This window comes from Rousettus aegyptiacus, unplaced genomic scaffold (assembly GCF_014176215.1).
Source record: "Rousettus aegyptiacus isolate mRouAeg1 unplaced genomic scaffold, mRouAeg1.p scaffold_m13_p_4, whole genome shotgun sequence".
In the NCBI taxonomy this organism is placed as follows: domain Eukaryota; kingdom Metazoa; phylum Chordata; class Mammalia; order Chiroptera; family Pteropodidae; genus Rousettus; species Rousettus aegyptiacus.
The window spans coordinates 20,139,749-20,283,927 of record NW_023416307.1 but is presented as its reverse complement, the minus strand read 5'-3'; the positions used below and the strand labels follow the sequence as shown (position 1 = coordinate 20,283,927).

The 144,179-nt window shown below is 38.6% G+C and overlaps 1 protein-coding gene across 8 annotated transcripts; it reads left to right on the top strand.

Moving 5' to 3' along the window:
- The first annotated feature begins 91,815 nt into the window (after positions 1–91,815).
- On the top strand, positions 91,816–128,449 carry STRIT1 (small transmembrane regulator of ion transport 1). 8 transcript variants are annotated; one of them, XR_004950547.1, is made up of 5 exons: positions 91,817–92,058; positions 94,686–94,781; positions 117,270–117,332; positions 121,614–121,658; positions 128,286–128,449. XR_004950547.1 is itself a non-coding variant. In XM_036219624.1 (3 exons), exons 1-2 carry the CDS (start codon positions 92,046–92,048, stop codon positions 94,775–94,777), a joined length of 105 nt encoding a protein of 34 aa, XP_036075517.1. In that variant the 5' UTR covers positions 91,816–92,045; the 3' UTR covers positions 94,778–94,781; positions 97,693–105,373. The 8 variants fall into 8 exon arrangements, 5 of the variants coding, with proteins under 5 accessions (XP_036075517.1, XP_036075516.1, XP_036075515.1 ...); XR_004950548.1 differs by lacking the exon at positions 128,286–128,449 and adding an exon at positions 125,341–125,525 and having other exon boundaries at positions 121,614–121,637; XR_004950546.1 differs by lacking the exons at positions 117,270–117,332; positions 121,614–121,658; positions 128,286–128,449 and adding exons at positions 94,881–94,958; positions 96,265–97,093 and having other exon boundaries at positions 91,930–92,058.
- The last annotated feature ends 15,730 nt before the right edge of the window (positions 128,450–144,179 follow it).

The window sequence follows — 144,179 nt, the reverse complement described above, 5'->3', positions numbered from 1 at the left end:
TGTCCATACGTTGTAACTGCTCCTCTTCCAGAAGAGTTGAAATGATATATGGATGCCCCAATGTTACATTTTTCAAGACATAGAAGATTTTTGGGTTTCAGTTCCTTCTAATAAACACTTAGGAGTGTTCCAAGCTGAAGACAGCTGTTAATCCTCATGAAATGGTTTAGTCTTTCTTCTCTTAGGTTATATTAGCTCTTTCTTACCATTCTGAAAAAAGACATAGTTGTTTTGTTTTGTTTTATTTTGTTTTGTTTTGTTTTGTTTCTAAGTGTCTCTACGATAGCTCTAGAGTACACTAGAAAAATTTTAGCTCCCTGACCATTTCATCCTAGTTCTTTATTGGTGATAGCAGAAACTCTAATGCTGGCGGTGAAAAAATCTAGCCTTGCTTTTAAAATCAGGCCTACAAAGGGATTAAATAACATAGAGAACATTAAAACCAAAATAATATAGAAGAGAAAATGTTAATGAATGAACAAATAGGGGTAATGAAAGAGGCAAATAAATTTTGCTTCAACTGATCAGATGAGGCTCACCCAAATTATGGAGAGTAATCCACTTTATTCACACTCTACTAATTTAAATGTTAATCACATCTGAAATGTATCTTCACAGTAACATCCAGTAGTACTTGGTCAAATATCTGGTTAGCATTATCTAAGCAAATTGACACATAAAATTAACCATCACAACAATATTTATTGTTTTTACCCATTTCCACCATATCCTGTCTGTAACAGTGGGTGGCTTTGAAGACTGATTTTTATTATTTTCAGGATATACACCATGTTACATGAGCCAAAAGCCCAACTTATGACGGTATTCTTAGGTGTTAATTTTACCACCCCTAACATATTTTCAGTCTTTCTGGTGTGCTATATGATAATACTCAGACTATCTAGTTTTATATGATTACGTAGCACGAAACACTGTCTTATCTGTAGGGTTGCTGTTTCACTAAAAACAATAATGCTAATAACATTTATAGTTAGAGAAGCATTTGCGTGAAAACAGGAGGTATCTATCATACTTTTTGAAAAATTTTCAAACATTTGAAAAACCAACTTATATGAAAGCTTAGGTACTCAAAACATTTGAATTTCTAAAACACTGAGCCTCTGGAAAATGAAATTCCTCAAAATTGGTTTCCATCTCATTATGACTAAGACTTTTCTAACAGATAAATTATTAGTAAAAATTGTTATATAAATTTGTCAAAGTGATTTATTAGTTAAAATTTCTTATATGATAATGGTGTACCCTATTCCAACTATAATTTCAAATATAACTTTTATGATTGAAAAATAGCTACATTTGTATGACCATACCCTTATAATTGCATTTCATTATGTGCAAAATTATCTTACATAAGCACAATAGACACTCATGAAGTAGAAACAGTATGAACTATGCTACGTGTAATTATTTTATTTCTATTTTTTCATCTTTATAAATTCTTTGTTGAATTCTATACTTAATGGGCAAAATTAATCATCTATTCTTCACCACACAAACAATAGGAAGTTATACAGACTGAACTCTTTGATTTATACATAATTTCAGCAGACTCAAAACCTAGAAAATTTCATCTACTGGAACTTGATAAGTAGTACTACCCATAGAAATTCTGATCAATATGTTAATCTCATCAAAAGGTATTTTCTATTCATGAGCTATGCCACCTATAGATTAAAAAAAAAAAAAAGATGCTATTCTAAGAATTTTAAATAAAGAAATGGTAACAGTCACAAAACCTAGTATTTGTTAAGGGCAGTGCTTTAAAATTGTGATTCAACCATAGTGCTTTGAAATGGCACCTATAGAATATTTCAAAAGCTGATCTGCATGCATACTATAAATTAATCAAGGAACTCATATAACAGCCTCTTCAAGTAAAAGCTTTAAAGTTTAAATTTCTCCTCAATGACATTCCCCAATTAGGTTTAGCACCAGGAATCATTACTGTCTTATCAGCAATTCTAACATTACTTAGTGATTTTCAATTTAAGATTTCTGGTTCTATTTTATACCATCACTTGTGCTCAAAAAAAACTTGAAATATCAAAACATCCAGTTCCTTGAGAAATAAAATGAAACAAAATGTATTTGCCTTTTTCATTACCCTACAATATTAGGATTACATCTTGTAATCTTGATTTTATTTCCAACAATTCTGTTCTTCTTACCAAGCCGTTTTATTAAGAACTGCATATAAGAAACAATAATGAAAAAAAAAACACACACACAGAGAAAAACAAGAACCCTAAAATAACCACATACGCAAAAACATAATAATAAAAAAGAACTACATAATTCATTATATTCTAGCAATGATTAGTCTAATTACTTAAAAATAACTAAAGCTAATTCATAGCCACTGAGGACAAACTTGATCTCTCATATTTATGTCTCTTATTTATTGGGACTATGAACTTGTTAGGGATGCTATACCAGACATTTACCCCAATTTTTCAAATCTTAGTAATGCTACAAATAGCAGTCCTACTATGAGAAGGAAGAGTTATTGCTGGTTTCCATTATGAAATCAAAACCTCACTTGTACATTTCCTACCCTGGGGAATATCTATTTCACTTATCCCTGTACTACATTAGTAGTCAACCATAGCACTTGCCATGCAGCTTACAGCAAATGTGATAGCTGGCCATCTGTTAATTCACCTATAGAGGAGGAAGATTAGCTCTATTGTCAATTATCCTATTGATATTCTCAATTTAATTTATTAACGGTTTTAGAGTTAGCAGTTGCCCACATGTTTTTATTCTCCTAGGAAGCATATCAAGACCCACCAAATATATACCTACCATATAGGAAAACCAAGCCCTTGGCCATTAGCAGAAGCAGTATTGATCCTATTACCTGTTAATTATTTCAGGATTGATTATATGGTTCCATTTCAACTAATCAATCCTATGAAAATGAGGATTATTAACCAACACAGTAAAAATATACTAATGATGATAAGACATTTCGCAGGAGTGTATTTTCCAAAGTTGTTGCACATCAGTTTTATAAAATGACTTTGATACGAAAAAATCCTCTTCATTCTGTCAGAAGCATTTTTCTTTACAGGATTTTTCTGAGCTTTCTAAAACTTAACGCCTACGCCCAACCTTGCCAGATGCTGACTAACAACAGGTATTTGCCTTCTACATCCCTTATTTAACAAGAATTCTTTCAGCTTCTGGCATTCTTACTATTTGAACACACCACTGTCTAACAGAAGGAAGTCACAAACAACTGTTACAGCTGGTGTTTATCACCATTGCTCTAGGAGGTTACATTATTATAAGTTTCAGAATATTATGAAAAAGAGCCACTATTTCTTTCAGCATTTAGGGATCAAGATTCTTTAAAGAAAGAGGATGTCGTGGATTACATGAAATCATTAATACAGTACTCCTAATCATAGACTTTCTGCATCAACTCGAATTTCACTTCGTATCTGCTCGGTGCTTTGACTTTGAAGCAGCCGCCTGATACTGACCTTTTGTAGATGTCATATGACTATTGTTTCACATGTTAATTTATTGATGAGGATCCTATTTTTCAAGTATGAATGGTAGAACTGACTTCAAATTAGCTACTTTTTACATAAATCCTAGAAGAGTTTAATATGATCATTAGTAGTTAATATACTATTGACTTCTCTATTAGTAATTATCACAATGTCATGACCACAATTAAATGTATTCACAGAAAATCAAGTCTACAGTCTGGACTTGACCATGGGATCTGCTTGCCCATCGTTTTCAATAAAATTCTTCATAGAGAAGATTACATTCTTATTATTTGACTTGGAAATTATGCTGTTTTGACCATGCCCTTGGGCTTTCCACATAATTGACCTATGAACTATGCTTATTATAGTGTGTATTCTTATTCCACTATTATTCGACCACCCAAATGGATCAAAAAAGGTACTTGAAGGAACAGAATGAGCCTATGTAGGAAGTTTTGCTTTCCTTTTTAAATTCTTTCATCATTGTCTCAATATCTACCACACCAATACACCATTTTAAAAACCGTCCCTGACATGAAGAAAGTACCCTGCCATAGCAATTCTTCTAGCTAGCCCTAGTCCCCTACAGTTCTACTCTGGGCAAGACTTGTCTCTGACTGCACATGTTTTGACTGGTTCTTTGCTGAAGAAGTCAGTGAATCGAAGGAGAGCCCTCAACCCATCACATGAATGGACAAGAAACACTCCGGTAGCAGGTGGGTATTAGCCTGCATTAGGCCTCTTCTTGAGCTCCTTACTTTTCTCCAAGCTTGATGAATCATCCTCTTCACAGGTTCTTCTACCCCAAGTTATTCCATCAGCAGCAAGACCTTATTCCCTTATCTTACTTATTCCTCAGCCCTGCTCAGGGAAGGGGGAACCTAATTGTTATTGGCTCTACTGATTTATTTCACTTAGTGCACACAGTTTAGTGATACCTAGAAATCAAAGCCCTTTAGAACTCCAGGTCAAGAGGACCAATACAAAACTAACCAGTTCATTTTACAACTTAACCAAACATTCCAATTATCAAATATGACTTTCATTCTTTTGGAGTCTAATATCACACAGTGAGATAACTACAGGCAGAACTGTAAGAACGTTCCAGTACAGGAGGTGACTGTAGGTGACTGCCAGTTTGGGGCACCAAGGACCCTAAATCATTCAACCCACCCTGACTCTCTTAGCTCTCCTTTTCTTGTTTCATTTAAAACCAGACATTTGCTTAGGTGTATTGGTGTGGTAGCTTGGGCTAGACGAGATGGCGTGGACCATTTGCTTAGTGCTCTCAGCCCCTCCCCTCTGCCCTTTTTTGCCCTGTCATTTCAGTTGACTATCATCTTCCTCCTTCCAACCTCCTCTCAAGGAAGCTGGTAAGAGTTGACGTCAGTCACGTGTACCTTAGCATGAACTGAAGTCCTTGGTTATCTTTTGTTTTCTTGGGGTCAGTTTGGAATCCTACCACTTGGTAGTGTGTGAAAGTGGAGGACAGTTGGTTCAGCTGGGCTCAAATTTGTCCCAATTCCTAAAACACCTTAAGCAGCCATTCTTATTGTGTGGTCCCTGGACTAGCAGTAGATGCACAGTCTATCTGAGAACTTCTTAGAAATGCTCACATCTCACTCACACCCAGAAATTCAGGAGGAGGAGAGGCAGCAGTCCAGAATCGCCCTCTGGTTTGAGAACCACTGCCACAGAAACCACCCCTCTAGGCCATAAAAGCAAGGCAGGCTCAGTGGCTGCAACAGAGTCTATTGTACGAAGGTATGATGTGTGGATATTTTGTTGTAATCATGTGAACAAAGCACTGGACCAGTCCCAGGGATTCATATTTGTGATTACGTAGACCCAGGGATTAATTTTTGTGATGAATATTACTCTGTAATGGGATTTTGTGCATTTAAGAGAGTAAGATTTACTAACGGAATTAAGAACACAAACAAGGAAAAAGCTCATCTGTCTGTGAACCTGAATTTGCATTTAAACAATGAATAGGCTAATTACAACTCCAATCCCTTCAAGGCTTCTTATTTCCTTTTCAACTGGTGTTATTCTTTTGTCTTTAGAAGTAATGAAACTTTATTTTAAAATGCTTTCAGACTCACCAGACCAACATTTGTCTTTGAATAGAGAAAATTTGTACGATTTTATATAAAATTTTGAGAATCCTTGAACCTAGTGTTAGGTTGGTGGGGGCCAGGGTGGGCAGGGAGGGCAGGGGGCAGGGTAGCGGGGCGTGGAAGGGTCAGCTGAATGCCTACCTGGAGACTGACTACCCAGCTTGATATCGGAATCCAGACCTTCCAGTCCTGACATGGAACTGATAAGGGCCCACCCTAAAGCCCTGGCGCCACCACCCTAGTCCAGATGCTCAACTAACATTCAATTAACACTCCCCCGTTCAATTAACACTCCCCCATTCTACACCCTCCTCCCACATAACCCCATAAAAACTACACCCCCCCTCCCAGGGCGTGACTTCTCTGTTCCCTCTCCTTTCCGGACCAGTGAACCTCGCCCGGAGCGCTCTTCCAATAAAGGCTTGCTTTTAAAACTTCTCTTGGGCATGTCACACATTTACCTTACACCTAGCATCAGAGAGCAGAAACCACCAATAATAAGGAGGAAGGAAGTCTAAAGGAAGGAAGAGAGAAACTCACAGGACTAAAGGCATAATTTAGAAAGAAAGATCCAAGTGGAGGGGGTGGAGGGTAGGAGAGAGATGAGGGAGGATAAAGGAGATGCTAAATTACAGTGGAAAAAAAAATACTACATGTCTCTTTTTCTAAAATTTTTAATTGATAGACATTTATATAATTTTTTACTTGTTTTACATTTTAAAATCGAAATACCGAAGTAAGTCCAACAGGTGTGACATGAGAGGAGGAAGGCGAAGAGCGGAGGAAAGTGATGGAGGGACAATATCAACCCCCAAAGTAAGAACTTTGTTGTTCCAATGCCTCAGTGCACAAAGCACTTCTTTCTCCCATTGTATAAAGAAGGAAACTGAGGTCGGCAATGTGTCAGGTGCCTAGCAAGTGAGGGAACCTTCCTGTGGAGGTAAATGGAGACCGACCGAATGAGAACGAGCAAAGTCTATTTATTTAGCATGGTATAACAAGGAAGTCAGCCACGGTCACTTGCATTTTGGGAGAGACTAGAAAGCTGGCAGAGGAGTGGAAAAGTTTTATCATGGGAAAAAGGGAAGGCCTCAAGTATGCCCGAATGGAGGCTGTTGGTACGAGGACACTCTAGGCAAGTATCTGATGTGACTGGACGGGGTGTGTATCTGGCTTCTTCTAATTGGTCCTGAGTTAGAGGCGGGGACAAAAACTAGGGAAGCCACCAGTTATGAATCAAGTCCTGGCCTTTTGGGGCTGATTGTTACTGGGGTTATTGTTTGGCTTCCTGGATTTTGCTAGGTATCATGTCTGACTTCCTCCAAATCTGACTTACTTAGAGAACTGGCTAGCTTCCTGGCCTGGCTACTGTGGATAATGGATTGTTTTCCTGGGCTGGTTGCTGCAGGTTGTGGGTCAGAGCTCTATTTTATATATTGTCAAGCCACGGTCTGTTTGTATATTTAGTCTCTTATTACTGAGTCCTTTTTGATTTTAGTTTAAAAAGATTAGAGTTTTGACCTATGCCCTCCACTTTGCTATCTTGCCCAGTGGCGCCCTGGAGAGTTTTAGAGCAGCTTCTCTCTGGGGCATACAGATCTAAGAGCTAGTGCCACATTAGCATTTTAGTGGAAGTTAGTGTGGGAAAATTCTTTTTGCGTCTTGAATGCTAAGCCTGTGCCTACATTGGCATGCAAGGAATGAACAAATTTTGTTCCTGTTTGTATGATGGAGGCTGACGAACTCAGCTCAACTTGTCTCCCAATGAGCTGTGTGAGCCCCAGGGTCTGAGGTTGCTATGCAAATGAAGGACGACTTGTGTCAGTGGGGTGACAAGCTGCCCCTCAAAGTTTCCTGGATGGAAGATTCTTTACACTTACCTAGCTCTCATCTCCCCTCCTGTCAACCAGGAGGCATTGCTGGTGCAACAGGTAACAGGTAACTGGAGCAATCAGAATCCCAAAGCCTCATTTTATGGAAATTCTTCCCCTTCCAGATGCTCGGAAATAAAGCCGAAGAGATCCTGAAGCCACAGGCCAGGCTGCCTTGGGCTGATACTAGTCTCTACGGGAAGGTGAGAGGAAGAGAGGGAGATCTTTGCAGAGGAGCTGGTGCTTTGTTCTGAAGCCAGCTAGCTCCCTTACCTAGCGGTGATGGCAATTGACAATGTGTGATTTGGGGGAGGCCCCACTAACCTGGCACGGTGCCCCAAATGTCTGCAATTTGAAAAGCCGTTGGTATCCTCTGACTTGGTGCTCCTTTGACTAATAATGCATCCGAATTGCTTTAAGACGCAAAGTTACGCTCTTTTGAAGGGTCAGAGCAGAGAATGGTGTCCTCAGAACAGGGCGGCTTGCTGCACAGCCATTGATGAGCTGCCTAGTAGGACTCTTGCCATCGATGTGACCCGGAATTGAAGCTTAGCATCCGAAAGGGGGGGGGGGGTTCTCTAAAAGCCCCCTGCACGCTGTATAGCCCATTCCAGCTCTCAGCTTTCCCGTGCTTTTCTTCCTGCTCACACTAGCCTCCTTTCTATCCTCAAACGGGCCAACTTCTCTCACACACAGGGCCTCCCAGTGTGCTGTTCTCTCCGCCTTAGGTGCTTCTCGGCTCCTTCACTTGGCGTGACCCTATTCATCCTTCCTGGGCGTGCCCCGCCTCTCTCCGGGTATGTTCCTATGTTTTTTTTTTTTTAATTCTTCTTGATGCATAACAGAGCAAAGTTTCCGTAGTTTAGGGTAGGGGGCCTCAAACCTTGCACCAAGAGAGAGTTCTTGACTGAGCACAGGAAGGAATTCAAGCTCACGCCAGAGCTGGAGTCAGAAAGAAAGTTTATTAAAGAAGGGCTAAAGCTCCATAAACAGAGTGTGGCCTCCTCCTAGAGACCAAGAGTGAGAGGGCCGGGAGGGACAGGGACAGAGACAGAGAGAAAGGACAATGAGAGGACCGAGAAAAAGACCAAGGCAGAAAAGGCAAAGACAAAAGAGCCTCGAGTGTTTAGGGAATTGTATTTATTAGTATTTAGACTTTGTTTACCCATTTTTCTTTAATGGTATGGGTATACAGTGTGAAAAATAAAGAGTATGTGGCAGGAGAGAAATGGGTATGTGATGAGAAAGCCTGCTGGCAATTCCCAGCCTTTGATCCACAAGTTCCCCAGGGTTGTAGCCATAGAGAATGAATGATTGTGCTTGTTTTTGTGTAAGGCATGGCTTAAAAAGACTCTGTTTTCCCTTTACTCTGTGGGTAGATGGTGTGTTAGTAATTCCAGCTGGAATCTTCTTCTTTTCCGTAGGTTCCCCCTCAGACTGGCAGCAATGCCACTGCAGACTTGCGATATACAGCTTGATGTAGTATTTAGTTCTCTTGCCTCCTCCCTACAGTGTTCCGGCACTGCTCTGTTTTTCCTTTGAAATACTTGTGTAGGGGAGAAAAGAGTTTTTCTCGACCCTCTTAGGATCCCTGGCTGGGTCTGAAAATTAAACTGACAAAGACAGATTGACAGGAGAAAAACATACAAATTTATTTATGTTTTTTGCGCGTGTGTGTGTGACATAGGAGCTTTCACACACACGAAAAATGAAAATCTGAAGAAATGGTTAAAGCCGAATGTTTTTATGCTAGGTGTGATGAAGAGTAGAAAGCCATGGGAAGATGAGCTAGGAAAAAGTCAGCCAAGTGCAGTCAGTCAACTGGGGGAAGTTAGCAAGGCCTTCATGAGTTTAGATTTCTCTCTGTCCCCAAAGACAGAATGAGATAGACAGAGATAGAATGAGATAGGGAGAACGTGCCCTTCCTCAGGTATAGCGTGGGCACCTCTCACATGAGGCTTTTATGGCCTGCTTCAGAGGAAAGCCCAACAGTTCTTGCTACACATGCCACTTTTCAAATTCCTTCAGCTTTAAATATTCATTATGTCAATGTGTTATATTTTGGGGTTCGTGTCCTGAACCCTGTCACTTTATTGTAATTCAAATGGCATACTTTCACGTGATTTTTTGTTGTTGTTGTTTAATGTCTGCCACACCCACTAGACTGTAAGCTTCCTGGGGACAAGGACCATCTTGGCCTCCACTGCTGAATCCCACCCCAGTGCCTCGCATAGTATTGTGCCTGACAAAGTAGACACACAACACATTTTCGTCGAATGAATGAAAAGCACAATACACTGCTCTCTTCTGCTAAGTCTGGTTCCCATGGGCTAATCTAATTGCTGGGGTTTCTCGTCTCTGTTCCAACACACACTACTCCCCCAAACTGGTATGCTTTCTGCCTGAAAAATAGTAACCTGCATCTTTCTTGCAGACACCTAATAAATTGTGTGTCCCCAGTTCCGCTCAGTCTCTTCCTGGCACTCACCTCTGTCCCTATCACACCTTCATTCCCTATCCCGTCCTTTGTCTTCATTCTCTAGAGGGGAGGAGGATTTGGAACACCAAGGTTCTCCTCTTTTGTCATTCAAAAAGGAGAGCAATGTATCATATTGCAAACACTGAGGGAGGACTGCTCAGCTCAGGGTACAATCGCCCTCGGCTCTGAGCAAGACAATTGTTTCTATGTACAACCTTCATTTATGTGTTCTGTCAACTGCAGAAAAAAAAAAACAAAAACCGACTGTCTCATTGCTTTGAGCGCAGGTCTTGTGAGGGCCGTCCCTCAGGCTAATAGGTGTGCTGTTTCCAGTTTTTTTGTAGCAACTACTGTGAGACTGCTACTGCAAAGCTCCAGGATGGGTCCTTTTACACAGAATATGATGTTAATGACTCCCCCTGGAGTTTGCGATGCTTATAGAGTGCTGTTGTGCATTCTTATTGATACATCATTCCAGCTCTTGCTTATGGATAAAAAAATAAATTCAAACATTACTCCATGGCTTTTAGGATGAAGTTGTCTGAGTCTGGGCCTTTAAGTGAAATAAGCAGTGACTTTATCGCATGACAAGCACAAAATATCTCATGGGAAAGTCTTAATTTTTCAAGTCAATAAATCCAAAAACCAGCAATCAGACTGAAATGGTTATATTAAGAAGAAGAAGAAGAAAAAAACCCTCTAAATTTCACATAGTCAATTTGTTAAGTCTGTAAGGATTTTAAGACTCACTTTTGATTTTAGCGTCTGAGCATGTGTGTTTCTTTTTTCCTCCAGACAAGGTACAACATTTTGAGTTCATATGAGATTCAGATCATGTATGACTGACCCTGGGTCTAACAGGATGAGGATGGTGGTAAGGGAGAGAGAAAAACAATGGATTCTTCTGCTGTTTTTTTGTTGGAAGTATTTTCCACAGGTACACAAAATGCCGTATATTAAACACATGGATGATCAGTTATGTCCTGAGATGGAAAGGGCTCAAAGGTATGAATAAGATAACTTGAGATTCAGCCATATCCTTTCAGGAATAGATCATGGACAGGGATTATCAGTTGGGAGCCTCTTAGACTAATTTTAGGAAAAGGTTATAAGCACTAGCCCAAGGAAGTGCTATACAACAAAGGTTCCCGGGGGCTGTGAGGGTACATGATGGACACTTTTGATTGGCTACTTACTGGCCATCCCAATGCACTTCTATTAACTACCTCCTGCTGTAGCAGCTGAGAAAAGCCAAATGTTCACATTTCCAGCCTTCTTTGCAGCTACAGTTATCTACATAACCTGGTTCTGTCCAGTGAGATAAGAAAAAGTCATCTGGGAAGTATTTTACTACCTGAAAAAAGGACAGAAGACCACCATGAGGTTCTTCTTGACCTTCCTCCTCCTATTATGCAGCTGTCCACGCATCCTGGTTTTGGACGTGCTCATGTAGACCTTATGCTGCATTTACAATGACCATCTTGTGATCATGTGAGGAAGGTGATGAAAACTAAGAGATGTGACGCAGGGTCCTTCCTTATGCTGCTTTCGAGCCATTTTTCAAACTCCCCATATCTAGATTTAAGTTCTTTATAGCTTCAGATACTCAGTGTTTTCTTATTGTTGTTACTACATAAAGCCAAAATCATTCTTAATTGATACTGGACATAATATAGTTGTCACTAGTCTAGGGAAGCAATGTGGACTGATGAGGAAAAAAAACCATGTTTTGTTTGGAATTAGACAGACTCGGCACCATAATTTATTAGGGATTTAACCTGATCAAGGTAATAAACATCTTGGAACATGAATTTGCTCATGTGTTAAATGAGGAAATTGAACAAATGAATGCTAAGATCATACCATGAAAATTAAAAAAAAAAAAGTTCCCTAATATACTAAAAGGGAGGTGGTCAAAATTCAGTGTAGAGACAACCAGAGGAGGTATATACTCTCAGTGTTCCATAGATTGGGTTTAGTTGCCTCAGAAATAACCCAGCATTATATATTTTTAAAGAGCAAATAAGGAATTTACCCATGGCAGCTCTGTTCTTGCCAAGAGCTTACCTCAGAGCCTGACACCCTCTGCAGCATGTCAAAGGGGTTTTCTTGTTGCTTTAAAATATAATTAGCAGCTGCATCTTACCATCACTTTCTGCTCTGAGGACCTGGTCTCTGTGGAGCCTCTGCAGCATCTGAAGCTTCGGCTGGATGGATGCCATGGCAACAGCTACACTCTTATCACCAAGGATGTGCTTGTTTTTCTAAGAGCCAGGCATTGGCCTTCCAATGTAGGGGAAAATAAGCTTTCTCTTTGCTAAATCCTACCACACAGCTCTCTAGCCTCACTTTTAGCCAGTGGTTTTCCAACAACTAGACTTCCTCAAATTGGACAGCCACACAAACTCTGTGATGTTAAGCTAGAACTTTCTGCATTGGTACTTATGTAGGTAGGCATAAATGTAGAATGCCTTGAATCTAGCAAAGTGCCACTTCCGAAGGGAAAGAAAGAAATTCGATAGTATACACCCCTTCTTTAAAATGTAGGTTTCTTTGGAGACCATTGGCCAAATTCTCATCTGCCTTTTCTAAACAAAATGAGCTCCGCCAAGAAATAAGCACTTTAAGTAAAGTGTCAGATTCAGGGAGATTTTCAGCTGTTTGAAAGTGCTTGGAAACTATAATGTATGTGTCACCTTTTTTTCCCAGAGGGGTTTGACCACCGTCTGACCACCATGGTGGCTCATTGTGTTCAGCTCTGACTTTCATCGGCCTCACCTATTATCCCTTCCCTAGCAAGCTGGGACACCAGGGCTTGAAGAATCAAGAAAACAGATGAAAGCCAAGGTCGGGGCCCATAGCTGTGCAGAACAACCAACGTTCCTCGAATTTTTTCTCTTACTAAAACGGAGGCTCTGGAAGATGTGTATGTTTTCTTTTCTGTGAAGGATTTGATTATAATAGTATCTTTGATTTAGGGAAATAAAGGGCATGTCTTATTTGATTTTTCATACCAAGTGCCTAGCGTTATGGGTGAGAAAGTAATGGGGATAATCAGTTTGAGCCTAAATTGAATTTATTTCTGGCATTTGGAGCTTTCTGAGAAAATCTAGATTACTGAGGGAACGGGACTACCAGGAATCTATTTGCATGTTGCAATAAGAAACCTAATGGAGAACTTCTCCTGAGAGATGAGGAGTCAAGACAAGCTATGCCCAAATTTATGGTCTCGGTCAACAAAGTAGAAGAGTGGCTTTGAGAGTGGAATGGTATTCATACCTCATTTATCCTCTGGATGGCCAAAGCTTTGGCATACGGCAAGAGCTATAAGTGAAGAAAGAAAATAAGGTAGAAAGAACAACTGTTTTCACACAAAGACCTCTGATGGGAGCAATACATTTGGCCTACTTTAGCGCTAAGTGGATTTTGTCACACTTGAGGGAGGGCGTGGAGAGTTAAATGGCACTGCAGGCTCAGCAGCAGCAGTAGTAGAAGAAGTAGCCCAAGAAGGGCCACTGTCTGGAGACGAAGCCTTCAGTAGTCTCAAGGCAGGGCCTAAGTAACCGTGCAGGCACAGGGAGTTAATCACGAGAAAATCTGGGACTTCCCATGAGGACTCCCACAAACGTGGGAAGGCAATTTCAAGGGTGCCGGAGGTCCAGTCACAATGGGCCAGCACCGAAAAACCATCACTCATTTAGTTAGGAGTTTTAGGCTGGGAAGCCTTGAGACCAAGCATTGTACAGGTATCCAATTCTAATATACCATGGTAAGTGCCGCGATAGAAGGAATATCAGGACAGCAGAGACATACTCCAATTAGACTGTGAAGGTGAAGGGAAGCTTCTGAGAACAAGTGAATGAATCTGTGAGTTGGCCTGGGAAAACACGTAGGAATTAGTTAAGCAAAAAGGGTCAGAAAGGGCATCTGGGCAGAAGGAAGAAGATGTGTCAGGATGGAGGGGCAAGAGACATGGTGTGAACAAGGATAACAAGTAGCTCCATAATGGTAGAGCGTGGACTTCCTGTAGGAGAGTCCAGTGATGGCAGGTGATATAAGAAGATGTTGACCATGTAGGCAGATGACAAATTGGGAAGGGCCTTGGGTGGCATGTCAAGGGGTTCGGGTTTAATCTTGAAGGATGAGGCGAGAATTTTTCAGAGAACTACTTCTAGCTATAGCATGTGGGCAAACCATCTAGAGACTCAAAGACTCATTACGAGGATCTCGTAGCAAGCGTAGCAAAAATTATGAGAACCTGAACTAACTAGTTGCAATATTGCAGGTGTTTCTTCAGAGAAGGTCCAACTGTAAGGATGTATTGCACCTTCCACACATGTGAGGGGTATCGCGATGCTCTCGGAATACAGAGGCTATCCTTGGAGCCAGACAGCCTTGGATTCAAATCCCAGGATCTCTATTGACCGAGCAAGTTTCCTTCAGTAAGATACACATGCTGGCTGTCTGAGTCTAAAGTTTATTCCTTTATAAAATGGTGATAATGCTACCAGCCTCAAAATGCTGTGATGGTTGAATAAAACATGAGGTATGTAAATTATCTCTCACATGTAGATTAAGATGTGTAACTTCTTATCTTGTTCTTCTCACAGGGAACGTACAAAAACTTGCCATGCTTTGGTTACCTAAATCCAAGTACTAATTATTATTTTTATACCAATTCCCTCCCCATTTAAATACTACTATGGAGACATGATTGTCTCAAGAAGCTCAGGAAAGAAGTAGAAGCAATAAGCAGTTGGCATTCTCCATGTGAGTTTTATGCCTATGTGAATATAAATTTGATAAATCAAAGAGACATGTCTTTCAAAAATGTGCTTTTTAGTAACCCTTATCATCATAATTTTAAAGAAGGTGAAAATATGAAAAAAACAATTGAAACAAAGGGATGCATCTGAAAATTCTTGGAGATAGAGCACACTGATTGACTTTTTGGATATTTTTAACCAGGTACATCAATTTAGCACACATTATATCAGCAGTCTCATTTCGTATTCATAAACAGGATGGAGAATTGAGATCCTGCTGATAATGGAATAAGGAGTACTTTCAGTTCTAACAAGTTCAAAACTGAATTCTCATAAAAAAAATTATCCAAGTTGTTCCTGATGGAGGAACATAAAAGAATAAAAACTGTACTTTCAGCCGTAGAAGCATCAGCCCTGGAGGGCTTATTAAAACACAGAATGCTGGAGTCCAGACCTAGTTTCTAATTTAGGTCTGGGTGGGGCCCATAGATTTGCATTTCTAACAAGTGCCCAAGCGGTACCTATGTTAGCTAGTTCAGGCTGCCATAACAAAATACCAAAGACTGAGTGGCTTAAACCAGAGTTTATTTTCTCACATTTCTTGAGGCTAAGACATCCAAGGTCAAGGTGCTGATTTAGTCGCTGGCAAGGACTCTCTTTCTGTCTTGCAGGCAGCTCCATTCTTCCTGTATCTTCACATGGGGGAGAGAGAATACACAAGCAAGCTCTCTGCTGTGTCTTCTTATAAGGGCACCAATCCCACCACGAGGGCCTACCCTTATGATCTTATCTATCCTCCATTACCTCAGAGAGGCCCTATCTTCAAATATCATCACATTTAGGGGCAAGGCTCCCACATATGAATTTTGGAAGGACACACATTTAGTTCATAATATTCTGCCCCAGGATTCCCCCAAATTCATGCCCTTCTCGCATGCAACATACATTCATTCACTCCCTCCCAAAAACCCCCGAAGTTTTAACTCATTCCAGAATCAGTTCTAAAGTTTAAGGTCCAAAGTCTTGTTTAAACGTCATCTAAATCAGGTGAGACTCGGGGTACAATTTAATCCGAGGCAAAATCCCTCTGCAACTGCGAAACTGTGAAACCAAAGTTATGTACTTCCCAAATCTAACAGTGGGACAGGCATAGGACAGTCATTCTCATTTCAAAAGGGAGAAATTAGAAGGAAAAAAGGGATGATGGGTCCCAAACAAGACAAAAACTTGACAAGATGAATTCCATGAGACCTTAAGTCTTTAGAATAATCCTCTTTGGTCCGATGTTCTGCCCTCTCGGCCCACTGTGGTGGCAGTGCCACCCCCGGAGTCCAGCCACCCCTTTGGCTCCACAGGTCACCACACCTCTGAAGCTAAGGAGGAAGCAGCCCTAAGTCTTGGGCCAGTGGTGGGAGTGGTAGCTTGGATGATCTCTGAATCTCCTTTAGGGTCATGCTTTCCTTTTCTTGAAGAATAAAGCATCTTTGCAGCTGGGTAGCTCTATTCCTATTGTTTAGTCTTATTAAATCCTTGAAGTCTGACGGTCTTCTTTTATGCTGTCCTCCCTCACCTCTTTTTGAATTGTCCTCTTTAGTCCAAGCTGGTAATATTTCTGTTGGTATAATCTCATTTTCATTCCTGACTTCTGTGACTGATTAAGTCCATGATCTCTTTATCAAATGATAAAGAACTGCACCTGTGGTATTCTTTTCAGAACAAGGTTTCTCATTTTTTGCAATATGAATAGGCTGAGAATATTCAAAATTTCCAAGATCTGGTTCCTTTTTGCTTAACGATTCCTTCCTTAATTCACCTCTCCCTTACATTTTACTGTAAGCAGTCAGGAGGAGCCAAGCCACCCCCTCGACACTTTGTTTAGATATCTCCTCGGCTCTAGATTCAACTTCATTGTTTATAAGTTCTACCTTCCACCAAAAAAACTAGAACACAGTTTGGCCAAGCCAAGTTCTTTCCCACTTTATAACAAGGATTTCCTATTGCCTTTTCTCTGTTTGTTTTCCAATCACCTGTTCCTCATTTCTGTCTAGATCTCCCCAGAATGGTCTTTATTGTCCATGTGTCTACCTATATGCTGTCAACATAAGAATGTCCAAACCTGTAGAAAATTTTTATGTGTATGTGAGTTTCAGCCAAATTGATGACATGCCAGGAAGCAACATCTCAAATGCACTGGGAGATGACAGTTTTGCAGTTCTTTTTATACATTTGGAATAAAAAAGGAACATATGGAAGATGACATGAAGGTGGGAGAAAGCAAGGTGGAGAAATCTCTGTGGTCGGATTACGGGATAGTTAACAAGATGACGTTCTCCCTTGAAAATGGTTACGACTTCAGGGGTCTGAAAAAGAGGGTTGCTCGGTGATTTTAAATGTGTGTTAGAGATGCACAAGAACAACGGCCAGAGCTTTCTTAAAGCAAAGAAAGCTTTTTATAGGCCTGGGTCATAATTGTCCACTATGACCTGCATTTAGGAATTTGTGGTCATATCACCCTGTGAGGTTGCTTTCAGTCAGATTTATTACAGGGACCCTTTTTCAACCACAGTTCTATTTATAGCAATTCAACATAGGAATTTTGGAAGGACACAAACCTTAAGTCTATAACAATGGTTGCTGGTCTGGAGACCACACTGAGAGTCACAGAACTTAGTAGGTTAACTGTTACATATTGTTACAGAATACTTAATCTGTAGCTAAATAGTCTTATGACTCTAAGAATATAATATATATATCACCACAGGCTGCTCCAAGCCCTCTGATTTGTATTATTCTTCAACTTGACCATGCTGAGTTGTGCTCTGTGTCCTTTACATAAAACCCTATTCTGGCCCTTCTCTGGCCTTACCAACCCCATAGGCAAGGAATCCATGAAGCCATGTGATATGCCACCATAGAGTCTGAGTCTCTCTTCTAGACCCATTCCTTGGGTTCCTGGAATGATGGAATTCCCTATCCGGAAGGCCCTGAGTCTATTTCTTGAGTCTTTTCCCAGGATGGGGGTGATAGAGAGAGAAAGGAGCAGGTCTCCACGAGGCCAGGGATGGGATTCTGAAGATCCTGAGAATTCCTGCAGGTTCTACCTTTGAACATGATTTCCATGTTATCATGAAAGTATATTTGTGAAGACGGAGAACAGAATATTTCTAAATTTCTTTTCTTTCCGTCTGTTTTATAACTTTAAGCATTTATACAGATGGCGCAGGGAAATCCTTTTGTGCCCTGGGCTCCACAAATGTTATGGCAGGACTCTCTTAACTACTAATACAATAGTCAGGAAAGGTTACCTGAGGTCTTGTAACTTATGAAACACTAATGTGTTTTTATATGCTCTATGCCAATGCTGAGGTGGGAGGTCAGAGTCTGACATCACTTGCAAATTAAGCTATAGAAAAATAAAATATTAATATTTCCTAAGTAGCTAATTTTGGGGGGGATCGAGATGATTTCTCATTATATGTATGTATTTGTCTGCTAGGACTGCCGTCACAAAATACTGCAGACTGGCTGGTTTAAACAGCATAAATTTACTTCTCACAGGTTCCTGAGGCTGGGAGTCCAAGATCAAGGTGTTGCTGGTTTGGTTTTACCTGAGGCCCCATCTTGGCTTGCAAGTGGCTACCTCCTCGCTGGGTCTTCACACGGTTTCGCCTCTGTGTGCATACATCCCTGGCGTCTCTCCCTTTTCTTACATGGGCACCAGTCCTATCGGATTAGCACCTCCTCCTCGTGACTTCATCTAACCTTAATTCACACTTTAAAGGCCCTATCTCCAAATGTAATCAACATTCTGAGGTACTGGGGGTTAGGACTTCGACATGAAAGCTGGGGGACAAATTCAGCCCAGTTCAGTATGCTATCATCTGGTGTGCACGAAGCTCCTGAGCTCGTCTGGAGGCCGAGTCTGTTGCTGGAAAGACTTAGCTGTTAGTGCTACCTCTTTCTGGAGACTTAAGTGGCTTGATGATTATCTTAGAGCTGACGATTTGTTATTTGCTTTGTTTTTGAACAAGATGCTCTGTCTGCCTGGACTGGGACCATGGCTGCTCTCCCCCTTCCCATATCTTGAGGTTCCCCACCCCCAATCCCTGCAGTCTCTTCCTGGTTATGAGGCAAGGCAGCTAGAGTCAGAAGAAGGGAAAAAGTTTCTTTAAGTCAGCATCTTTTCCTCTCTGCATACCTGTTTAAGCATCTTCACATTTTAGAAGAGGTTATTAAAGAGCGAACCCCTTAAAAACCTTTTGCTTTGAAGAGAAAAAAGATTAAGGAAGTTCCCTGATAAGAGTCTTTTAGTGACATTTGAGAAGACTGACAGAGTTTGGAGGAATGTTCTTTTTTCAGGGACATACTTTATTCCTGGTCATCCTATTTAGGATGTTAAGGCAGTACTTGGAGCAACCGCATGTACAAGGCAAGCAGAAAAGACTGATGCTCCTGCTGAACAGCTCCGGAATGATGACTCCTTGATAACTCTGGGAAACCAAGACCTTCAGCCATTTCTAGAGGGTGAGTTTCAGCTGTGATTGTCAGGGTATCGCCGTCTTAAATTGCAGCAGGGGTATTGGCCCCTTTTGTGTTCTGATTCCTTTGGTGTTCTGGTCAGATACTCAGGGGATGTTTTATCATTGCTGTTTGGCCAGTCTTATCACTCCCCTGAGTCTGGGTCTTGATTTGCAAAGTCTCACAGCTAACGTGTTGCAGAGGCAGGGCTAGTACTCAGGTGCTGCCCACTGCACCGCGCCCGCCGTCGACTAGAGGGAGCTCCAGAGCTGCCCCACTGCAAGTCTCACTAGTTGCTGCAATGAGATCTAGAGACACGGTTCTCCAGTCCACTTCATTGATTGAGAAGTGTGCACTCACACTGTTTATGAGAATCCTAAATTCCCACAGAGATTACATGCACCTCTAGGCTGACAGACTTAAATCTCAGCTGTATGGAATACGGTAAATTAACCTGTTCTGGGCCTCTGATATTTCCCTTGCCTCTGAATTGATTGTGGCACCTGATTTAAGAAGTTATGGAATCCTGTCTCTTACTGACACCTGAATGTCCCTAGCAGAGCCTTGCTTACATTGCAAATCATCATGGATATCAGAAATGTTGAAATAAACAAGAGTCATGGAATAGGATGATTTGATGAAGGGAATATTTAAAGCCCTGTAAGTCTGTAGTATCACCTGGTGCTTGTGGGTCAAACTGTGTACCCTTTACAAAAAACTTTTTCGAGTTGAAGTCCGAACCCGCAGTGTGATGGTATTTGGAGATGGGGCCTTTGGGAAGTAATTAGAGTAAGAACTGAAATGTTAATGTATTTCTCCCAGTCATAAAGTAAGACTTTTATAGTGTTGATCTTTATTCCTCATGATAGGTTTTAGAGGTGACTGAGCATGAAATCTTTATTTTTATCAACCGATAATTGGTAAACAGAATCTTTTGGGATCGTTTTAGGCCCAATGCACTGGCTACATAGTCTTGTAACCCATGGACCTCGGTCACCATTATTAGTCTCATAGAAGAGAGGGTGCGGAGGGGACAGAGTCACAAGTGGGCCTGGAGGAAATCTGGGGGATGTTCTCGCAATCATTATCAGTCAGCTGAGTGGTCACTGGTACCCTAGGATGGGTACCTATGTTCTGAGGAAGGAAAAAAGGAAAGGATAGCACCGCCCGCCCCCACCCCGATGTAACGGTGCTATCAGCCTCTCATCAGGAGCAGGAAGTTGCTGTGCTGCCTGGAGCCGACCAAAGCAGTAAGGGGCAGGCGGTGCATCGGAGAGAGTGGCGCAGGCGAATCTGACGGCTGTGGGACCGAGTCTGGCCTCGGCCACCAGTTAACTTATGAGTTAGAATAAGCCACTTTTTCGTGTCGATAATAGCACTTCCCTTGCTGGATGGTTCTGAGGGATGGTGATATGTCAGAGAGTTCCTAATTGACCTTTTATCTCCACAGGCACCGTGTGTGCCTTACCATCACCCTCTCTTGTCTGGGCTATTGCTGCCCCCTAACTAACTGCCATACCTGCTTTACTCTCTTCTCTCTTCAGCCCATCGTCCTCTCAGAAGCCAGTATATCTTAAAACATAAATCAGGTCAATTTCCTCTGCTTAAAACCTCTTAATTCCATGGTCATATAATTGAATCCAAATTCATAATCGTGGTTTATAAGGTTCTGCCAAATCCAGGTGTGCCTAGATTTTTTAACCTTATCATCTTCTTGTGTTTAGCTCTGCCTTCTTCTCACTTCTTCAAATACGAGAAATCTTTTCTGCCTCAGGGCCTTTGCTTATATATTATACCCTCTGCCTTAAATGTTCTTACCTCTTCTCTTTACTTAGCTTATTTTCTTCTCATCTTTCAGTTCACAGACAGGACTTTCTGAATTACCTTTCTGCCATTTTTCTTCACAGCATTCAGTATAAGTTATCATTATTTTGTTTTCCTTGTTTTTTAAAAATTCATTTTCCCAGATAAAATGGAATCTGCATTTAGGACGAGGACCGTGTCGGTCTTGTTTACCATTTATTCTCAGTGTCTAGCACAGTGCCTGACATAATAGGCACTGTACAAATGCTACTTGAATAAATGAATACATGGAAAAAATGGATTTTCCAACACTTAAGTTGAAGATTTAACTCTTTAAAATAGAAAATTTAACCATAGGTTTTGCAACCATTTTCCCCCTTGGTATTGAGTCGAGACTGACGTTGCCACATGAGCATATACCCATACGTTGCTTTTCGTTTTTCGCCTATAGCCATGAAGACTAGAAAAAAAGATCTTTATACATAGCTAAATACTAAAAACTACACACACGCACACATGTGTATAAAATACATATAACTTCACATCATTGCTTAAAGAGGTTATATATACACATACATATGTGTGTGTATATAATCTCTTTAAACAAGGTCGTAGTCTAAAAAGTAGTACATAAACTAGAGGAAGGGCCCATTTTAAATATAAACAAATGATTTCAACACAAAAAGATTTTCCAAACAATGTAGTTCAAAATATTTACTTAAAAGAAGTAAATTTATTATAATCATAATGATTATAGCAAAGGCATAGACATTGTATTTTCTCTGTTATTTATACTGTCTGGTTTTCAAAAGTAGTTAAGGCTTAGTTCAAACCACATGGAAGCAGGTATTAATGAAGGTAATTGTGTGACCTTATGTATTAATATCTGGAGGAAAATGCCTTTGGGATTACATTTTCAAAAAGGCTGTTGCATAGGATTCATTGATGACACAGACGATAAAGTTGCAGATTCATAGAGGAGCTAACATGTAGAACCAAGTCTAAAAGATGACTTTGCCAGATGGGTGTGGGTGTTGGCAGTGGAAGTGACCTTGGTGGTGATTGTGCTGGTGGCGGTGGCAGGGGAGATGACACTGGTGGTGATGGCGATGGCAGCTGTGGTGCTGATGGATGGATTTAAGGGCGATGGCATGGATTATAGTGGTGGTGCTAATAGCACTGGTGCTGGTAGTGGTGATGCTTCTGCTCATTTAGTCAGACCACATAGAAGTATGAAGAAAAAGAGTGTGTCAGGGAACTACAGATCGTTCAAAATAACTGGTGCTGAAGAGCATGGTATGGGTAAACGTGAAGGGAAAGAGACAGGCGGCAACAGTACTATGCTAAGATGTTTGTACTTTATTCCACAAGAAAACGGTCTAACAAAGGTTTTATGCAGTAGATGGAAGAATGGGATTTGGGTTAGAGAGGTCATTCTGGCAACAAGGGAGTTATGAGTTGCAGTGGAAACAGTGCTTTAATTGGTCACAGGGCAATTTCTTCTTAATTCTGAACTGTCTTAGCCCCCAATTCTTTTTTTTTGTTGTTTTTAAGAACTCTTCATTGAGGTATGATTGACATGTAAAAAGCACATATTTAATGCATACAACTCAATGAGTTCGAAAACATGTATATGCTCATGAAACTATCACTATTATCAAAGCCATGGACACATCTGTAGCCTTCCAAAGTTTCCTCCCCCCTTGATTGTTATTATTATTATTATTATTATTATTATTATTATTGTTATTATTTTGTGGTGAGAAAATTTAACATAAGATCTACCATCTTAAAAACTCTTAAGTGTACAATACAGTATTGTCAGCTATAGACACTATGCTGTAGAGCAGATCTCCACAACTTACTTGCCTTGTGTAATGGAAATTTTATACCCTATTACCATCACCTCCCTAATTCTCCTCCCCCACCCAGCCCTGACAATCACCATTCTACTTATATAATATTTATCTCTTTGGCTTATTTTACTCAGCATAAGGCCCTCTAGGTCCATGTTGTCACGCATGGCAGGATTTCCTTCTGTTTAAGGCTCAGTAATATTCTGTTGTATGTATATACCATACCTTCTCTATGCTTTCATCTGTCCATGGATATTTATGTTGTTTCCAACTCTCGGCTGTTGCGAATAATGCTGTGATGAACGTGGGAGTGCAGGTAGCTCTTCCAGATACTGATTTCGATTCCTTTGACTAAATACCCAGAACTGAAATTCCTAGATCATATGATAGTCCTATTTTTAATTATTTAAGGAACCTCTATTCTGTTTTTCATAGTAGCTGTACCAATTTACATTCTCGCCAACAGTGTATCAAAGTACCCTTATCTCCACATCCTTGCCAACACTTAAATCATTTTTTTTTCTGTTTTCTTTTAGTTCTTTTTCATTTTTGATAATAATAACCATTCTAACATATGTAAGGTGATACCTCATTGTGGTTTTGATTTTCGTTTTCCTAATGGTTAGTGATGTTGAACATTTTTCATACAGCTATCGGCCATTCATGTGTCTTCTTTAGTGAAATGTCTGTTCAAGTCCTTTCCAAATATTTTAATCAGGTGTTTTTTTTTTTTTTGCTATTAAAAAAAAACAACATTTGCAAACTATATTTCTAATAAACAATATGTGCAAACTATATTTCTATATATTTTAGACATTATATATTTTAGATATTATATATATATGATGTCTATATATTATATATTTTAGACATTAACCTTTATTAGAAATATAGTTTGCAAATATTTTCTCCCATTCTGTAGGTTGCCTTTTCATTTTGTTGATGGTTTCCCTTTCTGTACAGAAGCTTTGTGGTCTGCTATAGTCTTACTTGTTTATTTTTGGTTTTGGTGCCTGCGCTTTTGGTGTCAAATCCAAAAAAAGCATTGTCAAGGCTGATGTTAAGGAGCTTATCCCCTATGTTTTCTTCTAGGAATTTAATAGCTTCAGGTCTTAAATTTAAATCTTTAATTCATTTTGAGTTGATTTTTGTGTGTAGTGTAAGAGATGGGTCCAATTTCAAACTTTTGCATGTGGATATCCAGTTTTCCCAATACCATTTATTGAAGAATATTCTTTCCTTGTTTTGTGTTCTTGGTACCCTGTTGAAGATTAGTTGATCATGTATGTGTGAGTTTATTTCTGGGTTTGCTACTGTGTTCCAATGGTCTAACTGTCTGTTTTATGTCAGTACTATACTGTTTTGATTACTATAGCTTTTTACTATAATTTGAAATCAGGAATGTGGTGACTCCAGCTTTGTTCGTCATTTCCAAGATTGCTTTGATTATCTGAGTCTTTTGTGGTTCCATATGAATTTTAGAATTGTTTTTTCTCTTTCTATAAAAAATGATATTGGAATTTTGATAGGGATTTCATAGAATCTGTAGATTACTTTGGGTAGTATGGACATTTTAACAATATTAATTCTTACAATCTGTAAACACAGGATATCTTTCTACTTACTTGTATTCTTCAATTTCTTTCATTAATGTTTTATGGTTTTCAGTGTGTAGACTTTTTACCGCCTTGGTTAAATTTCTTTCTAAGTAGTTTATTTTATTTCATTTTTTGATACTATTATAAATGGAATTGTTTTCTTAATTTCTTTTTTTCAGAGAGTTTGTTGTTAGTATATAAAAATGCAACTCATTTTTGTACATTGATTTTTGTATCCTGAAACTTTACTAAATTTGTTGATTAGTTCTAACAGTTTTTTGTTGGAGTCTTTAGGAATGTATATATATATTATCTCATCTACAAACAGAATTATTTTTATCAAGTCCTGATTCTTATTCTAAGAAAGCACAGGCAAAAAAAAGTTAATTTAAAATTGTAGAAAAACAAATAAAATTTCCAGCTTTGTCAAATCCTTCTTGCCTACTTTTTTAGTCCAGGAATACCTGTTTTCCACCTATGAGTCTGGGCTGGGCACTCCCTCATTTTTTTCTCTTTTCCAGTCCAGACTATTCCAGATCTAACATATATGTCTTTTTATAACTCCTTAGTTCTTTTTCTAACTCATCATTGTCTAGCAGTCATGATACTTAAAAACGATGGTTGAGGGTATAGTTTTACTCCAAAAAACATAACATCTGTTTTGAACTATATCATTCCACCTATAGCTGAAACTTAATCTTCGATAATGCAAGACTAGTCAGTAATGGAATTTTCTGAGATAAATTCAAGACCTCCCCTTTTCTTCCTAGGATATGATTTAAATTCTGTGGGTGTGGCTTATCTGGGCCACTCTATAGGTGGATATGAGGCATTATATTCTTAGCTGGCATCTGCTGTTGATGGAAACCATCCTTTTTTCTAATCAGCTTTTATCTTTGGGCATCTACTAATGGGGCCAAACATCTCAAATGTTTCTAGTCAATACCAGTGGCTGTGCTCCTTCATATGACTATGAGACTCTCGTGGGCCTGCCTCTTCTGCATCATGTAAGTATCACATGGGAAAAAAAGCTGGACACCAGGTGAGGGTATGTAGGAAGTGTTCATTTGACTGACCTGGCCCATTGCCTCTATTTGCCATTCATTGATGCATGTTACTTTCCCTTGCTGTGAATGGTATTGTAGAGACCCTGAAAGCTTACCCATAAGTCTTTCCAGGTACACAGGAGGATTACAGTTAGGCAAGGTTGTGGGGTTAGTTCAGGCTATGGGCTGTGAATGAAAATGGCATGTTACTTCTGGGCCAAAGAATTTCATTGCTGAGTGCAAGACACTCTAGTACTCTTTTTCCTGTTGCAATGGCTGAGAAGGCCATGTGTGTTTCCAGCAGAAAAGCAATAGAAATAGTTGGGCCTCTCTCAGCCCGAGTCCCCCATATGTGGTATGGCACAGAGCCCTTCACTGATCTGCCTTTCTCATGGACCATGAGCAAGAAATAGATGTTTGTGGCATTATTCCTCAGCACTGTGGGGCTCTTGGTTACTTCAGGTCACTACCTTATCCTGATGAACACCAATGGCATGAGGGTTTCTGCAGGGCTCCAGATAAAAAATGGCCACCTTATTCTTTCCGCTCTAGATGCTCAGGGATTCTTTAAAGAAAAGTGCACCATCCTTTGGCTTCAACTAGAGTAGTGGTCCCCAAACTTTTTGGCACCAGGGACCGGTGCTCATTATGAGAATCTAATGCCCGATGACCTGAAGTGGAGCTGAGGCGGTGATGCCAGTGCTGGGGAGCAGCTGCAAATACCCTTGAACTAGGGTATATAGCCCAAATGTCATATAATCATGGGCTCTCCATTAGTAATAGTGCTTCTTCCTGACTTTTTTCATTGCCCTCTCACTGATATTTGATCGTTCACGTAATTGAGATATTCCTGTAATAATGAATTAGTGTCAGTTCATGTGCTATTTTAAATAGACCAGAAGAGAGAAATGTTATGCTGCTTTCACTGTTGTCGGCACACAAAATGTGGCTAAATAAGAGTTAATCAGCTTTGACAGTTTCAGAGGAATTTTGGGAGTCATGTGAGTAATATCTTAAAGAAAAAAAACACTAGAAGTGAAGAAATTTAGAAATGAAGAAGGAAAACAACGTCGAGTCATGTTCTGCGGTGGGTGTTTTATTATCTTCTCATAAACGACAACTTTTCAGACTTACAACAGCCCTGTGAAGTAGGCATACTGTTATCCCTGATTGTAGAGATAAAGAACTCAAAGCTCAGAAAAGCCAACTGACTTGCCTAAAGCTGAATATTTTATCAGTGGCAGAATCAGGATCTAAACCCAAGCCCCATTAATCCTGAAGGCCAAGCTATAAACACTAGATAACTGAATAGACAAACTAGAAAATTCTTTTGAAGTCACAGGCACATAAAGGATGTCAGTAGGATCGAAACCACACAATTAATATAACACACTTTCCGTTATTATGACATGTCCATGAAGGAACTATTTTAAATGGAGACAATAAACAGAAAAACAACTTAGCTTTCAGTATTTTTACCATTATTTTAGACCAAAAGCCAGAATACTATGCTTATATTGCTAATATTTCTTGGACAATTATTTTATCCTATCAAATTGCATGTTGAATAATATCGTCAGAATGAATAAAATAAATCATCCTAGCACATAGTGGTTTCAATAAGTACCAGTTGATTAAGTGAAAGAGTTCTGATAATAAGAGTTTTAGAAAAAAAAACACCCAGACACTCAAGTATAGACACAAGAGAGTTAAAAAATATATTTGATAGAAAAACTTGAATTAAGAATAACCATTAATAACTAGAAGAAATGTTTTATAATATATCCAAAAATATTATGTATCTTTAGATCATTGTAAAATAGAACTAAGTTAACCTTTAATATCAGTCTGAGAGTCAAATGTAGAGAGAATGAGAAGAGAGGAAGAGAGGCATGCTACTGTTTTGAAAAGAGATTTATTTTAGTGGATTATTTATATTAATAAACAATAGTTTCGGTCCAGCAAACTAATCCTCATAGAATGTTTTCATTCTACTTTGATTTTTAGTGCTTTTTACAGTAAAGTAGTTTAACAAAATGAATGCTTTTATTCTTAGTGCCACTTGAGACTATTAAATTATTATTGTAGTGTAGAAATTACACTGTTTCTGTGGCCCCATCATTTGGGTCACTGAAAAATGAGATGAGCCTATTATTGTAATTTAATATTTTATTTCTTTACAATGTGTATAAAATTTCTAAACCCATGACTTGGGTCATAGTTACGTTCTTTGCTCTATAAATTAGCAGCATTTTTCTTATATGGTGATTTAAGACTCAGTGAATAACTTCTGAAAAAGATACATGAGTTTATGGTACTTAAACACTTTCCTATATGGGAGAAAATAATTCTTATTTATGTAAATGTTCAAGCAAATGAAAGGACCCGAGGAAATGTTTAGAGTAACCTCTTGATCTTGCCATCTAAGGTGAGAATCAAGATGCTTGTTACCATTTAGTGTCAAGATATGACCTTTCCTCTTTGCCCCTGGGCCACCGTCTCGCTTCATTGCCAAAATTGATAGGAAATAATTTTGCAGAAAATGACTTCATTCTAGTTTATAAACAAACCAACAGAAACCTGACATTTTCTGTACATAAAATAAAGTGTATTAAGTACTCAGTAAGAATATATTCTGTGTGTGTGCCAAAGAATTTTTTTTCTCGAAGAATTTTTATCATGGATACAGCTAATGTTCTCTGTAAGACAGTAAAAAATCCTAACACTCTGACAGCGAGAATCAGGGCCGGTCAGATCAAAGGACATTTTTCAAGGTCATTGGAGGCACCTTAGAAACAGCCACAGCCCCACTGCCTGCCTAATTAGGTTGCCCATGAACATTCAATTTAGCATATTGAATTTCTATTATGAGGAAAGGGCAGTGTTTGATGTATGTCTGCGTTAGCAGGAAAGGTCGATTGGGGTCAAGAAAAAATCTTTAGGGTTTATAAATATATTGGTGTCATCTAGTCCCCTACTCTTTATATGCGGCTGAGGAAGCTGAGGTCCTTAGAAGTTAACTGACCTCCCCAAGGTCACACTGCTGCTATGACAGGCAAAGCTTCCTAAATTTCAATCCAACTGTATTTCCATTCCATCACCTTTCTCCCCAGATGTCTGCTTTTGCTTACTTTGCTCAGCAAACAGATGGCCCTCCTCACCTCTCATTTAACTGAATGATTATACCATCGTAGACCTTAGACATGCTATGTTCATTGCAAGAATGAACTTGACTCTCTCCAATCTTCCTCCAGGTATAAGCATTTTGATATTCAGCTACCAAGAATAGTTCATGAGAGTATGATGGCTACACTTCACATTGGTCAGTTACATACTTTAAGTGTCTCACTTCCCTTCCGGGCAGGGCACAGAGCTAGGATGTTGAACACAGCTGGTTTTCCAGGCACTAAGATGAAATGTGGGAATGGAGTGGTCTTGGCTGAGGCCAAGAGGGTGGCAAGTAGGGAGCTAAGCATGGAATTGCTCTTTAGAACCAAAGCATCTGGATAAAGCAACAAGCCCTACGAGGGCTAGACAAGATGAAAGTGAGGGGTCTGGGCCCCTCTGTTCTTCTCCATTTCCTGCCTCCATAACTTTTCTGGCACCCGAGGGCCTGGTTGGATGTATGCCACATGCCTCACTTTAGGTCTTTGTGGTAGTTGAACAGAGGGCTATCATTAAATAGATTTGGTGTCCAGCTAGAGGAATTATATTTTAGGACACATTATGAGACCTTTAGGGAAAAAAAGCCTTCTAAATATTTCCTAAAAGCAAGCTAAAACAGACATACATACATACAAACAAACAAACAAACAAAAAACAACCCTTACAATTGTTTCCAGTATTTTCAGTGCCAAAGAAGACTTACCTCAGAAAAAATACCAATTCCACCAGGTTGGATAATGAAATGGCTACTTGACTTATAGTCACTGCATCTAAGGATCTCTTCTGACTACATTTCTGATAAATCTAAATTTACCAAAGATGACATATTTTAGAACCAGGTGTTATACTTTGATTTGAATTTTTAAAAAATTTTTTAATTCACCCAAAATTTTCAGGGAGCAAGAAAATAATTCAAAAATTGAAGGAATACAGCAGTCATTAAATACTCCATTGCTTTGAAGATTCTCTTCAAAACTTATGCTTAAGAAGCTCTTCCAAAAGCTCGGTTAAGTGAGAGAGAGTGATTTCCAAGGCAGTAGTCAAAGGATGTTTTTCTGGCACGCACGTTAGTTTCTGGTCAAAAATGCATTGATAGAATAGGTTCCCGTTGTGAAATTTTTATTGTAGGTTCACATCAGTAAAGATCCAGAAGAAACAAATGGCAAAAATACTGCTATACTTGCAAAACTCAGCTCTAAAGGTGTAAATATTTATATAAACTTAAAAAAAATAATTAATTATTTTTTTATACATGTTTATATTTGAGAATGTAGAGAAAAAGACCATAATATTGCACTTGTTTTAACCTGGTCTCTGTTCTGCATTAGTGAAAGTTATATATTTTCATCTCTAAAAAAGACTTAAAAATAAAATTAAAGGCAACAATGATGACCCTGACAAATCATGTATTAAGTGCAAAAAACCCCCCACAACACGCACACGTACACATATCCCAACCCTGAACAACAAAAAGGCTGTGATTTGAGTGAATTTAGTAAGTGAAAAGATTCAGTACTGAAAATAATTATGCTTATAGGTAGCCTCCAGAACAAAACATGAAAATATTCACTAGCGAGTGACTTCGAAGATTGATACAGGTTGAACAAAAATAAGAAAAATTTGCCTTTGGCCCTACCAAAATGGTAAGACAGATTTCTTTCTTTCTATAATCAAAGCCATTTAGTACTTTCTAGTGGACTATCACTCTCTATCCAACGTCTAAAAAAAGAACAGCAATGTCACAAAGTAAGGCGTGTGCAACACAAGTTTATGAGGCTGATTCAAGACTTTGAGTGCGTAGAAGGCGCCATCTAGAGAGAGTCCCTGAAGCACTTAGGGCCAGAATCTTGTGCCCTTTCGCCCCTGGCCGGGTGGCGAATTGACAGGGGGCACAACCTGTTCTGCCGGACATCATTGTATACCAAGCTCAAACCTGATTTTCAAGTTCCTTTCTGTGAGCCCTGTACCAAGTGAAATGTATGTGAAATGGGGATAATTTAATATTAAAAATATTGGAGTACAAATTAGTAGATGGTCACAGGGATGGGGAGCACGGCATAGGGAATGCAGTCAGCATTAATATAATGGCTACGCGGAGAGCCAGGGGAGAGAAAGAGCAATTAGGGGGAATCATCTTATAAACTGTGTAAATGTCTAACTGATGGACTGTATACTTGAAACTAATAAGAAAATAAAATTAAAAAAAAAAAAAACATTGGAATTGCTAGGTTAGTACTCACTGCCATGGCATGGTGTTTTAGTTAGTTCAGGCTGCGATAACAAAGTACTACAGAGTGGATAGCTTATCAACAGCAGACATTTATTTCTCACAGTTCTGCAGGCTGGAAGTCCAAGGTCAGTGTGCCAGCATGGTCAGAGCCCTCTTCAGGGTTATAGACTACTGACTTCTTATATTCTCACTGGCCAAAGAGCAGAGAGGGAGCAAGCTCTCTCATGATTCTTGTAAGGGAACTAGTCCTATTTATGAAGGCTCTACCTTCACGACCTCATCTAATTATCACACCCCAAAGCCCCTGTCTCCTAATACTATCACATTGTGGGGGAGGGTTCCAATAGATGAATTTTGGGGAGACACAAACATTTTAGTCCATAACACATGGTATATAGACTCAGTGACAATATATAACATGGCAAGTTATAGAGAACATACCAAGCCTCTCTTCCCAAAATAAGAGCTCCCCGAGGAGCCAATGGCTCAAATGTGTGCCTCTCTCCAGGACCTTTTATTTGACTGTCCTTTCATTGGTCCCACTATTTTAGAGTGGTTCCTCTTCATATCAGAGCAACATATCCAGAGACTCTGCATGTGGGGATGAAGTGGACATCAGCCTTGGCCCATAGTTTTGTGCCAGTCTTGGTATCCAATCATAAATTAGTCCCTAAGGGGGCATGAGAACATTCCAGTAATTTGTTCTGACAAAAGCTGGATTAAACATTTCCAGGTCATTTGGTACTCCATTTGGCTCAATTAGACACACCCGATCCCACAAGCATCTGGCTCGTTGTATTTTGGAGAGCAAATCAGTATGAGAGAGAAAGTCACCAAGGCAACTCCATGTGGCAAAAGGACAAGAAGTCATAAACACAGGACTCCTCCCAGACTGACTTTGGGACAGACAGTGTTTATGTACCATTTGATGCAGTCAATTCATTAGATTCTCTTAGATGGGTATATTCTCTTAAATAAACAGAACATAGGTTTGTTTATTTTTCTTTTTAATATAGGCTTCACACTACCATTATTAATATAAGCACTTCTATAAAGATGTCAGAGCTCATTTTTTTAAATTTCAAATCTCAAATTTGCATTGTCTCTGCTATGTTATATTTGGAGGTATCGTGTGATTCATCACACAGCATGTGTTATGGGATTCCTTGGCATTTCATATATCTCAGCAGCTTCTAATGGTTTGCATAAGCATCATACCTGGCTTGCATTAAATGAAATAGTTCAGTCATTTTAAATGCAGAGTAGTCCCTACTGAATTTCTGTCTTTTAAAATTTGTTTTGCTTTTAAGTTAGTGGTTTCATTATTATTTTTTAAGTTCATTTTACTTAGGATTTAGGACCATTTCCCCCTGCAACATTAGTTTCAAGCTTTCTTTTTGCCTTTTATTATTTTCCTGAAGAATTTTTGGACATAATGGTGATGGCTGAAGGAAGCTAATGAACTAGATACATTTTCCCCTATTTACTTCAATCGAACAGCTTTACCTCATAGCATACAAGCAGCTGAAGTATTTTCCAAATTGTTCTCGGGTTTGAATTACCTAACAAAGTTCTATATGTATTTTAAAAGGGGGATTAAACCCAACAATTACCACAGCGGGTCGACCTTAAACATCAAGTTAGGATTCTTGCTGAGAAGTTAACAAATAGAATAAATCAGTTCAGCGTTTGATTAATAAAGATCAACTTTCCCTTTGTGGAAATGCTAAAGCTGTGCTTGTTGCATTTCTTTTCCTACTCTTTGAACATTTCCATGAGATAGTATTTCAGTGGCTATTATCTAAAGCTACCTAGGTTAAGCACATGTGTAATGCTCCAAAGTCGCAAGGAAATTTAGCAGTTATTAATCCAGTTGATCATTAAATAAAGTGTTATAGAACTTTTCCAAAATTGGAGAATGCCTCTAAATCCAGGGTTAGAAGTTATTGCTATTGTTTTCCTTGCAATGAGATGGCTATTTTAGGGTTTTTTTGTCCATTTTTTCACACTCAAATAAAATGCTAAGAAATACTCTTGTATTGTCTACCTTGCTTCCAGCTTTCTGCCAGACGTGAAATTTAAAGATCTGAATAGTCCTGCAACTCAAGATGGCAGAGTTCACTTGGTGATAGATATAGTAGAAAGGTTTTGCTCTTTGTTCTCAAGTCTTTGGTAGAAATGCAGTGGCTGTTCTACCAGAGAACAGCAGTTAATAGGAGGTACTCTGATTCCTTTTTAGACTTTCTTCAGAGCAGATATTTTGGATACATGTGTCTGTCAATAATAATTTTTTAAATGCATTCAAGACAATGAGAATTGAGCTTTTTTTCTCCTGTAGAAAAAGTATATAGAGAGCAAGTCAACACAATCTAACAGAGAACTTTGAGCAAGATATTTGGTAGATATTACATTTTCTCCTTCCTCAATGTATTTATCTTCTGGAAAAGAAGCACATAGATCTTCTTGTAACTTGCTTACAAACAATGGTTATAGTCTTTTAACTTCCTTTCATTCCCCAAGGAAGGGGAAAATGATTACGTAGTCACCTTAGATTGTCCTAGGGTTTTTGAAGGTCTGTACTATCATTCTACTTCTTGATTTTATCATTTGGTAACCAATGTCTGAGACATTCTTTGATGCATATACTATCTATTTGATGTGTTAAGGCATAAGACGGATAGTTAATGATTTTATGCCTTGCTGACATTGTATGAATAATAAGACGATATTCCCAAGCCCAATAAATGCAGAATTTCTATGCAAGAATACTTTCATCCCAACAGTCTGGGGATTACTATTTACAGATTTCAAATTGGTCGCAAGTTTGTTCAATATATCTGACTTGTTGTGGCTGTCACTCATTTTTCAGTCTTAGGATTGTTTATCTTGTATTATCTTTTCTTATTACAACTAATAAGATTCTTCTAATTGAGTCTAATCTGAAGTGAAGTCTAAAAACTGAGGCAAGTAGCAGTTTGATTTGAAGCTGATGTTATGGCCCCCGTAAGTCTTAACCTGAACACTATATATTATTGTTGGGTAGCACCATTTTCCTTCCATAAATTAGGTACTACATTAATTATAGTCTCTTGTATGTCATTCTATGTCTTTCATTTGCAAAGCACTGACCGTGAAATTACTCAGCTTACCTAAATTGACACAATGGTTTCTTAATCCAATGCTACAGTTTTTCAGTACTTATCACTTTAACTATTTTGTGATTTAGAGTGTAATTTAGAATGTTGTTCATTTAAGCATAGAATGCTTACTAGGAGGTCAGGCCCCTGCAGCTTATAAATTTAGGCATTTAAGTCACAGTTGTAATATGTCCTTGAATTCCATATTCTTCCACCTTCTAGGGCAACATACTTAAAACTGTGTTGTATTCCTGATAGACAATCATCTTTCCTCTTCTAGAGCATCTACAAAGTCAACAATCTTATTACCTCCCAAGGCTGACGTCAAGGGACAGGATGCTACAAAAAATGTAGAAAAGTGGGTGTAGGGGTTGATGGAGTGAGCATATGTTAAGTAAAGAAAATTGTGCTTAAAGACTGAGATTTCAGAGTTTAAACTTTGAGCAATATAATTAATCTGGATATTCACAGAAGTCAGGCCACGCTGTGTGGGCAATTGAAGTGGAATGGAGTCTAATAAGATGACTGAAGTTTAGGAACTCCTGGAGATGGGAACCTCCCTGTTGGATAAGTCTCCCATATGGGCTCAGGCTGTTCAGATGATGGCAGAAGTAGTGGAGGAAGAAAGCTATCAAAGAGTCAATGTATATTGGAAAAATCTTGAAGGTCAGTAATCGTTATTAAAAAAAAAAGGAGGGAAAGAAGGTCAGCAAAATTACCACTTTAGGTACTATTAGAATGATTTCATATTTCTCAGTCACGTATCTTTCCTAACTCAGAATGATTACTATGATTCTGTTTTCTGACCATCCTTCTCCTATACGTACTCTAAGAACTGAAGACTTCTCAAAGAACAACCAGACCTGTAATACTACTAGAAAAAATTCATGATGTACCTTTTCCATATAGACTTGGCAGCAAAACAGTTGCATGGTGAGGGCTGATTCTCTCAGATGTTCTATACACTCAGCCCCAGCAAAAAGAAAAGAAAAGAAAAGAAAACTAAACTAAAAAAATGACAACAACAAAGAAGACCCACAAAAACAAAAATACCCTTTCTTACAGAGAGATGGACTTATCTTAGTTCCCACAAGGCAGTGAACATTTTTAAAGACTCTATTGTTTGAGGAAAAAAATCATGGAATAGTGGGAAAGCTCCATGTTTTGTGATGGAATAATTTTGAAAATAAAGTTGGTCAATTACATGATTTATACCCTAACAGGGACTTGTTTACCTTGTGTCTAATTCATGGCGCCTGATGTTCTCCAAATCTTGGACCAAGTGTGTCAAGAACGGTGTTTGTTTTGGTGCTATCCTTAAAGTTCCATCTTCTGCAAAAACTGGGGCTTTGTTTGATTTCTATAACACTTTATTCAAGTGTCAGGGTGTTCTCTCCTTATAAGGAAATCTTACATGTGTTTTAAACATAGAAAAATTGATATTCTTAAACTGTGGAATATCAAAGCTAGGGTACCTGCATCTGCCTGAAGTTAAATTTCCAAGGAGAATTGCATATGAGACCCTCAGAAGAAGCAATAGTGCTCCCCAAATATTCTGTGTGCTCCCATACTTTTCCTGGCCTGCTTGCAGGGAGATTGAAGCCATAGACCTGGTTTTGGTCAGTAAGAAGAGGGTTATGTGTTTCTTTTAATCAGAGGTGATTAAGAGGAGGGAGGAGCTTTTTGCATGCTCTCTTGCTCTGTTACCCCCATTTAGAAACCACGATGGAGGGAGCCTGTGTCTCTAACTCACCATGGGAAGGAAAAGTTCCATCGGGGCATTGCTTGTCCTCATTGGACTTTAAACATGCAAATAAATAAATTGCTGTCATGTAAAGCCACTGAGATTTGGTGTTTATAGAATAGTCCAACTTAACCTGATTAATAAACCACCCAACCAGAAGATTGCCAAAAGCCCAAGAGGGTTATGATTTGGACTTCTTTATGTCTTCTTTAATATCTGGTTTCTTTTAGTCCAAGCCATCAAGAAGACATCCTGACTACTAAAGATTTGATAAGGAAATTGCATATTTTTTACTAAAATGAAAATTTTGGTTTATAAGCTTCAGTTATCATGTGATCTTATTACCTTGGAGCAGAATCAGCTATCAGAAAGATGAGAAATTTAATTTTTGAGGAAGTAGCAGAGAAATGGAATAGATAATTAAGTTGAAGCTACATGACTAAAACATTGCAGAGGCTTCTCTTGCCTGTAAAAATGACCAGTCTGTTTTTATTTTTAGTAAAAAACTGGAGATATGAAACAGAGATCCTTACCTATCCTCAGTTGTACTCTTCTTTGTGGTGACAAGGATGTACTTTACTAGTCTGGCTCTTCTCCCAGTGGAATGAGGATGCTCTCTGTCTCTTCCTGAGGATTCAGGCCGTCATGATTAAGGATGCTATGCAGACATACACCCTCACTTTCCCCTCCGACAAACATCACAACATTTGTTTATTCCTTGCATCCATCTGTTGTAATATGGAGTGTTTACTCATTTCCCTAACTGAAAGTAAGCTCCTTGGGAGCAAATTCTTTCTTCTGTCCTGTTTGTTCCATGTAGCGCGGTGCCAGGCACATGGTAGGCACCCACATAATATTCGCTGAGCCAATGGTGGCTTCCAATTCCAGCCCTTGGGCCAGCCTTTCTTTGTTCTTTTTAAAGTCATACATGGCTTTCTAAAGGAGAGAGATATCATGACACCTAGAGACATTTTTCACCATTTACTAATTTAATGGAATACAAACAAAAACAGTTCCAATATTTGTTTCCTTTGATGATGAGCAGATTTTCCATTCACAGAATTAATTTGACCATGATCACTTTGAAGGGAGTCCTAGAAAACAAATTCTTTACCACGACCAGTATACATATCTACTACTTCGTAAGTGCCAGACATTGTTCTAAACTTCTTATTAGAATGATCTCATTTAATCTTTGCTATATCTCTGTAATACAGGTACTGCTGTTATTTTCAATTTCCAGACTGGGAAATTTGCACAGAGAGGTTATGTAATTTGCTTATGGTAACCCAGGATTCAAGCCTGAGTGGTTAGGCTCCAAGATCAGTGGATGGAAGGTGTCTGTCTCAGACATTCTTGGAATTGAGGTAGTTCTTAAATATCTTCTGTAAACATCAGTGCCAAAGTGCTTTCATGTTTCTTCTTGAACACTTTCAAAGACAAACAACTCACTACTTTGTAAAGTGGACCTCCCCATCTTCTAATAAATTCTGGATTTTTGAAAAGTTTTTCCTAATATTGAATTAAAACCTTTACACTCTATGTTCCTATTTCTTCCCTTTGACTCATGAAACAATTTAAATCCTTCCCTCACCTGACAGTCCTGACACAGGACACCATCTACCGTGAGCCCCAAGTTTCTTATTTTTCAGACTGCTCATCCCTAGCATCCCAATTATTGACCTTTTAAGACATGGTTTCACATGTAATCACCCTGGCCTTTCTCTTCAGAAGGTATGCCATGTTCTGCAATTTGTCTTTCATCTCAAAGCTCTTGAATTAAACCTCTTCTCTGAACCACACAGATCATAATACTCTGTCCACTCTCTTCAAAGTTCCTTGCCTTTGGCTTTGGTAATAATATTGGAGTGTATTTCTTCTACTTGCTAATATGATGACTTAGTTATGCTCTCTTAGGCTTCGGGAAGCAAAGATAACCAGGCTCAGGACATAAGAATTTGTAGCAAGTTCACATGGAGAAGTAAGGGAGCCTTAGGCCACGGGGAGGCCATGGTAGCAGCTCTGGGGCACCCCAGGAATTCCAGTGGGTGTCTTCTCAGAAGTAGGTGCCTGCATTCTCTCTCTGCTCCAGGCCACCGTGAGGGCTCAGCAAGTTCCCAACTTTACATCTGTTGCTCCTGCCTCCTGGCTCCCTGCTGTTCTCTCCTCCTCCAGGTTTCTATCATTTCAGGATTTTTCTTTCTACTCCTCCATGTATTTTTTCGGGTTCACTTTAAAGACATTTAGACTAAAAAAGTATGTAGGCTGCTCTCTCCACCCTCTACCCTGGATTTCAAAGTAAATGCCACACAAAGTTTTTAAGGTAAATATAAATAAATAAGTCTAGAAAAAGTTCTGATTCCACCCTCTACCCCCATCTCTGCCCATGATAATTACTTTAATGCGTCATCAAAAAAAAAAAAAAAAAAAAAAAAAAAAAAAAGAGTCACTTCTTTCCAAAATAATTTTTGGGGGAACTCTGGTGATTGAACATGAACTTTGCCTGTTTGGTAAGCAGAATATTTTTATCCCTTCTACCAACTGCTATTTTTTTTTTTTTTTTTTTTTAATGCTGGGCTCTCTGAGCTATGAGATCTGATCAGCTCAATTAGGTCATCAATGGTCCTGTTCAGCAGAGTCCCTGAGCCAGGCGCTCTTCAGTCAGCCACGCCTCCTTGGTCCAACCATCTGTAAGTAGGACTGCAGGGTTACATGGTACTGAACAGCTAACTGGGCAGGTGTGGCTAGCATCTTAGAGGGGGCGATGGGCTGGCAGACAGATTGCATGGCTCTTCATACATCTATCTGTATGAACCCCTGGAGGACCTCCTCGCTGCCACATGCTACACCACAATTAATTCCTTCACTTTGAAATGTGATGCACTCAGCGAAGTCCAAATGAGCTCATGCCACCAACCTTTCCCGGGGACTCTGGTCTCCACAGACCAGGGCTCCAGCGAGCCATGTGGCCCTGGCCAGGTCATTCTGGGGTTTGCAGGTGACAGGAGAGAGGGAGAAGCCATTCACCTACAGAAGACCTTCTTGGCTCAACTTGCGTGTGGGGAACCTTCGGGGGTGCTGGAATTTCTACAACTTTATGTTGATTAAGAATTTCAATGATATAGATTTAGATGCATCTATTGCTCTAATGTTGTCCTTGTTTTTCCAAGGAGGTAATATTTGTGTATAGAAATAGCCCATGAATTCTCCATGGAGACACAGGCAGACCCTGGAGAGCCATCTGCCGGACCCTAATCTACCCTGGTGCTCTCTCATGCTTATCTGAGGATCCCTTTGGTGGTCACATTGGAGCTGTCCTGAACTCTCCTGCTTGGCCCTGGAGCCTTCCCTTCTCCTCGCTCTATGCCTGTGACAGCTGATGTTTGTCGCAGGGCAGCCTGTCAAGTTGCCCAGTGGCAGAGAGCTTGTTCCCAACGATGCATAGAGGCTGGAAGATTGGGGAGAAAAAGTGGGTTGTTTTCATTTTTACATGCAGGAGTAATTGCATGGAAAGGCGATGCCCTGGGCATTTTCCCCAGGATGGGCAGATGTCACTGCTGATGGAGAAGAAGTACAGTCTCTCCTACCCTCCCCACCTCCATTTTCCTGGTGAAGCCCAAGGCAGTAAAATCAAAGCAAGCATTATTCCTTTTTACTTTGAAAATGCTCTTGAGTTTGAATTATAGATTCAAATGGCTCTTAAAGAGAACGCCCGAGGGGCTCCAAGTGCTACCAGATGCAGGGGAGCTGGGGAAGCTGCTCTGAGAGAGAACAAACACCTCGAGAGGCTCTTTTCTCTTTTTTTATACAGTGGGAAACCAGCCACGCACATCTCCAGCTCAAGGTTTTCCTCACCTTCTTAAAACTGGCTTTTGTATTTAGTTGGATTCCCTGCCCAGGGCTGACTCAGCTATCTCATTCAGCCTTCTGGACAGCTGAATCCCATTTTTGGGATACATCCAGGTCCCTGGTGTTCAGCCAGGTTATTCACATCTATGGCTTGTATCCTGCAACATCTTGGGCCTTGGAGACACCTGATCCAGGGCTTAGGGAAGGCTGGAGAGGCTACTGGTCTAGAAAAGCCTTTGAGGAGATAGGGAGAATGGGGAAGAGAAGTAGAGAGGGAGAAGACAGAACCTGCCAGAAATTAAGTGCAGACAGTTTGCTCCTCAGAGTGTCTGAGGCTGTTTGGAGCTGGAGAGGGGTCTCGGCTCTGCCGCCCATTCCCAGAGAAGCTAAACTAAAGTGACACTCTCTCCTGAGCTCCTTTCAGTCTTGGAGTAGTAGTTCAGAATGTCTCACTTACCCTCAGCATCCACTGGACATCTGTCTGTCCACTTACCACACTCCCACTTAACAAGTAAATGTGGATCTTCTACTCCCTGCTGATGCTATGCCGCAGGCTGGATGAAAAGCCGAACAAGACACGGGAGCTATTATCCAGGATGAAGCCCTCACTCATGACTCATCTCCAGAACCCATTCGGAGGCTGTTAGTAGTTCAGCATCCCCAGTTCCATCCCAGACCCGTTGAGCCTGAATCTCCAGGCATGAAGCAGATTTTAAAATCTCTGCTGTAAAAGTCCCCAGGTGATTTTTGACATTCGCTTGGGTTCGAAGTGGGAGGCCATCACAGTCAGGAGGTGACAGATAAGCTAGTAGATAAATTGCAAGTGTTATTTGACCCCCCTGCCCCAAACAAAGTTCTCTAGAAGTTCGGTTCATTCTGGAAGAGTGGAGAAAGGTAACCAGAGGAGGTGACATGGAGTAGATTCTTGAAGGACAAGTGGTTTTCCAAGCGAGATATTGATGCGGCGAGATTCCAGTCCCCACAAACAGCACTCACAAAAGCTTGGAGGGAAGGGTGGGTAGTTCAGTGTTGAGGGAGAATGGAGGTACCCCTGGGATGCACAAGCAATTGGGGCATACAAGAAGTAGTGCACGTTTTAGGGGAAAGTCGACTTAGAATCGAGTTTAGGGTTTCTATAAGATGCCCCAGAAGGGTATTCAAGAGAAAACATGAAATGCGTTTGAAATCCAGAAAAGCTGTCTGACTGGGGACATAATTTCAGGAACAAAAGCACATGCTCAGAGAGGAAGCTGCTGGACTTGTGTTTAGCAGCCTGTGGGAGCAGCTGTGAGAGCTGCAGAGTAGGCTCAGGCTCTGGCTGGGACCCCAGAGGTCACCCTGGGCACCCCAGGCCTCTAACACTCTAGACAGAACCCAGGAACCTTCTTTCCACACAGCGTTTAGAAGACCCTCCCATCCAGACAGAGTCCTCTTGAGGATGACTCTGCAGCAGTTTCAAGTGGTAGGGTGAGATACCTCTTAAAGGACACCCTCGGGTATCTTCAGCTGGTTGGGGCCATGGACATGGTGAGGCTATCGACAGCCATTCTTCCAGGAAAGACCTAGTGCCAGAGCACAGTGTCACTCGCTCGTTTATTTATTTGGCAAACACTAGTGAGCTGTATGCCAGGCACTGTGCTTGGGTTGGTGCATATGGGGTTGAGTAAGACACAGTTTGCTGGGTGTGTGTCTACTTCCACCATCGATGGTATTTTTTAAGCCCTGTGTCCTCTCCTTCATTTTTATTTCCTCTCTGAGTAAAACAGGGTAAATATCCAGTCACTTCTTACTAAAAAAAAAAAAAAAAAAAAAAAAAAATGAGCAAAGGAAATCAGAAGAATCCTTTTTTACTTACTCTATTCTTCAACAAAAAGTTTTAATGTATTTAGGGTAGAAGTTATTCCCCAGGAGAGCTCTACTTGAGAACAATTGGTTGAATCAAGTCCCCAGTTCTGAATTACCTTTTTAAATAACAAAAGCTTTCAGTGAATAATGATGATGATGATGATGATGATGATGATAATAATAATAATAATTAATAATAATATGCTCTGGAAGATGCCTTGTGTTAAAATTGGGGGAAAAAAAAATCTCAGCCTTTTTTAATGCTATGTCCAGTCTCTATACACAATCCTGTCAGCTTCATGCTGTTTTTAGTCAATTTCACAGTAGGGAAGAGAGAAAGACAGATGGCTTAAGAGAAACAAATTCAAAGCAGGTAACACAATTGCTAAAAGCGTTCCCTGAAAAGGACAATTTTTAGTGGTAGCTAAACATATGGAAATAAAAAAAAAAAAAACCCAGTAGAAGTATAGGTGCATATATGGGGGTGGGGGAAGGGCGGGGTTGCCAGGCGATGGCTGTGCAAGGTACAGCTCCCAGGGAGGGTTGTGAGGCTGCAGTTTGAAGAGCACGGGGGAACTCTAGGCAACCAATTAATTTTAAGATTGCAGAGTGCAAACCAGCGTGGCTCTCCTTTTCTGGAGGAGTGCATTGCCCAGTCAGCCTTCCCACTGGGTGCCTTGGCGTCAGGGTGGGGTCTGTGAGCAATGGGACCTAGCACCTTGCTGTACCTTCAGCACCCCAAACGGGTCTCCATGAATGTGTGTTGAATGGATAGTTTGCATGCATTTTATTAATATGAACAGTCACAAATGTTCTAGGGCAATGATGGTCCTGGAAGTTCTGATTATTGTCCCAGCGTTCGGGCTATTATTAGCATAGAACCCAGGAGGAACTTAATTGAATTATTTTCCCTCATTTCCTTGTCAAGTTGTTTTAAAAGGGGAGGGAGGTATTTCAGTTAGTGAGAACCAACCCTTGATTCTCATCACCATTAGGTATGCCTTGGACTTGGCAAAGGAACTTCACTAAAAGAAGAGTGTTGGAGGGGGGGGAAGACTTGTCACCTCACAGTTCAGCCTACACACTGGGGCAGAGGCAGCTGTTTGTAAATGACAAAGGACCACATTAAAATCTGAGATGCAGCATGGCGGGGTGAACGGCAAAGGGGACACTAGGTAGCAATATAAGGGGACGAGATGTCTGGTGGGGGGGATCATTTTCCTTGACACCGTGCCTCAGAAAGGAAATGAGGCAGGAGATGTTAAAACTGTTGAAAAATGGAAACAGCATTCTTTCGTGGCCGCGGAACATCTGGAACGGCCCTGCTGTTCGGGGTCCCTTTCTGACCCGCATTGTAAATATGACGTATGGCGCGTCCCCCAACCAACATGTGCCACTCTTTTAAAGCCTATTGAAATACCTTTCAAGTATTTATTGTACAATAATATCAATAAAAACAATTCTAAGGGGAAAAACTAATTCATAATCTTATTCCACTAATAAACCAATTGTTTTTATTTACCACGTTCCTCTCCAGCTTTTCCCCATGTAAGTGTGTCCAGGGACAGCTCCTGACCGGTCTGACTGGTCGTCTGGATCATGAGTGACAGTGCTGGCTGCACTGTCCCCGTATGCCTCCCTTCCCCGTCGGTAAGAATGCGGTACGTTCCTGGTGTTCTTCCCAGAGGACAAAGTGTTCGTGGCTGCCATATGGTTCCCGCTTTCTTTATTTTATAAGATCCTGGCAACCTACCATCTCCGGCCTTGTCTGGGCCTTCCTTTTTTTTTTTTTATCTGATGAAGCCGTTCATTAAGATATAAAACTTTGTTTTTCCTCTGGGTAAATGTGGTGTGGGGTGTGGAAGGTCCTTGTTCCTAGTATATACACGGGATATTCTTTCCAATTTTCTTATACTTTGATTTATTCTATGTCAATATCCATTCTATTCGACCTACATGGCTGCAAAAATCAGTCTATAACATCCTAAGTGCAAACATCTTGCTTTGTTTAATCATTTTCCTATTTTTGAATAGTTTTATCACCATCCCAAATAATGTGGAAGTAAACATTTATAGTTTGCTATCCTTTCTTTGGATTATGTTTCTTAATTAATTAACCTGACTTCACAAGGTTAAATCCCATGAATTGGATTATGAATTAGGGAATTCAAGTTTCTTTTGACTTTTACCAAGATGCGATGGTAGCTCAGACATATCTATAGCTTACTGGAGTGGGACAGACCCTTTTAATGGTTCTCTTATTTTCATTCTGTGAGATAAGGGGTGCTATTCCCCATGGTTAAGGACATGTGTGTCACGGCAGAGAGGTGGCTGTCCCTGAGCTGGATCCTCGTTTGGGGCTTTTTGTTGAGGTTCAGTGAAAACAGGTGAGTGCATGGAGAATATTGTGTGACTGAAAAATAAGGCACCCTATTATGTTTTAGGTTAGCACATTCGAGTCTTTACATGTGATATTTACTATAGTCTCTGAATTGGCTAGACCATCTTTCTGCCTGTGCTTTTGTTTTCAAGAAATTTGGGGAGAAAAATTTCTACTTTCCCTCCAGATATAGTACAAAGTGGTGTCATTTGCTTGAATAGCATGTTAAATTAACTGAGCAAAACCTAGGCAGAGAAATCTCGGTTCCTCGGGTGGACGCAGTGCGAGCTCATTTCAGGCGGTGCCGAGGGAGCGTGTGGGGCCGTGGGAGGTTAAGGCAGCAGCAGGCAATGGAGCTGAGAAGAGCAGTGCAGACAGAGATTCCAGCAAACCCCGAGGGGAGGAGAGGTGTTGGCAAAGCCGAGAAGTCGTTGTGCAGGAAGCTAGACACCTCTGCAAAAGAGCGGCATCTAAGCCTGGTGACAGAATGCCTGGGAACTCAGTCACTCTTGTCTGTTCCACCTGGAGGGAGATTGGTCATCGGAATGCCCCGAGCCAGAGGCAGCCTCATTTTGAAGGCACTCTACACACAAAAGAGTCACCTTTTGCCCCTTCCCTCTACTTTTCTCCTCCTCCGAAATGCCTAAAGGTCTATATTTGGCAAATATTCGTTGAGCACTTACTAAGCGCTAGGCATTGTGCTAGGTGATATAGTTAGAAAGATGAAAACTACATTACTGTATACTCAGAAAGCTCACATTTTGGTGGAAGAGCTGCTAAAATATCTTAATAGTATGCAATGTCAATGAAATTGTGCCACACACACACACACACACACACAGGGTGATGTAGAAACCCAGAATAGAAAGTAACTCACTCCTCGGAGTTAGTTATAGGCAACTTCGTGCACACAGCAGATGAGGCCTGAGCTGGGACTTGCAGGCTAAGTAGGAGTTGACCAGGCAGAGAACAGAGGGAAAGATGTGATAGGCAGGTAGCAACATAGTGACAGCAGAGAAGCATGAAGTATGTATGATCAGGACACGGTGTCACCATGAAAAACGAACGAAAACAACCTAAATGCTCTAGGGAACACCTAAGAGCATTACTAAATGTTCATACAGGAGACCATTCTGTAACCTTTTTAAGTGATGTTTAACAAAGAGATTTTCATGTCATGGGGGAAGTGCTTACGCTATGTAGTGTGACGAGAAAAATAAGGGAATGTGTTGTCTATATGGAATGAATTCATCTTTTATGCACAAAAAGGGCTAGAAGAAAAATGTACGTATTCTTGCTTTTGCTACCTCATGTTTTTTGAACTCAACTTTTTATGAGTTTATGTTGTTTTGGTAGAAAAATATGAAGTAAGAAAATTAAAGGTAGTGTATGGCAGTTTCCCGAATGAAGCCTAGCGTGGCCGGAGGTGAGGTCTGGGGAGGGAAATGAGGCCGGTGGGTCGTTATGTGCTGTGGTCACTTATCCTGTAGGTAATCAGGAATTACAGTAACCCCAGTTTGATGCTGAATACTGACGAGCCCTGTTAAAATAGAAAAATGACTCAAGGGGTAAAACATTAAGCCTTTACCATATGTCAGTTCTTTGCCTTGGGTTACAGTGGAGTCGCATGATGCGGGGTCCATGGACACCATGGACCTGGGTTTCTACGGATGCTGTTGCCTTTCGATGGGCCACACACAGCAATTTTTCCCTCTGGAGTTGGAACAAGTTACTGCTACTTCTGCTGAACACAGGAGAGGTACTGGCTTGCGTTTATATAGGTGCATATTTCCTATTTTGTTTTTCTACCAATGTATGATTCAATTTGCCCAAGTTAAATATGCATCCATCCATGTAGCAATGGTTTATCTGGCAAAGAGCTGAGTACTAATGGATAGGGATGCAGGACTTCTCGGTTTCTAAGGGGACAAAAGGGCAAAGGCTTAAGATGTTTTTTTGCCATTATGGAGTGCTATCGTGGAACATCCTGGAAATCTGGGAGTCAGTGGGGAGACATTCATTGTTGGGGTTGAAAGTCCTAGGCGTAAAGGTGGAGCAAACCTAAGTTCACATGTTACCTACTTCTGAGGTTTTTCTGGGGTTCAAATGAAAACTGGAACAGAGCCATATTGTTATCTGACATCAGCATGTCTAACCTGCTAGATTTTATTCAAGCCCGTTTGGAGGTGAGTGGGGGGCGGGGAAGAGATTGGAGGGTAGGTGGGACTCAAAGACCATAAATTTTGACGTAGATAAGAGTGTGTATTCTTTGTTTACACGAAGCCTTTTATGACCTGAGGCCAGCAGGATATAGTCAGTCTCCGAGGACCATGCTGCCGCTGCTCTTCCGCACTTCCGTCCCATTAAAAGCAGCTGCCGAAGAGACGATGGGTCACATTTCCTCACTTCCGTCCCCTGTCCTCAATGTGTGGGCACAAGCTACCCTGAGAGAAAAGTTTCATTGCAAAGCAGAGAGAGGGAGAGGTCTGAAATGTGCTGACGGTTTAAGGACCATGACAGGCTTCAGATGCTCCAGTGAGGAGCTTCCCTGGGATTAGCGTGGAGTTGCACGAAGCATGCCACTGCCGGGAGCTGGTCAAGGTCCGATTCTGCAAGGAAAAATGACCCACCTACTACGACCCAATTAAATTGGCCAAAGTTTGAATCTGAAAAAAGTGAACTCAAAAAGTCCAAGGGACTTAATCAAAGGCTCTGAGCAGCAGAACTGGAGCTACAACTTTTCCCAGGTCCCCCTCGACCGTATGTGAGATGCCACTCTATCTTACTTCGCCGTTGTTCCATTTTTTTCCCATTAGCAACATGATATTATCCTCCACTTTTACACTTTTAATACAGTAGCATAAATATAGGTTAACATTTTTTTTTATCGAGTTTAGATTCCAAGAAAGCTGGCGATGCCCTTTCTTTTCGAGACTGTAGCTACTGCAGACGCACCGGGCAGGCTGCGGCTGAGATGTGAAAAGTGCATTTCCCCAGACAGAATGCATAACGAAGGCGGAGATTTCCAAGACCTAGACTCCCAGACTCAGACTGATCTCCCCTCTCTCCTTGAAATATGGAAGCGAACTAACAAGATTTGAAAAAATGGAAATAAATATTCATCATTTTCCTTCTTCCATTCTGGGTCCTACAGAGAAAGACGTGGTACCCTTTGCACTGGCTCTCACATAGTGAAGTGTGTATACGAGAGAGAGAGAGTGTGAGAGCATCTATATGTATATGTGTGTGCATTAGAGTGTGACTGTGATTGTGTGTAAGAGGGTATGTGAGTACATGAGTGTGCACGAATGTGTGTATGAGTGTTTGAGCATATTTAAGTCCATGTTATACATAGATATGTGTGTGTGAGAGTATGTGTGAATGTGTACGCATTTGTGTACAAATAGGGGCTGAGATATTTATTTCTTTTGAAAGCAAGTCAAACGTCTGTAGCATGTTATGACACACACACCTATGCTTCTTGTTCTTCAGGTAGAAAATTGGTTATATAGAAATGATTTATGTTTATCAAATTATTTTAAAATTCAGTCTGATTCATTCGTTTTCAGTTCAGCGAGACCCATGCTATGGAAATGATTTTTGTAAACATCTCTCAGGCTAAGAGGCTTTTGTTCAGGCTCCGTGGAGAATCAGCAGGGCAATGGTCTGAGAAGTTTTGCCCTCGGAATCAATTTATGTGACAACGTTAGCATAATTTCTTCTGTGATAATTTCTTATGCAGAGAAAGACACTTGAGGCAGTGGTTCCAGATGAGAGATTTTTTTGTAAATTGTGAGCATTCAGGCTGATTCCCTTCCTGGCAATCTTGGGCTCTGTCTCAGTGACAGTGGAAGCAAAGTTTTCCTGAATGTATTGGCTTTTATATGAACTTCTTTAAGTGGCAAAGAGTTGGCAGGCTGCTTCCTGGAGTTTTCCTTTCCCATTCTTGTTTATCTATCATCTGCTCCTTTTTCCGCCTTTACAACACGTGCACATGAGTACACACACACACACACACACTCTCTCTCTCTCTCTCTCTCTCTCTCTCTCTCTCTCTCTCTCTCTCAAGCATTCACGGATTCCTAGATTCTTATTTCACCTCCACTGGGTGCTGGGGAGGGAGCCTCTTGGGCAATGCTAGCAATGACCTGGAGGAGGGGGAAAAAGAAAAAAAAACGAATACTTTCCCAACAAAAATCACAATTCTCATCACGTTTAAAGTTAATCTTTTTAGAATCATTCTATTTTACTTAAAAATAACTTTTCACAAGGAAAAATGCTTTTGGCTATGTTTCTAACTCTAAAAGGGTCTATATTGGCATTTTATACTTGTTGGTTTGTTCACTTATTCAGTTAATATTTCTTAAACCTCTTCTAAGTGTCAGGCACTATTCCAATCGGTGGAAACAGAATGAAAACAGACAGAAATGCCCACCTTTCCAATGGTTGTCAGTGAATTAGAATAAGAGCAGTGAGGTTGTCCTCAGGGGGCAAATTATCGGTAAGTTGGGGGTGGGGGGAGATCAGAGACTAATGTGGTTCGCATGTTAAGTGCACAAACACTATTTTCTTTTTAACAAAGCATAGTTCCTTATTTTAACAAATCACAATCTTGAAGAATGAGGAAGAACAAAGACGAGAGAGCAGACTGAGAACGCATCCTCATGGTTTCCGGCCTCTATAGACTAGTGTTAAAAGATAAACTGAGGCATATGAAAAATTGTAAGAGTTTATCTGTCTGAGAAGAAATTGATTAGAATCAGGCAGCATCCAATCCAGCAGATCTCAAGAAGCTGTACAAAAGAAAAGATTTTTACAGGCAGGAGGGAGCAGGAGCTAGGAAGTTGTACTAGGCGAAAAAGCAGATTGGTTATCGCAAGGTTACTTTTCTTCAAGGAATGGCTGGGGTTTGTGGGACATGACCTAACTAGTGCCAATCAAGCAATTCTGATTGTTTTAAGCTTCCTTATTGGAGAGAGCCCAGGGACTGTCATTAAGTCTCATTTTGCTTGTGACTCCATTTTGGGCCTGTTGTCTTGTTTTTAACGCTAGCCTGGCCACCTTGGGAGGGCCACTTTTTACCCTCTCAGTACCCTCATTTGTAAAAGGGGTTAGTCTTTAACCACAAGATATAACTAGTGTGGAGTTTAGCGAATGTGCTCTCAGGTGAAAACACTGCGCTCACTGAAAAGTGCTCTAGAGAATACATTTTTAAGTTTGGGAGGAATTGGGTAGAGTTGGGGAAGGAGGGGAGGTGTGGGGAGTCCAGGACCGAAGTGGAGACACAGGACAAATGAGATGACCCGGGGAAGGGCAGGGCCATGGAAATGGCGGCACGTGACCTCTTAGTGCTGGATGGGGGTACAGCCGAGAGCGCCTCTCTGGGGAGGCAACGTCCTCCTACTCTGTGCAATATGGTGAAGTTTCGGCTCCTGGACAGACCCTTAGGAGACCCCCTCTGTTGTCTAAGCTCATTAATTAGCCATGCAATCCTGGTAAGTCACTGCACTATTCTGAGGCTCCAAATTCAAAGCAATTTGCAGGAAAACAGCCTCGGAAGCTTGGGCCACTGGCGAGTCGGAGGTGGGCGGTAAGCGGGCACCCACCCGCCTAGAGCAGGGGGCTGCTTCCTCTCGAGACACTGGAAACAGCCCCTCACAGGAGTCCACTTGGCCTTTTTAGGGGGAGTTGAAAGTTTTAGTGGAGTCCAATTTGATATGTTTTTAAAAGGACATGAAAAGTAATGTGCTTTACCAAAGGTATATGTATCAGAGTATAAAATTAGAGAGTGGCAGGGGGTCCTAGGGACCCCCTAGTCCAAGTTCCAGATTTTGTAGGAAAGGGAGCAGGCTGGCACGGACCTACCCCTGGAAGGGCTGGCTCCACACCCACCGCGACTGCCCGTATAGTCTATGATTAGTGCATATCTTTTATCTATAAAGTCGAATTTATATCTAAGTCTGTTTATCAAAAGGACTATGAATTTAATCATGATGTTGGAGGTTTACAGTACTAGTTCCACGAACTGTCGATGTGTGTCTGTGTGTGGGGGGATGCACATACATGTGTATGCTTGCGTGTGTGTACAGGCATGGGTGCGTGCGCACGTGAATGTGTATGCGTGAGTTTTGTTTATCCATCTTCATTAGGTAATCCGGTTCTCTGTAATTCCAGTTTAGGGAAAAGAGCAGACATTCTTCTACAGGGGCAGTAAAACACTAGAAAGTGACTCAACCGCTAGGTAACCAGTAAATCTCTTTGGCTTAATCATAATCTTATTTTAGTATTTGACTTAGTTTCATTCATTTTTAAATTTCAGTCTCAAACTCCCCCTGGAGGTCACACCTATCTATGGTTTTCCTGGCCCATGAAAGTGTTGAAAGTGTGTGCATGCGCGTGTGCATGCGCATGTTTGTGTGTGGCGGGTGGGGCGTGGTCTGTCCTTTATAAGACCCCCTCTTCTCTTCTGGGCCAAGTGCTTTTGGTGCTTTGGGACAGAGGGAGGGAGCAGCAAAGGACGAAGGTGTCACTTCCTCCCCAGGGTTTGTAGTCCTCGCCCCCTCCACCCCTCCCCCTACCCCCATACTCTCTAGCTCCTCCGAAGACCAGCAGCCCACTGCGTCCTGTGCTGGGTTCCCTACCTGGCTTACGGGCATCAGGTGCAGAAATGGCCAGACAGTCGGAGCTCGGCTACCAACTACGATGACCACCTCATCTGTGGGGAGACCTGGCACCCTGGCCACAGATGTTGGAGGAGCGTGGGCCGCTCACTGCTGCCCCCTCCTCAGCCTGGACCTCACATCTTAAGTTCTCTGCTGGGGGCAGATCAGAAAGTCAGGGACTAAGCAGACATGGACCAGGGAACCAACTGTGCTCTTCTCTTTCTTGCTGTCACCCCATCTTAATGAGAGATTCACTTGACTTTGGGGAGAGTGAAGCCGACCCTTTCTCCATGGACGCTGCCCTTCCCCAGATGCCAGACTCCCTCCCTCTCCTTGTATAATCTGAGTTGGGGGTAGGACATCCTTGGAGGTCGGGTTGGCTCTGGGGACTCTCTGTGAAGCCACGGGCCCTGCTCCCAGCTCTGGCCGCAGGCCGTTGTTGTCAGCTATCTGAACAAAGAAAGGGTCTTCAATGGCATTGTTTTTGGCTTTGGGCCTTTGCCACAACTCTGGAACGCCACAGAAAAATTCCACTTGATGTTCCGTAATACAGCCAGCAAGCTCTGCTCTCTGCCAACGAGCTCAAATCATGACCCCTGGTGGCTCAGAAACAGAAGCGCAGTCCAGAATCCCACTGAAGTTGCCGGCGCACAGTTCAGAGGGACAGATTTTAGTCTTAACGAGCAAATATGTCTAATTTTCTTTCAACTTTCTATAACTCTAAAAAGAGCTAAATGTTTCTTTAAGAGGTTTCTTTGTGTTTTTAATCCTGAAGAGAAATTTTCAGAAATAAGATTTTCAGCATAAGTTTAACTAGTAAAATGGTAACTCAACATTTGTTTGATTATTTAAATTAATTATTCAAAAAGTCTGTATCGAGGGAAACTGAGACTTGCCCAGGGTCATCCAGCTGGATTAGTCAGTGGCCAGGATGGGCCAGATTCTAAGGCTCCTGACCCAGAAAGCTCCCCACCACCCTTGGGCACACAGACACCCTGCGGTATATCCTAAAGCCTGTGCAAACCATCCTGACCTCCAGCCCCCCCCCCCCCATTTAGTGGTTTAACTGCCTGGTGGGTGTACCCCAAACTGTGCTTGAGCCTAATAGATCTCCATGGTAAGCACAAGGCACCAGGTGGTATTCCGTAAAGTTCATGTAATGGTAGGTTAATTATTTGGTGCAAATATCTGCCTGGAACACTTAAGACGGTTATTAAAATACTCCTTTGCGATGGTGCAAAATTCCTGAAATGATGCAGAAGTACAGAGATGATGGATCCGGTGGAGAGCAACAGAAAACATCCTTGTGCTCAGGAGTGGTTAAAAAGCGAAGCCCTTTCACTACTCACTGACGGAGAGGAGATTGTTTCTGACTTTCTGCACCCATGGGGTGTAACTGCGAGATCGCTTTCCATGTGTATGGTGTTGGGGCAGACACCGACTTGTGTCTATTGGAGGAAATAATTTTCCTAACTGCATCTTCATGGAATATAAGTAATAATTTTGTGCAAGGCCATCTCGGTGTTTTTAAGTTCTAAAACTACATGAATGCCCTGCTTTGTGCAGTCCCTAAATAATTCTTCCCTGGAGAGAGATATGGCCTTGTGAATGGCTTGCGTAGGCTTCCTTCCGGGACACCTTCCTCTGCTTTGCTGGGTTGATGTTCAAGACTCCAAGGCTGTAGGTGCACTCTCTGACTGAGTGTTTGTGTGTTGGTCAGCAGCTGCCGTCTGCAATCACCGCACTGTGCTTCTTCTACAGAGAGACCAGAGTCCGATTTGGTCAGGCGCAAGCCCTGGTCTTTCAAAAGAGGCCCGTCTTAGTCTGCTTGTGCTGCCGTAACAAAACACCACAGACTGGGTGGCTTAAACAACAGAAATCTATTTTTTCACAGTTCTGGCAGCTAGAAGTTCATAGTGGATTGAATGTTTGTGACACTCCCAAAGTCCTATGTTGAAATCCTAATCCCATGTGCTGGTATTTGGAGGCGAGGCCTTTTGGAGGAAATTAGGTTATGAGGGTGGAGCCCTCAGGTATGGAATTAGCACTCTTAGAAGAAGAAGTCACAGAGCTAGCTAGCTCTCTTCCCACCATGTGAGGACCCAGTAAGGAGTCAGCAGTCTGCAACCAGCCTAGAAGACAGTCCTCGCCTGACCTTGCTGGCACCCTGATCTCAACCTTCCAGCCTCTGGAGATAAATTTCTCTTGTTTATACAACGTCCAGTACTTTGTTATAATAGCCCAAAGCGATTAAGATAAAGGCCAAGGTCAAATTCAGATCCTGGTAAGAGCTCTCTTCCTGGCTTTCAGACAGATGTCCCCTTGCTGTGTCTTCATATGACCTATCCCTTCTGCGTGCACAAGGAAAGACACACACACACACACACACACACACACACACACACAGACACACACACACACAGGAAGCGAGAGAGGGGGGCACACTCTGGAATCTCTTCTTCTTTTAAGGGGTCTACATTTATGACCTCATTTTACCTTAATTACATCCCTAAAGGTCTTATCTACATACACCATCATGCCGAGGGTAGGGCTTCAACATATGAATTTTTGAGGTGCACAGTTCAGTCCATAAAAGGATCCATGTGGAGCATCCGTAGGAATTGATATTTGCCTCTGCCTTGTGGGCTCCGGCCCTGATGTTTTCACAGCTCACGTGACTGAATCCATTCTGGGATTCACTTCCTGGACTTCCACAACAGGCTCCGTCCACGAATAAACGAGTTCCTCGCCCGTTTCCTTCCCGCATGCATTGCTTCATTAATCCTCTCAGTTCCGTCTCCTAGTTCCTGTCCCTGGTGTCAGACTTGCCTGCCATGGGGATCATGCTATAGAAGCATTAATCCATATCAGCCATTTCTGCTTTTACTTTATACAAGGTAGACTGTCAGGGTCTATGTCAATGACCCAATCTTGGAAGAAAACTTAAACTTGAAGTCCTCAGGGCCTCAGAATTTAGATCTTGCCATTCGGCGAATATTATTATGTGAAGTACTATGCTAGGATGGAGAAAGAAGCAATCTCTATTCTCAGAAGCCAGCTCAGGCCTCTGGTAGGGGTGATGGCTTTGTTTGTGGAGTATAGATTTGAAGTACCCAGGGGCCTCATAGGTAGGGGTTCTCAGAGTCTGTGTCTTCACTGAGCCTGGTGCTCTGGAAAGAGACTTTTTCTTCTCAACTTCTGCTTCTTTGGTACCAACTCTTATCTGAAAGCCTTTCTCCTGACTGGCTGGTTCTCGGATCACCCCAAAATCCATCCCCCCGAGTGCCTTGGAGGGCTTCTCCTCGGAACATCACTCTTACCCACCACATCCACTCCGGTTTTGGCTCATAAACATGATTATTTTGTCACAACCTCTGCTGTCCTGCCCTGACCCAGCCTAGCCCTCCTGTTCTGTGTGTTCAGGCAGGGCTTGGCTTGCCTGTGCCTGGGCTGGTTCTGCTTTAGGATGGACAGCCGACTGTCCCTTGTTGACCCCTAACAACCCCTTTACTGAAACGCTACGGAGTCTTTAGCTCTTCTAGGTACAGACTCCTCCTGGGCACATTTAGAATCTGAGGAAGCAAGGAGGGAACATCAGGACATCGCCATGACAAAGCCTTTTTGGAAAGTAGACTCAGTAAAAATAATAAACACATGATAAGAAATCAAGACATGGGACTTGGGGGCCTTGGGGGCCCTTTCCCAAGGGGGAGACAGTACAGAGAGAGACAAGGCCAAGTGTTTCAGGAGATGCAGCTTGCCCTCTTCATCATTTTGTCAGACTTGGACCAGAGAATCCCTTATTTCTCATAAGGTAGGCAGTAATTAAATTACAAGAAAAATAATAGCAATAGTAACAGCTGATGTTTACTGAGAACTAACTGCGTGCCAGGCACTAAGTGCACTGTGTGTTACTTCATCTAATCCTCCCAGCAGTGCTATGCGGAACACACTGTTATTCCTTTTTACATGATGAAGACATGAACTTAGGCAGGTCACATGACCTGTCCAGGTGTTTCACACCTTGGCAGTGGTGGACGTGGGCTCCAAACCTAGCCCCCCAGCATGGGGGCTGCTGTGTGTACTGGGCTGAATTGTGTCTCCTCAAAATTCATGTCCATCTAGAACCTCAGAATGTGGTCTTTTTGGAATAGGGTCTTTGCAGAAGTCATTAGTTAAGATGAAGTCAACCTAGATTGGGGTGGGCCCTAAATCCAGGGACTGGTATCCTTATGACAAAGCCGTATGAAGACGCAGAGACACACAGAGAAGGCCATGCGAAGACTGAGGCAGAGATGGAATGACTATGTCTTCAAGTCAAGAAATACCAAGGATTGCTGGCAACCACCTGAAGCTAGAAGGTTTTGAAACAGATTTCTTTCTCAGAGTCTCAAGAAGAAACAAACTTTGCTGATCCCTTGGTTTCAGGCATCTAGTTTCCTCAATGAGAAAATAAATTTTTGTTTTAAGCCATCCATATGTTATACTTTGTTATAGTTCTCTTAGGAAACTAATGCACTATACTGTGGTGGATTGGTTAATTTCCCGTCATATCCTACTAGTTAAAAAGATATTGGTTTTCCAAGTACTCTCGTTCTTCCTTCATTTCAAATGTTATGGATGTGTTGATTTGGCAAGGCTTATTGTAACCTAGATTTCATTTCCTCCCCTTTACAAATTCCCTGGTTTATTTATGTGTAGGTGTGCCATCTAGTGCCCTAAAATGAGAAATGCATATAATTTTTAGAAATGGCCAAAAGTATGATCTGAGCAATCTCTCTATCTGTTCCCTGAAGGATGAGAGAAAATCTTGCAGTAGAATCCTCCCTAAAGATCTATTTTAAAGATCATGAGATCACTCAGATTTTTTCTCAAAATCATATCTAGATATTAAAAGATAAGCAAAAGTAAAATATTAGTCTTAAGTCAAATTTAAGGCAGAATTGAGCTTTTTTGGTTGTGCTATCTGTACAATTCAGAGTATATGGAGCAAGTTGCATTAAAAAGCATGAATCTTGTGGGAATGTTTCACAGTTTTATTGTAGCTTAAAGACTACCCAGTTTTCTTTCTTACTTCTTTCTTTCTTTCTCTTTCCTTCCTTCCTTCCTTCCTTCCTTCCTTCCTTCCTTCCTTCCTTCCTTCCTTCCTTCCTTCCTTTCTTCCTTCGGTCCTTTCTTTTTTTCTTTCTTTTAACAAAGAATCAGCACAATTCTGTAATATGAATATTTTTATCCTATTTATAGAGATGAAGAAATTGAGCCACATTAACTTGCCCCAAACCACATAGTTAAAGAATCGCATCACTGGAACTCAGTCCCAGGCTATCTAAGACTTTTTTGGCCTCTTGTCTTTGTCACATAATGCTACTAATATAAATGGCTACTGAGTGAGTCACTGTGACACTGTTTGGTCCCAAATGCCCAGTCCCTGGTAAGGAGCATATATCTCCACTGAAACATGTCCATATGAGAGGAAAAAATGTCTTACACTTTTTTTTTTTGGCAGAAAAATACTCATGAAAAGCAAAGATCATGCACTTTTATTTTCTCGAAAAAAGTGAAAAGTGAATTTTAAGGCTCCAATAATAAATGCCTAAATAAATTCTCAAAATAAGAACTTAGAGGAAAAAAATAGAAATAATTAAAAGAACCATTTATGTTGATAGTTTTGATTGAATGGGTGATAAACTATTCTTACTGATTTGTGAGTGCACTGATTACTTACATCTTTCGGGGACTTATTGTTTAGCTATATCTTGTGAAAAGGGGTAGGGGAGACTATATTTGAATGTTTTCCTTAATTAAAAAGAATTCCAAGGTGTATTATTAAGATATTTTAGAATTTAATATTTACAGAAATTTCTGAGTAAAATGAGTCATGGAAAATTTATTTTAGTATTTCAAGTACTTCCTTTTAGAACAAGTTAACATTTCACCCAGTTATGATACATATTCATATGAAATTGACATAAATCAGCCCAGTCAGAAGCTGAGAGAATAATAATTTTCCAACACTATCAGCCTCCTTGAAATTTGGAGTTCTTTCCTTAGAATGCAAATTTTGTCTAATTTCAAAAAAAATTTAACTTCAAAGGTTCTGGGGCAATACTGGAGTTAGGACATGAGAGGAGGTGATGGGTATCTACTCTTTTAAGTAGTAAAAATGGTTCTTGTTGACCTTTAACCCCATGATCTGAACATATTTCTTTGATTATTTTACAGTTAATTCACTATCCAGGAAGCTATAATTCAATACCTGATAGAGCTGAACTTGGCTGGCCGAAAAAAAAATTTTTAATTTTTCATTTTCTTATCCTCTTACCAAAAATATAAGGTACCAATTCTTCACGATTGGTATGCCTGTCTTTAAAATATCTTTCAGATGTTAAGCTGAAATGAATTTGTTATTTTGCTTTTTTTTCTTTCCAAGCAAGAAGTTGTGTTCTTTGTAGAAATTGTAAGATGGTTCTAAAAATCATATGAAATTGTAAGGGACCCAGATTAGCCAAAATAATCTCAATAAAGAAGAACAAAGTTGGAGGATTTATGCTTCCTGGCTTCAAACTTACTATGAAACATTGGTTGTCAAGATAGGGCAGTCCTGGAACAAGGAGAGAGAAACAGATCACTGGAATCGAATCGAGAGTCCAGAAATAAACCCATGCATCTATGATCACCTGAGTTTTAAGAAAGATGCCAATGTGGAGAGAAAAGTCTTTGGCACTGAAAGAACTGGAGACTCACATGAAAAATAATGGTGTTGAACTATTTCCTCATGCCATATAAAAAAAATAACTCAAAATAGATCAAAGACCTACATATAAGAGCTAAAACTACAAAATTTTTAGAAGAAACAGGAGTAAAACTCATGACCTTGGATTTGACAAATAATTCTTAGATATGATACCAAAACACAAGCAACCGAAGAAGAAGTAGATATGACTTTATCAAAATTAAAAATTTTTGAGCTTTCAAGGACACCATCAATAAAGTGAAAAGATAGTCTCCATAATGGGAGAACATACCTTGCAAATTATATCTCTGATAACAATCTAGTATCCAGAATATATAAAGAACTCTTAAAATTCAATAAAAAAACAAATAACCTGAGTTAAAAATGGTCCAAGGATCTGAATAGGCATTTTTCTAAGGAAAATATATAAATGGCCAAAAAGAACATGAAAAGGTACTCAACATCATTAGCCATTAAGGAAATACATATTAAAAGCACAATGAGATACCACTTCCCACCCACTAGAATGGCTAGAATGGTTTAGCAGTTTCTCAAATGATTTAATGTAGAGTTACCATATGACCCAGAAATTACACTTTCAGGTATATACTCAAAAGAAATGAAAACATATGTCTACAGAAAAACTTGCGCATGAGTGTTTACTTCAGCAATATTCTTAATAACCAAAAGGTGGAAACAACCCAAATGTCCATCAACTGCTGAATGAATAAACAAAAAATGATACATGCATACAATGAAATATTATTTAGCCATAAAAAATGAAGTACTAATATGTGCTATGACATGTATGAATGATAAAAACTTTATAAGTGATTGAAGCCAGTCACAGGAGACCACATATTATATAACTCTATTCATATAAAATATTCAGAACAGGAAATCTATAGAGGCAGAAAGTAGATTAGTGGGGTGCTGGGGCGGGGAGTGGACTGGGAGGTAAAGGCTGGTTGCTAAAGGAAATGAGGTTTATTTTAGAGCTGAGAAAAATGTTCTGAAGTTGACCATGGTGCTGATTGCACATATCTGTGAATACTCTAAAAGCCATTCAAGTCTACACTCTAAATGGATGAATTGTATGATACCTAAGCTATTATGTCAAAGCTTTTAGAAAATGTACATTGATATTAGTAATTTCAGTAATTTAATCATATCTATATTTTCTCTATCATCTATCTATCATTCTATCAATATATCTATCTTCTATCTATCTATATCTATCATCAATCTGTCTATAACGTCTTAAAGGATTTGATATTATTATAGGGAAAATAATTGACAAACAATATGAACAGATTCTGTAACATTTAATCTATGTAAATAGGATACTTTTACCATACAAAAATAGAGTGAAAGTGGATTGTACTACTTTCCACATGGCCTTTTTGCAATGATAAATGAAAGGTTCCTCAAAATCCTCCTGGGCTAGTCCTCCGGGCAGGTCCCCCATCACCTCATGCCTGGAATGTGACAATTCTCACTGTGCTATCCTCCCCCTCAAACATCACCACTCAATTAATCTTCGCGAGACTCTGCTTTCTTTCTCTTGCCGTGCCAGTGTATTTTTTTTTCCTATAAACTTTCCAAGCTTTTTCTCTAGAGCCCTACTTGGAGTCCAAATGAGTCCTTTAGAGGCCCCGGGACTAAGGACATAATGGTGCTACACATCCCTCATCACTCATTTTACCTAGTTCAAAATAAAGCATCGCTCATCCGTAAATGACACAAGTTACATCTCTGTTGAAATGAAAATAGCTCCTTTTGAGAATTTTGGTTCGCAAAGTCTCAAATAAACTTGGCAAATTTTAATATTACTCCTTTTCTGGGGCCTGTGCTTTGCTCATGCCCTACACAGTGCTTAATTTGCTGCTTTGTTCGTGCACCTTGATTTACCACACTGATTTTCTCCTGTGGCCTCACTCATAACCCTTCTCCCTTCCCACTTTGCTTCTCTTCCCTCAGCCTCACTCTCGCCCTTACTAATGTCCCTCTGTCTCCATGACAAATTTGTGTTTGGCTCTCACCTGGAATGGCCACTGCCTCTCTCCCACAAGCCAAATACCCCCAAATACCCTTAATCTAAGGTTTGACCCAAATCATGCCTCCTCCAAGGACAGAAACACTTTTTTTAAACCCCACTTTGGCTGTGCCAGATCGACACGTGTTTGTTTTGTTCACCAATAGCACAAAACTTGGAGAAACCAGGTGCTTTTCTGTAATGCAACTCAAGATCTTTTTAAAAATAGTTCATTTTAGAGAACTTATGATGTGAAGGACATAAACATTGGAAATATTGCTTGGCAGAACCCCCCCTAAAATCAAAAAGATTTTCTTCTACAACTCTCCCTGGTGATGCACGCCTTGATAGAGCAATATTTTTTTTAGATCGATAGAACTTGGCAGAGCTTTCTGGAGGAAATATTGTTGAATTATGTACAATGAATAGTTTTTTCATTGAAATTCATGTCTAACTGATCTGATATCTCAATTCGCTCAGACACTTTAGCATACATCAATGAAACACATTGGCATACAACAACAACAAAATATTTTTAATCTGGCATTTTTTACCAGAAACACATTACTGCTCCATTAAACGGAAAAGCCAGTTATTTCACATTCACAACAGACTTTTAAATCATACAGCATCAAAAATTATTTAAAAAAAATAAAAATGATTGGCGTATAAGACTCTGATTGCTCTTTCACTATATGTTTTAGCTTAGGAATTTTCTGATTTTGGAGAAGTGCCTTTTTTCTTTTTTCCCCATCATTTCTTTTCACAGACACAAGAAGTTTTTGGTGGGGAGGAGAGAAGTTACTCATACTTAAGAAATTTTGATATGACATTCCTGCCCTTCCACTTTTTTCTTCGTGATTGGACTTTAAGTTTTTTTAAACCCCACTTTGGCCGTGGGCATGTTACATGATGCCAGGAATTGATCAGCAGTTGCTGATGAAGAAAAGAAAAGAAAAGAGAAAAGAAAACTTATTCTGTCTTGTTTGATGCTTACAGTAAAAATTAGTAGGCACCAAGCTATTTGTCATTTGGAGGTGCCAGTTAACCCATGGCCATGTGCTACAAGGTCTCTAATCTATTTTAATATATTCCTTAACCAACACATGCTGAGTCCCATGTGAAATTAGTATGTACTAGTTAATTCAAGTTTTAAATCTAGGAGCAGAGCTTTGTTCCACTGGAGAACCCACACTGCAGGGGCAAATCAGCCAGTATAACATAGTAGTCTCGAACCAGATGTGGCTACCTTAAGCTATATTTGTATCTTGATCATATCAAGGCTATGGTGATTAGATAGTCAGCTAGAATTAGGTGTCAGAACTGTGTTATTGATAAAACCTGTTGACTATATAATGCATGTAAGAAATGAGCTCTCCTTTGTGAAATTTGTTGTCAGCATATGAAGATTGGTTATACCTCTTGCACAAAGGAACATAGTATAAAAACCTGGGGAGACTTGCAATCTGTTCTTAGAGAAGACACACCAGGCTCAATCCCCAAATTGTCCTGTGTGCTATTGGTTTAACAGGATGCTGTTTGCGTGGCGATGCCTAATTGGCTAACAGAATCTTGCCTCTGAAATGTTGTCATCTGCCTCAAGTGAACTTACCAGAAACCTAAAGAGATCTAAGGGCTAGAACTGCTCTGAACTTATGTACAGTTTATAAGAGCCGTATTGTGCTCCTTGCTAATGAATGTTTCGTCGACGCATACCTGCATGCAGGCCAGCTTTGGTTCTGTTACAACCTAAATAGCAAGAATATGGGGCATCAGCTCACCCTCATCTACCTCAAACTGCTCTATACATTATTGCTGTCTACCAAAAAGGAGAGTTGAACATGACTACGTCAGCTAAGGTTAGTTAGTAATGGTATGTAAACTGGTCCCAAATGCATTCGTTGAGGGAATATGTAACAAGATCTTGTCAATCTATGTTGCTTGTTTGCTAGACTGGATTGCATTCTGCATAACTGAATTACATAGCATCCTAGATGATGAAAGTCTTACGGAAAAAAAGAAAAGATAAAGCCTAGTAAGGAGAACCAGGTGTGAGGCAGGAGAGTTGGGTTCTGTGGTCTCGTAGATTATTGTAAGAATTTTATATTTTTCTCTGAGAGAAGTAGGAAATCAAAGCAGCGTTTGAGCCGGGGAGAGGTACTCTAATTCATATTAGAATTATTCTGATTGTTGTATTGAAAATAGTCCTGGGGAGCTGGATCGGAGGCAGGTTCACTAATTACCTCTTGCAGGAATCCAGGAGAGATATGACAGTCACCTAGGCAGTGGTTGCATCTAGATCTATTTTCTAGTTAGGGCTTACAGGATTTGCTGATGGTCTGGATAGGAAGTATGTGAGAGGAGGTGAGCCAACAATGACCCTAGGCTTTTGGCCTGAGCATCTGGAAAATGCAATTGCCATTAGCGGAGAAATAGAAGACTGTGGATGAAGTAGTTTTAAAGGAAATAAATATAGGAATGCCTTAAAATTTATAAATTGCTATAAAAATGTCAGCCTACAGAGTTTGGCATGTTTATAAAGTCTATGTAATTCAGCATGTGTTTAATACAGAGTGTCGCTTTCTGTCCAACTTACTCCTATGTGCATTTCATGGTTTTTAATGATCACACCACGCACCACACAAGAAATCTGCTTTCATTTGTCATCTGAATGCTTCCTGTCTCTTCCCAACTTCCTGCCCTGCCATGGCACTGGAATCACAAAGTTTGCCTTTGTTGACTAGTGAGAAAGCTTGCCATCTGCTTGGTTTATGAAATCACTTGAAAAACAAAATGCGGTTTCTGTCACCAGTTTGCCTCTAATAGTCATCAGTAACACAAGATGTTTATTGAGATTGAGGTGCCTCGGGTCTGATCTGCCAGGCTCCGATTCAATTTCAGATTTCTCTTTCTTGGAGACTTTATAGCAAAACCTTTCGGTGCTAAAAGGATACATGATATGTTACGCATTAGTGTAATGAGGTGGCATGTGCCCTCCAGCTACTAAGAAAGGGAAACGAGTAAAACTCCTCAAAATACCATATTCTTGTTTACTCACAAAACGAATAACACACTTTCCTTCCAGTCATGGTGATGTAATAGGGACCGGATTCAATCTCCAAAAATATTCGGTAAAACACTCAATTAAAAAAAGAAAGTCAGACAAAAAATGTATCAGACAAAAATTTCCTTGCGTTTGGCTAAAACACAGCACAGGGCTGTCATCCTTGAGAAAAGGACAATGCAATAACAAGGTGAGCTCTACAATTGACCCAACTTACTGCCCAAAGGCAGTTTCCAGGCCACAGAGCCCAGGAGTCTGGCCGAGATGAAGAGATAGAAATTAGAAATCTGGAAGAACAGGTACCTAGAATTTTGGGGGCAGAATACCAGAGAAGAGAGCTCCATGCAGAGTGCTTGAGACAGGCAGACTGGTCCTTTCTAGTTTTTGGCTCAGTCTCGATCTGCACATGTGAAACGAGAAAGTTTCTGCGGTCAGTGAGAGAGACCCTCCAGCAGCAATAGGTTGAACATTTTCCGGAATTCATACTAGGCTGAAAATAGTTCAGATTCCTATTAGCCAGACTGGGGAGGCCTTGTAAGACCCGGGCATTGAGTAGAATTTGAAGAAGAAAGTTAGCGCTTACCGATAATTTTACCGATAAAGTTACCGATAATTTCTCCTGACCCATCCTGTTGACCTCTGAAGGCAAGTTTCAAAAGGATAAAACTGCTCCCGAGTAACATAACTGCATGCTAGAAAAAAAGCCCAATATGCTTTTAAGTGATATGACAAAATCCAGTACCCCAAAATGTAAAATTCACAGTATTTAGCCTTCAATCCAAGTTACCAGGCATACTAAAAATCCCAGGGCTGCAGTAACAAAGGAACACAAATGAGATGGCTTAAAACAACAAATTGATTCACTCACAGCTCTGGAGCCTCAGGTAGGAAATCAAGGTGTGGTCAAGGCTGCCCTCCCTCTGAGACTCTGTGTAGACGCCTTCCTTGCCTCCACCTAGCTTCTGGTGGTGGCTGACAATCTTTGCTGTTCCTTGGCTTGTAGTCGTGTTACTCTAGTCTCTGCCTCTGTCATTGCATGGTGTTCTCTCTGTGTCCCTGCATTGTGACCTTAACTAATTACATCTGCAACAACCCTATTTCTAAGCAAGGTCACATCCTGAGGTACCAGGGGTGAGGACTTCAACATATCTTTTTGGGGGACAAAGTTCAACCCATAACCAGGCATGCAAAATAAGAGGAAAATAAACCTGTAAACAGGAGAAAAATCTATCAGTATAAAGTGCCGAGATGATAAAATTAGCAGATACAGATGCTATAACAACTATAATAAAAATACTCCATATGCTCCATTTTGCATAGTTATTATTAAAATGTGTTCCTTTGGATTAATTATTTAATCTCTGCAACAGCATAAAGGACAGAGATAAATATATAATCATAAAGCACTTCGTAAAAAATCTTTGTGAATGCAAGTCATGGAAATTTTCAGAACTTCTTCCTCATCCCTAAAATGAGAATAACAACACTTATAAATAAGTTGTGATGATTAAATACAATTTTTATAAATTGCTTGGTATATAATCAACTCTTAATAAATAGCAGCAATTACCATTGTTAATAAAACTGGAAGCAATGACAAAAGCAATCGTAGGTCAAATTATTACAGACCCATGATGAATGACACCGAACATGATGTAATTATAATGATTTAATTTATTGATTTTGGGAAGAACTTTACTAATTCAGACAAGTCGGGATGGGGAAGTAGTCATATCTGAGTGAGCACTGTTAATTACAGAGTATTTTGGAAGAAATGATTTTCGATTTACTTTTAACTACATGCAGTAATTAGAACCAGACTACAAAGTTTTGCCTTGTACACATCCTTAAGGGACTGGCTTTAACGATTATGTAAAACGATCTTCTGTTAACATAACCAGGCTTTCAGTTGCCATAAAATAGTTTCTTTTCATAAGCAGCTTTTCTTTAGTAGCAATATAATTTCTGTCGGAATAATTTAACCAGCCATGGGGCAATTTCTTCCAGATCCAGGCCCATCCCGAGACACCAGCAGAGGGCTTTCGCCTTGGCTGTGGGAGCGCGTGGGGAGCCCCTGTGACTGTCTAGCCTCTGGTGACACCACTTCTTTCCTGTTCTTCCCCCGCCCGTGGTAGTGGCTGCTTCCTGCAGCTACTAAGCTCTGGGTTATTTCGTCGTGCTATTTTTTGCTATTTCAGTGTTTCAACAACCATATACCCAAGTCCCTGAGTTAAATCTTTTCTGTTTTATTTATTTTATTTATTTTTTAAAATTAAATTTGTTGGGGTGACACTGGTTAATACAATTATGTAATTTTCAGGTGTACATTTAGAATTAGATATCTGTATATTCTATTGTGTGTTTAAAGTCTAATTTCCTGCAGCTACTATATATTTGATCCGCTTTATCCACTTTACCTTCCCCCTACTGCCCTATATTTGACCCCCTTTACCCTATCTACCTCTCCGCACCCTCTTCCACCTCCTACGCTCTGGCAACCACTAATCTATATTCTATGTCCATGAGTCTCTGTTTGTTTGTCCTGTTCACTGTTGCTTTTAGGTTTATATTCCGCACATAAGTGATATCATGTGATTTTCAACTTTTTCTGTCTGGCTCATTATCTCGAGGTCCATCCACATTGTCACAAATGACAGTATTTCGTCTCTTCTTATGGCTGAGTGATATTCCATTGTATATATGTACCACAGCTTCTTTAGCCACTAATCTATTGTAGGATACTTCTGTTGCTTCCATGTCCTGGCCACTGTGAATAATGCTGCTATGAACATCGGTGTGCAAATATCTTTTTGCATATGGGTTTTCAAGTCTTTGGGGTAAATACCCAGTAGAGGGATTACTGGATCATATCGTAAACCAACTCTTAGTTCTTTGAGGAACTTCCATACTGTTTTCCATGGGGGCTGTACCAACTTGCAGTCTCACCAGCAGTGTATGAGGGGTCCTTTTTCTCCGCATCCTCTCCAGCATTTGTTATTACTTGTCCTGTTGATTATAGCTATTCTAACAGGTATGAGATGATATCTCATTGTGGTTTTGATTTGCATTTCCCTAATAGCTAGCGATGTTGAGCATCTTTTCAAATATTTGTTGGCTATTTGTATGTCCTCTAGGGAGAAGTATCTGTTCAGGTCCTCTGCCCATGTTTTGATTGGATCATTTGCTTTTTTGTTGTTCCTGAGTTGTATGAGTTCTTATATATTTTTGATATTAGGCCCTTATCAGAGGCGTTGCTCATCAGTATATTTTCCTATTCAGATGGTTGTCTCTTTACCTTGTTGATGGTTTCTTTTGCTGAGCAGAAACTTTTTAGTTTGATGTAGTCCAATTCATTTATTTTTGCTTTTACTTCCCTTGCCTTTGAGGTCAAATTCATAAAATCCTCTTTACGTCCAAGGTCCTTGATTTAGTTCCTATGTTTTCTTCTATGTATTTTATTGTTTCAGGTTTTATATTCAGGTACTTAATCCATTTTAAGTTAATTTTGGTGTGTGGTGATAGACAACAGTCTAGTTTCATTCTTTTGCAGGTGACTTTCCAGTTTTCTCCATACCATTTATTGAAGAGGCTTTCCTTTCTCCACTGTATGTTTTTGGCTTTTTTGTTGAAAATTATTTGCCCATATAAATATGAGTTTACTTCTGGACTCTCAATTCTGTTCCACTGGTCCGTGTGTCTGTTTTTCTGCCAATACCATGCCATTTTGATTACTGTCGCTTTGTAGTATAATTTGAAGTCAGGCTGAGCGATCCCTCTAGCCTCGCTCTTTTTTCTCAGGATGGCTTTGGCAATTTGGACTATTTTGTGCTTCCAGGCAAATCTGCTGATTTTTTGTTCTATTTCTTTGGAAAAAGCCGCTGGTTATCCCTTCTGTTTTAAATACCTAGCGTAATAATTCTCTTGACTACACCCCAGCTAAAACCATACACCAGGAGAAACAGCTGAAACTAACCAGAGAGATATCAAAGTAGAGCAGAGAGTCAGTAACTAGAGGAAAGGGCTGGGGCTGTGTGGGAGGAAGTAATTGGGAGTGGATTTCTAGAGGGCAAGCCAACTGATTCAGCTGATGCCTTTAGCTTTGACAGGGTGCATTTTCATAATAGCTCTCCTACTAGCATTTCCTGTTCTCTGGCTGAGTGACTTTGCAGAAGTCTCATCCACTATTTAGGACATGGGTTTTCAATTTGCAAAAATGTAAGGTTTAGTATCTAGATGACTTCTATGCTTCTTTTTAGCTGTAAGTTTCTCTTGAACTAGTTGACAGTTTTGTCCAGGGCCAGTTCAGAGAAGCCATCATGCTTTTTTCCATGGGCTAAGCGAAGACACGATTAAGAAAGCAGAATGATTCAGCCTCATGGCATGAACTATCTCCCGGACAGGTGACAGAAAAGTTTTGTAGTGTCCCTGACAGGTTCAGGTAAGACAAATTAGCCAGAGGAAGCAGCACATGCCAGACTCAGCAAAAAGTGCTGCCACATGGCAAACCCCATGTTGCAGGGCAGTAAGTTCCATGTCAGTGTGATTGTGTTTGAAAGGCAATTATTCCAAAAGTGTGGCCACAGATGAAATTATAACCAGAAGACGATTTAGTTAATGGAATGGTATAAAAGTGGGCGCTGAATTGGATTACTGAATGTGGTGTAATCAAAATGACTATGGGTTTGTCTTCCCATATGTAAAATGTATTGCCTTTTCTGAATAAATCTACAAGGAGGAATAAAATCAAACTGTTTATTTGCCACTTTTCAAAGAACCAGCCTTCTTTTTATTTTGAGTCTGTTGTTTTAAGAGGCAGCTAGGTCTTCTCCATCTTAATGTGGTTAACATGGGAGAAATCTCTGCATTCGTTCCTCTGAGCTGCTGGGAAGTGTGAGCACCGTAGACTGCCGTGAGCTTTTGACAAAATCTGCTTTGTATTGTGATGTGATGTGAGGTGACCTAATATCAAAGCCTTACACCCTCAGCAGGTAAAGATGATGCTAGTGGAAACTGAGGTCTGGGACTCTGAACAGCATCATTTTTAATTAGCCTGAGGGTAGCTCAGCTGCCTGGCTGTCAGTTAATGCAAAAGAGTTAGCATTTGCTGGAGAATGAATACCTGTGACAGTGATCCTCTCGTGGGTATCGGTTAATTGTAAGGTGAATCATTTCTGTGTAGGTCAGGTGTTGCAGGTGTTTAACATCCGAGGGCCAAATTATTTTCTGGTCCTCATATAAACATTTAGAGGACTCGAAAGTGTTCTTTCAAGGCCACCTTGAGTGGGGCCGAAACAACTACCGTCCATTTTCAGCTTGCACCACCAACCAGACCACCCACCCGTACGCATGGTCGATGCTGCTTCTAAGCGATTCCCCCAACAGCCGTAGATTTGAGCAGAGGGAATGGCAGAGCGGTTGACAAGGGGGCCTGAGGTACCCGTTTATGCAGTTTGCTTGTGCCCTCTGATCTTGCTTGTCTTTGATCCCAGATAGACCATTTCCATCTTGTGAGGAATCTCTACTGGGCCCACTCAATGTTATGACTCAGTGGGTCTGATAGGACCAAGCTCATGCTAAACAGTTCTTGGTGCTTGTTTGCTTGGTGCCCCATGGCCAAGCACTGCATCTCTCCCTGAGCTCAGGGGCGGGCAGGGACTCTTCTCTGCATATGGCATGGCCTTGTTCCAGCCCACGAAGGCCTGTGTTGTCACCCTCCACTCAGTCTTAGCATACACTCCACACGTCATCTTTTCCCATCACTGATATCTCTCTAACGCCATTGGGTCTGCTGGCTCAGTGGCCTAGGTGGCAGGTACCACCACCGCCTGGACCTGCAGCAGACCTCTTTTCTCACCTTGACATCACTCAAGGCCGGCCGTCTTTTGTGTCATCTGGTATAGAAGCTGGAGCAGCACTCTCAAGTGTGTAGTAGGCTGCCTTCAGAACTAGAAAGCATTGGGCTTTCCACTTGGTCTTCCACTTTGGAGAGGATTTGCTGGCATGCTTCTTGCCACTGGACTCCAAAGTTTTTACTGATGTAGCCCCGTGAGTCTTTGTAAGGCTTGTCTTTGACCTTCTGGAGTGACTGTATCTTACCAAGCCTCCAGCATGGTAGACTTCTCACTAACCAGCACAATTAGCATAATGTTATATATGTAATGAATCAATGTGATTCACTGTAGGATGTCTAGATAGTTCAGATATCATTGGATTATATGAGTAAATCATTAGCATGACCAGTAGAAGGAGAGGTAACATAGCTCTCGACCAAATCGTGACTGTATTGTGCCGCCTGTTCCATGTGAATGCAAACTGTTTCTGATCCTCTTTTCTGATTAGAATAGAAAAGAACGTATGTGTCAAATCGATGGTCACATAACATGTACCTGAGGCTGTGTTAATCTGCTCTAGAAAAACCCCACGCCTGGCACAGTGGCCGCAGTCGGGGCTGCTATCTGGTCACTCTAGAATACGTGGTTTCTGCATGGGCCAGACTAGAGAACTAAATGAAAATGTGATGGGGATCACCACCCCTGTATCCTTTAGATCCTTAAGGGTGACATGGATTCCTGCCACCTCCCAATCATCTGGATGTGATATATTTTTTAATTTGGGAGTAGGCAGTTTCAGAGGCTTCAATTTGACCTCTCCCACCATGATATCCCTTACTTCACAGGCTGAAGAGCCAGGCAGGAGTTACAAATATTGACTAAGGGATTGACTAAGCGTGCCAATGCCAATCATAAACTCAGGAACTAGGTAAATGCTCACTTGGGGGTTCACAGACTCAGTGGGCTCTATTCTACCAAAATCTCCTCCCCAAAAGAGGGCCAGGATGAAGCTTCGCATACCGAGGCATCAATGTCAACTCAGACCCTGTGACCCAGAGTCCTGACCAGCATTTTTTAAATGAAATGAATCATGACCAGCTGTATCACTTCTCTGGCCTTTGCTTCTGAGTGTCAAATGGAAACATCTATGGTGAATGATTCTGATCCTTAAATGATCCTTTCCCAATTGTCTGGTGGGGAAACAAAGCTGGAAAAGGAGCAGGCTCAGCATTCCACAATTGCAGTTATGTGTGTATGCTCTATCACAGGTGCCTGGTGGTGTCCTTGTGTGATGGTGCATGTCCGAGGAGACTCGAGATACTCAAGGACTAATATATCCTATTTCTATGACAAAATGAAACCATTTACCTTTGTTTATCCTTAACATTGTGTACAATCACTAACTTTACTCAGAGTTGCCTTTATGTGTGGGGAAAGCGTAAAGCTGATTTACTCTTCCTGCTGAATATAATTTTGGGGGACCCTGAGAAGATTGTCCGCTTCTCCTACATTCTCTTCCCCCACACCATTGACCGATATCTGAATTCCCACCATTATAGCATCAACTTTGGCTTCAGATTTTATCTCTAAATAAAATGTAAATCTCTCTTGGGAAACGTAACACCTTGGAATGAGGAAATCATTAGCAATATCACATTTGCATAGATCTCTACAGTTTATAAATCACTTTCACACATACGATGCTTAACTTACACAATAGCATAAATGACAGCAACTCCAGGTTGATAGCAGCAGCCAGGCTAAAGAACTGTTGTATGCTTGACAGCATTTTCTAAATGTATGCAAATCACTTCACTTGAAATCATCTACACCATAAAAAGTCATAAAATTTACATACATAAAATTATTTAATTTACAAGCATAATTCTGTGTGATTCTTTTGACATTTCTATAATTATTATTATTTCCATTCTACAGGTAAGGAAACTGAGAAACTGATGTTTAATGGTTCTTGAATAGTTATTGGAGGACAAATGGCCAAGGGTGTCTGGAGGCTGGGGTTTGACAGCTTGGAGCTGGGAAGGGAGGATGCAGGTGCAGGTTGTCTTACAGAGGTGGGGGACCAGGGAGGAGAAGGAAGTGTCAGTAAGAGAACAGAATGGGCAGCTGGCTTGTTACCTGCATATTTTGGTTCTTTTGGGTTTCTGTCGTGTGTGTAAGGATATGTAAGAATGTGAGGTGGGGCTGTGTCCTTAAAGGACTGTTTCCCCTGGCCTACTCTATTCTATCTTTGACTTTCAATAGGAGATTATTAGGGACCTTGGAGAAGAAGTTCATACTATTACCTACTACTATGAGGAAGATGAGTTTTTTCAATGCATATAAACTATGATAATCCAAACCAAGTGAACCTGAGCTTGAAGCTTAGAGTCTTCTGGGACAACTCAAGGAGTGTGGCCTCCTCCCTGGCCTAGATGACCCTTTGCTATTATGGGAGTGGAAGAAGCTCATCTTTCCTGTACCATAGCTGTGAGTTGGCAGAAGGAAGGGCCATGGTACTAGGAGCTCTATGCACTAACGTATCTTGGTGTAGGTATTTTTAAATGCCTGGGCCTGCACCAAGCTGTGCACTGAAAGGACCAGAAGCAAGTTTTTATTGCCACTTTCTGAGACCTGAAGTGTGAGCCCTTCCCTGTCTCTGAGGGACACTTTATGCCTTTCCCTCCATCTCCTGGCTCCTGATGTTTCTGTCCTAGTTTCGCTTTGCAGGTCTGTCTCTCCCTTGGCATGTGACCAGTCCCTAGCTACGACTTAGCTCCCACCTGTGATGGGTAAGAGAAAATGAAAACAATTGGAAGAGGAGAGGTTGGTGCAGAGGAGAGTGAGGTGAGAAGGGGCAGAGGAAAGATTTCGAGCTGGGTCATTGTTTAAGACCCAGCTTAAGTGTCACCTTCTCTCTAGAGTCATCTGTGATGATGACACCCCTCCTAATAACTTCATAAATGGTCACTTGCACCTTTCGCAGGGGACACTTGTCACATTCCACCTTATTTTATGGTTGCTTATATACAGATAAGAGTTTCTTTTCTGGATTGTCAGCTGTCCTGGGAAAACTTTCCATTTTCAAAATAAATAAATACATAAATTCATTTTCACATGTATCTCACATAGCACACAGCACTTATAATAGTAAATGCTTGTTGAAACAACCAACCCAGGAAATGTGAGTTGGTGTCAGCCCATGGCTTGTGTCTCACACAGAGCCCTCCCCATGGAAAGAGCAGCCAGAGACGCGGGTGGAGCCGAGGCTGGGACCTTCCTAGGGAAGAAGGGAGTTCTTTTGTAGATGTGCCAACGAAGTCTCCATCAGAGGTAATTCAACCTGAGAAGGCAGCCAGTAAGCAACTTAGAGCGAGGCATAATTATAAATGCATATGTATATTTAGATGTTTATTTATTTGATGCATCAAATTAAAATTTTCACAATAACTCTAAACTCACAGTGTAAGTCCAACAGAAGGCCGAATTGAAATTCTATAAATGACTGACACTTATCCAATTTCTAAATGCATACTAACATTTAAATCCATGTTTGGCTCAGGCCCCCAGCTTCATTCTGTAGCATTTAATAATCACTCCCAGGCATCCTGTACCAGACACTTATTTGTTCGTTTCTTCCTGCCAGTGCCCTGGGCATTATCCCTATGGCATATGTACTGGTTAATAGAGACGGGCTGCACTGAAGTTAGAAAGGTGGTGAATGATCCAGCAAACCCTGGTGTCCTTAATGTCGTGATGGTAATCTTTATGGAATCTTTGCAATTGAAATTGAATAGAAAGTACGACCCGGACCCATGAATTACAGAAATGGATTTGGCCAAGGAAAAATAAAAACAAAGCTCCTTTAGGAGGTCATGCTTACAATTTTCTGCAATTTAAAAATATTAGTAACAAAGCTGGCGTCAGCTATAGTTTTTGTCGTTTGGGTTTTCAAGTGTAATTGTAAGAATAAACCAGAAGTTTGCGATTTACTCACTAGAGGGGGTTAGATACTAAAGAGCCACTTCTCAAGCATTGAGCTGACTGTAAGGCACTATCTAACCAAGACTTAGCGAAGCTGGATACCAGACTTCCTGTGGCAAAGCTATCTTTTTATAGATTAAAAATAAATAAATAAAAAAAGAAAAAAGAAAAAAGAATTCTTTACTAGTGTAGTCAATAAATCAGAATAATCTTTAAATTGATATTCTAATTTAAACATAAATGTTTGCTACAGGAAAACAGCAAAGTAATAAAAATACCCTAAAATATGAGGAACATTTAATTTACCTATAATGTCTACATCCAAACCCAAATGTGATTAATAACAGATTTAACCATATGGACCTGCTGCGAGTTGAACATTCTCAGGCAACAAAAAACACAATTTCATATGGTTTAAGTTAACATTTTGGTATCTTTATTTTCTTTCCTATGCATATATAGTGATAACAATTTCCTTTTTTACTTGATATTACATAGAGACTGTATTAACAGCTGTGTATGAATATATTACTTATTAGTTTATGTGTAGACTCCGTGTATTGTGTGGATTAAAGTTATTGTCAAAGGTTGGAAAGACAATTTTCAAGGAAATGAATTCTTTACCAAAATTTTACCTGAAATTGCTGTCTTCCTTAACTCTAATTTTTAAAAGTGGCTTAAGAGCAATAAAAACAGCAACCATCAGCAGGTATCAGGAGAGAACCACTTGTGTTAAGCACTATGTACAACAGAGAATCAAAACAATGGTTCTTGATTTCAAGGAGGTTGGAATCAAGTTGGGGAAATGAGATTAATAGTATTATGGAAGTAAATGAAAAGGAAATACGCAAGATTCCAGTGGAAGGTGGCCTACTATTCAGTTATAGATTCTGTGTTGTAGAAGCTCAGAGAAAAAAAGAAATTGGGATTGGTTGAAATTTTCCAACAGGCTCGCTGGAAGAAGCAGGATTTAGAATGCACCTTACCTCAGTACTGTGTACCCAGGGTCCAGGGTAAGTCTTGGACTGTAGCTATTTTTTTTAAAAATGCCAGCACCTCTGTTCTTTGTATGTAAACATGGTGATACTGGCTTCTGAACAAAGGATGTGTCATTAAAGATATTTTCCAGTAGTTTAAGGAGGCCATTCAACTTTGTATGGGGTTTTCCTACTATCTTTTATTAGAGGCATATTTAGATTCTGGAACACTGCCTAGGACCGTAGGTCAGAGTAAAGGTCACTGACTTTTGTTGCAATTGAACTTTTAACTTTGGCGTCATAAGCAAGGAATGAACTACTCTTTCATAGATAATGTACAAAATGTGCTGAGCAAAAGAGTATCTTGCCTAGACATGAAGATGAAATTATGTGAAATATGAGACTATATATATAATTTCTCTTTTCTTTCCTTGTAAAATTCAGAATTAAAAAAAAAAAACAGTAGATAATTTTTAGGGGTTGGGAAGATGTATTGTGATGGATTGTTCCTCCCTCCGTATTTTCCTTAAAAATTCTAACTGCAAATCCTGTTCTGAATGAAATAGAAAAGCAGAATGAGAATTACAATGCAATGCAAAGTTAAACAGACATCCAAAATGCCTTACAGATTTTGAATCTATATTCTGATTTTAATTTGTAAATGCCATGTGATTGGAGCTGGCTTTAGGCCATGCATCCTATTAAGCTGGAAACCTCAGGCCAGGCAGAACATTGCTAGAGGTCACTAGACCCTCCAGTTCCACCACCACAGAGGTCTGTCTCATGGACTCAGCTCTTTTGGATGGGACCGAGGTAAAGAATTGGTAATAGATGGATTTAAATTTTGTGACTCGGTAATCACATTTCCCAGCTTTAAGGGCCATACAAAATACCTAACCAGCTTTATACAAGATACGAAGTCTGGCTACAGTTTCCTGTATTGTACACCAAACACTAAAGTAGCTTAGACATTTAAACATTAGTGTTAACCATGACACTAGGAACCAGGATCTCCTATTAGGTTAAATTAATTGCTAATTAATTAATTGCAGCAAAGATAGAAAACAAGAGTATCCAAACTTTCTGAAATGTTGATGGTGCTATTGTTGCAGAAAGAACCCTACTTTGAGAGTCGGGTTCTTGTGAGACAGTGGCTACTAATTAGCGCTCTGTGCTTTGTGAGTGACTTTCCATTTCTGGCCTCACTTTCCTTATCTATAAAATGGGGTTGGTTGGATGAACTGATCTAGGATCTTTTCTTGCTCTGAAACTGCATGCTTCACATGTAATAGCTTGTTCAATATATTTTAGGCATAGGAGTCGTTCTGAAACTGTATTGGCTTTTGAAAAAAGGGTAGGTTGTCACGTATTTCATCTATAATTTTCACCCAGAAATTGTGCCACTAAAAACTTATCAAATTTTTAACAATTTATAACTTTGACTTAAAAGTAGTTAATGATATTCTGCTTTTCAGGTTGGTTTTAGTGAATGCAACTGAAAGTGTTACATACCTGTCTTGTCTGTATCATATTGTGTTGATTTGAAAAAATTTCTGAGTGAAATTGGTGGGAATGCTGGTGTGAACTATTTTAGGTTGGAGATGCAGTGAAAATTGAAAAATAGGAAGTAGGGAGTTGACTTTTTTTACCTTTTATTTGGATTATGTGTTTGGACATAGGACTTTCTCAGCAGGCAGCACACAGTAATGGGGGAAATAAAAAATTATCACTAAGCCAACATCCTGATGCATTCACATGACCTATCTACAAGTGCATGTTTTTAGTTTCAGCCTAAATAAGTAATAGCAAGCAGAATTCTTCATTTGATGTCTGTTCATCAGAGGGATGTCACATTTCTCTGACCAGAAGCATCATGGACTAAATTTTTTCGACTTAAGAATCATGGTGTTTATGGTAGGTGCATGTGTATGGAGGAGAGAAGCTAAATAAATATTTAATATCAGACTTCAGCAGATGTCAATTATCTCAGAATTGCTCTACATCTGTTTCTGTTCTTATCAAACTTATACTCCAGCTTTTACTTTTTTTTGTCATGGTGATTTTCCTTCTTTGGATTTTACCTGAGTAGACAAGCATGAAATGAATTTCTCATTGCATTTTATTAACGTCAGAAATCTTTGCAGCTCAATATCACTGATTAGTAACAGTCCCCACTCTCGGGACTGGTAGTGGCTGCTTCACTGACCTCCCAGGACCCCTTTATCCCACCAGCTGCCCTGAAGGTTGCGTGCTGCCAGTTCACAGCTGAGTCCTTCCTCAGGCTTTGCTCTTGGCCAAAGAAGATGCTCTTGCTGCAGGTCCCATATTCTCTCTATTGCAGTCCGATCCAAAGTCAGTGTGGAGGTACCAAGGGCTGGCCCTGGACTTGGGTCTGCGTGGCTCCATGTGGGTTCTTACAGGAAGCTCTGAGGCTGACTGAGACATCGGTCACAGCCGAATCACAGTTCAACCTTTCCCTCCGCCCAGTCTCACATCCCCTTTTACCTCAGTTCCCCCACACCCCCAGCCCCCACTCCCCAGGAAGCCTCCCGCATGCTAGTCTCAGAGCCTGTTTCCAGGGAACTGACCAAAGACAGGACTGTTTAATGGTATGAATGTCACTAGCGTCCTCACTGAATCTTAGTAAGATAAACTCTTCTGGAAAAGTTAATGTTGGCTGTCTGGAACCATCACATTAAATTTAGGGTTCATATTTTTCACTCTAGTGTCTAGTAGCCTTTTTCTCCCCAAACAATAAATGGATGTGATTTTATGATTCTGGAGTAAAAAGGATTCCTTTTACTTATTGTGTGTCTTCTTAAAACCTCATTCCCTCTTTTGATATTTTGGAGCAGTCTTTAAAAGTTTACAAGATACTGCTCAGTATGATAACCATGGCCTCTTTGAATAGTATTTTTTTTATGATTTATCCACTAGCCTCTTTCATCGTTATTAGAATAAAAAATTAAAATCCTCGATATTGGTTTCATAAGAAATAATTAATATAGCTGAACGCATATATAATTGGATTATTTATCTTATGATTATTTATTTCTTTATTGTTGTGACTCAAATCGCAACCATGAAAACAACTAAAATTTGAAAGAGATAGCTTAAACTGGTGCTAATTCATACAAGTCCTTATGTCCAAACCCTATACTTTGTATGAAAAGTTTATTTTTCTAAATATTTAAGGTTTCTTTCTGGGTCATAATTCACCTTAGTAACCTTTTTCTGCTTTTTAACCAAGCCAAAAGGGACATTCAACTGAGATTGGGTTTTTAATATTATGATCTTAAGAGAATATTGGATTTTTAGTACTATGATCTCTTGCTAGATTTAGACATTAGCAAAGAATAAAGTGGACTGTATATCAAAATGACCAGGTATTAAGTCTAGGTTTGGTATCATGGGCTTCAGTATAAATGATGCCATATAGGGCCTATTGTTATCCCTTTAACAATACTCATTTCCTTGTTCCTTGATCTTTATAAATAAGGTCAGATATGCAATCCCTGCCAATCATGCTCTGTTTTTGTCTTGCCGCTTCTAATAAACACTCTATAAAACTTGCTCCTGCCCAAAATTTCTCAGGAAAAGTCCCACTGCTTGTAAGGCACTGTAGTCCCCAGCCATGGATTGTTTTCCCTTGAATAAAGGACATGAAACTCGTTACTACATTATTTTAATTTTGTCATTGAACCATGCTTTTGCATAAAATTATCCATTTCATTGTCTTTTAAAAATCCTACTTCTCAATAGATATGAGCAACAAAAGTTATGCTTTTTCCGTCTCTCAATCCCACGTTACCAGCACAGCACCTTGCACAAGGTAGACGTTTACAGAATGTGGTGGGATGGTTTCTGTAGATCAGTATTGTCATTCTTTTTAGTATTATCCTGCATGTGTTAAGGTGATATCATAATACAATAAGGAATATATGTTTGGTCTTCTTCTCTGGTTCAGGGCACAGAGGTCCTAAAACTCTTAGAGTTTCCTAAGTGATAGTGGTGAGGAGAGCACCTTTAGTTATGTGTAACAAGTCTCACTCATACCTGAGTTTATGCTAATGAGGTAACTGTTGGAGGATGAAGCTGGTTGCTAGAGAAGCCAATCATGTGATTACTAGGTTGAGACTTTCAGCCCCACCCCCTGATCTCTGGGTTGGAGAGAGGCACTGAAGATTGAGTTGATCATCAATAGCCAGTGATTTAATCAATCATGCCTATGTAACAAAGTAATGACATCCAGAAAAATCCTAAACAAGGAGTTTGGAGAGCTTCTGAGTTCGTGAGGATGGTGCACCTGGTGAGACATGGACACTCCACGTTGTCCTCAAAGCCCTCAAAACCTGGCCCTATGCATCTCTTCCATTTGGTTTTTCCTTGATTGTATGCTTTATAATAAACCAGTAATAGTAAGAAAACTGTTTTCCTGAGTTCTGTGACCTGTTCTAGAAAACTATAAGACTAGAGAAGTGGGTTGTGGGACCTTCAATTTATAGCCAGTTGGTCAGAATTACAGGAAGCCTGGACTTGTGATTGGTGTCTGAAGTGAGGGTAGTCCTGTGGGACTGAACTCTCAACTTCTGGGGTCTGCAGAAGCGCCCGGTAGTTAGCGCCTAAATTCAGCTGTACAAGAGGAGAGTTAGAGAATTAGCTGATGTGAGGCCAAGAACCCCACACGTTTGGTGTCAGAGCTGTTCTGTGAGTAGAAACATATACTCTTAGTTAGTAATAGCTTCGTTGATTGAGCGCCAGCTATTCTACCAGTGCTCACCACGTATTGTTTCTAATTCCAATCGTCTTTACGATACTGTTCTTGGCACCATTTTACAGATGAGAAAAACAAGACTTACTCAGCAGAGGTCATAGTTCTAATAAACTGGATTTTCAGTTCTCTCTGACTCCCAATCCCTGCCTTCCTACATTCCCCCATCCGTATGGGTTACTACTAAATGCCTCTATCACTATATAAAATCTACTATGGACAATTTGTTCAATAAGTATATACCGAGTGCCTCCTGTGGTGCCATTATTCTACAGGATGTTATGTGCGAGAACACGCAGAAGGAGAACAATAATACTAGGAACAATATTTTTTAAATCTTAACGATATTTTTAGTGTCTTCCTTTTACAGAGCAGGAGAGTGAGGCACAGGATTGCTATGTAACTTGCCCAAGGCTACATAGCTAATAAGTAGCAGAGCCTTTATTGAAACCCAGTACATCTGACTTCAAAGCTTAACTGCCTCTTCTAAATATGTAATCCCTTATATCAATGTGTTTTCAATCTAATTTGGAAACAAAACAGACATACATGATAGAGCTACAGAATAATGATATCATACTGCCCATAAAAAGTTTGAAAGAAAAAACTGTAAACTTCTTATGCAAAGGATTCAAAATACAAAAATATCTTCATGGATCTTACATACTATTTTCACAAGCTAAAAATTGTTTCAATAGCTAATAAATATCAGTCCAGTTACTTGGTTTAACTAAAAATTTTTGTTCAGTAAAATTTTTTATGTCATCTTTTGGTTGAAATTCTCTAAATAAAAGAAACTTCCATTATGACTGTTCCTGTCATTACTAATCTCAAAAATAAAAGGACTAAGAAGATCACACATGGGCTTCTGAATAGAATATAATTTCTTTGGTGAAATGCGATTGGCTCATTTAGACATAGTTCTGCCCAAAATAACCTAGATGAGCTGGATGGAATTTATTACATTACTAATGCTCTAAAGGCAGATTTCCCAGTAATAACTTACCCATAAAACTCTACTTTAACAAAAGGCTACTTGATAGCATAGAAAAAACCAGAATGTTTTTTATAGCTAGAGATTTCCAAATCATAAGTACTTCCATTTCTGCAAGCAGATATGTATTTATGAGGCACCCTGCATTTTATCACCTCTGCAATGGAATATAGCATTTTATCATGATTTCATTCTATCTCTACCCTTACTTTTTACTGGTGGTAGACTCTTTAGCAGATTGCAAGCAACCCATTAGTGAAAAGAACTTCAGCATTCAGAAAGGAAGGAAGGGAAAAATATTGTATAGGAGTTGTCGAAACTGGTTATTTTTGAGTAATATGATGTCCATTGCTAAACTAAATCCAATAGTTAATTTCAGACCAAAGTCAATATGGGCAGTTGGGGAGATGGTTGCCTAGTAATTTAATTTATCCACTGATGGTATTAAAATTTTATTTTTTGTCCCTTATAGAAGTAAACATTCAGTTGGGCTTGGAAAATTCCAGATTTCTGACATTTTGTATGTGGAACAAGACTCATCATTTTTAAGTCAGCCTTTTTTTCTTTTTTCCTTTCCTTTTTTTTTTTTTAAGAAGAATATGGAATTAACTAATAATATGTCTTGAAAATGTCTAAAGGTCAAATTAAAATGTTATGCTTTTGATCACGGTTGCTGTTTTGTCTCTCTCTCTTCCTTGTTAGAATGGGATATAGAGAAAGCCAAGATGTGATTTGACATTAATTTTATAAGAATAATAATTTTGTTATTTGTGTAAAGTTGTAAGCTTTTTATTTTTAAATTCAAGCAATTCAAAATTTCACAAAGAAGAAACCTTAAAAATGAATCAGTAAAGAAGCTTTTTGGTGGCCGTGAAGTTGCAGAGATCCTGGCTGGGTGGAAAATGTCGGATCTCATTGTCCTCCCAGCCCTTCGCCCCTTCCCTGAAGGTCCTCAGTAAAGTGGTTTGATTCCCCCACTACCAAAAAAATGAATTAGAAAAGGAACACAGGTTAGGTTAACTCACATAGGCGAAAAGAGTTTGAAAGTATAAGGCATGAAATAAGCATTAAGTAATACATAGCTTTTATTTTAGAAATAGTGCTTAAAAATCTAGTTGGTGAGCCATCAAATTTCATTATAGTAAGACATACGTGGTTTCAAATAAAATTTGTAAATGATCTCATAGTAAAAATTATTTTCAGATTCTTCTAGTTCTTGTTTTTTGAAAGAAATATTGCTTTGTATTAAAACAAATTCTTTCATATTAATTAATATTATTAATTGATTATTATTAAGCACCCATGAACAAAAGTAACTAGGACATGGTGGCAGAGACTGGCTAGGTACTCAAACTTATTTTCACTTCTTGGAAACACAGCTAGACTCTGTTTCCTTCCTTGGCATCAGATACAGACATGGCATTGAGTTCAGACCAATGGAATGTGAGCAGAGTGCCACACGCCACCTTAAGAGAGAGCCCAAAGGGTCGCCCATGCATTTCTCTAAAGGCTCTTTCTCTTTCTTTGTCTCACAGAAAGAGCTAGTGGAAGACTTCAAAGCCCTAGAGGTTAATTTGGCTACTGGATGGATGAAACTAGTTCCCTGAATGCCTGAGAGCACCCCACCTCCAACCCATATTGCATTATGACAGGAGCAATCAACCTTTGGCGTGTTAAGTTGCAGAGACAGTAAGATTGTTTTTTACAGCTCTTTTTTTTTACTTTAAGACAAGATTTTTCAACCTTGCTCTGTTGACTTATTAGACTAGATAAATCTTTGTTGCAGGGGGCTGCTCATTGTAGAATGTTTAGCAGTATCCTTGGCCTCTACTCGCTGGATGTCAATAGCACCTCTTCTTCCAGTCATGACAATCAAAAATGTCTCCAGACATTCTAAATGTGCCATTGAGGGCTTGCATCCTCCAGTTTACTGAAAATTGGCCAGGAGACCGATAAGACAACAACAACAAAAAATAGAGAATCTGTTTATTTACTGCTAGATATGAATGTGCTAGAATCCCCATTCCTGACAATGGATCTCTTGGAATCTTATTTTCCTTATGTTTTGCTGAGAAATGCATATCATGCTGTCTACAAGCAAAGTGTTACATCTTCTGTGTAAAATATCTACTTATTGAAGACTAGCATGCATTTTTGTTGCCTCGGTTTTACCTGTAAACTGTGGAGCTATTTAACTTAAAGCCTGAAAAACAGTTTTGTGGATTATAAATTTCTATGATATGGTCGTATTTTCTGATCATTGGTTTTTTAATATGGTTGTGCTACAATATACTTGGTTGATTTAGGTCATACATTTACTGAATTCACAGAAATTATTCTATAATTTTAGAGTATCATTTGTTTGGAAAACATATATTATCTCCATGTTTTTGATATTTGATAATGAAAAAAAACCTTTATTTCTGAAAAAGAATTGTATTTAGTGACTATTTTAGATAGTGATATAGCATCCATCTATGTGTAAATTATTTCATACAGGGAAAAGTTCTGATCTGTACCTATGGTTCTTATTGAAAACAAAACTGGATGTGCATTTCTGTGATGTTATGAATACATTTCTACTTTATTTTGAAACATTTGCAAAACTAAATACTGTAACACTGTATAACGTTAAAAATATTAAGGGACTGCTTAGTGTTAGAAGCAGACTATGCCCCACAATTCTAAAACAGCAGCATGTGTTGTTGCTTGTATAAAGCCTAGTGATAAGTTTTAGACTAACTTCCATGGTACCGTATTGGCATTAGCACCTAGCATTGTATCCTGCTGTATAAGAAACAATCTTAGACATTTATCAATTGTTGATACAAATATTAGTCCTCTAACCACTTTTTTAATTGTTTTAAAATTTTGAAATTCAAGTATACCTGACATAACTTAAAATAAAGACTAGACTCTATCACACACACACACACACACAAAAACCAAAAAAAAAAAAAAAAAGCCAAAGGCCCAATATAGTAATGTTTCTGTTCTTAAAAGTTTTACTCAGAGAATCCCCTACAATTTTATATAATGAGTACCTGGAAAAAAAAAAAAACTGTTTAAAGTCAAATGTCTGAAAGGCAAACAACACATTTACAAGTTTTTAAGAGTTTTGTTATACAAGGGAACTAAACAGAAGATTAAATTCTTCAATTACATTGCATTTAGTAGCATGTTATAAAGATGTTTTTGCAGCAAATTTTACATCTTCATATTTTTCCTTCACAATTTAACTCACATTTGACCAGCTCAAGTCCAGAGAAGTGTTGACTGAATTTAAAATGTTATCACTTAAGGCACAAAGAATGACTTACATCTGTGTAACCATTTTATATGACCCATACTTTCTGTTTCTATAATAAAGTATATTGTAGTTTTCCATTTCCTATTCACTTTTAATAAATAGGAAAAAATACTATGATAATTGAATAAATGCCTCTGTTCAGCCAAAGATGGCAACATAGCCAAAATGGAACTGGTGACATTTAAAAGGCTTCGCTATGGGAACTGAATGAGAGATATTTGTCTGCTGATGTATGAAGTCGGATTTTACTTTGGTACTCTTTTCTTTTATGCCTAGTTTCTTAATCCCTCCCCCTATGGTTAGTTTCTCTCATGCTCTAATCATTCTCACTTTTTCATCTCAATCTCTGGAGAAGGCAGTATGGCGTATGGGCTATTTATCTGATTTCAGGCTCAGGTTTCTGCCCCTGACATCTGATCTTTCATACCCGACGCCCCACATGTTTAAGTCACTTTTTTCCCACTCTGTGTCCCAAGTGAACACTTCCTGAATGACTCTTCCTTGGGTTCCTGCTTGTTAGGGAGGAACATTACAGAGAGTTAGATGCCGATAGTCCAAGAATAAAGGACGCAGACTCCTTGATCTTTCAGGAGCTTGCAATCCTGTCGTGGAAGAGGATGCAGACGTAAGTAATACTTAGAAGAATTCCATGAAAGCTGGGTACACTGGAGTGACTGTAAGTTCCAAGTAGAAACACTGGGGTTGGAGTGTATTAAATCCAAGGGCATTCCAATGCAGACGGTTAAAAGAGTACCTCGATCGGAGCCAGTGGCATGTACCTGATGAAGGTTCTCTTCTAAAATCCAACCACAGACATGGTCTTAAGTAATTATACCTGTGATTGGGGCACAAAACAATGTTGTAATTAAATTCATTTATCCGAACTCTTGGGAATAGTTAGTTTTGCTGAATTGATGGATTCAATAACTCAGTCCTTGATTTAATCATCTTCTCATGTTCGTAAAACAAAGTGATAAAAACCAAAGATCCTGGAGTCAGACCACTTTGTGTTGGGATTCCAAATCTGCCATGTACCACCAGTATGATTTTCACCATGTAATTTAACTCATTTGCTTCAGTTTTTTAAATCTATAAAACTGGGAAAAGTAACTGTATTTGATAGGATATTGTGAGAATTAAATGAGTTAATGCATCTCATGTATCTAAAACAATGCCTGGCTCCTGCTTAGTGAAGCTCTTGATAATTGTTATCATTGATTAATATTTAGTTGTGATATCTTATAGAATTAATTTATTCTCTCAAGCACTATACCATAGGTATTGATAATTTTATCTTTATAAAAACCACTTTTGTAATTATGATACTTTCTTTGGTATGGTACTCAGTCCCAATCAATCCCTCCATCTTTTTGCTCTGTCATTAACATGTGACTAGATTTCTGTCATTATCATGTGATTTTAGAGCTGCCATTCCTCGGAATTATCTTAGAGTTCTAAAGAGGAAAGAGCCTTTGATGAACTATCTTTCTTTATTTAATTTTTTTAAAACTCTGTTATTACAGGTTCTGGATGTTCATTTTATTTCCTTTCTATACTGGCAAATAAGTTATTCTGATTTTAAAAAATAAGAATATATACACTTTCCACAAAACACTGCAGACCTCTCAAATTCCTCTGCTGTTTACATACTTTTTTCATATTTTTTTGGTCATGCACAGTTTTGATTTCCTCAGCACCTTGAGTATGAGGGATGGATGGCAAACACCTGGAATCTTATAACTTAGGCTAAAAGGTCTCAGGAGACATGAACAGGTACGTAGATACCATAAAACAATCGTATTGTCATGAGTTTCACCACCTCACTCACCATGTAGTAGCCCCTTAATGGTCAACACAATTTAACAACTTTATATGGGCGACATAAAGATCATCCTTTTCTCCTTGACATAAAAATAACCACATCCTTAGGAAATAATTTTGAAAAAAAAAAGATAGAATTTAGACATAATTATTTATCACAGAGACAGTCACTATGGAAGGCTTTAAGTTTATGAAGGGTTATTATGCAGAGAGTGGGGGCCAGTTGTTCTCCATCTCGAAAGAATCCCTTAGAGAGGGCTAACCTTCAGCATGATGTAATTGAGTTGGGTGTGAAGAGGAATTCCTGATGGCAGAAGTAAAATATTGAAAAGAATCTCTTAGAGGAATATCTTAAAATCTGAAAGAACTTCAAAAGAAGAGAGTCCTGGAATACTCTCTACATTGGAAATCTATAAAAGCCATGTGCTTTTATGAAATGTTAGGTTACATATCTACATTCTTCATTGATTGCATGTTCATGGTGGTATGTCGTGTATGTATTTTCTACAGATGGTATATAATTTGTACTTTGTTTTCTCACAAAGTTCTAGTTATGCCACCTATGGAGGTAGAATTGTGTTGACTTTGAGATCAGCAATACCTGGGCAGGGACACCTGGCTCTGCTGTTTTGATTCCAAGATCTACTACTGTGTGGTGTTTGACAAATCGTTTAATTTCTCTGAGATTTGGTCTTCTATATAAAGGAGGATAATTAAGGAATAAACCAGTCAGTGTATCTGGGTCACAAATACAATGCTAGCATATAGTAGTTAATACATATTAGTTTAAAATGTATTTAAGAATATATACTTTTATTTACATATAAATATGTTAAGTAGGAGTATTTTGTAGAAGAATATCCAACACATAGGAAACAAAAGTTCCTGCACAGATACTTAAGTACATAGTATCTTAACATTAAAATCTTTGTCCTACAAAAAAGTGTCACTACATAATTTATTTTAAAAGCAAAATACTACCTGGAAATTTAAAAATTCTCTCAAATAATTTCTTGGTCAAAGAAAAAATTGAAAGTAAAATGTCAGACTATGTAGAAATCATCATTAATTAAAATATTACATGTTAGAATCCATGAGATTTATCCAAAACTATGCTCAGAGGAACAATACATCACCTTAAATGTTTTTATAAACGACCAAGAATAAATGAATTAAGCATCATATTTTAAAAATTAGACAAAGAGGGGAGTGATGTCAGAAATGTGGCGGAATGAGAGACATCTCCCCTTGAAACAACAATAATCTGAATATCTAAAACTCAATAGAAAATACCCAAACTGCATACCAGCACATCTGAGCATGGGATCTGCGCATAAGAGCTACCACAGGAATGAGGTGGAGCTTGGAATTCAAGAAGTCAACAGAACATCCAATTATCTTAACCCAAAAAGGCCTTTGCCACGATACATTGTGTTAAAATTATCAAAAATCAACGACAAAGACAGAGTTTTTCAGGGCAGCCAGGGAAAAGGAGACTGTAACCTACAGAGGAAAACCCATTAGATTATTGTCGGACTTCTCAGCACAAACCTTACAAGCCAGAAAGGAGTGGAATCAAACATTCAAACTATTAAATGAAAGGAACTACCAACCACGAATAATATATCCCACTAAGCTCTCCTTTAAATGTGAAGGAGAAATAAAGGCTTTTCCAGACATACAAAAATTGAGGGAAAATTAGACAAAGAACAAGAAGATGAACCTAAGAAAAGTTGAAGGAAAGAATTAATAAATTAATTCAAAGTTCAAAGATTAAATTATTAAGAATTTGAAGACACTCACAGCAGAACATTAAAACAAGCATGGGGTTCTTCTTGATACGGGGTCATAAATGACTGTGCAGATTGCACACCCAAGAAGCTGGCCCTGGAAGGAACTCTTAGGACTCTCTAAAATGCACATAGCTTAGTGATTTCACTTACTAGCTCCCTCCAATTCCTCTTCCCATATCATGAAAGTTATGTTGTGATATATATATATCACGATACTAATATTTCATGCTTGGATACATGAAGGTAAACCCACAAGACTAAGAACAAACAGTCAAAAATGGGAAAAGTCAGAGTACGGAAGCCAAGAGAAGAGAGAATTTCAAGAAGAGAAAGTAATCAACAGAACCTAGTAACACTAAGAAGCCATCAATAAGATCAAGACTGAAAATTTTCCATTGACTTTAGCAATATGGAAAAGTCACATGATCTTAGATCCTAGTAATATTAGAAATAAGTTGTTTCGGTGGGAAAATGCAAACCGAAGCCAAATCAGAAGCACATTGAAGAATGAGTGGGAGTAGAAAAATGACCTCCTGCAACCCCCTTTTACTTATGCTGTGGCCTGAGGATCAATAGATATGGTCCCTCTAAGACAGCCCTCGGAAATGACTGTAGGTACATGTGTGCGCATATACTGGGGGATATCTTGTTCTTAGTAGATGTTGCTTCTCATTCCTCTTTATCCCTGCTTATCATTATTTAATGACAATAACTACCACGTAGTGCGAGCCTGCTACATATTAGCTGGTGCTGAACACTATATCCACTTATCTCTAATTTTACAACCCTGCATCCTATTTCTTCCATTTTCCAAACAAAGAAATAGACGTGACTTATGTAAGTTCACACAGCTGTTACCAAAGCTGGCATTTAAACTTGATCCCAACTCCCTGGTTCTCCACTACACAGTGCTGCCTTCTGTTTTGAGCCACCCTTTCCTTTCTGTGACATGCAAGGAGGAGTCCCAAGGAAGAAGATCAGGTAGTCAGTCTGTAATTCTTGTTGCCTCTTATTCATCTGTCTCAATACATTCCACACTTGGTACATCTTAGATTGGAAAGAACTTACTCAATATTTTCTACTGCAATTGCTGAACATTTTGATTGAACTTTGAACTCATAAATTCCTCCACACAGCAACTCAGTCAACAAAAGTTGATAATTCAAGAAAGTCCCATCTGACCCATCAAAACCATGTTAGTCACACCCATCATAAATGCATCACTCTACTCTCTGGCCTCATTGATAGTCTCCCTTCTTGATGCAAAATCAAGCACCACCCTGGTCTGAATCCCCATAATCTCTTGTCTGGATTAGTACAATAGCCTCCTCACAAGTCTTTCTGCTTCTATCTTTGCTCCCAATCACAGCAGCCAGAACGATACTTTTAAAATATAAGCGAGATTATGTTAATTCTCTCTGTAAAATCTTCCATTGGCTTCCTGTTTCACTAAGAGAAAAAACAACACTGTAACAGTGGCTGATAAAGGCCTCCTCACTCACCTTTCTGACCTCCTCTCTTACTGCTCCTCCCTTGCTCACCCTGCTGGAGCCCTACTAACACCTTGCTCTTCTTTAATCCTGTCAAGAAAAGCCAGCCTCAGGATCAACCTAATATTAATGTTAGTTGACTCTACTTTTTCTTTTCTTGTAGCACCTGTCATCTTTCCAAATGTAAGTATGGGAGGGCAGAGGTCTTTGCCCAGTGATGTTTTCCAAGTGCCTAGAATGGCGTCAAGTGTGTAGTAAGTGCTTAGTAAATACTTTTTTCAAAAACAAAAATTTTAATTTTGTTACTATTTTGCCTGGAGTTTCTTCCAATTCTGTTCTGTCTCCCTTCCATTTTTTTTGGGGGGGGGTGGATCTGGAGGTTATTCTCTAGAAATTTCTTGTTTTAGGAATGAATTTGAACTTAAAAAAATTGAGATATAATTCATATACCACACCATTCACTGCTTTAAAGTGTATGATTCAGTGATGATTTGAGTATATTCACAAAGTTGTGCAATCATTACCACTAATTCCAGAACATTTTCACCACTCTCAAAAGACACTCCATACCCCTTAGCAGTTACTCCCCATTCCCATCTTCCCCCACTCATAAGGAACCACTAATTTATTTTCTGTCTCTATAGATTTGCCTGTGCAGGATATTTCATATAAATGGAATGATACAATACATTATGGCTTCTTTCGCTTAGCACAATATTTTCAAGGTTCAGCCATGTTGTATTATGTACCAAAACTTCATTCTTTTTCATGACTGAATAATATTACATTGTATGGATATACCACATTTAGTTTATCCATTTATCAGTTTATGGACATTTGGTTGTTTCCACTTTTTGATTTTTGTCAATAATACTACTATGAACATTTGTGTACAGTTTTTGTTTGAACAACTGTTTTTAATTCTCTTGGATATATACCTAAGAATGAAATTGCTGAGTCATAAGATAATTCTAGATCTAATATTTTGAGGAACTGCAAAACTATTTTTCAAAATGGCCGTATCATTTTACACTCTTCCCAAAACTGTATAAGGGTTCTTACTTCTCCACATCTTCGTCAACACTTATTATTGTCTGTCTTTATTATAGCTATCGTAGTAGGAGTACAGTGATATCTCATTGTGGTTTTGATTTGCATTTCCCTAGTGACTAATGATTCGAGTATGTTTTAATGTACCTATTGACTACTTGTATACCTTCTTTAATCCATTTTTTAATTAGGTTATTTGCCTTTTTATTTTTAAGTTTTAATAGTGTGTATATGTATATATGTTCCGAATACTAAATCATTATCAGACAAATGATTTGAAAATATTTTTTCCTATTCCATAGATTTTATTTTCTTGATGGTTTTCTTTGATGTACAAAAGTTTTAAATTTCAATAAAGGCCAATTTGTCTATTTTTTTTCTTTGAATGCTTATAATTTTGGTGCTATATCTAAGAAATCATTGCCTGATTCACCCCCATGTTTTCTTCTGATTTTATCATTTTAGCTCTTACAGTTAGGTCTTTGATGCATTTTGAGTTAATTTTTGTATATGCTGTGAGATAGAGGTTCACTTTCATCGTTTGGCATGCGGGAAACTAGTTGTTGCAGCATCATTTGTTGAAAAGTCTGTTCTTTCCTTAACATATTGTCTTGACATTCCTCTGGAAAATGAGCTGATCATAAGTGTATGAGTTTATTTCCAGACTTTCAGTTCTATTCCACTGATCTATATGTTTATCTTTATGCCTGTACCTACCACACATTCTTAGTTACTGTGGCTTTCTAGAAAGTTTTGAAATCAATAAGTATGAATCCTCCAAATTCGTTTTTCATTTTCAAGATTGTTTTGATTATTCAAGGTCCCTAGCAATTCTATATGAATTGTAAGTTTAGGTTTTCCATTTCTGCCAAAAAAAAAAACAAAAAACCATCAGTATTTAGAAAGGAGTATATTGAATCTGTAGTTGCTTTGGGTAATATTGCCATCTTAACAGTATTAAGTGTTTCAATCTGTGAACCCAAAATGTCTGCATTTATTTAGATCTTTAATTTCATTTAGCGATGTTTTATTAGTCTTCAGTTACAAGTCTTACTCATCTTTGGTTAAATTTATTCCTAAGTATTTTATTCTTTCTATTGTTATTGCAAATGTATTATCTTAATTTAATTTTAAAGCTGTTTATTGTCAGTGTGTAGAAATACAACTGATGTTTGTGTGTTCATCTTGTATCTTGCAACTTTGCTGAATTTGATTATTAGCGCTAAAAGGAGTGTGTGTGTGTGCATGTGTGTGTGTGCGTGTGTGTGTGTGTTCTTTAGGATTTCCTATATATAAGATGATGTCATCTGCAATAAAGATAATTTATGTCTTCTTTTCCAATTTGGATAACTTTTACTTCATGTTCTGACTAAATCTCTTGGCTACAACCTCCACTACAATATTGAATCAAAAAATGAGAGTGAACATCCTTATCTTAATCATGATGTTAGGGTAGGAAGCATCCAATATCACCATTAAGTATGATGTTAGCTCTGGTTTTTTGTTGGTTCCCTTTATGAGGTTAATGAAATTCTCCTTTATTTCTCATTTGCTGAATTTTTTTTATCTTAAAATGGTGTTGAAGTTTGTCAAATGCTTTTTCTGCATCTACTGGGATGATCATGTGGTTTTTGCTTTATATTCTATTAATATGGAGTATTCCATTAATTGGTATTTGAATGTTATGCTGACTTTGCATTCCTGGGATGAATCCCACTTGGTCATGGTATATAACTCTTTTTACAAGTCGCTAGATTTGGTCTATTAGTTATTGTTGAAATGTTTGTACCTATTTTTATTAGAGAAATTAGTCTGTTGTTTTCTTATAATATCTTTGATTTTGGTATTAGGTAGGGTTGTACTGGCCTCATTTGAATGAGTTGGGAAGATTTCCCTTCTCTTCTATTTTTGGGAAGAGTTTTTGAACTATCGATATTAACTCTTTAAAAGTTTGGTGGAATTCCCTAGTGAAGCCATCGGTTCTAGGGTTTTTCTTTGTGGAAAATTTTTTGATTATGACTTTTAATCTCCTTACTTGTTATAAGTCTATTCGAATTTCCTATTTCTTTTTGAGTCAGTTTTGATAGTTTATGTCTTTATAGGAATTTGTCCATTTAATCTTCTATTTTCAGATCTATCTATTATAATTCTAGACACAGATGGTAACAAATATTTGAAAACTAAAGAATTCTGATCTATCTTAAATAAGGAGCCAAAGATTTGCTTTTTTAAGGTTAAGTACTCTAGAAGAATCTAATGTCACTTTGATAATAAGGGATTTGTGGGCTAAATTTTCAAGAAAGTATACAAAGTAGAAATAGAAAATGTACCTAAATGTTATGTCAGAAGAGGAAGATTATAAAATGGTCAAAGATAGGCCATGGGTTTATGAGTTCAAAGTGAAACCAGTCTGTAAACGAATAAAACATTTTTTTTCTGGAATAAATATAAAACTTTAAAAAAATATTTACTGATGGTATCCCAAGGAAATGAGATTCTAGACTGAAACTTTTTCTGAGGTCTGGGAAATTCCTGTTCATTGAATTAGTTTTTTATTCTCCTCTCTCTTTGGCTATAGAAAAATAAAAAAAAAAAAAAAAAAAAAAAACATGAGTTATAAAGTAATCCCTCATCAAAATCCAAATTGATAGCAATAATGTTAATAATAATCCATTTTATATCAAAAAGAAAGCTCAAAATAATTGAAATGAAAATAAATATTTAAAATGAGGAAAACTTTTCATACTTTTCCCTCATCCATTTAGGCAAATTATTTTACCCTCACATATATGTATGTTGGTTCTTTGGAGGGTACCTCACTGTTTCTTTGAAATCTCTCTCTCTATTTTATACATTGCTAATATAAACAACCAGCTTATGACTGCTCTCTGAAAATTCTAGGTGATATCACAGTCTTTTATTGTTTTAGTTTCTAGTACATTTATGTTAAAATTTTTTTTGGAATGCTTCAGAGGAAGGGTCACCATTTAATTTATTTTACCTTTTGTATCTGTAATATAATAAAGAACTGTCTATATTCCACATAGCTTTTTCATTTCATTTTTATGACAGTTCTCCTGTGGGTAGATATTGTTTTCCTCATTTTAAAATTAAAGAAACTGATACTCAGGTTCAACAACTTGACTTTCATTACAGAAAGAGCAGAGTTAGAATTTGAAGCCAGGTCTCTCCAACACTAAAGTCCTTTCTTTCCAATATTCACCCTCCTCCTCTTATAGATCTTGTCTAATCGCGGTGCCATTTTCTCTCTGTACACCCCTTCACTAAACATTTTCTTCATGTGGTCTGACAGCATTGGTTGAATTAAAAATCTGTGTGCCTCTGGGTTAGGATAACTCGGCCTATGCAATTGTTTAGGTCATGTAGCACATCGTTTCCTCCATTGTAGCAAGATAAGAAGAGCCAGAGGAGCTCTGCTTTCCATACCTTATATTACCCTGGAGACAATTGGCAGTCAGGAGAGGGGCAGCTGCCACGCTCTTCAGATATTTCTCTATTTATAAAGTTCAAAGAGACGCTGGATAACAATAACTAAGAGGTAAGCCTGTCCTTGACCAACCCACCCAACAACAGGAAGAATGGCTGAAAAAGGTAAGATTTAAGGCACCAAACTTTCTTGGAAAAAAAGACCCAGGCTCCCTGGTTTATTTTATGTTTCCCAGTATTTGGCGTTTCTCAATAATTCTGAAGAATATGGTATTTCTGCTAATGGTGCATTAACAATATATGTTATTGTGACCACAAAAGGTGGCATTAGATGTACAATTTATGGACCATTCTACACATTATGAGTAGTTTTAAAAGGATCACACAAAAGAGCTGGGTTTATTCATGCTTGTTTTGAAAGATGAGTTAGAAGTCAGTTATTCTCCAGTGTTGTACTAGATTTGAGGTATTAGATTTGAGGTATTGTAGCATGCGAGACCAGAATTAAGGACACTCGAATTCTGTGTCAGATCTGCTAATGGCCATATGGGTTTGGCAAAGTCCCTCAATTTCTCTGAGACTGTTTTCTGACTCTAAAATGAAAATGAATAAAATGAGCTTAGTCGTCTCTAATGTGCTTTACATCTGAATTTCTTTGTTTCCCAGTTTTAAAATGATTTTTATATTTAAGAAAAATTATTGACTCTAATGTGACAAAATGGGCTGAATATATACTGTTTCCAAGAAACAGTTTTTAAGTGCTTACAGGAATTGCTTTTAATCCTGACAACAATCTCATGAGATACACAGAATTGTCATCGTTCCCGTTTTACAGATAAAGAAACTGAAGCAGAGCAAAAATTTGCAACTTGCCTGCACCACACACTAGAAAGAAGTAGCACCAGGTTTTGAACTGGGACAATCTTGTTCCAGAGCGCAGTACCCGTAAGAATACTTCCAGGTGTCACTACTTGGGCATGCTCAGGACTAACAGAGAAAAAAGCATTTTGAAATGACTCTTTGTATTTAAAAAGACGTTTTGTGCTTATTTATGCTATTAATATAAGAGGCATATGCAAAGTATGTTGTGTTCCTATACGTTCATATTTCAAATCAATGCTAATATTTTGGTAAAACAGTATTAGTGTTAAAAGAACACAAATGCAGATGTGCTTTGAGTGTTAAAATGTACAATTGTGTTGTTTTACAAGCAATAATAACGAGATCTATGTGTATTTTAAGGCTTTACATGTAAAATTTAGAATTGTGTTAAAATATGCTTGTATAAAATATAAGTGCTCAATCACAATGTCAATAATAATTTTTAAGTTCTTTGAAATTGGGAAAAATACTAAACACGTATATAAACAGTTCAAAAAAAATCACTGTCATGTACTTCCACCATACTGGCACCTTAATTCATAAAAAGGCTTTCATCCAAATGAGAGTAAAGGGTATATTGTAATGTTTGCTTTATCCTTAAAGCAATACGACGTGGCAGGTAAAGGGAAGTTTTTTCTTTTAGCGATTAACGCTTTGTTCAAGGTCACAGTGAGACTGAGAAACAAGGAAAGCTCAATGAATTTGTGAGAGTTAAAGAAAGACTCCAACATTTTTAGAAAATAGATTTAAACTATTAAAATTCATTTTAACTTCAGAAATTTTGCTTTTATGACAGTGTCTTCTAACTTTAAGTTTATTGTTTCCAGATGATTTTATTTTAGTAGCATTAAAAAATACTTCCACATTTTGAAGTGATGAAAATTGTGATAAAATGATATTACGAGGACTATGCCTTCTCTTTGTTAGCTAATAGCATAAGATCTATTTGTGCTTTTCAATTAAGAATATATCTCAGACCTTAACATGGGGGCATTAATTCTATACAATGTCTTTCTGAGCTGTTTTGAATCCTTTTGTGTGATGTGTGTGTGTTTGAAAGAATAAGATTGAGATGCAGTGAATATTTTTAAAAGATACTTTTACAAAGTGCTTTTTACAGGTAAGGATACAAATAGGAGACACCGGAGGTATCAGTGTGCTAGTGTGTGTGTGTGTGTGTGTGTGTGTGTGTGTGTGTGTGTGTGTGTGTGTGCGCGCGTGCGCGCGCGTTGGATCAATGTTGGTTGCTATACCCAACAAGTTAAAAAAAAAATAGGACGTCTTTTCTCTAGTCAAGAATGATTATATAAAATATAATGCCTTCTTTTTTACTATGATATTTAAAATTAAAGTTAGCTATCTTTAAAGTTAGTTATCAATGCCAAGAACAATTCCCAACACCTTTCCTTATGCTGTGATAATTATTTAGTTTAGTAGGAATTACGTCAGAGTCATTTTTAATTGTTTCTATATAAACAGCTGCTCTCTGTGTCATTGAACATTCATGAATGGGTACTGTCTACACTAAACACACACACACGCGCGCTAGTTAGAGTTTACAAAGCCTTGGCACATAAGTAAGATCATTAGATCCTCCTAACTGCTCCAGGAGAAGATACCCCAGGTTTAATTATTCACATTTTATAAACAGGAAAGTTCAAGCTCAGAATTGCCCAGAGTCACGTAACTATAAAAGGAAGACCTGTGGTTTGAACACAGGTCACTCTTCAAAACACCGGCTGAGTCATATGTATAGTTCGTGGAAAAGAAAATAATAATTATGCATGAGTATTACTTGAGAGTGTATTTTTCCCCTTGATATTAACAGACTCTTCTTATTTTCTGGACTCAGAAAATTTAATGCCAAAATGACCTATCAAATCTGTTTTCTTTTGTTTATTTTTAAACAGAGTCTACATCATCACACCTTCTGGTCCCTGTTCTTCTCTTGGTTGGCTGGATTGTGGGCTGCATCATTATGGTTTATGTTGTCTTCTCTTAGAAAGGTGAAGTTTTCAGTAATTGAATATGTTTATTCATAAAAAACATACATTAGTCCAGAAATAATCTTTCATGTTTTACTAATGAAGCATTTCACCATGCAGGCAAGAAGACTTCAGACTGACATCATTTAGAAGAATTAAGAAATGCTTGAACAGGACAGATTCTTAAATATTTCTCATGTAAATTAATATTTGACATCACTTTATAAACTTGGATTTGTAAACTGGTACTTTGGTGTGTATAAGAATCTCTTTAGGAAGTTGTTTAAAATTCTGGGTACAAAGAAGTACTGTAAGATATTATAGATGAATTTCTCTATAACCTGGGAATAGGAAAAATGTTTTTAATTATGACTAAAAATGTGTAAACAATAGGGAAAAAGTTTGGTAAATTAAATTACATTAAAAAATTTTGCCCCCCCCCACCATAGAAATACATGAGCTACAGATAAGAAAAGAGAGTTTACAGAAAACAAAATATAAATGTAAACTTGACCCTTAACCTCTTGCTCATAACAAGAGAACTATAATTAAAACTGTACTGAAGAACAATTTCTCACCTCTAAGATGGGAGAAAATGAAGACATTTGACAATATTTGTGTTGGTAAGGCTGTGGTGAAATAAGCACTCTCATGCACTATTCTTAGGAATTCAAAATGATACATCATGTTTTAGGGGTGTTTTGCAATCTGTATCTACAAAAATTATATACGTATTTAACTTCTGACCCAGCTATCCCTCTTCTAATGATATTGCAATTCCTACAGATACTCTGGTAAAAACACAAAATGGCATATGCACAGTTCTATTCATTATGGCATAATTTGTCAGAGAAAAACCTAGAAACAAGTCAAATTTCCCGTAATAGGGTACTGACTGAATCAGCTGTGGTCTGTCTACACAGTGTGGTTTTATGTGGCTGTAATAAGAATGAAGGGGGCCTTTGTATACTGATGTGAAGTCATCTCCAGGTCAAAGTGTTGAGTAAAAAAAGCCAGGTACAGAACAATGTGTGCTACTTTTTGCATAAGAACAGAGAGGCTATACCATTGCACACACATACTCGTTTATGTTAAAATATTAAAGCGGGAGCCACAAATGGAAGCTAGATACTTCTGAGTGTGCCCTGTTTTATAGTTTTCAATACCTTATAAATTAAAAAGACAACAGAAGAAAAAGAGCAAGCCACTCCCCCCAATTTAAAACAAATTGAAACAAATAAACCTGAGTATATCAAGTTGGTGTCATAACTCACAGAGAAAAATTATTTCAAATGACTTTAAAACACAGTATTTTTGACTCTACATCTCTCATGGGATGAAAATTTTAACCATACTCATTAGTCTTTTTGTTAGCAATATTGGTATTGTTAGTTTGAAATTCATATCATCAGCAAAAAGAAGTGAAGTAAATACCTGATAATCTCGAATTCTAATTACAAACAACAGTATGAACTCATGATTTTGTGGCATTTTCTTGTTCCAGAAAGTAAGGAAGCTGCGAAGGCTACTATGGGCAAAGGTGTGATCATCTGAACATCAAAAATAATAAGGGCTACAAAGGAATAAATACATCGAAAATATAAATACCCATGAATCCATAATAATAAAAAAATAAAAATGAACAAATAAAATCCTTATTGTTACATTTGGAGGTTGCTAAGGAAGCAATTTATTATTGCCAAATTCGACTAAAAAAAAAAATGGAAAGAATTTTTTTTTTTCCTTGAATAAACCACTTCCAGATAACCTGAGAATTTCATTTCTAACAAATGTTCAGGTGGTGTTGATGCTACTGGCTTAGGATCCATATTTTGAGAACCACTGCTCTAGAAGTGCTATTGTCTGAACATTCATGTCCCCCACACCCCCGCCATAATTCATTTGTTGAGCTCTCCAAAGATGATGGTATTAGCAGGGAGGGGAACATTGGGGGGCGATGAGGTCATGAGTGTGGAGCACTCATCAATGAGATCGGTGCGCTTATAAAAGAGACCCCAGAGAGCCATTCCACCTGGTGAGGATACAGGAAGGCTGAAGCCTGGAAGGGGCGTCCCACTGGAGTCTGACCACAGGCACCCCGATCCTGGGCTTACAGCCTCCAGAACCATGAGCAACGAATAGTTACTGTTTATCAGCCACCCAGCCTGGTATTTTATTAGAGCAGCCTGAATGAACTAAGATAAGAAGGGACCGATATCTTCTTCATAACTACAGTATCCTTTTCTGTTCAATTAATTTTTTTTTATAGAAACTAATTTCCTTATCAAAAAAATTAGAGAAAGCCTTGGCTTTATTTGATTTTTTAAAAATCTTATAAACGTGGTTAAACATTTCGAAAAGTCTTTTTGAAAAGTTCTATTTAAAGCAATTTTTACGAAATTTTAACAGAAAATGTCCACAAATCAGTATCAACTATTTTCATCATTGACTTCACTTAATTTTAATTGTCTCCTGACTTGAGGAGAACTAACTCACCTTGAATCAGAGGCCTGCTGGAGTAAGCGCCTGCAGGCTTGAGAAAGCTGATTGTCAATTTTTCAGGAATTTTGTGTTCGTTGACGCCTCACTGGTAGCTGGCCATAGTGGTAGGGTCTATAGCATGGAAATCAACAAGTCTCACGAATCAGAGCGTCTTCCCCCTGGAAGCCTGTTCCTCACTTACCAGCACACTCCTCACCTAAACCCTCTTGATTGGCCTGATCGTAGGCTTTTTAGGGCTTCAAGACCGCCTACTTCTTTTTTTTCCTTCTAATCTGTTTGAGTTCATTAAAAAGATGGTCTTTCCTTTCATTTGACCTTTATTCTGTGCTGCAGACTTTAATGAGAAACCCATGAAAGCTATAGATTATTCTGGAAACACGCATTCACACAGAAATCAGCGACTGAGTTTTTCTCTCGCTTCTTTCTGCAGCCGCCATTGTGGCAACACCTGTCAGCTTCCTTGCTTCTGTAAACTTCGGGGTCCTGGCCTTTAGGAAGAGTTAGAAAAGAAGATTGTGGCCGCCTATGTCTTACGTTTATCGGAACAACTTCCTTTAGTCTGGAGCATTTTTCTCCGCGTGTGCTGATCCTTTTCTTGAGCTCCTCGAAGCTACGGGACACCTCATTTCTTGTTCAAATGTGTGCTCAGAAGCTTCTTGGAACACAAAAAGCTTCAGTGTTCCTATAAATCTTTACATTCTACTTTTGACAAAGACTTCCTTATTTTAAAAGCTCAATATTCTTTTCTCCAGCACTTTAAAACAGACTGGAATGTTGTTTTTAAGCAGCAATAGAAATGAACTTTCCTATAATAAGTACTTTAATTCCATGTTTCTACATCCAACCTGATCATTTTCTCAGAGAACAAAGAAAGCTCAGTGCAGTGAAAGAACAAAAGTTGGGGAAGTCAGATTGTTTAATCCTAACTTGGGAGTCCTTTGAGTAGCCAATTAATCTCTCTAACCTTAGTTTTCTCAAATTATCAAAGACAAATAATAATATTTCCATGTGCAGACGGCAGTGTTTCCTAAACCTACCTGATCTGAATCAATTGAGTCATTTATTTTAAATACAGATTCTCAAGCTCTTTCTCTGGAGAGGGCATTTCAGTAGGTCTGGAGAAGGCCTATTAAAAATTCTCCAGGTGATGTTTATTATCACAAAAGTTTGGAAAACACACTTACAATGCATGCGTATGTGTAGGCGAAACACAGACACCGTGATAAATATAGACACCGATCCATGACGGCTTTGATTGGTATGCCCCAACTACTTTCCTGTTTATTGCTGCACAAAAAATTAGCACTTTATTATATTTGTTATATGACATTATAGTATATTTTAATTATACAAATATAATAATACATAATATTATTTGACCACTAATATTTTCATATATGTGAGCTTTATTTTCCCCATTAAAATTCAAGTTCTTTATGGGTGAATCCAATTTCTCATCTTTCTGTTTTGTAGAATGTAGTCCAGAATAGACAACTAATAAATATATATCAAATGGGTGATTGTTTCCCCTTGCCGTATTCTTGAATACACAATGCTGATGTTCTAACTTTGATCTTTAAAGATGTCACTGGAACAATTTTAGCTGGATTGGAATTCTTGAAGAAGTGATTAGTAACCTGTGAACAATTGGTTTAGGAGGTAATCGCGTATAGATTTCACAAGACACAGAATCTTATTTGTTTTTCAGTTTCCAAAATCTTCGGCTGACATTCTATCAAAGTGCAGATATAATTATTTGAGATTATAATAAGGTAACTGTTTCTTAAATTTTTTTTTATTGCTTAATGCTCAGCAACACAACAGTCTCACTTTATGCCCCTTCTCCATCCTAAGAGGCATACTGTGTTAGGGCTGAGAAATATTACTTTCGCTAAATTTTGGATTAGGACATAAAATATAAAAACCTTTTGAAGAAGCTTTTTATTGCTCTTTGAGCCTGGGAAAAGTGACATATTCCAATGAGATTTGAAATGTCTACGGAAAATCCTCATGAAGTACCAACCCTAGTAGAGCTAAAATTCCCTAGAGGATAGGGACCTAGCAAAGACATCTATGTTCATAAGCAGAAGTAACGTTTTCAAGTAAGATCTATCTATAGGTCTTGTAATAAAAGAATTTCTCTTTTGTGTGGAAATTATTTCCTATTCGTATGTGCTCAAAACCCTTATTTTTCTTGCTATTTCTTCAACATCCCTTTCCCCCTTTTCTTTTTTAGACAAGCAGAAGAGTTTCCCTTAAAAAAATAAATGTACATTAGCCTCAGATTTGTTTAGAGGAAAGAAAAGAACCCTATAAGCAAAGGAAGAATATTTTAAGTTGGTAATTTCCCAGAGAATGAGATGGTTGAATGTTTTACTTATTCAACTCTCTTTCTAAAGTGATTTCTTGGTTTCAAAAGTAAGATAGGTTTGCAATTTGTATTAAATTATCTGAACAAATTATGAGTGGGGAGAGAGCTGAAGTTTTTTTGGGGGAAAGTTGAGGAATATTTCAGGGTTTAAGACTTTGGTCATTACCCTAGATTTAAGTCCATTTTCAGTCATTTTCTTGGGCTGGGTGCACTTATAAATTCAAAAGCTAAAATGACACAAATATATATATCTGGCAAAGGTCTTTTTTGGAACTTAGGCTTGTGAATATTAAAGGAAATAGGATATTGATTGGAGTCTTGATGCTGAATGAAACAGGTTCATGGAGAAACCATTTTGAGTTATATAGGTTATCTGCTCTGAAAATTGGTCCAGAAATGAAGAGAAAATAGAAGTAGATTTTTAGTGGTTTGCATACTGATGTGCTCACAGCCACTAAACTGGCACTTTATGTACATTTTCTCTCATTCCTGTATTCTGAAGGAATGCGTCCATACTCAGGATAGGACGCATTTTAAATTAGAAAATGTAATCCCTTAGTATAACAAACATGGCAATTTCATCCGGATGTTGTGGACATCGGGCATATTTCTCACATTTTGTGCTAAAGGTAGAGACTCGCCTTTGAGCCTGACAGTGGACGGCTAGGTTGCTTTGGAGTCAAAGTACGGTTGCCTCTTTGAGCGTGTGAACAGATTCATCCAATTTCGTTTTTCCCTTTGCTTTCTGTTCTTGTCTTTTTATTAACCTTCTCTGTCATGGTATATATCACCAACATGTCTTTTCTGGTCTCAGTAGCCTGTGTGGAGTAATGGAATCACTTTACTATCAGGAATTCAGAGTTTCCTGGTTTTTGACTCCCTCCTGATGAGGACAGGAGGCTCTCACATGGGCTTATACATATGTCTGCTCCTTCTTAATAAATATCACTTGTCCTCTGCAGGACCCAGCAGTTTCTCCCAGTCACTGTGGAAGGATCCCCGTTTCTCCTCATGTCTCCCATCGGAGCCCTCGTCAGACCTGTATAAGGGTCTGCGGTCAAGTTGCTGTTCGTGGAGTTCTACAGCAGACTGTGCTTTAATGTGCCTCAGAGCTCAATTCAATAGTTCTTCCCATTTTTATTCTCAGCTTAACCTCTCTCTCCCTAGGACCCAGACATCCATCTAGGGCAGGGCCACATAGTCTAAGTGGCACCTGCCACACTGAATTCACTATCACTGTGTCAAGTTCCACAAGCCTGGCACCTTCTTTGACAAAGATGAGTTCTCCTGGGAAGCTACTAGGGTTTACGCGGCGGGTGTTCATTTATTTGCCCCATCAGGACACCAAACATGCTGAGAACTGTTTGGGTCTCACTGCTACTCAAGTAATGTATCTGGATTCTCAGAGTCCTTTGATACAAGTAAGTGGCATCAGAAATAATTTAAAACAAAACACTAGTCTCAACCCTCCAGAATGATTTCAAAATCAGTGGGTTGGTCAATAGTTTGCAGATCACTGTTTTAGAATTAAGTGTTTTCAGACATCACGATCTTGTTAAGAGCTTCTTTGACATACCTCCTCCACCCTGCCTCATACCTCCAAACACACACACACACACACACACACACACACACACACACACACACACACACGAGTTCTTCGTTTTTCCTAAGTGAGAACTTTTCCCTTTTGCATTCTTTTTTTAGATGGTAAGTCTTTTCAATGTAAGATGGGTAACAATGTAGAATTCACTAGACACGACAGGAAAATGTCCCATGGATATATGATGTTGAATGGTGAATAAATGCCTGAACATTATCTTTAACAACCTCATGCGATATATCAAGTGTGTGAAGCTCTTAGTGCAGTGTGTAGCACTTAGTAAATGCTCAACTAACGTAAGAGATTATTTTAGTCATTATTACTATCACAACTCTCCTCATTATTTCTTACATATTTCCTTATTTATTCTATCCAACAACTCTGTGCAGTAGATATCATCATCAGCTCCATGTTGAAGATATAGAAACCGGAGTACAGAGAAGCTAAGACTTGTTCGTGAATATATAGTTCATGATTGATTTGACCAGGACTTGGTCCCGTGTCCTCTGATTCCAAATGACAGGATTTCTTTTCAACTATACCATAAGATTCACCACATTTCAGGGGAAGGAAATCTTTAACCTATCTAAAAGGATTGGCAACTACATTTGTTTCTTTTTGGCAATACTTTATTTTCATGCTTCCTGGTCTCCACAATTAAATCCTGCAGAAAGACCTTCATTATTACCTTTCTTTAACCTTTTGGTTTTCCATTATTTCAGTCCCATTCTATGCATTGTTGTCAAGATCTTAGGTTTCTAATAGTCCTTAACCTAAAGGGGTCTTCACACCATAGAACTTAAGGTTCTAAACCAGATATATTTGGGCCACCTTTCATGTCTAGCTCTTAGCCAGTTTTTCACATTCTGTTCCAGAAAAGAACTACTCTTGGCCCTAACACACTCTACCCTCTTTCCCAACACATGAATTGAGACAACTATCTACTTCCAACTTCTCAATTTTGGCTCAATGTGAGCCTCCTTAAAGAGCAAAGTGATGTGAAACTTCAAGCCTTTCTTTATATCTGCAGATATGGAGTGAGCATTTAGGGTTTTCACGCTGTAAATACTGTACAAAGATATTCACACGATTCACATGTAAAACGATAATCCCCAGATGTCAAGTGTTTTTAGGTGCTTGCATAGTTCTCACTAATAACAATAACATGTGAGGAAGACCCTACCATTAAATGATGTGTATGTATAAAAGCCCTCTTTTCCCTAAAAATTTCAAACAATATAGAGGAAAGTAGAAAGCTTAGATTCCTTTCACCTGTTTTCAATTCTCCTCCCTGCCTCAGTGGTAACCACCATTAACAACTTTGTGAGTATCAGTCAAGTCATTTTAAGGCATTTACAAAACAATTTGCATGTTAGAGTTGTGAGAATGCTTTCTTATACTACATTACTTCACTTGATTCTAATGGAAGTTCAGTGTACCCAGATGTGTAAAATGAGGCCTATCAAAATCTCACAGGTGGTCACCAGCTCGGCAGGACTTACTTTCTTAACCGAGGGCTCCGAAGCATGTGCCAGGTATTGTTGTGAGCATTGCACATGTGTTAGCTCATTTAATCTTTGTGACGGCCCCCGTAACTAGATGGGATTATCATGCCTGTGTAAAGACGAGGAAACAGGTTCAGAGAGGTTAAGTAACAAGCTTTAGTCATAGTTTGTCAATGTCAGAACTTGAACTCAGGCAGTGTCCTTGTGAGCCTGGAGCTAGATCGCCATGCTATGTTGTAAAGTGTTCAGCTGTAATTCCATCGTGCAGGGTGTGTGTTTAAGCCTGATGGTAAGGGAGAGAACACTATAATCTTACAATAAATAATTTAGATCTTATGCTGTTGCCCATATCTATATTGCTTACATTTTTATATCCCATTACACTATATCGTCATGTGGGTAAAACGCTCCGAACAGCTGTGCTCGGTGTGAGATTCTCGACAATCCTCTTCCTCCTCTCCTTACACTTCTTCATCTTCTAAATAAGGCTGAGGCTGATTTTACTACCAGTTTTGATTGCGTGTCCACTGAAGGTGCAAGACAGTTAAAATGATGTGGGGGCTTGGACAGTCTGGCTAGGGTTTTGTGTGGAACATGTCTCTAGAAAGTGAGGATTTAAAAATGTTTCCAGTTCAGAGATTTTGTTTCACAGTCCTGGGATTCAGATACAATGCAGAAATACTCACAAAAGTGAATTCTTTTTTTTTTTTTTTTAAAGTCCACAAATTATTTATACTACACAGGTCTTTGGTCTGGTAAGTAAGACTTTTTTTTTAAAAAATCCACATCTACACAAATTCGCCTAAGAGAAATAAATAAATAAATAAATAAATCGATGGACATTTCAGTGGTGACTCTCATCCAGAAATTCAAAGAGGTTTAAAAACTAGCAGCAGCAGTGACAACTCATTAACCTTTATAAATTTATGGCCACAGATAGTGACGAGAAAAACTTCTGAGGGAAAAAAAGGTGTATGTTATGTAAACATGCCAGGTGAGAGAATGAAAGGCAGTCAAAGCAGAAAGCACGGGTTTGTGGAACAATATCTCTGAAGAGAGCAGACCCAAGGTCAAGTGTGGGCAGAGCTTAATGTTAACACTTTTAAACTGTATCTGAGTTTTCTTTGATATCACTTTAAGACATTTAGCTACTGAGAAGCATTTAATACTCATCCCCTGAAATAAGTTTGCTTAATGGTCATCAACTGGAATTTCTGTTTTAAAGAGAAGGCCATCTCCCAGGTAGTGGAAGCATTAGTGCCCTTCTGATCATCTTAGCCTAAGAAAAGAGTAAAGGGAGAGTCTTGACTCAATGCTTGGCCCTAAAAAACTTTTGTGATTCCTCTGCTCCTAGGATAGATGGTGCATGACAGCTTATAGGAGAAGGATTTGCAGAATGATGAGAACATCAAGGCTCAGTAATCATCGATCATGTTGCAGTCATGTTGCATAATTTCTGACAAAACTGCTCGGAGTTCATTGTGCTGTGTTTTTGTTTGTTTGTTTGTTTGTTTGTTTTTTAATGTCTGGCCCCCTCCATTATTTGATAAAATGTTGTAACAAAAGTTTGGGTTTTTTTTTTCCTAGCAAGGAAAAATGTTTTTTGTTTGTTTGTTTGTGTTGTTTTTGCTTTTTACAACCAGACCAAAGACCTATGTAGTATAAAATGTTTTTGCAAATAAGTGTCCGAAACCACATTGGCAGTTGGTGCTTTCTAGTTACAGGCTGGTTTCTCTCAAGTCAGTGTACTTTGTATTTCCAAAGCCTACCTGTAAAGCACCTTTCTAACCCATCTCTTTTCACCCCTCCAAATCTTATTTCATTGTTGTTCCCACTAAGTTCTATCTGAAGGATTTTAATAATTTAGTAAAGAAAATAAAGTTTGTGTGGGTGTAGGGTTCTGTGTGCGTAACCTGAAAAATAAATTTGACAAAGAATTTCTCTTCCTTTTAAAACTATTTCAAGTCTCTGGGTATTTCTTACTCCACTAGTTCTCAAAATTTGGTCCCTAGACAAGTTGCATCAGCATCACCTGGAAACCTGTTAGGAATGCAAATACTTGAACTTGAACTTCAGCTCTGTGAAATCAGAAACTTTGGGGGAAAACAGCAATTGATGTTTTAAGAAGTCCTCTAGGTGATTCTGATGTTCATGTGTTCATGTCTGGGAATTACTATCTCCAAGCCATCTCTATTACTTTTTTCTAAAATATCATCTCGGCTTGGCCATGTGTCAATAAAAAATCTGTCATGGTCTGTTTCTTGAAATCACTGGCTTTCTTTTTAAAGTAAAGACTACAGAACAGTTTTTGCTCTCTTTCTGAGTCTGGCTCTAATTTACTTGTGGTGAACACTGTGTTAGTACATTTATTGATAATTCATGAGTCACACAGGCGAGAGATGCAAAATCAACGCAGGAAAATAGAGAATAGTGTCAACTGTGTGAACAAACGGAAAGTTTGCTCCTTTCTGCTCAAATCCATTAAAATTCATATTAATAGAATATTATGCGGTAAAACAGAACATGTCTGTCTACAACATTTGTTTTACACACTGTAGTCAATAAGACTTAAAAAATCTATTTAAAGTCTATTCTCAAAAAAAGGATTTGTAAATAGTGACCCTGATTCTGATTGCTGTCAAAATTGCATATATATATATGTGTGCATATACATACATACATACATATATATACATATATGTGTGTATATATATACATACACATATATATACATACACACACACACACACACACACACATATATATATATAAACTTTAGTGAATAAAATGTATAGTAGTAAAATTCTTTGAGTTAGACTTTAGGAACTCCAAGTAGGGTTTGTAATAAGATTGAAAAACTTACACAGGCTTTGAGATCTTTCTACAATGACTTAACTTTAGTTCCTCATCTGATTTCATTTAGCGTTAAGAAATATATGCAAGAGCAAATCTAAGACAGCTGCCACTTGAAAAGAAATCAAAGCATGGAGAGGCAGAGGAACTAGCTTGAGATATACTTTTTTGATCTAAGATCACCACTATACAGGACTCTTGGGCTTTTGGATAAAAAGCTATAAGTAAAGCAAGTGTTACTGATTTCCTTTCATCTAATGAAGGTTTAGAAAAGAAAATGACATTTCTGCTTTTCTTTTTATTATTCCAATAGAAGACATTGGCTTTCTGGTTAGCATATATTTCCCCCTCCTCTTCACCTCAAAAATTAAAAAAATAGACATTTATTTATTTTTAGCTTTTGAATATATTTGTTTTGTTGGGCTTCTGCAAACTATACCATAAAGTTAAATAAAATTTAGATATAGGCTGTCTTTTATTATTTTTCTTCAAACAAGATTATCTGTATGTTTTAAAACTCATGTGTTTATGTTCTCATGATGGCAAAATTCTCTATATCCTGGTATTTTCAAACATGAAGTAGATAAAATTCTAAAAGTTTACCTAAGAAGTTGGTCAATTGTAGAGCAGAAAACTGGATCATTTATTTCTGAAGCATATCTTCCTTCCTCTGTTCCTTCTTCCTACTCTTTACTCGCTTCCTTCCTCTGTTCCATGGGTTATAACTCACATACCTCCTAGGCCTCGGTGAAGGAAAGAGTGAAACTGAGCAGGAGAGACTGATGATTTGCAAACCAATGTTCCCTCTGAGGCAAGAAGCAGCTACTCAGCTGGAGTAGAATTTTGGCTTATATGAATTTAATCTTATCAGATTTTATAATTTTTCAAAAAAGCTGAAAATATCTACTTTTAAAATGTGAAAGCTCTGTATTTAAAGTGCTGCCTATTTATATATATATATTTTAAATGGTATGAGGGTCATATCTATGGTTATGTCATCAGAGCTAGCACTTAATCACCCTTTTCTTGCTGGATACAGGGATGATGGGTACAAAATGAAGCTTTTCTCTGAGGTCTTGGGACATGAGACAGTACTCTCTGGGACATCTTTTTCTGGGGTTACTGTCTAGATGCCCACTGGTAGATGACTCTTGCACAGAAGACCTGGTGTGACATTCTCTGCAGAGGCTGAACTCGTATAGCTTAAAGTCTTTAGCAAAGCTTCACACAGGCATTGGATACTATCCAATATATATATGTTTATGGCAGATAGATAGATAGATAGATAGATAGATAGATAGATAGATAGAATAAGAGAAAATAGTTGAAAACCATATATTTGATATAGGCTTAAGATCAAAAATATATAGGGAACTCCTATAACTAGCAAAAAACCTACAAATAACCCAATTAAAAAATGGGCAAAGAAACTAAGTAGACATTTCTCCAAGGAAGATATACAGATGACTCACAGAAATATGAAAAGTTGCTCAACATCACTAATCTCAGGGAAATGCTATCAAAACCACAATTAAATAATTGCTTCGCATCTGTTAGCATAGTTATTATGTTTTCTTTTTTTTTTAAAGGTAAATGTTGATGAGAATGTGGAGAAAATGCAACATTTGTCGTCTATCGATGGGAATATAAACTGGTACATGGACTATGGAAAACAGTATGGAACTGCCTCAAAAAAATTAGAAATAGAACTAGTATACGATCCAGCAGTCCCATTTCTGGGTATATATTCAAAGGAAATAAAATCACTATCTCTAGGAAATATCTGTACTCCTATGTTTATTGCAGTGTTATCACAATAGCCAGGACATAGAAGCAACCTAAAAATCCATGGACAGGTAAATGGATAAAGATGTGGTCTACACATACAACGGAATATTATTCAGTCTTAAAAAAGAAGGAAATCCTGCCTCCCATGACAACATGGATAAACTGGGATACATTATGCTAAGAGAAATAAGTCAGACACAGAGGGACAAATACTGCATGATAACACTCATATGAGGAATCTAAAATAGGTGACTCATAGAAGCAGAGAGTAGAATAATAGTTGCCAGGGGCTGAGGAAAGGGGAATTGGGGAGGAATTAATTAGTCAGAGGGTACAAATTTCAGTTACATAAGGTCAATAAGTCCTAAAGATTTGTTGTACAACGTGGTCCCTATAGTTTACAATACTGTATTGTACTTAAAAAATTGCTGACAGGGTAGATCTTATATTGAGTGTTCTCACCACGCATTAAAAAATAATAATAAAGTCAGAGGAGGTGATGGATATGTTTATGGCATAGATTTTGCTTAAGGTTGTACAGATGTGTACTTATCACTAAACTCATCAAGTTGTATATATTAAATACATACGACTTTTTGTAAGTCAGTCATACTTCTATAAAGTGGTTTAAAAATCATCTGAATCAAATTATTATTATAACTAGTAGTAGTAAACAATGGATCGAAATTATGTAATTATTAGCTTGAATTACTCGAGCCTGCAATGTTCACCTATTTTGACTTACGAAAATGGCAATTTAACATGGTAACATATTATGAATTTTGAAAATAATTATGAAACCTAAAAAATGAAGTTTTATTTAAAGAGAAAAAATATATACATTGACTGGAACAGAAAGAACCTATATGAAAGCTTCTGGGGATTCTGAATCTATTTGAAGATTGTTCCATATTCTAGGGATCAAAGTTGTCAGGCTAAAGTCAATTTAACAAAGATTTATTGTGCATCTTCCATGTGCCACAGTTCTAGGAACTTGGAATATATCAGTGGATAAATGTCTTTTTAATTAAAAATTCCCGCTCTCATGGAAGGCAATTTACATTGTAAAGGGGAGAAACACACTATTTGGGTTTCATCAGTTTCTACTGGTGTCCATTTTCTGCTCCAGGATCTAGTCCAGTGTACCCCAGTGACCCCAGCTGTCACATCTGAATCTCCTCTGACATGTGAAAGTTTCTCAGTTTTGTCTTGTGTTTCATGATCTTGCTACTTTTGAGGAATACTAGTCAGGCATTTTGTAGACTCTCTATTAACTCGAATCTCTCTGATATTTTCTCATAATTGCACTAAAATTATAGATTTGTGGGATGAACAACACCACAGAAATGATGGACCTTTCTCATCATATCCTACCAGTGGGTACATAAGAGCAACATGGCTTGTCCGCAGTGATGCAACTGTGATCACTTGGTCGAGGTGATGTCATCTGGATTTCTCCAATGTGAAGTTGCTATTTCCCTCTTTACATGTACTATTCCTTAGGAGCAAGTCACTAAGTCCGGCCTGCACTTAAGGGGTGAGAAATTAAGCTTCACCTCTTAGAGGGAGGAATATAAAAAAATTTGTGGACATATGATAAGATTGCTACAGTAATTAATAAACATTTTGGGAGAGATACTTCGAAGCTACACCAATACCCTATTTCTTCTTAAAGTTCAGCATCAATCTTTGTGGATCTTGCCTGTAGAAATTATTTTTGTGGTGTTTTAATGCTGAATTTGTACCTTCCTCATTTTCCCACATTTATTAATTGGATTTTTTATTTTGTAAGGCGGATTTGTCTTTTCTCACCATTCAGGGGTATAGATCAACAAAGTCAAAAGAGTTGCTGATTACAAAATGAGTCATGATATCAGTCCATTGATTAGAGATGTAAATGTAATTTCCTTTTAAATCATCCCATGGGTTCAATTTAGCAGTATTTGACTATGATAATCACATGAGTTTCTGTAGGTACTTTTCTATTTAATTTAGCAGCTATCATTGGACTATGGGGGAATCAACATGAATACAGACTGCTAACAGATAAAGCTTAGGTAGAATTTTACTCAACTGGCATTTTAAGGCTCCTAAAATTACTAAGTCAGATAGTAGTTGATGGGTTCCTTATAAGCCCAAGGGGATGTCAAATACCTTCCAGAGGGGTGTGTGTGTGTGTGTGTGTGTGTATGTGTGTGTGTGTGTGAAATAAGTCATGTCAGTGCATCTAACAGGAAATTCTGCCATATTGGGCAAAAGTGAATAGTACCTTTCCAGGTTTGTTTTTCTTGAGCCCAATTATACCAACACTTAAGAATATAAGAATTTCTATACCATCTGGCAGCCCAATACTCCCATTTCAGAAAGGTGAAAAGACAGTGCCATGGGAACTGGTGAACAGGTTTTCAAATAGAATGAAGCTTTAATAAATCTCTGTGAGGCATTAAGTTGCATCTCTTTTTGTTTAATTTAGAGGTTACGATTCATGATTCAAGCTAAATATGTTGTTAATGATACATTAAAGGCCTATAGACATTGCTTTGGTATATGGAATACTCACTTTCTGCTTTACATCAAACAATGTATATGAGAAAATGATGAAGACAATTCTCTTCGAATAAGTTAATATATGTGTAAGGCCATGGCTATCTGCCTTTCAAAAATGTGGGCCAATGCTGTGTTAGTTTGCAAATGTATAAAAATGAAGAGGCAACCATCAGTTCTGTGCTATGCTGCAGATCTGTTAAGATGTGACCTTGGGATTTCTACTGTTACTTTAATGAGCTGGTTGAGTGAGTAAAACTGCATGGGGCTTTATTTAAGAATCTATTTTTTATTTGTTGCCCATATTTCCAGCTTGCATTAACTAGGTCGATAAAATAAACCAGTAGACCAAATAGAATAACTACGGATTCAAATGAAGTTCTGATGCAGAATTTTAATGATTTAGTTTTATGAAATGTTAGTAATTGTTGCATGGCAAAAAGGGCTTCATGGTCAAATAAACTGGGAAAAGCTGAATTTAGTAAAGTTGAACAGATTTCTTCACTGTAAGTTTATTCAGATTTTTTTTTTTATGATAATACAAGTTTTGAATTTTTAAGAAAGGGATGTGTGTGTGTGTGTGTGTGTGTGTGTGTGTATACATGTATATATATATATACATATATGTATCATTGGAGAAAGATGAATACCTCAGGTCCGGCACCTGATTGAGTCATTAGCTGTCTGCGTGATTTTATTCTTGTTACTTAGCCTTTCTGGACCTTATTTTCTTCCTCTGTTACATTAAGAGACTGAACTAGAATGACTTTTCAGGTTTTTTGCAGCTCTAAGACCTAGGTCTTTGTTTTGTGGAAGGATATCATTAACCTTGTAGATATCAACCACAAAATGTATACTAAGTATCATTGGCTTTTCTTAATGATACACTATGGACCTTCAAAGGATGAATTTATCTAAGTCCTTCTTTCAGCTGTAAATCATTATTTTAGAATAACAAATGCTTACTGAGCTTACTTTTTCCACTACTTGGCACAAAACAATTCATGTACTTTGGTGTTTTCTAGTTCTTATTTCTAGGATTGGGGTAAGTCTGTGCCAAGAAGTTGTCTTAAAGCATCTCTCATCTGAATTTAAACATCTGAGGATCCTTGGGCCTTCCCTAAGTCACCTTGAAATCAGTTCCCTTTGGCTCCCTAGATCAGTCAATGTCTCACCTTAGTTAAGTCTTTCCAAATAATTTGCCTTCCCAGTTCTGCGGAACCGACTGAACAATGTCATTCTCTTTGAGGTCCAAGGCCGAAATAGCACATGGCCTCAAACAGACATAGGCTGTGGTCCCCTCAGTGTGGACCAGTAGCTCAGTCACTTGTGCTACAATATGAGGTCCTCCGTTAGAACACAATAGTATTATTTTCCGGGGTGATAAATGTTTGTTTTGTTGTCATTCTAATGGTGAAGCCACAAGATGGCATTCTTTTTTGTGCATTTTTCTCTTTTGCTTAACCGTCTTCTGGGACATAAGTATCTTTGAGGAATTCTTCATTCTTTGTAGTTTATGAGAATAACTAAAGATGAAATAAGTTGATATTTTCTTGCAAATATCAACTGAAATGGATGACCCATTGTAGTTGAGAAGAAAAGTAACTATAAAACAATGTTTTAGGTATTTATAGAAATTGCCTCAAAAATAAAATTCAGAAGAATGTCACACCAACAAACAAACAAACAAACAAAAACCCCTCAACTTTCTTAAGAAGAAAAAATAGAGAAATTGTTGAAAAAGATTCTCCATAATGTTGTATGTTTGGTAAAACTTAACATTTTTAAGAAAAATGGGATGAATAAAACAAAGGTATTGATTTTCTTCCTTTGGAAAAAAACATGTATATATTTATGGTTTTGAGAGTACCGGTTTGTGGTAGACCAAGGAACATGGATGTTTAGCAGATGACTGTGATATAGCTGCAAACATCCTGCTTCCTTCTAAGTGGGAGCCAAGAATATGGTCTAGTTTATGGCTTCTGGTTCCTTCTTTTCTATACTCACCCCACCCATCCCCTATCCTAAGGAAAACAACAATGCATATAATCAAAAGCAAATATTTCTTCTGCTGTTGTTTGCTGGGTCAATTCATAATAATTAAAAAAGAATTGTGAGTTGTAATTAAATAAAAGGGAAAATTATATTAATAAAATGCTTTTCTTCTGCATTTCTCACACACTGATTAAATTGTCTGGGCCGATATGTGGGGTAATCATGACTTTCAAGCCTTCTCAGAATAGCCTGCCTATGTTCTCCTTTGTCCTAGAACAATGTCCTAAACTCCTGGCATGCCAGCATGCTGTTTCATTAGGAAAGCATGCTTGGCTTCTCATAGGAGTGAATGTAATGAGTCTCCTCCTGGGAGTACCGACCCCCAAGAGTGTTCTGGAAATGGGTAACTTGTGGCCAGATCTAAGTGATGTGGCATTTCTGGGAACCAATCCATTATTCTTTGTCTCTGTGTAATATTCAGCCACGTGTAGTTTCCTTGTATACTCTTCTCAATATCTCTTCCTCGATTTGTGCACAGAACAGCTATCTTGGGCTTTCTTTTTGGTTAACAAGTTGAATAGGCTGTAGTAAGGTGGATAGGTGGGCAAGTTCCAAGAGACCTTAGAGGTAGGGCTAACTTGTGGTAAAACTGTGAAGTGGTTGAATAGGGGAAGAGTAGGAGGAGCAGGACTTATTTTCAGTTCCTTTTTAGAATTGCCGCCTGCTACTTTCTTCAAATCTCTCTCCTTCTCTCTCTCTCTCTCTCTCTCTCTCTCTCTCTCACACACACACACACACACACTCACTTGATTTCTCACTCTATCTTTGCCTCTCTATGACCTTTTTTGAATCCCATTTTTGTCGTCTACTGACAATCAGTCCTTCCTAAGATTTTATTTTTCCTCTCTGATATCCACTGATAATTATAAAGAGTATGCCCCCTTTCTGTGTTATTTGCATCTTATATAGGACTCAAAACCGAAAGCCTAAAGAATTCTATCAAAGCAGAGAAAAAAGATTATAGTAGAAGAACTATTAGTATAAGACTTTGTACTTTGTGATAAGAGGCCTAGATTTGGTAAGACAAAGAATCATCATTAATAGCAAATCATTGCAGATCAAAGTGACAGTCACACAAATTTGCTGCAATAAATTTTACTTAGAATTTTGTCAATACTACTTTTGTCTGGAAACATTAGGTAGGTATAGATAACAGTCTTAAAAAAATCCTACTCTTCTTTCCTCCAATATATATAAATGCTTTTTGTCTTCAAATTTGCTCTTGTTACTTCAAAACAAGCATCGTATTTAGAGAGCATTTAGATAGGAGAGCTTTAAAGAATTACCAATTGGTGATGGACCTGTTCTCACTTTTCAGACCCTTAACTGTCTTCCAAGACTAAGTTCTGGCTCAGATCTTTGGCTTGTTAGCCAAGGATGTTTAGTAAGATTCTATGTTATGTCTGCTAACCAAAGTAACTGGTTTCATGATCCCAAACATGTTAAAACAGGTTCCCACTGCAAGAGGGGAGCCAGCGGTCCTCCGTGGCATCCCTCTGTCACTGCAGTGAGCTGTTCACAGGGAACAGGCCGTGCCTGGGTCATCACATAATCAGCGTTTCTCCCATGGCCACAGTCCAAAGGACACTGTGCCTCTCTCCACAGAGAGTCTGGAAAGGATCCAGAGAGAGGCAAATGCAAGGTCAAGGGATTAGGGAGACTTCCAGAGAAGATGGGTTAAGAATGAGGTCCAGAAAGACCAGGGCTACAAGGGGATGTGAAGGAGCGTGTAACGGTTGCCAGGTAAAGAGAAGTTTGTGTATTAAATTCCTGAATGGAGAACAGAGAGGCTGTTTCCTGAAATCTTAAGGAGGTCATTTTAAGGTAAGTTAAAGAGATAGCATGAGGCTTCATCTCCACTCTATATGCTGATGAGCCTCCGCAGAGTTATGGTGGCATCTGAAAAGATGTAGCTGTTCCCTTTAGAAGTTAGTCATTTCAAATTGGAATTAGAGACCATGCAAGCAGTTTAAGACTATATGGCATAAGATAATTGAGACCCTGGCATTTAAGACTCCACACTATTTCCAGATAGAGAAACATGGCCTTTTGGCAGGTAAAGCTCGTGCTCATGAGCTGATAAAAACGATCGCAGTGCAGGCTCAGTTGCCTCCCCAGGTGACAGGAACAGCTGTTGCAAAATCCCAGACCTCGATTCCTGCCAGACCACAGGCTACTGAGCCCAGAAAACAAAATCATGACTCATGATCAACATTCACTGTCCCTGAGGTGGAAACTGTGACTCATGCACACGCACACTTGTGCTCACACGCACGCACGTACACACACAGTGCTGTGGCTACTTGGACTCAGTTACCTGCTGTCCATGCCCTGGTGAGGAGGCTACCCCGCCTGTTCTTGACAGGATCCAGGGATGTTTGGAAACCCTCTCCTTTCTCAACACTGGAAAAAATCTGGGTGCCTTGGTCCCGTAAGGAGAGTGCATGCTCTAAAATAACCTGATTTAACCTCCTTTTATTCCTTCTTTGCCTGATTGTCCTGGGACCGTATTTAGGGAAGATGCACATTTTGAGTGTGCTTTTTTCCTTAAGAGGAAGTTGGGAATCTTTCTGAATCTCTTTTTCTGATCCCATTGTTATGTGGCAGCCTTCAGAATCCTATGACTATGATCAGAAAAGTGGATTCCTTCCAGCTCTCTGATTCTCTGCTTGAGACTTGGGAAGATAAGGCCCAATTTCTGGACCTGACTGTTGAGATTAGGGTCCTGAAAATTGTAGAAAATTTTAGAAATTCAGACTAGTCAGTGTTAAATATTAGAACTATTCAAACTAGAACTTGGGACGGATGTAGGTTCAAATACTTTCCATGTCCAGGCAGGTTCCATGGATAAGAGAAACAGACTGTGAGTCTGATTGGTGGTATAGACAGGAATTGGTGAGCTCCTGGGACCAGGTCTTGTGTAAAGGGAAGGAGGAAGCTGCAGTTCAGCACCAGCTGATCGTTGCCATGTGAGGAGGTGGCCAAGTTTGCTAGCTAGCTCTTCCACTTTACTTCAGGAGAAGCCAGAAATCCAACTTAGTAAATGACATTCCTGAGTTTTAAGTATCAGCCACTCATTCAAGTTGTAAAAAATAAAAAAAAATAAAAAAACAATAACCAGATCACTCTGTCGTTCCAATGAAACATATCTACAGATGACAACATGAGCTACCAATTTTTGACCTATGGTACAGGAAAACATTACAGTATAAGTATTTTTATTAATGCTTTAAAAATGGGAGTTTCTAAAACTGCACTCCTACCAGCTGAGAAGAGTGAACACCTACTTACACCCACCTCCAAGGTTCTGAAGATACAGCATGTTGCCACTGAAAGGGTAAATATTCTTTGAGGATTCTTTTTTTGTTGTTCCTTAAAAATCCATGCTAAGTTTGCATTTTTGTCTATAATACATTTGTGTTTACTTTATATAAAATTTCATTCTGGATTGCTTACTTTTGTGCCTAGTATATAACAGATCTTCAACAAATATTTGTATAAAGTAAATGATGAGAGTACAGTTGTTACTTCTGGAGGACACACCCTGTTGGTTCTGTTAGTTCTGTTGCTTTCTGTACTCCAGTGTGAGGAACGAATTCTAGGCTATAAAGTAACATGGTCACTCGGTTAGTAGGCTAGGGAGTTGGCGACATTGCATCTTCAGGCAGCGTTACACTACCTGGAGCTACTTACCAAATTCAAACCATGAAAGATTTCAGTGCGGTCCTGGGATTGTTACTCTCATCATTTGAGTTCATTTCAGTTCCCAGCCTCCCTTGTCTCCTTATACCATTCCCCCTATCCATTTATGAAGCACTCACTATCTTCCAGAGAAGGAGGTGAAGAAATACATGGACACATCATAATTCAACATGAAAAGTGAAATCAGAGGTGCAGTGGTGGAATCTGGGGCCTTGGATATGTCAAGGTTATGCTCTCTGACCTACACATTCCTTTCTTTTCTCTTTGGGGATTCAGTCTTACCAACATTACCCTTGTTTTAATTATCTATTACTGCATAAACTTTGTGGTATGAAACAACAACATAAAGTTATTATTCCCCAGCTCAGGATGTCTTATATATCTCAATCTCCCTTTCTATTTCTGAACCTCTCATGCATGTGGGGTCTCTGACTCTCTCATGTATGCGGTTTTCCCATACATATGTATGCATTAAATTTGGTTATCTTCTCTTGAAAATAAACATTATTATTACTTCTGGCTCTGTGAGCTGACTGGTCTAAGTTAGGTTGTTTTTGCTCAAGGCCTGTGCTTTTGCAATCACTTAGTGACTAAGTCTGGAGTCATCTCAAAGGCCCCCTCGACAATGACTGTGACTAGAGTCATTTCAAAACCTTTCTCACATATGTGTCTGATAATTGATAGTCACCGTGGCAGAAACCTTGGTGGGGACCTATGTGTTACCTCTCCACTTGGCTTGGGCTTCCTTAAACTATGGCTGCTTGATAGTAAGGTCAAACATCTCAAGAGAAAAAGAGAACAGGTGGAGGCTATATTGCTGTTTCCCACTTAGCTTCAGAAATCCAATAATTTTGCTTCTGCTGTATTCTCTTAGTCAAGGCAGTCACAAAGGCCTGCCTTCTTTTAAGGGAACAGGACATAGAACCACCTCTTGATGGGAAGACTATCCAAGAATTTACAGACACGTTTTAAAACCACTAAAATTTCAGTCCTCTTGTTGTGATGATCTGAAGTGTCTTCAGAAAGAAATGTGGCAGCAGCTTCTTCATCATCACGATTAAATTCTCTTGCTGACGATCCCTTCCTCCTAGCTTAGCAGAGCTATGGAGATTGTCTTAGAAATGAAAGTTTGGAAGGAACCTGATCCTAGTCCCATAACTGGACTACACACGTAAATCATTGAAATCATAGAGTGTTTGTTTGAAGCTACAGTAAAAACGGTAAAGCTTCCTTGAGCATCTAGTAACATAAATATTTGAGAAGAGAAAATGATTTAACTCACAGGACTTTTGAAATATTAGTTTTACATTAAAACAAATTGTAGCCTGACTTTTAAAAAATAAAAATAATGCTCAAGGAAATTCTCACTTGCATGAGGTCCGTCGTGAGGCTCCCAGGCTCTCAGTGTGTGCTTTCAGTTTCCTTGTCTGTGACGTTAGGTGTTCTTTTGGAAGAGTTGATGAAGCACCAACTCTCGCATTTTATTGTCCAAAGCCAAGATTAGAGTGTCACCTTAGTGGAGGATTTGCACTTAGGCATTACGATTCTAAGACATGTGCTTTATTCTTCATAATTCTGTCTTCCAGGACATCAGAGCAGGAAAACATTGGCCGTTACTGCTGTGGAGTCTCGATTATCCAGGCCCAGCTGTGAGTCTTACATGCCCTTGCATTTCTTAGTTTTTTCCTTCCGCCGAACTCAGCATTTTTATTTTTGGATAGTACTAGATTGTGGTAGCTAGTGTTTATGGACTGTTGTTATTTGCTTATTTGTTTTATTTATTAAGCCTTCTTTTCTACCTTTTTCCTTGTATAACAAAAGAATTTTCCTTTTGGGAAAAACCGGCCTGACTTGGTGCAGTCCTGGCCTCACTATCAGTCATGCTCACTCATTCCTGCCACTCTCTGGAAACTCCTGCTCCCTCCTGGACCACAGTTTAAAACATGAACACAAAACTGAGCCAAATCAAGAAACCTGACTTGTGTTAGTTTCCTATGCTGCTGTTACAGATGACCACAAACTTAGTGACTTACATGAACGAAAATGTATTCTTTTACAGTTCTAGAAGCCAGAGTCCAAAATTGGTGTTGGCAGGGCCGATTCCACCCTGAGGCTCTAGGGGACTATCTGTTTCGTTGGCTTTCCCAGCTTCTAAGGACCACCTGCGTTTCTTGGCTCGTGGCTCCTTCCATCCTCAAAGCACTTCAATCCAATTCCTGCTTCTATCATCACATGGCCTTCTCCTGGATCCTGGCTCTTTCTGATCCCTCTTACAAGGACCCTTGCGAGTCACTGGGTCCACCTGGATAATCCAGGATAATCTTCCCATCTCAAGCTCCTTAATTTAATCGTTTCTGCAAAGTCCCTTTTACCATGTAAATAACATTCACAGACGACAGAGATTAGAATGTGAATATTTTGGGCGGAGAGCAGTCATTTTTCTGTATCTTATACCACACTTCTGGGAAAAGTGATCCATCCCAAAGTGAACATGTGATTTAAAGAGGAAAATTAAAGCCTTCCCTGGGATTATTATTAGAATGGGAGGAGAAGTTACTTTTCCTGGGAGTGGCTGATCTTGAAGAAAATTATGTTGAGGCTGCTGACAACTGTCTTGCTGGTTACATGGAGGAAGGTCATCTGCAGCAGGAGGGAATGAAGCCAAGTGATAGGGAATGGTAGCCAAGAATGTGGAAACAAAGGGCAGTGATAATAATATTCAAGCACCTGCATCCAGCTACACACTTGAAATCAGACTTAACCCTGATTTCCCAGGTTTAGGAACCAATAAGTTCTCTGTTTGCCTGAGCTACTTTGAACTGAAGATCTACAATAATGAATCGCCACATATATTATTTTAAACAATGAGGAGGGGAATGAGGTAAGCGCCAACTCAATTATTTTTCTGCTCCTTCTAAGGAGTATGATAACTATACTTGAATGCAAATGAGGTTGAAACTGTCAAAATAAGTCTTTATAACATCATTAAGTTTTGGTTTCTTATCGCTATTCTACCAAAGTACAACAGAGAATTAGAAGCTAACTATATTAAAAAACACGAATGTGACCCTAAGGGGTAAGTTATTAAAATAATGAATTAAAAAAAAATTTTTTTTGCCGTTGTTTTCTTATTTCCAAAAGCAAAGAAAAGGATATTTCCTTTTAATAAGAAGCCTGTTCTTACAGGCTCCCTTGCCTGGTGGGAGGCATGTGGATTGTGTTAGCAACTTTTGTCCTTCAGGCCTGGAAATTTTTGTTTTGAAAGGTTAGGCTAATCAAGAAATTATCATGGGCCTGCCCTGAGAGGAAGCAGTTTATGGAGCCTGATGTTTAAAGAGAGAGTTCACTCTCAAAGGGAAGGCATGGATTGGTGGATGACACTGATTGCTTCTTTCAAGAAACAGAGATTCTTTCCCCTCCTCTTGAATCTGGGTTTGTTTCAACCCATAGAATATGGAGGAAGTGATGCCTCGCCAGTTTCAGGCCCAGCTCCTTAGAGGACTCTTGGCTTTTCTTTACTTTTTCTTGGAATACTTCCTTTTAGGATACAAACACCATAGAAGAAGCATGGACTAGACTACTAACTGGTAAGAGGCCATGTAGAGAGGCCCTGGAGGAAAAGGAAAGCCTATCTTGGATTTTCTATCTCTAGCAGTTCTCCTAGCCGAAAGCAATTTCATGAATGTCCCAATCGTGAGCAAGTATCTGGTTGTATTTTAAGCTTTTAAGCTTCGAGGTTATTTGTTACCTGCAAAAGTTAACTAGTAGACAGCTAAAGATTGGTGTTGAGTAACACGGGGGCTTGCATCTTGTTCTAACTCCATGATGCACTTTTCTTCAATGCATCCCATAAGTGGCAGAACTTCATATTGGAGAATGTGGTGTGGTAATTAGGAAACCTAACACAAGGTGCCAGTCAGCAGGAGCTGTGGGGAAGGTCTCTATGGTCACATTTGTCACAGAGGGTGGAGAAATTGAATGGATTGCACCTTTGGGAAAATTCGTTAATAAGACATGTCTCTTCACCTTTCCTCTCTCCTGTCTGTCTGGAATTCAGATGTCATGAGTAGAGCTTAAGCAGTCATCTAGGACAATGAGACAATTCTGTGGATGAAAACTGTGCACTAAAGTGACAGAGCAGAAAATTGGAAAGATCCTGAGAATTCAATGACTTTGCGGAGCTGACAGATCTGGATTTGTTACATTCAGATTTCCTTCACTTGATAGAATAACCATTTTTATTTAAGCCAATATAAGTCTCAATTACATACCATGAAAGGAATTTTCTAAGTGATACATTTCATAAAATGACTGAGGTTACATTTCTCACAGACATTAGTGGGTTCAGAAATTAACACATTTGAGAAAAATAAAGAAATGTGATATTTCCACTACTTTGTTTCATGAAGCAGATCATTAACAAGTATTTAGAAAATAATAGCCTAGGAGACCATAGAGATACTATAACTAATTGGGTTTCTCTTATACACTGAAGACATTGTGAGAAAAGCCTGAGATTTAAATGGATGTAAATCTGGGTTTGAATCCTAGCTCCTTGAACAGGAGATATTATCTCTCCAAACTTCATATTCCTCTGTAAGAAAACAACGTGAAGACACATCACTGAGTTTTGGGGATGATTTAATGAGGTATCTGAGAAAACATGGAGTGCACTCCCTGGCATAGGGAGTCCTCAGTAAATGACAATGTTCTAGATGGTTTGTAATGGAGAGAGGGGGAAATTATACAGAAAGAAAAAAGTAAAAGCAAAGGGATGCCAGTCACAACAGAGAAGGGAAGGTTCAACTGATGTTATGAGAATAATTTTCAGAGCTGTACAGATCATCTTCCCAAGGAGCAGAGATACTATATATAGCAAGGAGCTACTATGTACAGAAAGGAGATAACTACAGTTAGTAGATTATTAAACCAGTTATCAAACCAAACACCCAGCTATATCCTTAGGATCTAAAAACCAAACCAAACCTCAGACCTGAGCAGTGGTAAAGAAAACAAGCTAGTATGAATAAAGACTTCATTTTCAGTTAGTCCTTCAGCAAGTCTTGACTGAGCACTCCAGTATTCCAAGCACTGGGAATATAGTGAAGAGCAAGACAGATCAAGACTATGCCCTGGAGAAGCTTTTATTCTACTGGCAGAGGTACAAAATATGCATGTAGATTAGAGAGCATACCATCGGATGTAAAGGAGTACGTTGAGAAATCACTAACCAGGTGAAGAGACAGAGAAGGATGAGTTTGGAGAGATATTTTTAAAAATAGCCTTCTTAGGTCCCAAATAGTATCTAAGAGAATTTAAATAAACTATTTGTAAGTATAAACTAAAATTTGCTTGACTACTTTATTTTTAAAAGATCATGAGTTTTGTCTAAAAAGTCATGGAGAGATACTGAGCAATTATTATTTTTTTTTTCCTGTGAAAGAATTGACAAAACGATTCCTGAATATTTACTTGTTCTAGCTCTTAGTGAGTGCTGTTGGCCTGGTTATATATTCTCTCCCAGCATCCTTTTTCCTTAACTGTAGATATGAGGCCATAATATTCACTTTACAAGGTTCGTGGGAAAGCCAAATTAAAAGATTAAGGTATGTGAAGTGCCTAACACAGTTTTAATGCTCAAGGAATATTCATTTCTTTCTCTTTTCTTGGGGTCAAATTTAACAAAAAGAAAATGATTCAAAAGAAAGCAAGACAGATCATTTGTGGAAAGACAAGAATTCTTGACTGTTGGGGTGATGACTTTGAAATTGAGCTCTTGCTGGCATTTGTGGATTACTGAGGCATTCGGAGAGGCAAGGCACATGTGTAACCTTTAATTAAGATGAAGACAATGGGTTGGGTCTAGTCATTCTTTCTCATTCTTTCTAGATCTGTGGTTCTGAATTTGTTTTCTGCCCTTTCTTTTTCAGGCTAGAAGTCAGAGCTTCCTAGATGTGAGTTCACTGATTTTGCAGGTCCGTCTGCATTACAGTCATCTGAGAAGTCATTATAAAAATAGATCCTCTGGTCTCAGCTCTAGATATTTTGATTTAGTAGATTGGGGGTGAGGCCCGGAAATATCACAGAGCCAGAACTGTATCAAATTCCATTTTAGGTTATTCATTTACTTATAATGAAAATGGTTATTTTTCTTTGAGTCCCATGTGTAATCTTTGCTAGTCATTTGCCTTGTATCTGTAAAGGGGAAATAATAAAAAGTGACACCAATGTTTTTCTAACATTTTCCTTATGTAACTTTTTACATCCATTTCAATATATTTACTATTTATTCAAAGACAGAATAAATCCCAAGAACAAATTTAAATTTTCATTTTTATCTTCAAGTGGATTGTGTACAAGCCAGTAGGCACTTTTCTAAACCTTTTTCTTTCATGAATTTTAACTTAGAAAATAATAAAAACACTACTTTTAGCTAGATATTTAAAATTCATGTTGAAAGACCCTAAAAAGGTGAACTTTCAGCAATAACTGCCATTGGTCCAATTTTGTAAATAACTGGAAAAAAATAAAGTTGGATCTTTGCCTCATACTGTACACTTGTATAAATTCTAAATGGATCAAATACTTAAATTAAAAAAAATGAAATCACACAATTACTAAAAGAATACATGGATGTAATATTTAAATAAGAAAGGTCTTTCATTCAAATTTCAGATATCATAAAAGAATAAGTAAAAACCAAAAATTCTGCATGGCTAAAATATAAAAAATAAAACCCACTAGAAATATGTTAAAAAACAAACAATAAACTGAGAAAAATATCTTCAGTTATATTACAAATGAGAATATCTTTGATATACAGAGAGCTCCTTTAAATGAAATGTGTATAGATAGATAGATAGATAGATAGATATAGATATATATTAATAAGCAAAGTATAGGAACAGATACAGAAAAAAGAAATAGGAAATTTATGGAAAGATATTTAAAATTTCTCATAATAAAATAAATGCAAGTTAAAAGTACATTGAGATACCATTTTTCACCTAGTGGATTGGTAAAACCTAAGTTTACTTTCAGGCTTATTCATCTATTGCTAGTGGGAAGGTAAGTTAGTATACCTCATGTGGAGAACAATTTGACACTACCATCTGACCGGCAAACCCATTTCTGGATATTTATCCTACAGACATTCCTTTCCTATTGCAAGATGAGGTGTGTATGAGGCTTTTTGTTGGAGCACTTTGTTAAAACAGTCCAAGTGTCTATTAAGAGTGGATTAGTGAAATATCTTATGTATTTTTAAAGGATGGTATAATTTGCTATTGTAAACACGTGTGTGCCATTCACAGATAATAATAATAAAAAAAAGCCTCCAAGGTATGTGGCTTGGAAAAAAAGCAAGACAAAAGAGTGCATGTTTGTATTACCTTGTATTTGAATTAGAAATCGTTGAAATAAATATGAAATGTAAAATGGTCGAGGATGAGAGAGAGAGTTTGATTCAGGGATGACCAAGCATGAAACTTTGTTTGTTTTGCAGTCATCATATGTCTAATAATTTTATTTGAAAGAAAAATATCTGACAATAGTTTTTAACATGAGTTCTAACAATGGGGCAGGAAACTATATTTCGCTGTATTCCTTTTTATAATGTTTTTCTTTATGAACCAGATAACTCTATTCTCTATCTAAGATATAAAATAAAATTTAAAAGCCTCTATGAAGAAGCAAGAATGAGCAGATCTCATGTGGATAATTAGTGTTTTAAATTAAAAAAAAAACATATTGTTTAGACTGAAGTAAAGAAAACTATAGACTGTCCCACACTAAACACAAAGGGGGAACTCCCCAAGAAAATTGTGTAATAAACATAAACCTTCAGATATAATTTTCCAGAGTGAGAGTGGACCAGCCATGAGCGATAAGTTTAAAATTTTTTTCCTTTTTTTTTTTTCCCCCTGAGGAAGGGAAATCTATTCAGTGAAATGTTATTATAAAGAGACTAAAAACACTCAAAAAAGGTGTTACTAGTCCTCAATTGTGTATTTTGGCTGCAAGTAACAACAACGACAACAACAAAAAACCTCTTTTTATAGTGCTATAACCAGGAAGTGGGTCTCTGACATTGGTTCAGAGACGCAATGATGTCACAAAATTGCTTCAAAAGCCCCAGATACGAACATACCTGTTCAGAAATAACAGAGAGAGGAATATGGGTGCCAGACATTGGTTTTATAAGAGAGAGAGAGAAAAAAAAAGAAAAAAAAAAAACCAAAAAACCAAAAAACCAAAACGGTAACTTTGCTCCAATCCCCAAGCACTCTTTTCTTTTGCCTCATTGGCCTGTGTCACGTGGCCATTTCTAAATTCAAGGGGTATGGGCTGGGATCGTGAGTGTTAAGGTCTGCCAGCTTCTGTGGCAGGAGCAGGAAAGGACAAGAACGCTGGAAAGGCAAGCTGGGTTAGCTAGCCTTCAGTCGTCCCCCCTTATTTGTGGTTTTGTTTTCCCACGGTTTTAGTTAACTGCAGTCCGAAGACATTAAATGGAAAATTCTGGAAATAAACAATTGAAAAGTTTTAAATTGCATGCTGCTAGAGTAGCATGATAAAATCTTGCCCAGGCGGTGAACCATCCTTTGTCCAGCGTTTTCACATTGTATACTCCCCCCACTCTTAGTTAGTAAACATCTTGGTTTTCAAGTCGACTTGTGAGATATCGCACTGCTTGTGTTCAACAAACCCTTATTTTACTTAACAATGGTCCCTAAAGAGGGATGGCAATTCAGATATGCCAAAGAGAAGTCACAGAGTGCTTCCTGGAAACGAAAAGGAGAGTATAGTACAATGAGATATTTCGAGAGAAAAAGACCACATTCACATAACTTTTATTCCAGTATATTATGATGATTGTTCTATTTTATTATTAGGTATTATTTGTTATTATTGTTAGTCCCTTACTGTGCCTGATTTATAAATTAAACTATCATCGTAATGCATCGGAGAAAATATAATACCTGCAGGGTTCAGTACGAGCTGCAGTTTCGGGCATCCCCTGGGGGTCTTGGAACATACCCCCAAGCACAAGGGGGACTACTGTAGTGTCTGGCCAGCGGTGCATGGTAGGCCACTTGGTGATGAACATACTCTATACACAGCCTCTTACTTGATCCCAGGGTAGGTTAACTAATCTCCAACTGGAGGCTTACTTGACTGATTCCCCTGTACTGGAATAAGAGATTTCTTTGAATTTCCTGGGACTGTACCCTTTAGGAACTACCCAACTATCAATATAGTGCCCTTTAAAATAACACTGTTTAACCCCCCTGCTCTTATTACTATATGATGTTTTTAATTAAAAAAAAATGGCTATCAGTGATTGCTTTCATAACCTTTTGAGAAAGTCTGTTCACTGAATATTCTAATGATCATAGTGGCACATTCTTTAAGAAACCTCCTGATAATAGATAAATCTGTCTAGCTTGGGTTATTTAAATTATTTCAGTACCTTACACAGATTGAAAGGCAATTCTGATCATTTGACTATTAAAAATTTGCATATGACCTTTCAGCCCAGTCAAATAATAAGTGTAAGCCAAGCCTTGTAAAATGGAAGCAAATACTCTTAATCGGGAAAAACAATTTTAATACGATGTTTATCTGCCATTATGCTAAAGCGTATCTTCTCTCCAACAGGTTTATATGACACTGAAGAATGCTTTAAAATCCGAAGTTGATAATTTTTCAGTGACCAACTGTTTTAAAAAACACACTATACCTAATATTGCACAGCCATTCAACAAATTGATATTTCTAATAACCTGGTGCAGATGGCATTCCGATGTCATAATTGCCATGGCAGACTCTCTGATGATTTCTTGGTAAAATTCCTTCCAGCTCAATCTCACGTTCTGTGATTTTATAGTTGTTCATGTTTAAATACAAGCTATGGTTTATTGAAGCTTTGAATCTGCCATTTTTTAAAAATTTTAAAGCCCTCATTTCAGATGAGAAAGTGCCTCCCCTCAACTATTTACTCCTTGCCTTCTGAACCTTGATATTACCTAAAAGAGGGAACATTTTACCATCATTAGAGAATCCTTTGACTGTAGATTCCCCTGGAAGAGGTGATACCTAACCTTAACGGGGAAAAGCACTGTTCATTCTGGTGATGGGGAAGGGATAAGGCTCAGGAGTGGGAAAAAGAAAAAGGGAAGAGACCTTGGTGCAGTAGTCTTCATTCATTCAAATGTACATTTCTTAAGGGAAGAATAGTCACCATTCTAGAGCCCACACGGTTTATTCGTTCACTCATTGAACAAACTTTTATTGAGCAATGCTACATGAAAGACACTAATATAAAAAGAAATGTCAGTGTTGGAGATGAGACTAGAGAGGACTTGGGGTCAATGGTTTTACAACATTTTTAGGGCCACAGGAGACATAATTTAATAACATTTACACAGATGTCTCATACCTAAAGCAGATGTAGACTTAGTTGAGTGTATGTGTTGGACTTAGACCCTTACCGATCTTGTTCTCCTCACTCTCTGAAGTCCCAACAGGGTGTAACTTGAACATTTTTGCTTGAGAGATTGAAATGAGTGCCCACACTGAATAGCATCTCTTTTGTAGAGCTGCCACTTAGAGCTCGGCTGTTTCACATTAACACCTAATGCTTATTTAGTGGCCTGATCACAGACGCTGACATCCAGCCAAAGGATTCTCGTAGTGGCTGTGATGGTGCATGGGGGCAAATGGAATGGGTATGGGAGGCATTCTATCTGGCATCAGGGCTGCCAATTGAAAGGTTTACAGGAGCATGTGCAGGCAGAGTACTTAAATGAAATGACATGGTAAAGAGCAAAGTGAACTGTGCTACACATGCTCCATCCAAATGAGACAGCAGCTCTTCATCTCTGGCTCACTGCTGCCCAGATGTTCATATTTTCCAAGAGCTTCCAGAAATCTATATGTTTATAATAATAACTAATTCAAATCTAAAACACTTTGGGAAACAAAAAAGGCATGTCAGTGAGCTGGCTGTCAGTTTGAAATTTCTGATCTAGACCTTTCTGATTTTAGACCTTCCCTGAGTGACTCATTTACCAAGGTTATGTTGTTGTTTTTTTACATTCATTCCATATAACTGAGGTTGGCCTTATAGATCAATATGCACAATAGAGGAGAAATCGAGAGAGAAATAATAAAGAAATCCAAAATAAGCACCATTCTGTTCAATGCACTGATTATAGTAACAGTGCAAGTAATACTGTGCACGATGTTACATTCATTAATGATGGGGTTAGTCACTTAGTACATCACCTCTGGTAAGTTACTTACCCTGTTTCAATTTCTTCATCTGTAAAAAGGGGATGCATTAATATCCACCTTAAAAAGTTGTTGGGAGACATAAATGAGATAACGCATGTAAAATACTATGCAGAATTAATGATATTTGCTGTTGAGGTTTTGAGGAGGGCCCAGAACAACACACCCCTCTTCACTGCCTTAGATTTGAACCAGTTGAAACACAATCAAGTTGTTCCATGGAGAACAAAAATATTGCCATTATCAATAATAAGGACTGGGTTTTAAGACACAACTTCGTTTGACTAATGAAATGGACTTTCTAACTCTCTACCTTTTCTTCTTGGCCTTGAAACAATCTACCTGAAAGGACTTCCTTCAGAGGAACAGACACTTAACCCAAAATTCCAACTGCCCTTGGTCCAGTTGAAGACGAAAGAGAGAAGAGGCTTAGTGTTTTTGTTCACTTCCACTTTTGATCTAACTAACCCCACTTCACCGAGAAATGTTGATCGATAGCTGTTGGCCACTGATAGCACTCCACCTCCAGGGAGAAGAGTAAAGGGTGGGATGGAGGCCAGGAGTACTGAGGAGAACACTATCCAAGGAAAGAAAAATAAGGAATGGGGAAGAAACACTTTCGCTAAAATTTAGTAAGTGCTCAATAAGTGGTATACATTATTGTTGTTGTTATTTTTATTATAGATAGGCAGAACCCTAACAATCTTCAGCTTGACAGTCTTTTGAAGAATTGCAAGATAAGCCCTGCCCAATTATAATCAATATATCCTCAAACTGGAATTTTACAAACTGTGCTCTATAGGATGCTGAAAGAAGAGCTGGGAAAAATGGACTCCAGCTCAAATAATTTTGGAAAAATGTGGATTAAAGAAAAAAGTAGATTTCTTCAGCACAGAATATTTTACAGTTTTCTATATGCTAAAATGCATTTGACATGCTGGTAAATTCATATGTAATAAATGCCTCTATTTCAAATTCATTTGTGCTAGTATATTTTTCTCCAACATATTTATTAGCATTCCACGAACAATGTTCTGTGAATGATGGTTAGAGAAAGGCTAATTTAGATTAATTTTAAGTCAACCAATTTATCCAAATACTTGGGGGAAACAATATTAACTACTTTGTACACAATGACTTACTACTCACTTAAATCTAACAAAATAAACACATGGAAAGCAAAGCAAAGTACATTTTACAAAGTGCTCCCTTCTTAAAAAATATTACTTTTTTTGGGTTTTGACCCAGAAAGGCAAATAAAAGTTGTTAAGCTAATACTCTCTGCAACAAAGTTTTATTCTTTTGTTCAGTTTAGGTCACCAGCGGCCTTCGGCATCACCATCCAGAGCCTCTGCAGTGTGAGGAGCACGCTGTCTGCATTTGGTCCATGGCATACACCTTTTGGAAGGAGGAAAGAGTTGAATTTTAGGGCCCATCACATTTAGGTTTCTAATAAAACTAAAAGATTCTTAAACACTGGTTTTGACTTAGCAGTTTACTGTGTTCTTTCTAAAGTTTTCTTTATGATTATAAAAAAAAAATGAGAACCATCTGCTTCTAATTCCTTTATAATTCTTGTTCCCTAGTGTTGAATTGATTCATTCATTTAAAAATTAAATTATGAATATTTCTGGTTTCATTCAGCCAGTTTATTCTGGCGTTGGACTTGGTAGGTATTGAGGTATATAACTGGTTTCTAAAACCACGGACAACCGTTCTTGTCGTATATTTGTATGACATTGTGTTTCGGCCTTGGTGGTCTTGTTAATAAAGAACACAGCAACTAATATTTGTGAGATGTGTTCTAACCACATTGTTTCATTTGGTCTTCACAAATGTCTTCTGAAATACATGCCATTATTTTGCCCATTTCATAGGCGGGAACTGGCACTTATAGAAAGGCTATATGGTTTCTGATGCCACCATTCGTAGGAAGCATTAGCTTGATGGTAACTGAGGCTGCCCACACCATAGTCTGTCGGTCAACAACCATGTCCAATTTAAGAGTACTTGGAGATAGAGTTCCTAGAACCCATCTGGTTCTTCAGGGTCTTTGCAGAGTCATAAATTTGTGTAAATCCAAACATAGTTGGTTTATTGTTCACATGAATGAGTCTATACTTATTACTCGCAGGGCTCTCTCAAAAATTTAAAAACTGCAATATTTAACTATTCTGGGAGAGAAAGATTAATAGGAAAAAGGAATTAGCTAATGCTTTTTAACTAGGCCAGCATGAGTGGCTGAATCAAAAAGGAAATGACTAGTTCAGCTATGGTTGGGATGCAACATGGATGGGAATGCAGATTGTGTTCCAGGAGCTATAAGTGGAAATGGATACGATGCATGGCAAAAATCCATGTTGCTTAGAAATTCTGCTGTTTGCAACACCATGAATGGACCTGGAGGGCACTATGTTAAGTGAGATAAGTCAGACAGATAAAGACAAATACTGTGTGATATTGCTGATATGTCAAATCTAAAAAAACAAACTTGTAAAAGCAGAGAGTAAAATGGTGGTTACTGGGAGCGAGGAGGTGGTGGGGGAGTGGAAGAGATGCTGTTTAAGAGTATGTACTTGCAACTAGGAGACGAATAAGTCCTGGACATCTAATACACAGTACAGTAATTATAGACAACAAAACCATATCATTAACATTAAACTTGCCAAGAGACTAGATCTTAATTGTTCCCAACACTAGAAGAAATAATAATTAGTTGACATTAGCTAATACTACAATAGCAATCATGCTGAAATGTACACAAATCAATATGTGTACACCTTAAACTCACTCAAATGTACACGAATCAATATGCGTACACCTTAAACTCACTCAATGTTTTATGTCAAATATATTTCAATAAAAATACATGAAAAAGAAATCTATGCCGCTCAGGAACATCATGAATACTTTACAACCGAGGCCATGGTGAAATGAAAGCAGCAGAAATGCTAAGGCCTCAGATATCTGAAAACTCCTTTCAAAATGTTTGCCATGAAGCATGATTTATTGTGCCTGGGCACCTTCGTGGATGTGCCAAGATTTACGCTTTATCTGATTTGAATGCTCAAAGGGCACATGATCCCAACTGAGGATAAACTACCTTTTCAAATGCAGAACTATTCCTTCTTTCATTTGGATATGTTGGGGTTTTTGTTTTTCCTTCTTTTTGTTGTTACAGCTTGAGAAATGTTCTATCATGTGAAACAGATCATATCCCGTGAAATCATTTGAAAGTATATTGAAGCCACATTGCAAGTTGGCATGGTGTGTTGCTTACTTTGGGGGCTGGGAAGGATTATAGGTCATGATTTTAACAATCGAATACTCTGGGATGAATATCAAATTTACTTTATGCTCCCCTTTTCTCCTTTCCTTCCTTCGACCCCTGCCCCACTGAGCACAAAGGTTTTCAAGAAACCTTTTCTTGAGTTTTTACCAAAGCTACTACATGGGAGACTTACATGCCTGAAAGAGTCCCTTCCTCCACAGGACGTACAGTCGCATGCAGTATCTCATGTACACTTCAAATACTTGTCACATGAAGGAAGACCATGGCAAGGGCTCTGATGGAGAGATGAAACTTGGTGGTACCCGGAGCAGGTAAAGTTTGAGTTGCTCTTAGGGTATTAGAGAAGGTATTACAGAACAAGAGGCATCTGGGCAAGGTTTTGACTGTTAGAAGAAAAAGCATTAGGTAGGAATTTCAAGCTTAAAAGTAGTTTAATTAAAAAAGGAGTATGGGATTTGCGGGTAGTTAAAGGTACAGCCATGGTTAAAGGCACGCAAATCTATTTGAAAAAAACACAATAAAATACAGACACATTTATTTCAGACTGTCTATGGATTGCTTAGTTTTCAATGCCTGGGTTAAAAATCAAAAAGCATGAGCCACAGTCAACAAAACCCATCCATCACTCAGAGCTTCAAATATGCTTTTTTATTGCCTTTTTCTTGAAACATGAGTAGATAATCAGATACCCAAGGAACCTTAACATAAAAGATAAAGACTAAAAAACACACAAAAAATAGATAACTTGAAAAAAACCAAAGTTTGCAGAAACACAAAAACATCAAAGAGAAAACTACCTTTAATTTCCTTGGACAGATAAGAAAAGATTTTGAATCCTTGAAACATGAGCAATGTGTTGTTATAAACAGAACATTAAAACAAAACAAAAAAGAACTCTTATAAATAAAAAAATTTATGCAGATACAAGAAAATAAGATTAATTCTGTAAAGTTAAGAAAAGTTTCATTGACGTACTTATAAATATCCCACTTCTGATTTTCTCACTGCTGATACTCTGTTAAGTCTCATATTTTGGCATGTTCAATAAGGGAAAAGTTTAGAGACAGCAGAAAACGAAAAACTGAAAGTCAGAACTTCTCAGTAATTTTAGGCTATAAAATCTCTCTTCCAAGGACAAGGTTCGACTATTTTCAGTTCTCTAAACCTGTACTTATTCCTCTCTGATGCATGGCTTGTAGAAGTTCCTCTTATCTAAACACTCCTTGTGCTGAATCCATTGTCCTCTCCTTCATCATCACCTCCCACAAAACACAATAAAAATTTTCTTTGCACCAAACACAAGTTATAACCGAATTCGAGGGTAGGTTTTATGAAGGCAGAAATTGTACTAGTTCTGTTTACCACTCTGTCTTAGGACAGTGTCTGGCCCACTCTAGAAGCAAAATAAATATTTGTTGCATTTATGGAAAAATTAATAATTGCTCAATACCTTTTAAAATAGTTCCTAAAATAATGCTTTCTAATGAATTGGAGCTGGAAGAAATGTGGTGGTTGGAGGCTGATGAAATATAAGACCAACATATGTTCATTCTCACTCATCGATAGTTCATATCTTCTTTATATCATCGCCACAGCTACACTCTCATCCAGCTTACCTGGACTTCTGCAACATCCTCCTAATCCTCTGCCAGTGTTTCCCAACCATTTCCACAGAATGGTACCCATTGTACACAGTATTTGTATTTACTTTGGTATCAAAGGAGAAGCTTACTTATGGCTAAGAGACAACCGGATGGAAATCCTGGCCACCTCAGTTTCTTCCTAGCTGCCCCCAAAACTGAAGAGATCAATCTCAATGCATCTGCATGTACAGATGGCGCGTCTGTCTTGGCACACTGCACAGGAAGCTCTGCACTGGATTCTTCCCAGTATATTAACATTGTGAGCATTTATTCGTCTTATATTACCAATTTTTAGCACTGTGTCCATCATATACTAAGTACCTAGTATGTGTTGTTGAATTGATACAAACCAATTTCTAGAGCTGATAACCCAAAACACGGATTAGTCATGTGAAAAGCAAAAATTTGGGGGATCAGTAATAAGGCTTTTTTTTTCTATGGACGGGCTTTCAAGATCCATTTTCTCCCTCACCAAAAGGCACCTTTTCAGTCTAATCTGGCATTCTGCTTGTGAGATTCCCAGTATGCCACTTAAGGCTCCTGAAACCTACTGTGTTTTTACATTTCTCTTTCCTTTCTTCCTCGATCTCCTCCCCTCAGGATGTACTTCATCTCATTTTTGGCCTGAGGAAATCTGCTAATATTTTACAACTCAACTAAATGTCATCTCCTCACTTAAGTCTTCTCGGGCGCCTGTCTTCTTTTAATGTTTTTCCAAAGTTCTCAGCTAATAGTCTGCAGTGGAGATTAAAAAAAAAAAATTCATTAACAGGTAAGAATTCTTAAGAAAGAAATTGCCTTTGTTTAGGGTAAGTTTTGATAATCCCCCAAAAGGGTAACAGAGGACCAAAAGATCTAGCAATAAAAGAAGTGGCCCAGTCGCTGTGCATAAGCAATGAATAGGAGTTCGTGAGTACTGTGAGACAAGGGAATGCAAGGAGAAATAGCTGAGTATCATGGCAGAGAAACCTAACGAGTAAGAATAGGGGCATCAGAATTCCAATTAGAGTGTTTGTGCCATTACGATATACATCCTTGTCTGTATTTCTACAGCTTTCAGTGGAGTATGCCACATATCTAAAAGCCTCACGACAGTGAGGTTTTTATTATTTATATTTGGGAGGCACATCTGGTTTGAAAATGATGGAAGTGAAGGCACACACACACACAAGGCAGAATGAAAAATAAGTTGGTAGAGTAGAATGTGGAGGGTAAAGGTATTTATGAGTTACAGGACAAAAAAAAGGAATTTAAGTCAAACTTCTCTCAACCACAGGGAATGGCCACGCCTTAGCTGCTCTCTGGGTTTAACCTCTGTTAGAGCAGTTGTCATAAACTGCTTTGTATTATAAATAATATAAGTGATGGGTATAGTCTCTGGGGGGCAGGATTAAATTAAAACACGGCTGTCTCTGCTGCGATCATGGATATGGAATGGGGACTTGGACAATTCGTAGAAGAAGATGGATTTTGGGCAAAAAGGAAAAAAAAAAAAAGAAAAGTAGGAATCTGTGACAAACAATTCCCCCTCCCCCCCATATAAATCAGCAGTAATTGTTAATATTACCTCTCGGACTCTTACTCCTGTGTTGTCCATTGTAGTGTTTGTTATCTGAGAGATCCTGTATGGGTCTGACCACCTCAATGCTATGCCATCATGTTATATTTCTAAGCACTCCCTTTGCATCAAACACAAGTTTACAAATGGGCTCAAGGGTAGGTTTTATGAGGGCAGAAATTGTACCTGTTCAGTTTACTACTGTGTCTTGGGGCCACACCTGGCCCACTATATAAGCAAAATACATATTTGTTAAATTAATGAAAAAAATTAATAGTTGCTCAATAAATTTTAAAATATTTTCTTGAGTAATGCATATTGATGAATTGGAGCTAGATAGAAGAAATGTGGTGGTTGGAGGTTGATGAGAAATAAGACGGAAAAATACAGAATGTGGTGAAATATATAACCGATTATCATGGTCTCTTTTCTGGGTGCCAACTAACCTCACTTGATACACAAGTTATCTTACCTTTGTTTGGTTGAGTCTCCAACTAATTTACAAATGAGATTCAATATTTGCCAACAAATTGAGTTGGGTCCACTATCTTATTTTCCATATCATTGGAATTCTATCCCCTTTGTGCCTTTTAGCAAACTAGAAATGCATATGAAAGTATGGCCTGAGTTGCGCTGTTAGAAGCTACTCCTAAAGGCTCTGGGAAAAAAGCGTCTATGAAGCGTGTCCTTGCCTGTCACTGTGCATTCCCTGGGTCTTCAAAATCATAATCTGCCTCACAGAGCTGAAACTTATGGCCGAGTTTCAACAGTTAAATATCTTCCCGTTTCTGGGCAATATTAATTTCCTCTGTGAATTAAAAACATGTTTGTCAATTTCACATGCATGAATCTTGGAAAATACAGTTCTAGGAGGCATTAAAATTACTTACAAGACTAAACGCTTTTATTTTTGTGAGCAATTAATGTAATTAAAATACTCGGTTACATCTGATGGCCTCATTTTCTGAATTCTGTAGTGATCAGAGTAGAATATTGAACAAATATCGGATTACTTTTGCCTTCTGAATTCTTATTTGCTCTTTCTGAATAATTTTGTGTTATATAATTTGCAGCTGTTCTCTTGTTGCCCTGTGTATTATTAGTATTTACTGCATGATGGCTGTCTTAGTTTCCCAGGGTTGCTGTAGCAAAGTACCACAAGCGGAGGGGCTTAAACAACAGAAATTTATTGTCTACAGTTTTGGGGGATGGAAGTCCAAGATCAGGATGTTGGCAAGGTCAGTTCCTTCTGAGGGCTCTGCAGAAGAATTTGTTCCATGTCTCTCTAATCATTTCTGGTGGTTTACTGGCAAATATTGGTGTTCTTTGGCTTATAGAAGCATCACCCTTATCTCTGCCTTCATCTTTGCATGGCATTCTCCCTGTGTGGTGTGTCTGTTTGAGTCCACATTTCCCCTTATTTTATGAACACCAGTCATATTGGATTTGGGCCCACCCTAATGAACTCATCTTAACTTGATAACCTGCAAAGACCCTATTTCCAAATAGATACTGTGGATTAGGGCTTTGAGATCTTTGGTGAGGACACAATGTAACCCATAACAGTGGCAAATCATCGTCAGGCGTTGGTATAAGGCAAGGTGAGGAAGAAATTTCTCTGAAGTGCTGAACTGGGCCCTGAAGGGACAAAGTACAAGCCCTGCCAGGGAGAAACAGACTCTCCGCAGGCCAGGGGAATAGAGATTTATTGTGATTCCTTTGGCTGTATGTAACACCTGAGCCGAACACAAATGAAAGAGTTTTTTTGAAAGAGGTAAAATTAAGGAAAAAAAATCTGGACTTCAGTCCCAGCTCTGCCATTTTTTTCAGCTAAGTGCACCTGTATAAGCAAATCAGCCTCTGATAAGGCTTTTTTTTCCTTGTCTGTAAATGGAAGCTCTAACAACTTGAGGCTTAAATAAGACATTGTATGTAAAGTACCCAGAGCTGTACTTGTAATTCAGCTGAGCTCAAAAACAGAATTTCCTTTCTCTCCCACTCCCTTATTCATTCTCTTTCCATCTATCCTTTAAGTCTTAAGATTGCCCATAATGCTGACTTTAAATAAGTGAAGATTTTAAAACATCATATAATTTTAAGATAATTGATTGAAAGGTGAGCTGCATGTGTATCGTAAAAATCGAAGGATTTTGAATAGTTCTTCTGTCTCCCATTCTGACTGTAGGGTTTGGCATTTGAGTTAAGGCATTTAGTCTTTTTAGAATACTTTTCTCTGACCTGATAATTGTCATGTAACACATTAGCATCCAAGCACTCTTGGCAGGAGGGGCTATATATTGGATGAAGCAGTAGGTTCTTGAGGGAATGTGTAAGAAAGATCAGTTTGTTACTCTTAAAATGCTTGTGAGCCATTCACCTGGTATTTATTCAGTTCCTACTCTGTGTCAAGTATTGTGATTGGTGCTGGGTATCTGACTTTGACAAGCTTGCCTTTTCTTCCCATGGGAAGACTGTGCTTCTGTGGTAGGCAGGTGTCTGCATAGGCATAGTATTATACGTGAGGGCCAGGTAAGGCAAGGAGGAGGGTACTAAGGAAAGGATGCTATTAAAGCTATGGGTGAAAGGGTAAAGCTCCAAGAACTCTCTTCACATATGTCTTAGAAGTGGTCGTAATGCAAGAAATAAAAGGTAAACTCTCCTTCTTAAACAATAACTGTTGTGATAAAGTAAAGGTAAATATTTTTTGTTGTGGTTGTGCTGTTAAGAATCCACGTCAAAACAAAGCATGCTGAAAAATTTCTAGGCAGCTTTGCACAGGATCATGAAGGCAGCCATATTGTCTATTGGACACAAGAAAGGAAGTCCTATTCAGGAAATTAGAAGAGAACTTTGAATCTAGGCACTATGGGCTTAATTCAATGATAAATTTACAAAGCATAGGCTCACCTTAGGCTCTTGTTCCTATTGTTCACAGTAACGTACTATTCCTCTTATTTAGTCATGTTGAGACCTCACAAGTGTTTCGGTGAAATAGTGTTGGAGCTGGAACAGACTTGAGATAGCATCTAGACCAAGTCCTCAGTTTAGAAGAGAAATTGAAGCATGTAGAGGTTAAGTAAATTGCCCAGGTCACAGCCTCCTTCATGACAAGTTTTTTTACTTCCAGATCTATTCACTTTCATTTTGGAGTTGTTCATAAGAAGCAGCAATAAGATCATTTTAATTTTCTAATTGTCAATTTCCCTACATGTATTTACAAACAGAACAAGAATTTTATGCTTTCTTTTCCCAACTTCTATCAAAATCAAGTTATTGGTTCTTGCTGAGATACTCTGTGATTTAAGCTTGGATTATTTGAAACAGAATTTATTAGCTAGGAAAACTTGAATTCTTTCCTTCATTTTGCAATGTTCCTTGTCATTGTGACATGATTTTTACTAATTTCAACCGTTCCTCTAGATATTCTTACCATTTGACTTCAATTTTCATTAACTAGCAGGTGTTGGGCAGCTGCTCTGCTCATTTTGGGTTCATCCTAAATTTTCAATTCTTCCTTTATCATCAGGGCTGTTTTGCATAGGCTATCTTAATGACTTGGCCTAATTCCAAATTATGAAATAGGTTTGTAATTAGTTAAATGTTTGCCAAAGCCAATTGATTTCATTATAAACCATGGTTTTAAAATGATCAGGGAGATTACTTCATGGATTGTATAAATGTCTAACTTTTAAAAATTTTAAATAAAAAAGTTGTATTTGTTTACAAAAAAATGAAATTAACTATAAAATAAAATAAAATAAAACAAAAAGCTTTTCCTAATTTTTACTACTGGCCTTATGTAACAACTTTATTTGTAATCTTGCATTTAAAAAAAAGTTATCTCATAATGATCAAGGCTGGGAAGGCCAAGTAATTCGAAGTTTGTTCTTCATGGTACATAAGCCACAATCATTCAGGCAAAAGGATTAGTATGTTAGTTTTACATTTCTTAATAAACCTGGTGTTTTGCAGGCATCAATTGCATAAAAATTCAGTTTTCTTAGTGTCGAGAAAGTAGCCGTCTCTATCTTCCTTCTGTAGATCCAAGTGGTAAAGAAGCTTATTAGTCACCAGGTCAACCTGCGGTGATAGACATTTTGGAAGACTGTATTGCCACAGATGCTTTTTTTAGAGCGTTGCATAGCATGTTGGTAAGCCTTTTAAAAATTTTGTGGGTTGATGAAGGCTTCGCCAGCTCAGATTATCTGCACTGACCCCTAGATGACTTATATAGAAAGAGCTAGAATCCTGAGAAGCGAGCGGTATGAGAGGGTAAAACTATCTGTGCGCCTGGCTGGCCTGAGTCTGGGTGTATAGGTCATACCTTTAGAAGGAGTACTGTTTTTTTTTCCCCACAAACCTCTCAGTAGTATCTCTAGCTGAATTGATCCTTCCGAGTAATAGGAAAGATATATATTTTAACAACAATTCTCTCTGGGGAGTTCATGGAAGTCAACATGAAATATTGATTGAGGAAGCTGACCAAACTTTTGTAGGAAGGGTTCAACCCACTGAATTTCTTTGGATCAGAGACTAATTAACCTAATAACTCATGTAATTTTTCAGGTGTCTACTTTCCATTTTCTCTTACCTCAACTATTATAAATGTTTCTGCATAAAATTAAATTCCCTTGCAAATCTCTGGACCTTTTTAAATACCTCAAATTTACACCCCCAATCATGTTCTGAGAGCACATAGGAGCTATTAAGGCTGGCTAACCCACACTGCTTAAGTAGCTCTGGGTCTCTTCATCAGGTTAGGGCACCCTTTCTGCCAATCCTTATCCCAGCTCCTCTGACTTCCCAAGTGAATGTTGGGACTCTTGTGGTCACTGTGTTTCAATAGAGTGTTTAGACGTAGATTCCACGTTGTAGGGGCTCTGCATGGTGGAACCCACTGAGCCGTACTGAAATCCATTCTGGAAGAATCTGGAGATTGGTTCTTTGGAGGATTGATGTTTCAATGGGCCCTAGAGGCATAGTGTTAAGGTTTATAAAATACCTTAGATTAAAAAAAGTTATTGTAGAATTACACGTAAATTATATTTCAGTAGAATCTGAGTACATTTTAACATGTTTGATAGGAAGTAGGGTAGAGGTTCTAAAATCAGAATATTCAAAGTCTAAAAAGCTCTTAAAATTCCTGGTTTCTCAGAGTGCCAAAATCATCAAAGATATAAAATTTCAAATTAGAGATCCACGTAATACTAGATGTAGCGGATGGCTCAGAAATCTTTTAGTTCAACTCCCTGCTCTCCAGCTTTTAGTGTTTTGCTTGCTTATTTTCTCGCAGATAAGGAAACAGAGCCCAGATTGGGTAATTCTCTCAAATCCACACAGCCAGTTAAGGGCACAGCTTGACTGAGAACACAAGTCTTCTGCCTCTTGGCCCAGATGATGTTTAAGGTGGTTCATTATTGCACCCAATAGTGTATGGGTATATCTTGAAAAACCCAATTAAATTCTGGTTTGGAACTAAATTAGGAGGTAATTTCAGCATTTTACCAAGAATTTCAAATGAATTTTCATCTTTCAACTTTCATAAAATTGGCCTAATGTTGTAGAATAGGGGCTATTCTGAATTCTTCCTATCTGGCATGTTACAGACTGCACTTCAGAGCATATTTCACTGAACCAGAGGGGATCAGGAATTTAAGGCACAACAGATTATAACCAATCTGTTTAGGGCTATTGCTTTTCAGAACAGTCAAAATGGCTGCTGTGGAAGAGACTTTAAATACTCATGAATATTCACAAGATCCCTGCAATTCCTAGTCTTGCATATGACTAATTCTAGTCAATGAAATGTGAATGAAAATTTTGGTTCTCGCTTCTAGGCCTGGGCGACAGTGTATTCTATATTACTTCCCCAGGTGTTCTCTATATATCTACCTCTCCCCGCCTACTCCATGTGGTGGGAAGCTTAGAATGCCAAGGCGATGGGTAAAAATGTTTAAAGGAGCTGGGTAACAGTCATGAGTTAGGGAAGAGACACCTGGGAAAACTTCCCAGCTGCACTGGATGTCAAAGGAAGGAGGACAAAATTTTGATTGTGCTCTTCAATTTGGGGAGTGTTTGTTACAGTAGCTAGCATTGATTACCTGGGCACTTCCAATTGCCTTTTAAATTTTATTTAGCTCCTAATTTTACTATGATGGCCTGGTAACTAATGAGAAAGTAGCTACAGAGGACATTGAATTTTTTATTTTCGTAAAATTCTCTTTTGTGATGTGAATTCCTGAATAGGATTGACTTTCAGACTGTCACACAATTTGTTATGTATAACGTCTAAAATTTAAGGCCCCAGTTTTTCTTCTCAATATGTATTATTCCCATATCGATGGCACCGTACCTGAGGTTGTATCATTCATATACAAATACTTAAACCTTTGTTTCTTCCTTCCGGAGGCTGATGACTTTATAATGACTCCTTGTGTCTGTTAGCACAGAGACTAAGCTGCTGTAACAAAGAGACCCCACCTCTTCCCAATAAAACACTCAGACTCAAACAACATAGAATCTTACTTCTTTCTTATTTTAACAGTCCAGAACAGGCCCAAAGTGAGCTTGCCCAGGGACCGCGGTTCTATCCATCTTGTTACTTTTCCATCCCAAATGTGAAACTAGCACATTTGTATGTTCCAGTCTGGAGTGCAAGCAATCTCCTTCTTAGTATGACCCCGAAGTTGTACACAATGCTCCTAGCCACATTCTATTTGCTGAAATATAATCACATATCTACCTATGACTAGTAAGTATAGCCTCTTACTCAGTTGTCATGTGCTCAGTCAAAACTCAGGACTTCTGTTATGGAAAGGAAGAGGAAAATGCATACTGGGACACAAAGTTTTACCTGACTAACCACACTGGGACCTTTGAACATACTTCGGCATCAGAAAGGATCAATTTGTTGTATTTTGAACTATTCTATAGTAAATATCCTTGCAAATGAGTTGGATTGACAGCACCGAAGTGATAATCAATACATTTATTATCAAATAGAAACCTTATATTTTCCCATTGTCAAGGAACTAAAGGCATGGATAATGCACTTTCCTGTGTTATGTTTTTAAAGTGCCATTCTGTGAGCCTCCACTGTATTTATCCTAGGATTTAGGAAGTCCTGGAGGCAGGAGACTAACCAAAATATTTCCTACTGACCAATCAGAATGGGTGGCAACTGTAAACACATAGCATACCTATATAGGCGCCTACCTGCTGAGTACCAGCCTTGTCCAGGGGTGGAGCATGCTCAATAGGAGTTTGTTCAGAGCCTCACAGAAAATGAAGTATCGTAAGGCAACTGAGAATTGTGATTCAAAAGTCTGGTTTGAGGAAAGGGAGATTCTGAGCTCGGTGCATTTTCTGTCACTCAGAATGTCGCTATGAGTTCAAATTTGAGGCCTAGGTCAAGAGGCGTGCAATAACAAGGCAAATAAGCTATATACACATATATAGTCATTGATTTGCTAGCATATATATGTGTGTGAATATATATATAAATACACACATTTATTATATATGTATATATGCACACACATATTTTATATATTCTATACTATATAGCATCATGTATTATATATATATAGTATATATTAAATATATATTCTGCCCCCCTCAAATAAAAATCTTTGTAGGATGTTGTTATGTAATAACATGGTAAATGACACAATGGAAAAATCCCCTGCTGGAATCTTTGGCAGTGACAAAAGACAGAGCCCTCAGGTTGGATGGCAATGCCCTCAGTGCCTGGCATCAGCACTCTGAGAGCTGTGTCACTGGAGATGGGTAGCTGTGGCTGGCTGCCCCTTTGATGAAGACCAGCAGCAGGAGACTCCTTTGTAGGCATTGGAGCATAGTGGCTGCATTAGGAACTAGCATTAATAGGAGGAGTCTTCTGAAAACTGGAGCCAGAGACGAGGGAATTCTTAAGTGGTCAAAAGTATTGCACTTGGTTTTACATGGAATATGTGTGTGACCCCCATAGGACCCTGAAAAAATTTGGAAAAAAGTTAAGAGAATTGGGAATTTGTTCTGGCACAATGATGAGAGGTAAGACAGAGTGAGACTCTGGTAACATTTACTGTGATACTTTCTCTACCAGCTCTCCCTGATTTATAAGTATGGACTTCATCGTTAATGTCCTTGATCTATTTTATCTATTTATCTTGATCCAATTGATCTCGAAGCCTTATCTGGTAGAGCTCCAAGCCTTGCAGCCCCACCACCCTTGGCCTTTGTCTTTTGCAGGGATTCCCAGAAGAGGGAAGAGCTCCAGGATAGCACACTTTCTGTTTAGAGAACAGCAGTCTTGAGGCCGAGATTAAATGCGCCTCTTCACTAACGTATCCCATTTCCTTCAACTCCACTGTTTCTCTTATGTTGCCTTTGCCTCACTTTGAGTACCATTTGCTGTTTCTGATTCGAGTCTTCATGACAGAGTGAGAGCCACACTATCAAGCAAGTCTCCTCTGTTCTAGCCTTTTGTCACAATTTCTATTATGTCTGTTTTTCATTAGCCATTCCACTCAAGAAATGGTTTGGGGTGTATCAAAGATATTTTAACAGGTTATGTTTTGTGATAGAAGGATTACAGACAATGGTATAAACTCAGCTCATGGTCCCCAAACAGAATAAAATTTGAGTGCTGCAATGTGCTGGGTACCAAGCCCTGAAGGTACAATGGCAGAGGAAATAGATATGAATTCTCGTGCTGTTTACTAGGTCCCTAATTTCATGTTAGCACAACCCCCTGTGAGGCACGCAGTCAGGCTTTAAAATTTCCAGTGCACTTGAAAATTTTACACTTTTTAGTTTTGAATTCTAGATTCCCACTGTTTGGCCCTAAACTATTTTGAAAAGTACATTTCCTTCTGGTTAGTTTCAGACAACTCAGCTGGCTCCTTGAAGGACTTTCTCAGCAACCGACATTGACTCAGTTTTTTCTTGTCTCTTGGAATTCTCATTCTGCTCTTTTCCCTCAGAAAAAAAATCTGTCTTTAAAATCTAGCTTAATGATGCATTTTCCTAAAGCATTTGCAAATATTTGCAAATGGATGGAGTCTACACATTTGAACTCCTTCATCATTTCTATCATGATTAAATTCTATACTGCAGTTACTCTCATTTAAATGAACCCCCTCAAAGGAGCATATGCTCACAACACGTTGCCATGGTGTGAACTGGAACGAGGTGCTCCTTCCTCGAGGTGCTTTACTTTCATCTGTTGGAAAGTTATAACATGTTAGAGTAAGCAACCTATAGCCATGTGTGGGAAAAGTTACAAATACACAAATCTACTATATCTGAGACATATAAGAACTCCCCTCATTTGTGTGTTACTTTAGATGGACACCTTGATTTTGCTTACTAGATTGTGAGTTACTTTGTTCAAGGCCGGCGGTGTGTTTGTAGATGCTGAGCAGCTAGCTCTCGTAGAAAAATCAGGCAGCCAACCAACCAACCAATCAACCAGCCAACCTTGATTTGTAATGTTGGATGATTTCAAACCACGACTCTGACATGTTATCAAACTAGCTTGCAAAATTCTTGAAAATTTGAAAATCGGCTCTCATAAGCAGGTAAGAGTTGGCTCTAGCACATCACAGGCTGGGCTCTATTTGTTCATTTTGTTTTCTACAGACGTCAATAAGTATTGACAAAGTCCTGAGCAATGCAACTATAAAACTTACAGGTGTTACACATTAAAAAAATCAGAAACATTCTTGATGTTGCTACCAAGGACAACATGCACTTGCCAATGTGACTATCTCTTTATTTTTAATGTTTGAGCACTGGGGTAATAAGTCTTTTTATGATGGACTCCTGAGGCTGACTACAGAAGTTCCTGAGACATAGCAATTCATTAACTTGTCTAAAGCAAAAATAATACCTATAAATAAACTTTCAGGAAAATGCAATGTGCCGAGTGCAGTAAAATCTCAAGGCTGCTTTATGATTAGTGTTTCCATAGTCCTGGGTTTCTACTTTCTCAAAGCCTTGGCTAAACAATTTATATTTTAGCTACTTTAGTGAATAAAGTCATAAATATTTTCTTGACATATTAGTGCTCATACAAGAACGATCTTCTCAGTTAATTAGTTTGCATGCTGAGATGAAAAGTGGGTGATACCGAAGGCTTGTTAAGTGTCAAATAACTAACCTCTGGAAGATGAATTATATTTATTTTATAAAGGCCAGTGCTTTAGTCTATGTGCGAGGGAATCAATTACGACTCCTCATATTTGTTTAGAATAATGACAACTCATATTTAGTTACCTCAAATTGATGTTGTATCCATATACTTCACTATTTAATAACAGAATAGTAAATATTTTTGATCAAATATTATAGTAGCATATTTTTTCCATTAGAAGATAATATCTAAGCTTAGCATAATTTTCAAAAAGTTTAAGTAATTCTAAAGTATTATATAATGGATGTTTATTTATATTGTATATTTTCTATAGCTGCTGTAACAAATTACTAAAAACGTTGTAGCTTAAAAAACACGAATTTACTTTTTGACAGTTCTGGAGGTCAGAAATCTGACAAGGGTCTCCTAGGGCCAAAATTAATGTATCTGCAGGGCAGTGTTCCATCTGGAGATTCTGGGGAAAAATCCGTTTCCTTGCCTTCTCTGGCTTGTAGAGGCTGTCTGCACTCCTTGCCATCTTCACAATCAGTCACAGCTGGTGGAGTTTTTATACGG